The 142154-nt window shown below is 37.0% G+C and overlaps 1 protein-coding gene across 1 annotated transcript; it reads right to left on the minus strand.

The window, feature by feature from the left end:
• Positions 1 to 41845: 41845 nt before the first annotated feature.
• On the minus strand, positions 41846 to 109356 carry TNFRSF19 (TNF receptor superfamily member 19). Its single transcript, XM_044668970.1, has 9 exons — positions 109317 to 109356; positions 99261 to 99349; positions 96615 to 96725; positions 82749 to 82927; positions 75373 to 75458; positions 45348 to 45512; positions 44694 to 44819; positions 43135 to 43237; positions 41846 to 42266 (listed from the first exon to the last, which is right to left on the minus strand). The coding sequence occupies exons 1-9, from the start codon at positions 109354 to 109356 to the stop codon at positions 41846 to 41848; spliced, it is 1320 nt and encodes a 439-aa protein (XP_044524905.1).
• Between the last annotated feature and the right edge of the window lie 32798 nt (positions 109357 to 142154).

The raw sequence follows: 142154 nt of genomic DNA on the forward strand, positions 1-142154 counted from the left end.
CTTGACATTTCATCCTATACAGTTTGTCACTATTCCCTCTACGTAAACTTCTTCTAGTTACCCTGTTGGTAATAACAATTTTTAATATTTGCCAATATCTTCTTTTCTTCTTGGGATACAAATTGATTGAAGTTATTGGGTCCCTTAAAGAAAAGATCCCTCCCCCCCCCCGCCATTCTCTTAATTACCTTATGGTGATTCTCTGTGTTTGGGCAGCAAACTCTCTGTTTAAGTCCTTTTTTTTTCTTTATGAGTGCTTGGAAGTCCTCAATTTTATTGAATTGCTATACTTTCCCCTGCAATAATATAATCAGTTTTGCTGGATAGTTGATTCTTGGTTGTAGACCCAGTTCTCTTGCTTTCTGGAATATTGTGTTCCATGCCTTCTGGTCCTTCAAAGTAGTTGCAGCCAGAACCTGTGCTATCCTAACTGTGGTTCCCTATATCTGAATGGCTTCTTTTTAGTAGCTTGTAAAATTTTTTCCATGGTCTGGTTGTTTTTGAATTTGCCTACAATATTCCTATAATATGCCTATAATTTCTTCTTCTTGTCATTCTCCTTAATGAAATTGTTGATTTTTTCTGATTTGTTCTTTGATGAACATTATCTTTAGAATAAGGTTATTTAGTTTTTCAATTAGTCTTTTTTCCCCTGAAGCTCTTTGTTGAGTATAATTTTATAACATCATGGTCCAAAAGAGTTGCACTAATATTTCCGCTTTTCTGCATTGGATTGTTAGGCTTTTATGTCCTATTGTGTAGTTAATTTTTAGGAAGGTCCTATGTACTACTGAGACAAAGGTATATTCTTTTCTATTCCCATTCAATTTTCTCCAAAAGTCTATCAAATCTAACTTTTCTATCTACCTTTGTAATTTCTTTCTTTTTTTACTTTTTGTTTGATTTATCTGATTCTGAGAGGAGAAGGTTAATGTACCTGACTAATATAGTTTTATTTTCTATTTCCTTTTGTAACACATCTAACTTCTTTAGAATTTAGATGCCATGCCATTTGGGGCATATGGGCTTAATATTGATATTAGATCATTATGTATAGTACCTTTTTATCATGTTGTTATTTCCTTTAATTAGATCAGTTTTCACTTTTTATTTGTCTGAGATCACAATTGTTACCCCTGTTGTTTTTAACTTTAGATTAGAATCATAATAGATTCTGCTCTAGACCTTTACCTTTATTTTGTGTATATCTTCATATTTTTCTTAGAAGTTTTGGATGCAGCAGTATTGATTTTTGGTCTTCCTTGTCACCAAAATGTTGTTCTATGTTGTTTCTTTTTTATTGTTTGCTCCTTTCCAGCCTTTTTCTTTTCTTTTAATTTAAAAATAACTGTTAAAATTGGCCTCTGTAATTGTGGTAAAGGGAGCACTGTTCCAAACTTCAGCTTCTTTGTGCAGCTGCCTTCAGTTCTGGCTCTGGGGAATCTATCTGCTTTCATTTCTTTCAAGGTGGTATGATGTAAGGAGAAATCTATTTTAATATTCTTCCAGCTTGTGTTCTGGTCTATGAGTAACCCCAGGCACGCTTTTACCCCTTGGAACTATGAACTATGTCTCTTGCTCCCTTAAGGCTGCAAGTGTTGGTGTGTGCTAGGGCTTCTTCTCATCCTGAAACCAAGCCCCAGGACCACTTTCTGGTTCTGCTTTTGGCCAATGCAATAAGAGTCTTGTATCCAGAGCTAGCAAAGGGACCCCTGCAGTCTCTTTCTGAGTAGTTGTGTGACCTCCCTCACTCTTACTTTCTATGACTGAGAGCCCTGGAAGCCTTTGTTGCTCCTTCAGCTGTGCCCAGGTCCTATTGCTGCAGTGGAACCTGCCCAGGTGCACTACTTTGCACTCCACCTTCACCTTAGTATACTAGATCCCTTGTGCTGACCTAAGTTGTTTTGGGCTGGAAAATTACTTCACCTCATCTTTTTGTGAGTCATGCTACTTGTTCTCAGGAATTACATAAGTTTTTTGGAGGGTAATTTGGTAGAGACCAAATGGGGTCTATGTACCTTCTCCACTATCTTGGCTCTGCCCGCCCCACCTTAATTTTTTTTACATATCATTCCATCATGTTCAACTTACTCCCTGTTCTCTGTCTATGTATGCTCTTATTTACTGCCCTAATATTGATAAAGTTCTTAAGTATCTTTAATATCTTAAGAATCCTAAATAGTTTAGGCATCTTAAGTATCACAGATATATTAAATATCTTAATCATCACCTTCCCATGAGGTAATGTAATCAGTTTAACCCAGTTATGGGCAAACTATGGCCCATGGGCCAGATGCAGGCCCCCTGAAATGTTCTTTCCTGCCAAGGGATATTATTCCTAATATGAGGAATACAATGAGTAGGATACAATACAATAAAACCTGGAAAGAGTTGCCTTAGAAACAGACTGACTAATGAGCATTTCCTTTCCTTTGGCCCCCTCTTTAAAAAAGTTTGCCCATCACTGGCTTAACCCCATTTATTCCCTTGACTATTTTAAGTATCTTAGGTAACTTAAGTACCTTAAGTATCTCTTTTATCTAAGATATCTTGTGTAACCTAGTTATTAATTTCTCATGTATAAATGTGAGTAGTTTAACCCTGTTGAGTTCCTCAAGTTTTATATTTACTGTTTACCTTTTTATACTTCTATTGAGGGTCAAATTTGATTAATTTTCTTTTAAGTTCTGATCTTTTCATTAGGAATGTCTGGAAATCCTCTATTTCATTAAATATAAATTTCTTCCCCTGGGGTGTTATGCTCAGTTTTGCTAGGTGTGTGATTCTTGATTGTAGTCCTAGATCCTTTGACTTACAGAATATTATATTCTATGCTTTCTGGTCCTTTAATGTAGAAGCTGCTAGGTTCTGTGTAATCCTGACTGTAGGTCCACAGTATTTAAATTGTATTTTTTTTCTTTCTGGCAGCTTGTAGTATTTTCTCCTTAGCCTGAGAGTTCTGGAATTTATATTATAATAGTTCTAGAATTAAAAAAATTGGGATCACTTTCAGGAAGTGATCAGTGGATTCTTTCCAATTCTATTGTTCCAACTGATTCAAAAACATCAGGGAACTTCTCCTTGATAATTTCTTGCAATGGTGTCCCAATTTTTTCTTTTATCATAATTTTCAGCCTGAAGATTCTTAAGTTATCTCTCCTGTATCTCTTTTCCAGGTCAGGTTTTTCCAGTGATATATATATATATATATATATATATATATATATATATATCATGATGTTCTACTTTTTTCATTCTTTTGAATTTATTTTATTGATTTTTAAAAAATATTTTAAAATATAATTCATTATATTGATATTTTATGGAGTCATTAGTTTCCATTTGCCCAATTCTCCCTTTTTAGGAAGCCATTTTCTCACTTGATGTTTTATACTTCCATTTTTAGGGAGTTATTTTCTTGCTTGAGGCTTTGTACTTTGTACTTTCTTTTTTTGGTCTCTCATTTCCTCTTACAACCTTTATTCTACATCTCTTAATATATGTTTTGTGACTCTGTTTTGAAGCTCTTCCAGGATTTCATTTTGTACCTGACTTCCTTTCACATTTTCCTTTGAGGTTTCACATCCATTTTTGCATTGTTTCCCTCTTCTGAGCCTACAATCTTCCCTGTTGCTGAATTTGTTTTCTGGGGTCAGACTTTTTTTTTGTCTTTTGTTCATGATGGGGTAGTGCTTTTTTTGTTTTTTGTTGGCCTGTTTATAGGTTGAATTTTGACTGCTCCTGTGGTGGAGAGAGTGCTTTCTCAAGCTTGGAACTTGTTAGGCTTTGCTTATTCCCCTAAGTTTAAATTGGGTTGCATACAAGGTCCAACTCAATAAGCTGGACAGTATTCTTGCCTCCTATGCCAGTGAGATGGGCCTTCCTTGGTCTTCCTTCATGCTGACTTGAACTGGGATACTGCTTTACCCTGTATTCTTTTGTTTCCACAGGATTCATTTCAAGACATTTTTTGATTTTCTCATGTGTTTGCATTGTAAAAGGGAATTCTTCGTTGTCTTTGAGTTCACACTTGTGAAAAGGGAATCCTTTGTTCTCTATGCTTATTTAAACACTTTTGTTGGCAATAACTTTGAATCAACACAAGCTTGAACTAGGTGGGAGAAGCTTGAAAACCACTTAATAAGTTCATAGCTTACTTGATGCTAGGTGAGAACAAACCAGAAACTTAAGAGTTCACATGCTCAGAAAGATGTGATTCCAAAGGTGAGAACTCAGAAAATTTGGAAGCTGTGATTGGCCCTTGTGAAAAGGGACAGGGACAGGAAACCACCATAAGAGCCATGAAGTCTGTCTGGTGAAAAAGTCTGGTGAAGGAGGTCTGGTGAAGGATTGTAGTAGAGAGTGAACTCCAAGAAAAGAGTCACTCCAAGAAAGAAGGCGGCTTCAAGAAGAAGGTCAGCTCAAAGAAGAAAGTAGGCCTCATGAGCCACCTTCAGCTCCAGTCATTGTCTTGGGTGAGTGAATAGCTGGTTTTCCCTTCCTGTCTTCTGGAGATAGTTTAATTCTGATTGAAGGTTAACAAGTCCTAGCTGAGCCAAGCACTGGAATAATATTTAGTTAGATAGGTTAATGTCTTTTCTACCCTTTTGTACTTTCACTCTTTCTACCTCTTTTATAAAGAAAAGATTTATAATTTTCATTTATTTAGCCAAATCATTAATTTTAACACTTACAGCATGGAGGTGGGTTAGATGAGCTCAGAGTGTTCCTTACTCTGTCATCTTGGCTTCCAGAGGCTGAAGTCTATAACATAGTTTGAAATATGGAAATGCCAGTCCACCTTCTTTCATATTTTGTCATTTGATTTCTAGATATCCTTGATCTTTTGTTCTTTCAGATGAATTTTGTTTTTTCTTCCTAGCTCTACAATATAATTATTTTGTAGTTTTATTGGTATGGCACAGAATAAGTAAATTCACTTAAGCAGAATTGTCATTTTTATTATATTGACTGAGCCTTCCCACGAACAATTAATATTCTCCACTAGTTTAGATCTGCCTTTATTTGTGTGAAAAGGATTTCGTTATTATATTCATATAATCCCTGGGTTTATCTTGGCAGGTAGATTCTCAAATATTTTATACTGTCTATAGTTGTTTAAAATAGAATTTCTATTTCAATTCCTTGCTGCTGGGTTTTGTTGTTTGTATAGAAAAGCTGATGAGTTTTATGGACTTATTTTATATCTTGCAACTTTGCTAAAGTTGTTTAAACTACTTTTTTAGTTGATTATCTGGGGTTCTCTAAGTATACCATTAGATCATTTTTATTCCTTTAATTTAATTTTCTTCTTTTATTGCCATAGCTAGCATTTCTAGTACATATTGAATAGTAGTGGTAATAATGGATTTCCTTCCTCCACCCTTGATTTTATTGGTAAGGCTTCAAGATTATTATTATAAATAATGCTTGTTCTTGGTTTTAGATAGATATTATTTATGATTTTGAGAAAGATTCCATTTGTTTATGTATTTTCCAGTTTTTAATAGGAATGAATATTATATTTTGTCAAAGGCTTTTCCTGCATATTAATATAATCATATGATTTTTGCTATTTTTGTTATTAAAATGGTTAATTATGCTCTTAGGTTTCCTAATATTGAACCAGCCCTATAGTCCTGGTATAAATTTCACATGGTCATAGTGTATGATCTTTGTGATATATTGCTGTAATCTCCTAGCTAGTATTTTAGGCAAATTTTTGCATCAATAATCCATTAAGGAAATTGGCTTATTTCTCTGTTTTTCTTTCTCTGTTTTTTCTCTCCTTAGTTTAGATATTAAAACCATATTTGTGTCATAAAGGGAAGTAGTTAAGACTCCTTCCTTACCTATTTTTTCAAATAGCTTGTAGAGTATAATAGTACAGTATAATTGTTCTTTAAATGTTTGGTAGAATTCACTTGTGAATCCACCTGGTTCTGAAAGTTTTTTCTTAGGAGTTCATTTATGACTTGTTCAATTTCTTTTTCTAAAATAAAGTCACTTAAATATTTTATTTTCTGTCAAAGGCAGTTTATATTTTTATAAATATTCATCCATTTCACTTAGATTGTCAGTTTTCTAGCACATAATGAGACAAGATAACTACAAATAATTGTTTTGATTTCTTTTTGATACAAGTAATTTGGCTTCCTTTTTAAAAATCAAAATAACTAATAATTTATCTCATTTTGTTTTTTCATAAAACTAGCTTGTAGTTTTGTTTATTACTTTCAATTTTTTTACTTTTTTTTTCAATTTTACTTTCAATTTTATTAATCTCTCCTTTAATTTATAAGATTTTCATTTTGGCATTTAATTGGGGATTTAAAATTTGTTCTTTTTCTGTGTGTGTGTATGTGTGAGTGTGTTTGTGTGTGTGTGTGTGTGTGTGTGTGTGTGTGTGTGTGTGTGTGTGTGTGTGATATACCCAATTCTTTGACCTGCTTTTTCTCTCCTCTCTTATTGATGTATCCATGTAGAGATAGAAATTTCCCTGTAAGTACTGCTTTGGTTATACCCGACAAATTTGAAATGCCTCTTTATTGTCATTCTCTTTAATGAAATTATTGATTTTCTATGATTTGTTCTTTGACCTACTCATTCTTAAGATTAAATTAATTTCCAATGAATTTTTAATCTATTCTTCTATGGCCCCCTGTTAAATGTAATTTTATTTCATTATGATCTGAAGAGTGCATTTAATGTTTCTGCTTTTCTGCATATGGTTGTGAGGTTTTTGTGCCTTGGTCAATTTTTGTGAAGATGACAAGTACAAGTGAGAAAAAGGTATATTCCTTTCTATTTCTAGTCAGTTTTCTCTAGAGAGCTATCAAATCTAACTTCCCTAACATCCTATTCATCTCTCTGGTCTCTTTCTTGTTTATTTTATGGTTAGATACATATAGTTCTGAGAGAGGAAATTTGAGGTCCCTTCACTAGTATAGTTTTACAATCTATTTCCTCCTGTAATTAATATAATTTTTCCTTTAAGAATTTGGATGCTATGTCATTTGGTACAAATATGTTTAGATGTTGATATTACTTCATGGTCAATGGTTCCTTTTAGCAAGATGTAGATTCTCTGCTTAAATTTGCAGAGATTTTTACAAATATCTCTTTTGATCCTTATAGCGATTTTGGTAAATAGGTAATGTTATTATTTCTATTTTAGAGAGGAAGAAATCAAGGTTGAGGGAAATTGTTATATTCATAATCTGGGAAGTGATGGATGCCACCTTGACTGACTGGGATGGCTGTTGGAGAGACTCAGAATGTTCCCAGGTGTCGTGAGCCAGGGGCAAACATTGGTTGGCCCTATGGTATAAATACCCCTGACAGCCACTTGGAGGCAATCTCTCTCTGAAGGTCTCTGGATAGGAGTCTCTGGACTTGGAAATCTCTGGACTGAGTGGGTGGCTGGGAGGTCTATGAAGAAGAGGGTAGGAATAACTCTGAAGCTGTTTCCTGATAGGCTGTGAGAGCTAGTGCATCACCAACACTGGTAGTGATAAAGCTGAGAGAATAAGATCATCAATACAACTGCATCAAGAGCATTCCTTATTCTCTGACTTGGCTGTGGCCAGGTCCAGCCAGAGATAGTGGGAGTGAGTAAATCTCCAGCTTCCACCAGATTAATAGCCACCAGTCTTGATTGTCAACTAGTTTATAGATAATAGATCAATAGGGTCTCCAATCCCCAATCCTTGTCCTTGTTATCCTTTCCCTGAGTATAGATAAAGAGGGTTCAACAACAAGTACCTTCCTGAGTGGTCTGTCTATCATGGCCCTTGGGAAGGGAGTCAAACACAGTCAGATCTTAAACGTTATCCAAGGCAAATCAATAGCCCAATACAAATCTATCCAACCCAAGGTTGGACCTGGAAAGGTTACTCAACTATCTAAACTCTCGAGGGTCCTTGCTTGGGAAACTGTTAGAGAGAAAGGGATAACTTACAGCAGTAGTCAAGGGTATTAGGAGTAGGTGTTCCTCCCACCAACTGCAGCTGAGGAGAGTACAGATAGATACATCAAAATCATTGTACACCTATACATCTCCATTGGATCCTTTTTATTTATAACAAAATTAAATGACTTTGCCCAAGGTCACACAGCTAGTAAGTGTCTCAGATTGGATTTAAACTCAGGTCTTCCTAACCCCATGTCCATTCTCTCTCTAGTGTACCATCTAACTATTTATGTGTGCGTATATATATTTATCTCTTTCTCTCTCTCTCTCTCTCTCTCTATATATATATATATATATATACATATATGTAATATATATGTATATATACATATATTACACATCTTTATATTATACAGTTATTTTCTGCATAAAGTTAAAATTAATATATATGATTTGCTTTTCCCCCCTTTGTACTACTTGGTAGAACTTTTCCCATATTGCTTTACATTTTTTATATTCATCATTTTTAATTTTGCACAAGACCATGGGATTTAGACCTGTAAGGAATCTTGGAGGCCTAGAAAAGAGATTATATGACTTGCCTAAGATCATATGCATTTGTTTATAATTATATATGTGTGCTATTGTTCTGTTGTTTTCAGTTATGTTGACCTCAGTTGGGGTTTTCTTGGCAAAGATACTGGAGTAATTTGCCATTTCTTTCTCTAGCTCCTTTTACTGGTGAGAAAATAGAGGCAAACAGGGTTAAGTGACTTGCCCAAGGTTACACAGCTATTAAGTGTCTGAGGCCAGATTTGAACTCAGGAAGAGGAATTTTTCCTGACTCCAGACCCAGAACTCTATCCACTGTGCCACCTAGCTACTTTTATATGTATGAATATTCAGTATGTGTATATATTAATATATACACACACATATAATATACATACATATATAGAATGATTCTATTTATAGTTGAACTCATCCTCTCATATATGCAGATTTCTATACACATATGCACATATGTATATATCCATGCACATATATATGTTCCAAAGTAATTTAAATGTCAATCTGACCATGTGACTCACCTCCTCAATTGATTTAATGGCTTCTAATTCCCTTTAGAAGCAATAACAACTTTTGTTTAGCCTTTAAAACCTTAAAACTTTTCAGACCTCAACCTAAATTTTCTTCTTCTTCTTTTTTTTAAATCCTTGCTTTCAGCCTTACTAGCAATTCTAGGACAGAAGGGCAAGGGCTAGGCAAACAAGGCTAATGACTGTCCAGGGTTATACAGCTAGGAAGTGTCCAAAGCCATATTTGAATCCAGATCTTCCTGACTCCAGGTCTGGCATTCTATCCAGCGAGCCACCTCCTTGCCCCTCAGATGTAACTTTCCAGCTTTATCAGACATTACTCTTCCTCCTTTATTCTGTGATTCAGTCAAACTAGGCTTCCCTCTGTTCTTCATACAAGACTTTTCATTCCCTTTCTCCTTCCCTTGTTTTTGCTGTCCCCCAGTATCTACAATACACTTTTTCTAATCTTCCTTTCAGACTAAGCTCCAATACCTCCTTCTATGTGAAACTTTTCCTGTTCTACCCAATTCAGGGGAATTCATTAATGTATTATTTTGTTGATCATCTAGACTTACTGATGGACAACATGATGGACAAAATGTTAACACTCTGGATGGAAAGTGTGTCGTATATTATTTTTCTTTGGAAATCAGGTCGTTAAACACTTACCACAACTCTGCTGCCCGCATTGCAAGCTACTTTGTTATTTAACTATTTTGTACATAATTATATGTGCAATGGACCCCCTGATTGGTAGATCTCTATGGGGATCGAATCAGCATCAGGTACTTTGAAACTCAAGAGAAGCTTGATAACATTCAGTGCCTCTTCTTCAGTTGGAGGCTCCACAAAAGGGGAATGGATTACAATCTGAGGCATCTGATCAATGGTTTCAGCATTTATTGATGACAATCTGTTAAGAATACTATGGGAGTGTTCAGCTCTTCTCTCCAGCATCATGTTCTTGTCACTGAACCATCATGAGTAATTGAGAGGTCTTTGGCCCATAAATAGTTTTCAAGGTTTCATAAAAGTGCTTGGAATCACTGCTGTTCACATAGAATTGAATTTCATCTGTCTTCTTGCTCAGCCAAGAATCCCGTATCTCTCTACGCTTTACTTGCACTTTGCTTTTGATGGAGTTAAAACACTGCCTTCTTGGAGACAGACAAGCAATATTGAAGATAACCCTATGGAGTTTCTCATTTGTCAGCTTCTGAATCTCTCCATCATTTTTTATTGAACTAATTATAAAAAAAAAGGATTACCTGATGTTTACAAATGTTCTGGCCCAGGTGAGCAAATGCTATGTTGTACATCAAGTCTGGAAATCGCTAGCTTCTCTTCTGCTCACTGTTGCAGACTGTGCTTAATCATTTATTCATCAAGAACAGGAACAAACTGTTTATGCAAGAATAACATTCTAGCCTATTGAATGTTGAATCTCTGGCAGTTGTCTTGCCTCAAGGCTGCCACTTTTGTTGAATGAGAATGTTTACTTTGGAGAGGATGAGTCTGTGGTCAGTCCAGCACTCTGCGATGCATAGCTTTTGTTACTCTTACATCTTGCCTGTCTCTTCTCCTGACAATGATAAAGTCTATTAATAATGCCAGTTCTTGGTGGGGGGATGCATCCACAAAATTTTATTGTAGTTAGGTAGGCAGAAGACAATGTTGGTGACAAGAAGATCAGAAGACAGACAAGACTTCAGTTGTAATTGACAATTGCTATTGCTCTTTCCAATTCTGTTCCTCCCAAGTAGTCCCTGCCATGTCTGATAATCTGTGTCTACTCTGGTCTTAAAGTCATCTAGAATTATAAACTTATCTTCTTTTGGCACCTTGATGATGAGGGTTTTGAAGTCTTCTGTAGGTTTGTACAAGGCAGAAAGTCCATAGCTCAAACAGAAACTGACTGAAATCTTTCAGATTAAATGACAAGAGGAAGTCATCCCTCTGGATCTTAAGGATACTCCCACTCTCCATCTCTATAAAGGAAAAGGAAACAGCCTGCTCTGAGACAATCACAGGAAGACATCTATCCTGGTCATAGCTGGCAAGATTCTTGGCAGAGAGTATGATCTTCACCAGGAAAATGCTCATCTGCCCAAGAGCCAGTGTGATTTCAGAAAGTTTCACAGAATGGTTGACATATGTTTGCTGCTTGACAACTCCAGGAGAATTATCAGGAGTAGAACAGGTCTGTACACAATGTTTGTTCACCTGACCAAGGCCTTTGATACTGTCAGTCATGAGGGCTTGTGGAAGATTATAGCAAAATATGGTCACCTGGAGAAGTTTGTCAGCATTGTATACCAGGTCCATGATAGCATACTTGCAAGGATTATGGATGAAAGCTGATACTCTCATGTTTTCTCAATCACCAGCAGAGTGAAGCAGGACCATGTGCTTTTCCCCATCCTCTTTAGCATAATGTTTTCTGTGACATTGTCAGGTGCCTTCACCTGGGTCAAAAATGGCATCAAGATTACCTCACACATATAGATGGTAAACTCTTTAACTTGAAAAGGCTATAAGCCAAGACCAAAGTGGAGAGACAGTTGGTGCTTGACTTTTGTTTGCAGATGATGCCTGTGCTAAATGCAGCCTCTGATGTTGAGATGCAACAGAACTTAGATCAGTTCTCTGCCACTTGTGCTAATTTTGGCCTGACAGTCAACAGCTAGAAAACAAAAGTCCTCCACCAGCCAGCATCGCACCATCCATACATGGAACCACTGGTAAATGCAGACATTTTGAATGCTGTGGATCAGTTCACTTACCTTGGCACTCTCGGGGTTGTCCACAAAGAGTTGTTAGGGCTAGAAGGGACCTGAGGGGCCGCTGAGTCCATTCTCTCACCCCCATTAAGAGATGAAGAAAGGGAAACTGAGAAGGTATAAGCAACTTGCCTGGAGTCACGTGTCAGATTTTTTTTTTTAAATGCTCCCCTTCTGTCTTAGAATTGCTACTAAGTAAAGATTCTAAGGCAGAAGAATGGCAAGGGTTAGGCTTCTGGGTTTTAGCGGCTTGTCCAGAATCACACAGATAAGATGAGGCAGATATAATTCAGGAGCCCCTGACTCAAGTCCAACACTCTGTCTGCTGGGCCATCAACTTGGTAGTCAGTAACCATTTATTAAGCACCTGCTGTTTGTTAGGGACAGCGATAAGCCTTGGGGATACAAAGAAAGGCAGAAGACCTGAGGAGCTCACAGTCAAATAGGGGAGACAACATGAAAACAATTATGAACGATATTCAAGATTTACTGGTAATAGTCAAGGGGGATTTTAGCTAGAACTTGAAGGGTCTATCTCGTTCTTTGTATACCTGAATCCTTATCACTGAGGACAGTGCCTGGCACGTGTTGGTGCTTCATATATTCTTTTTTTCCCCATTTAATAATTTTTATTTTTTAGAAAAGTTAACATGGTTATGTGATTCATGCTCTTACTTTCCCCTTCACCCCCCCCAACTCCCCCCCCCCAGCCAATGCGCATTTCCACTGGTTTTAACATGTGTCATTGATCAAGACCTATTTCCAAATTGTTGTTAGTTGCATTGGTGTGGTAGCTTCGAGTCTACATCCCCAATCATGTCCACCCCAACCCATGCGTTCAAGCAGTTGATTTTCTTCTGTGTTTCCACTCCTGCAGTCCTTCCACATGCATACAACATATATACACATGCACACAACATATATATATGTTGTGTGCATGTGTTTACATGTGTATATATAGAGCAGGAGACAGATATGTAAAAAGTCAAAGAAAAAAAGAAGAAATCAAGTCAGGGTGTTTTTAGAGTTTGAAGGACAAGACTGTATTTATAAGGGATATTAGCCCCTAGAAGGAATGAGACTCATGGTTTCAACAGCCAATGGTATAAAGTCAAGTTATTATTGTTATTAGGATATATTATCAAAATTACAAATACTTCCTGTTATTTGGCTGAAATTGATATTATGCTTCTTTATAAAACATGTTTAAAGGGCAAAGCTCCAGATTTCATAGTCCCCCAAGGATAGCTCTTCAGTTCACTCATCAAGCACTTTCTTCTCTCCTTATCGATGGTGTTTCTAACAAAAGCGGATTCCTCTTTGGTAAGAACAACAGAAACAAAAATATTCACTAGGTTTAGGGTTGGAGAAGGATGGGAAGGTGAGAGAAAAGGGGACAATTTGGAGAGAAAAATGATGGGAGCAACCCCTCAACTTTCCATAAATAACTGATCTGCCACATCAGGGTAAACCCCAGTGTGCCCTTTGTCATCTCCCACCTCCCTGAATGCCACATTATGGAAAGTTTCTTCCTAATCCCATCATTCACCAGGACTGTGAAGAACAGCAGGACCAGCAGACAAATCCATTCTCTGTTCTCCGTCCTCCCCCACGCCATCACGAGGTGAATGCTGCTGCGGCTTTGGGATGGCTGAAGGAGGTTTTGCCAACTTGTGTCTAAACTAAGTATGGATTAAATTGCCCCCCGCCAGCCCAGAGTGCCCATAGTGAAGCTTTGTTATGTCGTACACAAACCTGTTCTCTCACATGCACACTCATACATGCACACACATGGCTTTCACTGAGGCCTCTTTGTTTGGACTGAAAAATGAAGCAGTGTCTGCAGAGGAATGTTCCGCAGGTAGTAATCTAAACTCCAGTCCCCCGAGTCAGGGAGAGGGAGGATTAATTGAACACACACACAGGGGCTGTTGCTTGGAGGGACTTCATAGGAATGCAGACTTAAGGCCCTCAAAGCACCCACAACAAAGGGAGAATTCTTCCTATCTCCACCTCACGCTAAGATGGCTGGTGTCAGATGAATCGCACCATCCTACCTGCTCAGAGGAGATGGGCTGCCACCCCTTCCAGAGCACCAAGAGGGCAGAAGGGCTCCAGGGCTTTGTCACCGAGGCAGGTGAAGGCTGCTAATGAGATCTAATGGTTTCCTTTCTGTTTGGGGTTGCCAGTGATACGGGGCGCAGCAGAGCCGGTGATTTCAGAGGGGACTAACTGACGCTGGCATCTTTAACCCTTTATGGCCGAAGAGGCTGTGGGGAGCTTTCATTCCTGCACTGGGGCTCCTCTGTTGTCATTCATTCGTTTTCAGTTGCCTTCGACATCTGTGAACCCATTTGGGGCTTGCTTGGCAAAGATACTTGAGTGATTTGTCATTTGCTTTTCCAGCGCATTTTACAAATGAGGAAATTGGGACCCTTTGACCTCCTCCTCAAATATGTTAGTGTTTCTTCCCTTAAGCCTAAAATTTGGGTTATGTATCCAGGCTGGAAGGAAGCACAGAAGTCATCTAGTCTAAACTATTTATTTTACAAATTAGAAAACTGAGGCCCATGGGGAAGTTAAGTGATTTGCTCAGTCATACAAGGGATAAGTATCATCAATAGCATTTGAACCCAGGACCACTGACTCATGCTCTTTTACACCAAGCTCTTGCTGCCATGTATATTCTTCATCTTCCCTTATCTCTATCTATACATATATTGTATTTCTCCCTCCTTCCCCCATCCCATAGCACAGTAGAATGGAAGCCTCTTGAGGGCAGGAGCTGCCTCGTTTTATTTTTTGTGTCTTTGGTACCTTGTACATGGCAGACATTTCACTAGGTACTGAGTTGAGCCTTGATGTTTAGGGAGTGGGATAAGGCCAGAGCCCTGAGCCCAGACTCCCTAGAGGTGTAGAACAGTGATGGTGGCCAAGATTCCAGAAGCTTCTCCAGTTATGGGTCTGAGTACAGAACCAAGCTGTCTCTGGTCACTCACAAGAAGTTGTGGGGATAGTGATCTTGTCAGGAGTGGTCTTGAAAGGCAGATCCCAGCTCTGATATTTAGCAGAAGTGTGACCCTTGAGTCTCAATGTCCTTATCTGTAAAATGGTGTCAAAGTATTTCTATACCCTCACAGGGCTATTTTAAGGATGTAAACCATAAAGCTCTTCCCTCCTCAATATACTTTTTTAAATCTGGCTTCGAACCAAACTTTGAAAGGACCTTCCAAAAATAGTTCCCCTCTCAGTTCTAGAGCTGGGATTGGATGCCAATTGTAGAGGCTGGAGAATGGAAGTAGGGGGCTGAAGCAACAAGCTCAACAGCTCCCTTCCGGAGAGCTCTTTGTTTTTTCATTTTTGCTGGTGGTGCCAACCTAGGTCAGGCCTTCTCTTCTCTCGCCTGTGCTGCTCCTTCTGTGTTCCATCTGAGGAGGAGGCCAGACATCAGGAACACACCTTCAAGGCCCCTCTGACTTGACTAGAGTGACTGGCTGTGGGAACAGACTGGACTGCCCTGACTCAGATCAGCTTCCTTAGTGGGGATGAACTGTTGTGGCTGACCTCTCTCTGTAGTCCAGATTCACAAACCTTAAGTTCTGACCATCAGAGTATAACCTTGCCACTGCTGTGATGTTCTTGTTCCTTTTTCTGTGGCATATCAGAAAAATTACAAGTTCTGGAGTCAGGAGCCTTGGAATCATATCTGACCCTCTCTAGTTATATGGCACGGGATAGTTGATGCACCCATCAGAGTACCAGTTTCTTCTTCTATAAAATGGGGATAATAATAGCACCTTTGTTGTTCAGTTATTTCACTTATGTCTAACTCTTAGTGATCACATTTTGGGCTTTCTTGGCAAAGATACTGGAGTGATTTGCCACTTCATTCTCTAGCTCACTTTTTTACACATGAGGAAACTGAGGCAAACAGGGTTAAGTGATTTGCCCAGGGTCACACAGCTAGTAAGTACCTGGGGCCAGATTTGAACTCAGAAGATGAGTCTTCATGCCTCTGGCACTCTATCCAGTGTGCCATCTAACTGCCCCATTGATAGCACTTTACTCTCAAGATTGCTGTGAAGATAAAATGAGATAATATTTATGAAGTTCTTCACAAACCTAAAAGTACTATTTAAATTCTACACATTATTATTATTATCATCTTCCCAGAGCAGCTAGGTGGTATAGTGGATAGAGCACCAGACTTGGAGTCAGGAAGATTTGTCTTCTTAAATTTAAATTCAAATTTGGCCTCAGATACTTACTAGCTATGTGGCCCTGGGCAAATCATTTTATCCTGTTTGCCTCAATTTCTTCATCTATAAAATGAGCTGGAAAAAGAAATGGAAAACCACTCCAGTATCTTTGCCAAGAAAACCCCAAATGTGGTCAGAAAGAGTCAGATATGACCGAACAACAACAACAATAGTGCTGAGAAAACTTAATATCTTATAGAACTATGAATTATCACAATTTGCTTTATGCTGCTGTTCATGATCTGAGTGTTCTACATTCTCCTTTTGATCTTTGGGCCAACACTATTAGCCACTGTCATTCCATCTGGATATTATTTTATGATTCAAAAACTGATATGAACAATCAAATGAGATAGACCTATCTATCCATCAGTATCTGATAGAAGAGAAAGTCAAATATTAAATAGGCCCGCATTTGTTTTCTCTTCCATGAGTGACTCAGTTCTCTAATATCCCAGACTTAAAGAATTTCAGTTTGAAAGGACCCAAAGTGGATTTACTCCAACCCTTCAATACATACTTGAAAAAGAATGCCTCTAGCACATTTCCAAAAATCAGCATCCAAACCTCAAGAGGAAGAACCCATGACATTCTGTGGCAACTGTTTCCCTTTGGGGATATCTTATATCTTTAGTTATTAAGAAGTTCTTCTTTGATGGAACCTAAAATTGCATTTTTAACTCCACTCATTTTCCCCAAGTCTGCTTTTTTGGGGGACCAAGCAGAAGTCTCATTTCTCTTCTAGGTGACAGCCCTTTGATTGCCTCAAATGAAGGTATATCATGTCCTAAGTCTCCTTTTCTCCACTTCAGATTCTTTCCTCTGACTGGTAACCATTTCCTTGTCTTGATCATGACCACCAGACAACAGAAATAAGTCAATGTCCCAGTTCTTCCAGCCAATCTGAATATGACATGAACTTGAGACTTCACTATTCTGGTTACCCTCTTTGGATCAGATGTGGTCTGAGCAGGACAGAGTTCAGTAGGAGTATCTCCTATGTCTTAACTTTACCTTCTATAGTTTCCCATAAAGAATTGCTTATGCATATCTTCCTACAATGTGAAGACAAGGAAGTTGTTTTTGTAACTCCACCAGAACTTAACACAATGAGTGCTCTGAATGAAGAGGACATTTAATGTCAAGTTTGCTACAATTTAATAGTTACTTACTGAATAAAGATGAATTGAATTTCCTCTTGTGTTGGGGAAATAAATATGGCCATATTCTATCCTATGCCTAAGTAGCTCCTAATCCAGAATTTAGAAACTTCTTCAGTATCATGAGTTTGGGTGGCTTAAGGGGGAAAGATGTTCACATCAGTGGATGCCCTTGTCAGGGCTAGAAAGAGAAACAGAACAGAGAGAGAGAGAGAGAGAGAGAGAGAGAGGCAGAGTGAGAGAGAGAGAGAGATGAAGAGAATGTAAAGAGAAATATGAAAAGAAAGGGTGGAGATTGGAAGTGTCAGCCATATCAATCATTACTTCAAATTTTATTCAATGGCCCCTGTGCCAGATGTTACCCTATCCTTCTCCCCCTTATCCTTCCTTGTGATCTGGTAAAATCCTGTTTGATTTAAGCTATATTCCCCACCTCAGGGCTCATCTGACTACTTATCTTCTTTCCCCTCCCTTTCTCCTATCCAGGTGTTTTCCTAACCCATAGAGGTTACCACCTAAAAGAGGCATCTTAGCAAAGAGGAGATGAGTCTAAACAAAAATCACTTTAAACTAATAATTCCTCACTGGTAATCAGTTTCTAGTCTCTAATCATCCCAGGAGACTATATAGATATAAATCAATGTATGCTTGGAAAATGGGTCCTTTTCCCAGAGTCAGGATTGGATTGGGATTAATTTCATCTTCTCTCAATAAATCAGCTCCCTTTCCTGAATCATGGTCCTCTCTTGATGGTACCACCATTCTCCCAGCTACTCTGGCTGTAAAACTTGGATTCTTTCCCTTTCCTACACATCCAGGAGACAGCTAATTGTCAAGATTCATCTACAGAATCTCTCAAAACCATCCATTCCCAGAGCCACTGCCCTAGCTCAAGGGCCTCATTATTTCTTACCTTGACTATGTAGTCTCTAAATTGTTCTCTTCACCTCTAGTTTCTCTCCACTATAATCCATTCTACCAGATTACTGATTAATTTTTGTAATACTAGGCTCTGAACATGTTCCTTCCCTAATCAAAAATTCTTAGCGACTCTCCATATTACTTATGGAAACCAAGTGTCAAAATGAAGAGATCTCTGGACCTAAAGTCAAGAAGGCTCAATTTCAAATTTAGCTTCAGGTTAACATTAGTTGTATGACCCTAGGGAAATCATTAAACTTTCTTTGTCTCAATTTTCTCAACCATAAAATGGGGATAATAATGGCACCCCTCCTCCTAGAGTTGCGAGGATAAAATGACGTAATATTTATAAAGTACTTTGTACACCTTAAAGTGCTATGGAAATGGTAGTTATTATTATCACTTTTTATTACTGAATTAAGTCTCAACTCCCTATCTTGACATTCATGCGTGTCCATGAACTGCCCCTAATCTACCCTTCCAGATTTCTAATAGAGTCAATGTAGGTACTTCAACTTCCCAAGCATAGGGACAGACCACCTATGTATGCAAAGACAGATGAATTTGGAGAATAGGGATTGTGGTGAAATGGGAAGCATACTCTATTTGGAGTGAAAGGACTCGAGTTTGAATTCTGACTCTGTTATCGACTAACTGTATGATTGAAACCTCTCTGGGCTTCAGGGCCTCCTCAGTAAGATAGGGGGACTGGATGAAAAGACCTTTAAGGTCCCTTGTAGCTCCATGCTCCTAGATAGGCCAGTTTGGCTGGAATAGAGAACGTATGGAGAAGTATGCAAGAAAAGATAGGTTGGAGCCAGATGGTCAATGACTTCAAATGCTAAGCTGAGGAGTTTGAACTTGATCCAAGAAACACAAAGGGAGCCTTTGAGGTTTTGAGAAGAGGACTGTTCTAGTCAATTTATATATAATGTCCTTTATGTATGATGTATTGCCACATATTTAGACTTATAGGATCTTTTATCAATAATGACCACTGAACACTAATAAATATATACTAGTCAGTTATATATTTATTATATATTGCTATGCTTTTGGTTATATATCATATTATATGCAATATAACATATATCATATTAGTCACATAAAATATAATCTTATATGTAATAAATATATACTAGGCAGTATACTGAGGTATTTCTTATGTCTTGAATGCCATTCCTCCATTTCTGCCCATTAGAACTTTGCCTATTCTTTATGGTCAGTCAAACACCGACACCTCCCTCCATTAAACTTTCTCTGGTCCCCTAAGCTAAAAGTCCCCATAATCTTGTCTTTTGTTGTTTTCAGTTGTGGCTCACTCTGCAGGACCCCCTTTGGAATTTTCCTGGCAGAGATGCTGAAGTGGTTTGCCATTCCATTCTCCAGATCATTTGACAGATGAGGAAACTGAGAGGCAAACGGGGTTAAGTGACTTGCCCAAGGACACACAGCTAGTATATGTCTGAGGTCAGATATGAACTCAGGAAAATGAGTTTTTCTGACTCCAGGCCCAATATTTTATCCACTGTACCTACCACCTAGCTGCCCTACCTAACATTGTATAATTTTCTCATAATGCAGGTACTTGTGGATGTTCCTTATTTTCCATCCTAGGCATAATATATTCATCAGAAATCTTGAACCCTTGTACTTCATCCCCCAGAACTTCAGTATTTTCCAGAATTCCTTTTCCCTTTTTGTTTACATACATCTTTACATTATTGTTTATAAGTTCAGTAACTCCTCCCTCTTGTCTACCCCTTCCTCCAACTGTGGCTTGGTTAGCTAACTTTTTTTACTTTAGTTATTATTAATAAACTTTATAAAATATAATGCTTAGTTATTGTATATTAATTTTAATCTTAACAATCATAAGCTCCTTGAGGATAGGAGACCTGTCTTATTGTATTTCCCTCAGATATAGGGAGTTTACCACAAAGCCTAGCTCTGGGTCTTGCCCTTAGAAGATTCTAGAAATCAAAGAATGAATGATTGGGGGAATATCAGCTTCTAGTAAGGATTATTACAGCCTGTAGAGACCTCACGAATGGACACTAAAAACTCCTGTCCTTAGTCAATCAATAATCAATATATAAGCATTTGTTAAGAAATTGCAATGTTAACAGGCCTTTTCATAAGAGCTTATTGAGTACCTACTATGTTACAACAGGTAGTGTGCTAAAAGCTGGACAAAGAAAAAAAGAGAATAAAACAAAAGACAGGAGGAATCCCTGCACTCAAAGACCTTACATGCTAACTGGGGAGAGAACATGTAATACAAGATCAATTCAGAATAGATATGAAGTAACCTTAGAAGTGAAGGCATTAGCAGCTAGGGGGAACAAGAAGGGCCTCCTGAAGAAGATGGCATTTGAGCTGAATCTTGACAAAACCAGAGATTTTAAGGGGTGGAGGTGAGGAAGAAGGACATTCAGGAAAAGGGGACAGCTATTGGAAAGGGATAGACATGGTAGGTAGAGTGTCATGTGGGAAGAATAGAAAGTAGGTCAGGATAACTAGGCCCTGGTTCCTAATTTCCAGGTCATGTTTTTCCCAGAGCTATCCTAGATAGTCAGGTTCATTTGAGAAAGGCCAAAGGTGAGATCTATTCTGGAGAAGTCTGGGGACATTTAACATGTTTTAGTCTTTTGGGGTTGGATGTGTGGATGGAAAGCAGTGCTAGATCTGATCTGGAGAACAACCCAGAATATCAGATCTTGTTCTGTCTCTGGCACTGGAAAATGGTCTCATCGAAGAATTTGTGAAGTGATCTGGGGTTCCCTCAGGACAAGACATCCTGAGGCTGCTCTAACTGGAATTCCTTCTCTGGACCCTCTTAAGATTTTCTTCTTTTTATCATAAGCACCCCAAAGGTGACAATTTTGCCTATTGATTACTCTTAGGGGCATCTTAAGAGGTCAGTAGGTCCCCAAGGCACTGAGAGACTTCTGAGAGCCTCAGTCTATCCTGGAACCTCAGAACAGGAGCAGTCTGATAGTATCAGAATATATCCATTGATGTCCCCCAGTTTTGTGTTGCCCCTTCCCAGAGCCAATATCTAAACTCTTTTGATAGCAAAATGAAACTGAGAAGGGATAGAGGACCTATTTCTTATTCTTTTCTTTAATATCTTGGCAAGGGTTAAAGTTTGCCTACTGGGCTTTATGGTAAACTCCCTTTCTCTGAGGTAAATTGAGCCTTTTCCAGCTAACAGTCTTAATAAACAACAACCACAGTAAATGATTCATCCTAATCTCTGCCTGGAGCACAGGTGATAAAAGAGGCTCACTCTGGGGTACTGATGAAAAATGAAACCAATAAAGTGACAGCTTCCACCATTCCCTCCTGGTAAGATGTCAGCCTACCCTTCCCTACTATTGCTTCTGCAGCATAATAAGTATTTAATTTCCTTTTCCTCAAACATCACTTTTTTTCTGATGTCGCCATTGTTGTTGGTGGCACCACTGTTCACTCGTATTTAACTCTCTCTCTGTCTCTGTCTCTGTCTCTCTCTGTCTCTGTCTCTGTCTCTCTGTCTCTGTCTCTCTGTGTCTGTGTCTGTCTGTCTCTGTCTGTCTGTCTCTGTCTCTGTCTCTCTGTGTCTGTGTCTGTCTGTCTGTCTGTCTGCCTGTCTCTCTCTCTCTCCCTCCGTCCCTCCCTCCCTCCCCTTCCATATCTACTGTACCAAAATCCTGTCAGTTCCACCTTGGAAATATATCTTGTCTCCCCCAATCTATGATCATCATCATTTGGTAGAGGTCAGTTCTCAATGGTAATAAACATTTATGGTTTATTACTCATCAATCATGGTACTAGGTCCTGCGGTGGTAAATATAAATTATAAAAGTGAGAAAGCTCCCTACCTTCAAATAGTTTATATTCTAGTACTCTTTTCCTGGGAGCTCATTCTTATCTATTCAAATAATAACAGGGCAGTTAAATGCACTTCATTTAATGCCAATTATATTAAGATGTAAATATTTAACAACCACCTACTATATGTAAGGTATTGTGCCAGGTTATGGGGATTCAAAGACAGAAATAAAAAAACTCTGACCTTCTTCCTCATCATGTCCACCTTTGGGTTTCCCTGGCTTCCTTTAAGACTCTACTCAAACTCTACCTTCTTCAGGAGTCCTTACCTGAGCCCCCAGCAGCTAATGTCTTTCCTCTGAGATTATTTGTAAGTGTGTATGTATCCATTTATTTATATGTTGTCTCCATTAGAATGTAAGCTTCTTGAGGTATGGGACCATATTTTTGCTTAGTAATTGCTTGTCTACAGGCTGCCTGAGGGAAAGTAAAGACAGCAGGATCATAAGTAACTTGATAACTTCATAACTTGAGTCCATTTAGTTCAAGGCCTTCCTTTTGTAGATGAAAACAACTATTACTATCACTTCCAACATCTCTCCACAACTATCACAACTACTACTACTGTTACTACTACTATTTCTACTACTATTACAACTAATATTATTGTTATTACTACAATTACTAATGCTGTTTGCTGTTACAATTACAAACTCAGGCCTGTGGAAGGAAAATGATCTGTCTCCACTTCCACAGAAGTAAGCATCAGAGGATGGGGACTGAAGCCACAAATACCTATGTCACCTAATATCACAACTCTTTTACTGTTATTATGACCAGATTCTTCTTCTGGTGGCCACTGTGGACGATTTGGTGGAAGTGATTTCTCAGTAGGAAAAGTCTCGTGCCTTTTTATACAGCTCTGATACTTTACTGGCCCTTCTCTCTTCTTTTTTTGTCATATTCTTCTACCCTTCCATCCCAAGATGAGGTTAGGATTAGCCTTAATTAGGTTAGAATTCTCTTTAGCCTCTTCAGATTGGTTTTCCTCTTAAAGCTTTTATATCTTTAAAAAATACTTCAGAACTCCTTGAATTACCCAACCCAAAGACTAGTCTCTAATCATGGATTAATGTTATTCTGGAAGGGGAATCTCCAGTAGAGTGTACTACAAATGTGACCTGGTTCCTGAGCTGTTCAACAACTTTCTCAATTAGAAGGAATAGATGTCATGATTGGCACAATGCTGGAAAAGTTTAGGAATTTGCTGCATGGGTAACATATAAAAAGACCTGAACAGATGAAATTAATGATCTGACTAATTAAAGAAACCCTAATAGGGATAAATGCAAAGTCCTATGTTTGGGTTCAAAAAATCAACCACATAAGTGCATGATGTTCAGTGATTAGAAGAGAACTTTGTATTTTATCCTAAGGGCAACAGGAAGCCAATGGAATTTAGTAGTAGAGAAGTGACATCAGATCTGCTCATTAAAAAGATCACTTTGGCAGCTGAGGGGAAGAGTGGGGAGATATCTGAGTCAGGAAAGCCAATCTTTTGACAAATAATGTATTGTAAAGCTTATTCCAGATGAGATGGAACGAGAGCCTGATTTAAAGTAGTGGTTGTGGAAGTATAGAGATGTGGCTAGATTATAGAAATGTTGAGGAGGTAGAAAAAGTAACATCTAGCAACTGAATGGAAATATGGGACAAAAAAAAGAATGAGGAGATGAGGCTAAAGCAAAGCTGAGAATATGGAAGATGAAGAATGTGTAAGTAGACATTTTATATTCTTTAGATTTCATCTCCCAGAATTCTTACCTCACCCCAAACTTCCTTTTTCCTTTCTGTTTACATGCATCTTTTACGTGATTGTTTATAAGTTTTGGGTAACGCTCTCTCACTCTCTCTTCCATGTGAGTGGTGAGTGCTCCCTGTGCTCTCTAGCTCTCTAGTTAAATATTAATAAATCTTTATAAATAGCATACTTTGGAGATATTGAATATTAATTTAAAAATCTACAAGGATAGAGATGACTAAGAAATGGAGAAGTTTAGAAGGAGTTAAATTTGGGGACGGGGAATGATAATGAGTTTTCTTTTGGCCATATTGTACTTGAGATGTGTATGGATCATAAAGTATACCTTATATAAACTTTCTATCTCACTGCACATCTAGCCCATTTCTCCATTATGCTGTTTAGTCATTTTAGTTGTCTGATTTTATGATCCCATTTGGCATTTTCTTGGCAAAGATATGGGTAAAGTTTGCCATTTCCTTCTCCATTTTACAGATGAGGAAACTGAAGCAAATAGGGTTAAGTGAATTGCTCAGCATCTTACATGGCTAGTGTCTAAGGCTGGATCTGAACTCAAGAAGATGAGTTCCTGACTTCAGGCCCAGCACTCTATTCCCTATATGATCTAATGGCCCATTGCTCTATTATAACAGATATTTTAATAAATGATGATTGAATAAATGATTATGTAACAAGATAGAGATGCCATCCCTAGAGATTACACAATCCCAGAATTTGAGAGTTGGAAATGACCTCAGTAATCATTCAACCTATACACCAAACTAAATCCCTACTATAACATATCTGGCAAGTGGTTGTTCAGCCTCTGCTAGCCTTGATTTCATTTATTTATTTTTAAACCCCCACCTTCTGTCTTAGAATCAATGCTGTATATTGGTTCCAAAGCAGAAGAGTGGTAAGGGCTATGAAATGGGGGTTAAGTGACTTGTCCACGGCCACACAGCTAGGAAGTGTCTGAGGCCAGATTTGAGCCGAGGACCGCCCATCTCTAGGCCTGGCTCTCAATCCACTGAGCCACCCAGCTGTACCCTGCTAGCCTTGATTTTAAAGAACAAAAGAAAAAACTAATTTTGTCAAACATATCAACAATATTTGACAGCAGTTAATAGATTCTACTCTACTAAAGGAGAAAGGAGTATATTTTCTTACTTTTTCCTAATCATCTTTTGTCCTTATAGTTTCATAGAATTTACTTTATTTTCTTTTTTGGCCACATTGTGTAATCCTTGTATATACTGTTTTCCCTGGTCCTGCTTTCTTCACTCAGTTTTAATTCATATAAAGTTTCCCATGTTCCTTTGAACATAATCATTTTCTTTATGTGAAAGTAATATTAAATTCTATTCTTATTTCACAATTTGTTTTTTCGTTCTAAAATTGATGGGCATGCAAAATGATTACTTTCAAGGAGACCAACACTTATTGAAAATCCCATGAAGGCGGAGGTTATTGCTTATCTGTGCTATTTGCTTTGATGCCTCGACCATAGAAGGGATATTTGTTACATTTCTGTTAAATGAATGTACATTCTAATATGTTTGTTTAAAAAATCAGTCTCATCGTTTAATATACCCTCCAGGGGGATCAATGGGAAGATTTACTTCTTTTTTAAAAAACTCTTACCTTCTTCTTGGAACTGATACTAATTGGGGTTAAGTGGCTTGCCCAAAGTCACATAGCAAGGAAATGTCTGAGGTCAAATTTGAACCTAGGACTTCCTGTCTTCAGGTTTGGCTCTCTATCTACTCAGCCATTTGGTTGCCCCCCAACTAGTATTGATTAAGCACCTACTATGTGCTATGCATTCAGATAAGCACTGTGGATACAAAGCAAAGTGGGGGAGGGGGAGTCCCTTCTTCAAAGAACTTATGTTCTCCTAGGGGAGACAACATGTAAACAATTATATATGCAAGACAAATTGGAAACAATATCAGAGGCCAGATGCTACCATTAAGAGTGACTGAGAAAGATTTCTGTTAGAATTTGAGTTGAGATTTGAAGAAAACCAGGAAATGGGGATGAAGAGAGAATTCAAGGTACTGGGGGCAAGCAGTGAAAATGCACAGTTAGGAGTTACAGTGCCATGTTCGAGGAATAGCGAAAGAGGCAATGTCATTGGGTTGTAGAAGAAGTGGAGGGGAAAAAGGTGTAAGAACACTGGACAGGTAAGAAGGGGCCAGGCTATGGAGGACTTTAAAAACCCAACAGCAGATTTCACATTTGACCCCTGAGGGAATAGTGGCCCACTGGAAATTATTGAATGGGGGAGTGAATTGACATCATCTGATCTGTGGTTTAGGAAAATCCCTTTGATAACCAAATGGAGAGTGAGCTAGAGTGGGGAGAGAGACTGGAGGAAATGAGACCTACTAGATGACAGCAGACCAGAAGGGAAGTGATGAGGGCCTACATAGTGGCAGTGTTCGAGGGGAGAGAGGAGACTTATAGGAGATATCAATCAGTCAAGTCAACTGGTATTTATTAAGATTTTACTATGTGCCAAGAACTCTGCTAAGCACCGAGAATACAAATATAAACTGAAAAAAAGGCCTCTATTCTAGAGGAGCTTACATTCTAATGGGGAAAGGCAGCATATAAAAGGAAGCTGACAATTGGAAACCAGCAAAGGAAGAAGAGTTACCCAGCTTAGGGACCTTTTAGGAAGAGTCCTGAGAGTAGGGAAAGGAATGGATACAACAGTTTGGCTATGGCAAGATGGGAGACTGAGATTGAGGAGTGGAGGAGTATATATATTTTTCCTTTTTAAAAGATTTAATAATTTTTTTTCTAACTACATGGAACAACATTTTTAAACATTCATTCAAAAAAAATTGAGTTCCAAATTCTCTCCCTCTCTCCATGAGTTAGCAAGCATTTGGCATAGGTTATGCATGGGCAGTCATGCAAAACAAATTTCTGTATTAGTCATGTTGTGAAAAAAAAAAACACAGACCAACCCTCAACTCCCCCCCCCCCCACATATGCCTCCCCATATACAAATAAAATAAAAAATTGTATGCGTTGATCAGCATTCAGATTCCATCCATTCTTTCTCTGGAGGCAGGTAACATTTTCTGTCATAAGTCCTTCAGAATTGTCTTGGATCTTTGTATTGCTCAGAATAACTAAATCATTCACAGCTGATCATCATACAATATTGCTGTTACTTTGTACAGTGTTCTCCTGGTTCTGTTCACTTCATTTTGCATCAGTTTATAGAAGTCTTTTCAGGTTTTTTTCTGAAAGTATCCTGCTTAACATTTCTTATAGCATAACAGTATTCCATCACAACCATATACCACAACTTGTTCAATTATTCCCCCAACTGTCAAGGAGATGGAGCGCAACTCTAGCCTTTGGCCAATAATGGCTAGGGTCAATAATGACCCTAGGTAAGTCACTTGATCTCATACAACTTTCAGACACTTGAATTTCAAGAACAGTAGCTGAGCTGCCATGGTAGGGGGAAATTCTCCCTTGAGGAAATCCCCCCTTTAATTAAATCATGCCCAGTTCTTTTCCTCCACTCCATCCCCCTTCCATTCTCCCCAAACACCCCCAAACCCTTCTAGATTGAGTGGCTTGGGAAGAACTAGAATCAATTAAAAATCTTCAAATTCATTAAGTGGTCTCCAATACATGGCAGCATTGACTGATTGACTCAAAGTTCCCAACACTGAAGCAGAGAGAGTGCCAAGATGGAATTTCAGAGCTTTTATTTTATTTATACTATCAACAAAGAACAGAGGGAAATCCCTCTGCTGAGCTCTGCCCAGAGTTAACTTCAGTCCCAAATCATCCTACAGAGCACAGCCATTCCAGTTTTAAGTAGGGATGACTGGGTAATGCCATGAGAAAGTTTCTTAAGTTCAGAGCTCAGTGTATACACTGACTAATAATTTGATTTCTAAACAGTGGCAGCTGCTTGTGGAGACCACCCTTGTTTCAACAAAAAAGCTGTCTGCCTGCCTGATTGGTTCTGAAATGAAGGTTCCCTTAGCTGGGTTTCACGCCATGGCTTGTTTCCCCTGTCTCAGAAAGTAGGCCAAAATGAAATAAATGTGGATGTCAGGGGCAGTTTAAGAAAAATCATGGTGCAGTCTCTTTATGATCTTGGATGGAAACTGGGTTCACTGACTGAGGCCCAATTGTGGCTAAATGTGCATCATCAGTCATTTACCAGCTAATGATTCTGTGAATCAGAGATACTGCTCAGGGCAATTACAAGGCTATATAATGGTAACTTGTCACCATATACTAAATTCCACCAAGCCTAGTTAAGAATTAAAGAAAATTTGCAGGGACAGCTGAGTGGCTCAGTGGATTGAGAGCCAGGCCCAGAGATGGGAGGTCCTGGGTTCAAATCTGGCCTCAGACACTTCCCAGTTGTGTGACCCTGGGCAAGTCACTTAACCCCTTAACAGTACTGATTCTAAGTCAGAAGGTAAAGGCTTAAAAAAATTAAAGAATTAAAGAATTAAAGAAAATTTGCCTACTTCAAAGCTACCATTTGGTTTTAAAATGATTAAAATGATACGCCATTTGAACATAAAAGGTATTATCAATGTAGAAATCAATCAGCAAGTATTTCTTGAGCACCTGGTATGAGAACAACAACAATAATGGACAATTCATATAGTATTTTAAAATGTGCATAATCTTCTTACTTTATATTTTAGCCAGGCTCTGTCACTTAAAACTTGTATACTTAATATCTCTGGGCATCAGTTTCTTTGTCTGTATGGACTATGCTCCTCTGATCTCATTTGAACCTCATGTGAATTCTGTGAGGTAGACACTACAAATGTTGTTTAATTCTCGAAGTACAGAATAGGAGACCAGAATATAAAGGCCCATATTTATATACAGCCCATAGTTATAACTAGTCAGAGGTAGAACTTGACCTAGGTTTCTAACTGTTTCTTTTAAAACCCTTTCTTTCCTAGTAAGAACTCTAAGAGAGAACAGCAAGGGCTAAGTAAATGGGGTTAAGTGACTTGCCCAGGGTCACCAACTAGGAAGTATATGAGGTCAGATTTGAACCCAGGACCTTCTGTCTTTAGGTCTGACTCTCTATCCACTGTTTATTATTCTATTTCACTATATGCTGCCCTAAAGTGCCCAGCATTGTGCCAAGGACATCCAGGGATCCACAGGAAGTACTGTATAACAAATGGTTTCTGCTCCCAAAAGAATTGTCATTTAGGTAGAGAGAAAACTAAAACATATTAAACAGTTGGAAAAGAATAGAATTCTAGATCCTGTGGTATTGGCCATAAGTATGAGGGAGTAAGAGTGTGTTGGAGAAGGTGAAGAGAAGGCCCAAACTTGGCCTTGAAGGACAAGTAGATTTTAGATACATGCAAAGAAAGTACTAAGAACTTTTGGTAGAGGAAGGATATTTGGGGGAGGAGAGGCAGACAGTAGGAGCATAGCTTACAGAGAGAGGGAATGAGAGAGAGAGAGAGAGAGAGAGAGAGTTACAAGTGTGCATATATCCCAGTGTGGTGAGACAGAAAGAATAGTAGCTATGGAGCTAGAGGACTTGGGGTTGAAATCCTCTACTTGGGAAAGTCATTTGAGGACCTTCACAATCCAATCTGGCTCTGCCTTATGGTTTTATTTCCCTTTGCTCACCTTCACACATGCTTCATTCCAGCTCAACTCTACTGGTTACTTGATCTTGTCCTCCATGTTTCCCTCCTCTTTGCATCTAAATGGGCTCCATCATCCCTAGAATGGATGCCATCTTCTGCTGAAATCTTCTTTCTTCAAGGCCAGCCCAGGTCTTTCCTTATCCCTCCAGCTTAAAGCAAGTTCTCCCTTCCTATGTTTTTATAACACTTCCTTTAGACCTCTCCTTTGCCATTATGACATTTTACCCTATTATCATACTTTTAAAGGTCCATCATATAACTTCTTTTATGCAGGGTGCCACAAACTTGCAATTGTAAGTTGCTAAAGCTTAAAGTTACACTAGTCTTAGGACACTTTGTACTGTAAGCATCTTCAGAGGAGAACTAATTTTACATTTCACGTTTGTATCCCCATTGCCTAATAATGCAACAGGTAACTTATTAATATTTCTTAAATTGATTGGAGAGCACTCCAGCAGAATTGTGAAGCACACACAGAGAGAATACAGAATCCCACTTTATAAGATTTCTTGACAATAAAAAAGCATTTGATATGGTAGATAAAAGTGCTACCTTAAAGGCTCTCCTATCCGGAGCCCCAGTAGATGTATCAAAATCATACAGGCTTCTTTTAAAGATGTAACAACGAAGAAAACTTTGATGGCTCAGTGATTACTGATACCCAGTGAGGCATACAATAAGGAGACGTATGCTTGCAAGAAGTATTGGGTATTGCCATGGAGCTGGTTCAGGTGATTTCCCCATAGTCCTCTAGTTAAAAAGTGGATAGAATGCCTGGCCTTGAGTCAGGAAGACATCTTCCTGAGTTCAAATCTGGCTTCAGACACTTACTACCTGTGTTGACTGCGGGGAAATCACTTAATCCTGTTTACTTTAGTTTTCTCCTCTGTGAAATGAGCTGGTGAAGGAAATGGTGAAGCACTCCAGTATCTCTGTGAAGCAAACCCCAGATGGAGTCCAAAGAGTTGGATGTAACTGAAAAACTGAAGTCCTCTAGATATTCTGGTTTTCACATGACATTCTAATGTTTGTATCAAGCCCCAAGAAAATGCAGAGCCTTCTAGAGCTATTGATAAACATACAAAAGTATTTGATTTAATGAAGTCCCAGGAAAAACCAAATGGATGAAAAGTGCCTACTATTAAGATTATATGAGGTTGCAGTAGAATTACTCATTGGCTATGGGAGGGGGGTAGGAGGAGGGGAAAGAAAGAACATGAATCATGTAACCATGGAAAAATAATTCTAAATTAATTAAATAAAAATTTTAAAAGAAAAAAAATTATATGAGGTTGGATGGATAGCTTATTTCTGTGGACATTGAATTGTGCTCAGAATTTAATAGAAATAGGAGCATGAATTGGACTTTAGCTGAGAATCTGTAGAGAACTTTTAATGTCCTCAAACTTCTCTCTGAAAAAAAAGGTCCATCTTTTTAACACTAATATTTTTCTCATGATGTTGTACGGCTGTAAGTAATAATATACTCCAATTTCTGGAGAGCTAAAATTCAGGCTTGCCCAAAGGGTAATGGCAGTAGTCCATGACTAAAGGTACAAGCCATTGCATGTTGAAAATGAAGTGGTATGGGGTAAAGGATGTCATCAACGAAAGCATATGATGAGAAAAAGGATGAAAAGGTTACATAGCCAACATGCCCTAGTGATAACCATTTGATGTCAAGCAAACTTGATGAAGAGCCCCATCATTTTGATGGGCCCTCCTATGGCAGATCTTTGGGCCAATATCCCATGATGGATAGGCATGAGGAGGAGGATATGATCTGCACCATGGAAGAGAGCACCCAAATTGATGAGGTAACAGATTTGTTGTGATAATAAAGGCCATCCCTATTCCCTTTAGAGTATGGATAGGAAGGAAAAAATATCACATGCATGCATACATATACATGCATGATGAAATGTAGGGAATAACACATATAGGATACATGATTTGGGTTTCAGTGTTAACTCTCACTATATGTTGACCTTTACCTCTGTGAGCCTCAGTTTCTTTACCTATAAAAAAAGGCTTCAACTAGATTACATCTAAGGCCTCTTTCAAGTCTAAATCTAGGTCCATATGAGCTATACATCTCTTTCTTTCCACCTTTAAATCTTAATTTTCCATTAAACGACTTCTTCATTGGACACACAAATAAGAACAATTTAAGTAACAATTTTATTCACAAATAAAAAAAGCAGCACACAACTATTTATACAAGAAAACTATAATTTATAGAATTTTAAAAAATGTCTCATATGCAAAAAAAGCAATGACACAACCTAAATTCATTCAAGCTGATGCCCTTAAAGTGTCAATGGACATTTTCTACTGGCACAGATCACAGTGCTTCACCTAAGCAACATAAACAATAGCAATTTAAAGTAGAAAAAATCTATTTAAAAATATGTACAATTTACATTAAAGGAGGGGGGAATCCTGTGCTTTTAATTCAGTGATCTCAATAGATACTTCATTCTTTGAATGAATTTCATATATAATGCTGCTCGGGGTGTACTAGTAAATGGTTAACAACCGGCTCTCTAAAAGAAAAAATGTTTGCATGTCACACTTTTAAGTTTAATCTGCATTATTAACATTTTCTCCCTCATTTTATTAAGGCTAGACAACCAACAAAACAATAAATCAAGTCCTTATTTGTTGCATTTGCTGATTTCCAAGCTATAAATGCTCACATGGGAAAAAAAATTTAACAATCAGCTCTTGAGAACTGGTTCACGTTGGCACACCCGCAGTGCTGTTGAACCAAAACGATCACACGGATTGTAACTCCAACATGCTACATGCTTTAAGTCATGAATTATCTGAGTTCCTTGGCACACACACCCTGAAAGGTCAGCTTGTTGACTGCTATGCAACATTCCAGCAATATCTTTAGGAATCTGAAGTGCGTACTGAATTTCCCTAAAATATTAACCAAGCTTAGAGAGTCAGCAGAACATTGTTGAATGCTTTTTCAGCAGGTGTTAACGAAATGGCCCTGCTCCCCAAAGTATTTCTCCACTGGTGAGAAGTGTTATTTTGAGATCAGAGGCCAAAGTCTAATTCATATCACTGAGTGTTCTTTTGTAGGTGTCTGAGTTTGAAGTCAAGAAGAGTTCTTCATAATGGAAAAAAATACTAAGATTACACAAGGGTGATTTTTAAAAAACACTCTGTTCCCCTACTCCTTTTGTTATAACACAAGTAGCAGGTGTGAGGAGACAAACAATAAACTGGGGGCTGGGGGAACTGGGGTCTGGTCTTACCTCTGTCACTAGCTAGGTTTGTGACCTTAGGCAAGTTACTTAAAGCCACTGGGCATCAGTTTTCTCACCTGTAAAGTGGGGATGTTGGATCAAATTGATTTCTAAAAGCCATTCCATCTCTAAATATCTGAATAGATGAGAAACACTTGGAATTAATGATATTTATTATGTGTTATAGTAAGCTATTAAAATTAATACTCTTTACTATGCCTTTCTTTCAGACTCTCTTTGTTGATCTAAATGCAATATGACCAGCTTGTGGTGAGCCTCTGACTACATTTTCAAAGGTATTTTTAAATAATCTATGGAAATTGTCCATGAAAGAGGTTTTCCTGAAGACGATTCTCATAAAGGCCAATGGTGTTTATGTAAGTAAATGAGCTTCGACTTTTGAGCCAATCATAAATTTCATAATATCTCACAAGTAGTCCATGAAAACCAAGATCCTTCTCATGGCCATGCTAACAGCATTGCTGTTAGCGCTTGGTTAGCAAAATATCCTGCACAATAATGCATACTGGAATTTCTTTTTAGAGAGTATAATGTTTTTCTTAATACTGCAACATATAAGATTGCTCTGGTGCAAATATTTGACTTACTTGATAGTAATGTTTACACTTTAAAAAAAATTCAATTCTGTTTGTCCACAAAGTAGACACAGAAGATTACAGACTCTGAGAAATCATGTAATTTCCTATTTCAACTGGAAAGAAGTGAGGTAATGAGATGGAAGAACAAACAAGGCAAGCTAATACAGATTTATCTCAACCTCACACTGACAGAAGAGAGGTAAGGCTAAGGCGAAGAGGACACATTACCTTTTCCACTCTTGTCAAGCCATAATTCACAAAATGAGGGGAAAATCTGCTTGAAAAGATGGACTTGAACAAGACTGGGGGAAAAATGAACATCAGCTTTAGACCATAAGTACATAAGAGGCCCAGAAAAAAAGGGACAATGTCGATATGATAAAATTGAATGTTTAGAAAGTGCAAATGTGACCAAGAGTTAACAAGGGGAATTGGTTAGAAGACACAGGAGGCAAACTTGATTGTGTAGGCTCTAGTAGTGAGAAGGGGAGCCCTTTTTATTCTCTTCCCAGTAACAGGAAGAGGGAACACATTCTCAAAACAAGCCAGGCTAGGGGTCAGCTGGGTAGCTCAGTGGAGTGAGAGTCAGGCCTAGAGACAGGAGGTCCTAGGTTCAAACCCAGCCTCAGACACTTCCCAGCTGTGTGACCCTGGGCAAGTCACTTGACCCCCATTGCCCACCCTTACCGCTCTTCCACCTATGAGACAATACACCGAAGTACAAGGGTTAAAAAAAAAAAACAAGCCAGGCATATAACTTCTTCTCCTTGACAGAGCTATTTTCTCCCCTGTAAATCACTTCAGAGTATCCAGTGCACAAATCTAGAGGTGACAGGGAATGGAGTGAAGGCCTTTAGAACTCTCCTATACTCCTACAGGCAATTAGTAATTCTGATGGGGGCAGAGAGAGGCTTCAATACCACAACATACTGGTGCTGGTCAAGGACACCCTTTGATTGTAACCACATACTGCCAACTTCAAATACTGAATTATGAATTTACTTCTGCTTTTAACACACTGTAGTTTTGCTGACAGCTACAAATAAATGCTATACTTTAATGATGGTCGAAACTGCTACGTTACAGCTTATGAAGTCTTTAATGGAAAAGGTCCTACTTTAATAAGAGCTCTTTTCCCTAGAAACACTGTTTAGCTATGACACTGACATTTCTGAGCATTGGAAGCTCAACCTTGGAAACTGATACAATAAAAAGCTTCCTCATCAATATATACATGCATGTCTTGTCCTTTGTACACAGAGGTGATTCATTTCTGGTAAAGTGTATGCATTGTTACTTTATTTTTCTTCAGTAATGGTAATAGATGACACTAAGTCATCCACTCTGTTGCACTCTCTGTTAAGATCACAAACATACATTTTGTCAGATATCTGGTTACCAGTGACGGTGCTGTTTATGTATGAGTTTTTCTTTGTGACAAGTTAACTGGCCAGGGTAGAAATCAACCCTGAGACTTTGGCCTCATTAGCTATCTACCTGGGCTATAGAGTTTAGACTAGCAAAAAAGGACATCTGCATAAGCAGAAAAACTCACTTGAATTCTTTCTCCATCAAAACTAAACATTTTAAGCTGATGTGTCCAGTATGATGCCATTTACTGTCTGCTTATTTTTGAAAACAAAACATGGATGCTCACATATGCCCCATCTTTTCAGTCTTGTGCAGCCATTTGGCAGAGGAACATAAGTCCTAACTCATTTCTGCTTCCTGTTACACGGACCATATCTTCTTAGCTTCTAGATCAATCCTTTAGTTCTTTCAGTCAGTTGTGTAGCATAGCAACCTCTTGTTTGGAAGAGATGCAAAGGAACAGAAATTTGCCTTTAGTCTTTTCTCAAGTTATGCCCTGGAGTTTCAGTTCCCAGCTGGTCTGGCTCAAACACAATTGGCTGAAAGACTTGAAATGTGGCCAGTTCAATTCAGCTCTGTCAGAAACCATCCAAGGTCCAGACTGGGTTCGATTCCCCAGTGTTAGCAGAGTGGCATTAGGGTTATGTACACTTCCATTCTTGGTAGAAATGAGTCCTTTAGGCTTCCTAAAACCACAACAGAGGAAAAGTTTGTTTATTAAATGCAAACTATAGGAAACACACAGTGGATCATAGACTTATTGAGAGCAAATTAATTTTCAGATGTCTCTTCTGCTAAAGTTACATGTTATTGCCATCTTTGTGAACAGAAGGACCATTGCTTGTTCTCTGACGCAGGGTGATATAGCTTCAAAAAGTGAGCAGCAGAGAAGTCTGAGAATAAGTGCATATCCTCAGAAAGTCTGAAGCATATCTAGTATTTGCAAACATTGCTTAAAAGGGAATGACTTCATACACAGTGAGAAATAGGTGTGGATTTTCTCTGCGCAAAGCAAACAACCCAAGAGCCATATTCTATTAAACTCATAGACTTTCTAGTCTAATTATCTGGTTGAGGTGGTGAAAACAGCAATAATAATGATAGCTCACATTTATATTGTGATTTGGGGCAGCTAAGTGGCACAGTCGAAAGAGAGCTGGGCCTGGAGTTTGGAAGACTCATCTTCCTGAGTTCAAATCGGGTCTTAGACACTTACTTTGTGTGACCCTGGGCAAGTCACTTAAAAACAAAACCAAAAACCTTTTACCTTTCATCTCAGAATCGATACTAAGTATTGGTTCCAAGACAGAAGAGCAGTAATTGGAGTTAAATGACTTGCCCAGGGTTACACAGTTTAGGAGGTATCTGAGGCCATCTTAGAACCCAGAACCTCCCATCTGTAGACCTGGCTCTTAATCCACTGAGCCACCTAGCTGACTCTTGGATAAGTCACTTAACCCTGTTTGCCTCAGTTTTCTCCTCTGTAAAATGAGTTGGAGAAGGAAATGGCAAATCACTCTTATATCTTTGCCAAGAAAACCCCAACTGGAGTAACAAAGAATCAGGAACAACTGAAAACTAGTTGTTTTGTTGTTAACAACAAAATATAGTCCTTTAAAAAAGCTTTATAAATACTATCTCATTTTATCTTCACAACAACCCTGGGAGGTAAGGGCTAATACTATCCCCATTTTGTTGAAGAATAAACTGAAGCAGGCAGATAAGATGACTTGTGTGGGGTCATACAGCTAAGTATCTGAGGGAGGATTTATCGTCCAGTCTTCCTCATCTCTATTAATGTTGCAAATAGGTCATACTTATGTTTCGGAAAAGTTGAGTTCCTAAAGTATAAGTCAGTTGCAGAGAGGATTGGACACTGCTTACTTTCCACAGAAACTGAAAGGAGTCTATGTACAATGCCTTGATTGAATGGCTATAAGACACTGTCATCAATTAAGCAACAGGAAAAAGTGTGCAGATAATTGTAGGGGATGAGAAGAACTTTTTTCTTTAAAATGCCTCACAGGAATATGCACAATCAGCCTCTGACAGATTTTTCTTAGCAGGAAGGAACCTCTGACCTCTTGAGGGCTGTACGAGGAGTAGGCAGTTAAGAGGGAAAGAAAGCATTATGTTGGGTCCCCTCAAAATAGGACATCGACTTCCAGAAATCACAAAGCATGGGGGCGTTTAGGCCAAAAGGAAGAGCATACAAAACATAATAATAATAATAACAAGAAGCTGGATTTAAATGTAGTAAAACCTCACTAGTTCAGATACTGCTAATGTAGAATCTGTAATGATTTGGACAAGACCTGGGCTGAAGATGACCTTTTTAACAAATCTAGAAAAAGATGTGCTGAGGAAAACATTGCTGAGAACAAGAATGAATGAGGAGTAGGAATAGGTGCTTTCAGAGTGTTCCTGGTTACCCTGAAAGAGTGGTTTTTTTTTTTAAAGTAATTAAGTTAAAATTAAACTATTGACAGAGTAATTATAAGACAGTGTTATCTGGTTATTAAGGCAAATCCTCACAGGTATATACTACCAACATTGGTAGATTAAGTTACTGAATGTATGTGAATTAATAAAAATAATAGTGAGCATTTATAGAGTACTTTTAAAGTTTGCAATTGTCTTTACAAGTTATCATCTCACTTTAATTAATAAATTAAAAATAAGAGCGAGCATTTATATAGAGCTTTAAGGTTTGCGACTGTCTTTACAAATATCATCTCACTAGGATGTTAAGAGATAACTGGATCATTATTCCCATTTTACAGATAAGGAAACTAAGACTTAGAAGGTTTAAGTGATTTGCCCAGAATCACATAACTAACAAGTATCTGAGACAGGATTTGAATTGAGGTCTTCTTGACTCTTGATCCAGGGTTCTATCCACTGCACCACCTCAAAGTAATCACTGTATAGCCAGGTAGGAAGAAAAAGTAAATATTGCCTGTAATTCAGATTTGTTATTGATTCATATGAATTAAAACAGTGACTTTCTCTGAAATTAGCCTAAATCAATGAGATTTTAAATCTTTAATCTTTTCAAAGGATCTGCTTTCATTGGTGGAGGCACTTTCTGCAATGACACAAATAAGTGATCCCTCCACATTTTATTAGATGATTTCCTTGGGCCCAAAGAAGAATCCAATTGGGCATGATGAGCCTCTGGGCACTCAGCTGGCCTGGTCCTGAAGAGGTCAGGTTACTCTGAGGTCTCTTCTCTCAAAGTCTCTTCTCTGTTTTGTAAGATTTGCCAAGGTTTGTGTTCCCTGGAAATGGCCTTAGAGACATCAGACCATTTTTTACTTTAAGCTAAGGCCCTGGAAGATCTTAGAGAAGAAAGTATACTCTGTGTTCAAATTCAACCTCTAGTTATTTGGATTTTAGGGACCTTAACCTGGACTGGACTGAAATACACTATATATTATAATACAATAATGGGAAAAATAATTTGCTAACTATATTAACGACAGAAGCAAGATTCCAAGGGGATACACCTAACCCACTTAAGGGAAGTGTTACTAAATTAATTACTAGATTAATTATTTGTGTGCTGGTGGGTACAATTAAATACAAATGCAGCATGGATTTTTTTAGTCATCAAAGCAAATTCAATATATTTAATATAATCCTTCCTACCTCATCGCCATGTGTTAGTGAGGTTTTATTTAACCATATTCTTTTCTGGTTTCATCAAAAGCAAAAGAAGAGAGTTGGCTAGGTGGCTCAGTGGATAGAAAGATAGACCTAGAGAAGGGGGAAGGGGGTCCTAAGTCAAACCTGGCCTCAGACACTTCCTAGCTGTGTGACCCTGGGTAAGTCACTTAACCCCAATTGTCTAACCTTTACCATTCTGCAGCCTTGGAAATGATATTCAGTACTGATTCTAAGATGGAAGGTAAAGGTTTTTAAAAAATGAGGAAAAGAAAATGTATGATTTTCTAAGGCTTCTGATTCAAGCTGAAAAACAAATGGAGCACTTTCTTTTTATACTCTCTATTAGTGCCTTTCTGCCTATTACCATCCATGTATCTTCTCTTATCATTCAGCAAGCACTGTTTGCATTACTAATCAATCAACAAATATGTACAACATGCTTCTATTTGTAAAGAGCTGCATAAGTAAACTATAAGGGAATAGATGGGCTTGGAACAATATTAAGAAGATCAAGAGACTTGAACCTTCTTAGAAAAGAAATCTTCTGGCAGACTATTCTTCATCAGGCAACCTGCTTCAGTGCAACAGAACGCTAGACCTGGAAATGGGAAGAATTGGGTTGGAATCACATCTCAGACACTTGCTTAACTTATATGAGCCTGACCAAGTCATTCAAACATTTTTTGAGACTCGGTACCCTCATCTGTAAAACAAAGGAATTGGACTAGATAACTTGATCTTAAAATATTTACAAATGATAGTAAGGAAAATGTTCATTAAGAATTCATACTATCTTACTAAAATTATATATATATATATACCCAAGTTATAATGTTATCATTATAATCATGTCTGTTAAATGTTGAAAGTATTGTTGTTCAGCTACTATCTAGAAGTACCTAGGTAGGCGGAGTGGACAAAGAAGATGAATATTTGAATTCAGCCTCAAGAGACTTACTAGCTGTGTGATCCCAGGCAAATCGCTTAACCTTTGCCTGCCTCAGTTTCCTCAGATATAAAATGGAAATAATAACAGCAAGCACCTAACTTGCCATGATGATCAAACCAGATAATATTTGTAAAGTGCTTACTAGCCACATAGAAGCATTTAATACATGCTTGTTTCTTTCCTTCCATCCAGGTTCTGATATTTTTCTTATTTGAGTTGGTATGAATTAAAACAAAAACACTGTCTCATTTACTGTAAAGTCAAAGGATAATCTTTATAAAAATTATAAAAAAATTTAAACCTTAGCAAATAAAAGCATAACAATAATTCCTTTGTACCACTACCATGAAAATAACATGAAAGAAAAATGAGTCTGTGAAGCTCATACAGATAGGAATCTTCACTGAAATATTTCTTTTCTGGAACGCTTACATAATTTAAATCAAAGTCAGAATGTGAAGAATCCCCACAAAAACTACAACAAAATACTTGATGAAAGACCATGAACTGATAACTAATTATTTCACATACTGTCAACACAGTTATTTTTTTTAAAAAGCCAGGCTTGGAGTTCTGTTGGTAGCATATACTTGTTCTAATTGTTCAGTCTCTCCCAAAACAACAGTTGACAACAAGGGAAATAACCCAAACTTGGCAATGGAAGAATCACAGATTGGTAGAATTTAGTGCTAGGAGGAACTTTAGACAGCAACTAGGAAAAACCCCTTAGTTGACTGATGAGAAAGAATTCTACAAAACCAAATGTTTAAAAAAAATCCCTAATGAAGATTCAATGTATTAAAGGTAATTTGAATAACTGAAAATGGAACCTGTGGAAATTGACAGAGATACAATTAGAGTTGTAGGATTTAGGGATGAAGGGGATCTTAAAGATCTCCTAGCCCAGTGATGGCAAACCTTTTAGAGACTGAGTGCCCAAACTGCAACCCTCATGCCTCATGTGAGCTGCCTCCTTACCCCAGACAGGGGAGGGAGGAACCACTCCCATTGGGCTGCTGGGCAGAGGGGAGGGTAAAGTGAGGAATGTCCTCAGGTATGTGTGGAGGGGGGAAGGGAGCAGCCCCCTATGGTAAGCATGCCATAGGTTTGCCAACATGTTCCTAGGCCAATGTTCTCATTTTATAGAGGAGGGAGGTGTGGCTAAGGGGAGGAGAGTGGCTTATACAAGGGCATGTGTACAGTAAAAAACCAGCCAGAATATTTTGACTTTAAGTCCTCTCGATATCCCGATATAGAATAGGCATTATTCAAATTTAATTTTTCAGAGTATCATAATTTTGTATAAAAAGCTTTAGAAAGTAATTCTTTAGACTAAAGAACATTAACCAAAAGGAGTCCAATTTTCTCACTAAAAATGCATGCTAGCTAAGATGGGAATCTATATTGCTAACCATCCTTTCTGAGGATTCTTTGCTGTATATTCTCTCAAAGTATACATTGATGAATAAAGGGAAGATATTATATGAACAGGCACAACTGGCCACTGGGCATAACTCAAAGAACGTGGGATGGATTCACTTTTACTCCCTCCTTTGGCTCCCAGCTGGGGAAAGGGCACATCTGTTCTCTTCTACCAATGTGTTGACCATTCAAATATAAAAGTCCACACTCTCCCCACCCAGGAAAGGAACACACACATGTTATTCTAATTCATAAGCTATTTTTATTCAGTAAACATTTATTAGATGCCTTAAAATCAAAGGTTTTAGATTCAGAAGAGATATTAGGAGATCATCTGGTTTGACATATTCTTTTTGATATTTGTGCAGGACCCAAAGTGCTTTATCTACAATATCTCATTGGAGCATCCCAGCAATCTTATGAAGCATGTCATGGAATTGTTGCGTCCATTTTAAAGCAAGGAAATTAAAGCTCTGAGAGAGAAGATGACGCAGCCAAGGTTACAGAGTTACTAACAAAGGGAATTGGGACTCAACCTCAAGTATTCTGGACTCTAGTCCAAAAGTTCTCTGTACTCAGTACTCTGCCCCAACCCTACCTCAAAATACCAGATAATAACATTAGCCTCTCAGTACAAACAGAACCCAACCCTATTTATGAGCAATATAGGCCTTCCCAGTTTCAAAGAAGATTTTAGTAATGAAGGGTTGACCACTAAAGGTATGCAATATCATATGAATTTTTGTATATAGGAATTTAATAAACTCAGAACCTTCTAGAAGCCGATTCCCATTACTTATTTTGTTGTTTTTTTTTTTTTAAAGAAAAAGCCTTACTAGCTTAGAATCAATACCAAGTAGTAGTTCCAAGGCAGATGAGTGGTAGGAGCTAGGCAGTTGGGATTAGGTGATTTGCCTAGGGTCACACAGATAGGAAATGTCTGACACCATATTTGAATCCAGGACCTCCTGTCTCCAGACCTAGCTCTCAAGCCATTGGGCCACTTAGCTGCCCCCCATTATTTATTTATTTTTTAAAAAAAGAAACAGCATTATGTTTCTCATCAAGTATACTATAAGATCTGGGTTTCCCAAATACTAACCCCAAACTGGTGTTTCCTTTCAAGGTCAACCTACAACACACAGATGCTAAGAATACTGATATTAATCATCATTTCTTACCTGGAGGGAAGATTGGGGGACCGTATTCATGGGATCCTCACTCTCTTGCTCCAGACGGTTTTTAAAAGTTAAAGTCTCCTGAATTAGTGGTGGGTCTGTAAGTATGCTTTGTGGTGACCACTCAGTAGTTTCTGCCAAGTTTTCTGGATGAGATTGAAGTGAAGCCACTGTACCAACCAGGTCCTGGCTGCTGTTTGAATCCAAAGTGGCTGAGTTTTCAGTTTCCAGGTTGAGTGAATTTCTCTCTCCTCCATTCAGTTCCAAATAAGATTCAGAAAGAGAGAGTGTGTCATTGCAAATTGGATTCTGCATGAGTGGCCAGGCATCTGAAAGATCACCACAGGTAGAGTGGGAAATGGAACCAAAGAATGTTGGAATCATTTCTCCCACTGAACTTGCATTCCTGAAAGGGCAACAAGGCAAACATAAAATTAATTTAAAAGGGAACATAAGTAAAAACTGAATGGAGAAGACCTATTAAAGTGGGATACAGAGAGCAATAATTATCAAACTCTTAGAAGAAGCTATATGTCGTGCTGCCTGCTATTCTAATTTATTTGCCTCACTCATTTAAAATACCTTAGTTCATTTGCTTTAAAACCAGATTAGTTGAAGATCTGGGTTCATAACTGCCCTCAGACACTTTTGGCTTTGTGGCCCCGGGCAAGTCACTTAACTCCAATTCCCTAGCCCTTACCACTCTTCTGCCTTGGAATTGATACTATCAATTCTAAGACAGAAAATAAGGGTTTTAAAAAAGCAAAACAAAACAAAAGAACAGTTGTCCAATCAATGGACAAACAAACATTTTTGAAATGCCTACTCTGTGCCAGGCACGACATTAGAACTTGGGGATACGAGGACAAAAATGAAAGAATTCCTGGCCTGAAGGTGTTGCTGACATTCTATTGGATACCTATAAATTCCAAAAATCAGATAATTACTGCAAAAATCCATCTGCAATAAAAATATTTGTACATAATTCAAAATCTTGTATAGTAACTATGTATTTCTTTGGTAGAAATTTTAAAGTACAATGGAAACAGTACAAATGGAAGGTAAATTAGAAGGAATAATGAAACGTAAAGCAGCTCTAAGTAAACTTGCCTAATTTGAGGGTATTTCACAAAAAAGCAATCAGATGCTTCATATGTGACTTGACCTTTTAAATTCAGCGTTTGGAGACAGAGAGGTCTATTTTGGCTTTGGTGAGTCAGTCGATTCACCGTTTGTCCTCAGAGATGTGAAATGTTACAAATGCTTAAACTTACCTTTCATGAAGGGTAGTCCTGGAGTGGAGAGCACAGCCATGAGTGCCATGATCCATGCTACAGGTCTCATCACAGCACAATGAAGGAATCAAGTGTACTGGCCCTATGATGAATACAAATGTGTTTTTTTTTTAAATAATCATTCAATTTCATCGCATAATCCCCATTATAACATTGTTCAGTTCAACAACTCAACATGTATTTCTTAGGGTGCTGGGGTCCATATAGTATCTGCCTTTGGGATGTTTGAAGGGGATTCGACAGAAGAAAGGAATACAAAGGGTATACAGCAAAATACCAAACTATTTCAAGACAGAGGAAGCTAATAATTGGAGACATCAAGGAAGGAATCAAGGAATTCCATCTGGTAAAAGATTAGAAGGGAGTGCACTCGAGACACTTATGTAAAGACAAAGTTAGAGGAGAACTGTCATGTATGGAAAATAATCTTGCTCTTAAATTTTTTCCCCCCAGGGTTACTTTTCCCCTTTCCTGCCCCTCATCAATTCAACATGTATATGTATCCTTGAGTCTTTGCAGCATGAAAACCAGGCTTCTCACTGTTCCCCATCCACAAAATGCGCCTCCTTATTTTCCAGATTTTGCACAGGCTGGCTGTGCATTTACTCATAAATAGAAAATAAATTCAAAGTCTATACTGAATATAGAGGTATTTAATTTCTATTTATGAGTAAATGCATAATCTTTTAACAGCAAGATATTCAAATATTTAGGAAAAGTTATTTTCTCAAAATTTCAGCTTTATTCATATAATTTTAATGTGTATAAACATATTCTGTAAATTGTGTTCTCTGATGGGCTTGAAATTGAGGTCTTTCAGTGCTGTGTGTCACATTCTGAATCCTAGATGGGAGCCTAGAAAAGCCTTCCCACTTGTTCCTCTGACAGGAGGAAAACTCTTGATATTTTGTAAAAACTCAAGATTCTTGAACTATAAGCCACTAGATTATCTTCTAGTTGTGCTTATATGATTTTAGAGTGTTATCTCCTTTCTACTGGCTCTTTCTGGTTGCCTCCACTGGTATGACTGATATTTGCCATTGATATGTAATTAGATTGCTCTTGGGAGACAACATTTTTGTATGGATATTTCTAAAAATCATTTGGTTTCTTTAAGGTTTTTTGGGATGGAGGCTCATGCACACAATTCCTGAGTTCAAGGCCAACAGATCTCACACATCAATTTAACTGTCAAGGCTGAACTCTCAGAATGGCTTTATAGGGAAAGCAGGAAATAAACACTTGTCTAAACAAGCAGGTTGACAGGTTGTTTAAATGAAAGCTCGATTGACCCCAAGCAACGACGATGAACTTGCTCAAACATTCTAGGGTTTTAATGAGGTGGCAATTTTCTTTTACTGCTTAGAATCAGAACCAAATCATTAAGGAGAAAGGAAGGATAATATGACGATATCATTTTTAACTGGGAATTCAAGTAGAACATCTCAATTCTGGGTAAGTGTGCTCTGTCCTTTCTGTTTCCATAGCTTCTGGGCTACTCTGATCCTCTAATATGGTTGTAATAAGGTAGTACTTACCACAAGTCTGAGCTGAATCTTGATGGCACTGACAACAAGTTCTGTGAGGATATTCATTAAGCCGAGGTCTGTCAAAACACGACAGCTCTGACCCACTGTACTGGATATCCTGTGATCTCATAGACCCTGTTTGGTAAGGAGGGAAGAAGGAAAATGCAGCAAGTTCAAGTTAGCTCTTTTGTTTCTGCACTTTCCTTTATGAAGCATAAACTAACATCAGAATGTGAAAAATTCCAGACTAACTTTTTCTAATTTTTTAAGATGAGAGATCTAGCATTTTCAGTTACTAGTGGGCTTAATCTTAAAATGAGATCATTAAACATGGAAACCATTTGTCAAGAAATCTAGAAGCGGTAAGATACTCGGGTTACAAAGAATTTCAATGTTCATCTTTATCTAGTGGCATTAAGATGTCTCATACTTGTCAGCATCTCTATAAAAATGCCATTCATTTCCTTCTGTACCTCCTCCTTCTCTCTGTCTTTGGGCCTCCCTGACACAGAAAGACTATGGGGTTGATTTTCATTCATCTCCAATTACTTTAACAGTTCACTGGTTCTCATTTTAGGCAAGTTCCTTTGTCAAACCTTTTAATGGCTTTGATAACAATTCACTTCTCCAGTTTCTTACTTAGAAACATAAACAGAGACTTACAGCGGGGCTTCTTCTCCATAAATTGCCTCTTACAGTAGATCACACAAAGGATGAGGAGGGCCAACAGAACAGTGGCCAGTGCGCTACAGATCACAGCAGCCAGAGCCGTGTCTCGGGGACTGGAGGCAGTAGATGGTATCTTCACAAGGTTTACTTTCGTTGTACCTGAAACAGATAGGCAAGGCAGTGTGGCTTTTAAAATTAATATTCAGTATCTCCAAAGTATAATATTTATAAAGATTTATTAATATTTAACTAGAGAGCTAGTTCACCACTCAATTCACGTGGAAGAGAGAGCTTGTGGCAGAGCGAACCCAAACTATATACAGACCGCGTGACGATGCACGTATACAAAAGGCAAAAGGAATTGTGGGTAATACGGAAAGGAATTTTGGGCAATGCACTTCCAGGGGTTCAAGATTTTCCAACTATACAGCAGTCAAGATTAATATTAGAATAAGCAGAACAAAGCTATTGACTATGTGGTGAATTTTGGAATACAGGGTTCAGTTAAGGGCACCACTTTTAAAGAAGGGCATTGATGAGTTGGTGCATAATCAGGTGGAAAGAGAACAATATGGTGACTGGCCTCAAGATAATGCTGGTTGAGGATTTGTTGGAGGAACCATGGTTGAAGGCTGAATGATGCTTAGCCTGGAGAAGACTCAGGGAAGGACATATTAATGTGTTGTTGGGAGTCAAAAGACCTCAATTCTTACCCCACTTTAGCCATTTACTAGCTGTGTGACCTTGTCATTTGACATCTTGAGCCCTCACTTTCCTCAACTGAAACTGAATATGTTGCATAAGAAAACACTAAGTTCTTTTTAGTAACCATCTTAATTATATGAAGGGCTGCCATGTAGAAGGGGACTTTCTCTAAAATACCTTCTTACTCTGAGAGTATGTGATTCTGAGATTAATCACTGTAAGCAATGAATAAATAAAAAAGGAAGACTATTTATTTCCTAGTGCATATTATATACAATAAGGTGGGGAAAGAAAACCAGGTTGTGCTGAGAGAAACACATTCCAAAACCTCAAGAAAAACTAAAATCCTTGGATCGTTCTTGATCACATATGGCACCTGAAAGATTCAGATATCCTCTCTGCTACATGTGGCAAGTTACAAGAATGCCTCCACTTGCTGAATTTTAGAGAAAAGACTTTCATAGCATAGAGTAGTCACTATAATAAAACTAAGTAAGCAACATTACCAAGTAAAAGAAACTGTGTCTAGTACAATAAGGAATGTCTGTATTTTTCCTTTGCTTGTCCCACATTTGACTTTGTGTTATATTTATCTCTGGAGAAGTCACTTTTCTGCCTCAGTACCAGAGTAGATTATTCCTTTAACCAACAATGCATATGACACCAAAACTATCTTGAACATTAATTTGATATCACTTGTTGATTTTGGGATATTTAAAGAAAGGAAAAAATATTTATCAAGCATCAACTATGCACCAGTCACTGTGCTAAAGTGCTTTACAAATATCTCATTTGATCCTCACAATAGTCCCGGGAGGTTGTTGTTGTTCAGTCATTTTAAATTGTGTTCAACTCTTTGTGACCTCATTTCGGGTTTTCTTGGCAAAGATACAGGAATAGTTTGCCATTTCCTTTTCCAGCTAATTTTACAGATAAGGAAACTGAGATAAACACCATTAAGTGACTTGCCTAGGGTCACACAGTAAGAGTCTGAGGCCAGAATTGAACTCAGGAAGAGAAATCTTGACTCTTTCACTGGACCACCTATCTGTATTTATTGAAGAACTCCTATATGCCAATCACTGTGCTAAGAAATATTATCTCATTCAGTCCTCACAACAATCCTGGTAGATAGCCGTTACCTACTAACAGAGGTTAGATGACTAGCTGAAGATCACATAGCTAGAAAGCCTATCTGAAATTGAATTTGAATTCAGGTCTTCCTGACTGTAGCCTCAGTACTTTATTCACTGTATCCACCAGCCTGCTAGATGAACCTTAATTCTTAATTAAGTACCTAATCTTCCTCACAGCACTAGTCACCTCTAGCTAGTTTTTGCAGTCAATGTGCTACAGAAGTGTTTAACAAAGAATTCCTAAGAATTCTATAAAATGGAATTTGCTATCACCTTCAGTACCTTAATTTAGATATTCTTCCATTCATCTAGAATGGTCAAATGACAGATTTTTAAAAATTCAGGTCCAGAAGAGATCACTTATTTCAATGCTATAACAGTTCATCTAGTTCAATTTCCTCATTTTCCACCAATATTAATTAGGGATGGAAATAAACTGGATTTCTTCATCTGTGAAATGTGTCTAAAGCAAGAAATTAAATCTGTTTTTAAAGTTGGGCAAACACACGGGTTCTCCTCACTCCTGTTCTGTAGAGAATCTTAAAAGTGTCACAGCTAGAAATAACCTTAAAGATTGAATCTATCCATTTTCTTTATTGAGCAGAATCCAAGGAGTTCCATGATTTACCCAAAGTAGGGCCCAGTCCTCTTGACAGAATCAATGAATCAACAAGCACTTATTAAACTCCTATTATGTGCCAGGCACTGTACTAGAAGCTGGGGCTACAAATAGAAAGAAAGAAAAAACTCCTACTCACAAGTGCCTTATATTTCATGGAAAAAATAAGTACATAAGTAAATTTAGATATGTATAAGGACTAAATCTGTCATTTCATTCTATAGCTTCCCTGTAAAAAAATTTCTCTACCTAGAGAAGTAAGAATCTTCCCTGCAACTTATAATCTTAGATTCCTAGAACCCAGAGAAGTTGAGGTCTACCTGCCCATATCTACCCAGCATATGTCAGAGGCAAGATCTGACCTCAAGTCTTTCTGACTCTAGGACCATTTCTCTATGTACCATATTATATTGCCTCTCATATATAAGTATATACAGAATAACTATAAAGGAAATGAATACAAAAAATATTTGGGAGGAAGAATACTAGCAATAGAGCTTGAGAAAGGCTTCTTGAAGAAGTTTGTGTTTGAGTTACATCTTGAAGAAGCAAAAGGATTCTACGAATCAGAAGTGAGGAGCAAATTCATTGCAGGCAGAGGAGATGGCTAATGCAAAGTCTTGGAAATGGGAATTGGAGTGCCATGTAAAAGAAGATGAAGAAAGATGCAGGTCAGTTGGCTGGATGGTAAAGTATAGGGAAAAGATCATATAAAATAAAGCTGAAAAGATAGGTTGGGAACAGATTGTGAAGGGCTTTCAAGAAAAAAGAGGAGTTTACATTTTACCCTAAAAGGCTTAGGGAGCAACTTGTGTTGACTGAATAGGGGAGTCCCATGGCCAGATTTGTGCTTAAGGAAAAATGCTTCAGCAACAGTGGGTAGGATGGACTGGGATAGAGAGTAATTTGGGTTAGGGAGACCAGTTAGGAGGCTGTTGCAATAGTCTAGGTGAGAGGTGATTAGAGTTAAACTAATATAGTAGCTGAGCAGAGAGAAGGTATTAATAGAGAGATATTGTAGAAGTTAACAAGATCTAGTGACCAATTAGATATGTAGCTTGAGAAAGAGAATAAGGGTAGGGGGGTGTCAAAGAAAATGCCTATGAGACTAGAAGGATGGTGATGTCTTTGAGTGAAGTAGGGAATTTGGAAGAGGGAAGGGTTTGGGGCATACAATGTTAGGGCAGATAAGTTCTTTTTTGGGTATGCTGAGTTTGAGACGCCCAGGTAATTGATAATGTGAGATTGGAGCTCAAGGGAAATATTGAGGCTGGATATACAAATCTGTGAGTTACCTAAACAGAGATTAAAATTAAGCACAGGGAAGCCATTGAGGTTCTCCTAAGAGCCTGAGGAACTTACCATCTTAGAACTTGCATGTTCATTTCCCTTGATCTGATGTCTTAGTGTGGTAGATGGAACCTGATTGACAATGATTCCTAGAATAATCTGGACAAATCTGGCTTGGGTATCTAATAACACTGCGAACATGGATTTTAAATAACATTTACTTCCAAGTATGTCTGGTGTTTACAAGCATATTTTAATCACTTAAAACCCTTTGGAGATATCATTAAAAATCTTCATCAAATGCTTATCTTGAATGCTATCCACTTCCAGAGAAAGAAGTATTGGTGTCAGTATGCAGATCAAAGTATAATATTCTTCACTTCAGTTTATTTGTGTTTTTATTTGAGAGTTTTAGTTTTACATGAGTATTCTCTAACAACAATGACCAGTATGGAAATATGTTTTTCATGATAATACATGTATAACCCAGATCAAATTGCTTGTTATTTGTGGGAAGGGAGAGGGAAGGGAAGGAGGGATACAGTTTGGATCTTTTAATTTTGGAAAATGTATATGAAAAATTATTATTACATGTATTTGGCAAAATAGAATGTCTTTTAAAAATAAAAATAAATTGCCATCTTTGAAAGGTGCAAATTAAGCAGTCATTGTCCCTGACTTCTCAGAGATGGAAATTCATAATGGCTTATGCCAATGTGGACAAATGAATAAAAAGACATGGACACTGTGGCAGCTGCACAAACATGTAAAAAGAAACAATAACCAAAATTTGCATCCAATGAAATAAAATTATATTATGAGGTTGAAAATGAACAGGGAAATGTCAAGAATGGTACAAATGTTGGCAGTAGGGTCCACTGTCCTCTCATTTCTGCTGTGTGAAAGGAAATTCTACTCCAAATTAAGAATTACTTTACTACATTAACTAGCCTTCTTACTCAAGAAATTTTAAAAATTTAAATAGGTATTTTTGATATTTTTGGTTGCCAATCTGAAAATCAGCAATTATGTTCTAGCTATCAATTATTGAACATTTATTAAGTGTCTGAAATATACCAGGTACTTGGTTAGGCCCTGGAGATACAAATACAAAAATAAGACAGTCTCTGGTCTCAAGGAGCTTACATTCTACAGTCATAGCCACATTAACTATCGTGTTAAGATCAGTGATCTCCTCTAAGGAATTCAGTAAGACTGAAATTAACTGGAACACAATGGGGAATGGGAATATTTGAATTTTCAGAATGAATATTACTAATTGTGGAATGTTAGGTCCAGAAGAGATCTTGGATCTCTAATTCCTTCATGCTACAAATGAAAAAAGAGGCAGCTAGATGTCTCAGTAAATAGAGAGCTGGGTGTAGTGTTAGGAAAACTTGAGTTCAAATGCAGCCTCAGACCCTTACTAGCTATTGACCCTGAGTAAGTCCTATTTGCCTTGGAGGTAGCTAGGTATCTCATTGTGTAGGGCCCTGGATCTAGGGTGAGAAAGACCTGAGTTGAAATCCACCTGTAGACACTAGCTATGTGACGCTGGGCAATTCACTTAACCTCTGTTTGCTTTAATCCACTGAAGAAGGAAATGGCAAATCACTTCAGTATCTTTGCCAAGAAAACCTCACACATGAAAAATTGGACACGACTGAATGGCTACACAACAATAGATGAAAGAACTGAGACCTAGAAAGGTTGTAATTGGCCCAGAGTCCTGGCTAGTAAGGAGTATTAATTCAAGGGTGACCAGAAAGCCCTTTTTATTTATTTCAACCTCCGTTGGAAATTTCGTACTTGAATACTTATTAGTCTATTTTCTTTCCAAAGTAGAAGTTAGTAAATACAATGTGATGCTTCTTTCATAATTATTTGTGGTATCTTGGGCTCATTTAAAGATAATAAGTTATATTTATGCTTTTTGTTTTTATTTCAGACTCATATTTGGATATATCCCTACTCGCTCACTCACATGGCCTCCCTCGTCGCAAAGAAAATGAGTTAAGCAACACCAATGGCCCCAGAGACCATATGTGACAATGTAGCAGGTTTGTTATTCTGCACATCAATTCTAACTGTAAAATTCTTTCCACATGGAGGGTATTGTTAAGACACTGGCCGGAAAGTATGCAGACTTCAAAACATCCCAGAAAACTATTTCCTAAGAACCAACTTAGTTTCTAGGCATGGATTGTTCCTCACGTGCAGGAATAATATAGACTAGAGGATCAGGAGTCAGGAAAACCCAAGTTCAAAATCTGGCACTTACTAGCTGTGTGACTGTGGGCAAATCACTTCACCCCATCTGCCTCAATTTGCTCCTCTGTAAATGGGGATGATGATAATGCCTACTCTCCAGGGTTGTTGTGAAGCTCAAATGAGATAATAATTGTAAAATACTTAGCATAATGCCTGGCACATCGTAAGTTCCATCTAAATGTTATCTGTTATGATAATGATGGTGGCAATGATGATGTTGAAGAGTGTGTGTGTGTGTGTGTGTGTGTGTGTGTGTGTGTGTGTGAAGAATTCTAATTATCTGGTTATCTGAGTTGGTATTAGTTAGGTTCCATTTGGTTTTAATAAAAATCCTTTAGGAAATGGATTTGAATCTGCCTCGTAAAACAGCAAAAATCAAGCACTATTTTCTTTGCAAGTTTCTAAAATGAAACAGATTTCCAATTCTTTCCTCTTTCTCCCTTAGTGATACCACACATACAAATCTACTAAGTTGTCTGTTAATATTTTACTAGGTATCTTGGATGCCTCTAGTGATTCCTCAACCATCCCACCTCCAGCCCCTAGAGTTCTGATGGTGCTTTGAAGAAATGAGGCGTGTGAACTTGTATATCCTTTGGAAGGTTTTACCTTTACCACAAATGATAGTAATCTCTTGATTAAGCAATAATTGAAGGTCCTGGGTGTGTGCTGAGCATTATAGCAGGAGATATAGGGAGATTTAAAAAATTTGTCTTTATTTTGTTCTAGTAATAAATTTATACATAAGTTTTCCAAAGTTATATGATTCATGTTCTTTCCCTCTCCTCTTCCCTCCCCCCTCCCAGAGCTGGCAAGCAATTTCATTGGGCTATACATGTATTATCTCTCAAAACCTATTTCCATATTATTCACTTTTTTAAAAACTCTTACCTTCTGTCTTGGAGTCAATACTGTGTATTGGCTCCAAGGCAGAAGAGTGGTAAGGGTAGGCAATGGGGGTCAAGTGACTTGCCCAGGGTCACATAGCTAGGAAGTATCTGAGGCCAGATTTGAACCTAGGACCTCCCATCTCTAGGCCTGGCTCTCAATCCACTGAGCTACCCAGCTGCCCCCCCATATTATTCATTTTTGTAAGAGAGTAATATTATAAAACAAAAACCCAATTCAGATACTGTGGTGAGATATTTTTAAAGAACGGAAGATAGAGTTTGTGCCCTCATAAGTTCACTCTAATTCTTTGAGCAGATATAATGAGTGCACAGAAATAAAGTGGAATTACAAGCAAAATACATGCAGTTCTTTTCTCCGTTTGACTCTTTTGCCCTTGGTATATGGAATTAAAAAGACACAAATTTAAAAAACAGATATGCCCCCTTCTTCAGCCAACTTCTCTACTGTTTATGAAAAAAAAGTCCAGGCATGCCAACCATATGTTTACTCTCACTCCCTTTCATCCTTGAGCTACATAGACAATCAAAATAGAATTGGAAAAAGGTGGCTTGAGGCAAACAAGGAGTGTGTTTGCAATATACTTGGCTTTGTATGATGGGAATGTCATTATGAGTGAAGGTCTCCACCTGTTGAAATCTTACCCATTCTTTAGGACCAAAATGCTACATCCTCAATAAACCTTGAAACACCATAAAAATGTGTTAGTTTAAAGGCTGGCCTGATTGCCAAAAGTAGAAGTAAGTAATTGTTGCACTGAAGGATCACAGATAAGAGTTAAAGGGACCTTCGATGTTTACTAGTTTACGTCCGTTTTTTACAGAATTGTAAACTGACACGCTGGCAGATATATTTTCTCAACTCTAAGCTTATGACGTTTTGTTCTTTACTTAGAGCCCTGGTAAGTGCTCTAGGCTGAGCTCCATATCTGCATTGCACTCCCTCCTCATCTCTGACTCTTTGGGTCTCTAGTTATTTGCAAAATTCAACTCAGGCATCACTTGAGTGGGACCCTTCCTGATTCTCCTTCATCCCCACCCAAATGCTCTGTATTTACATATTATGTACAGTTATTTCTCTGCCCAATAAGCCCCCCAAATGTAAACTCTTTAAGAGAAGGAAAAATTCTATTTCTGTCTGTCTCCCCAGAACCCAGCTTTGTACCTGGTACATGGTAGAAATGCCTTATTTTCCCCATAAATTCTTTAAAGGAAGTGACCACCTTTTGTATCTGTCTAAATTCACCCCACCCCAAACATCTAGCACAGTTCCTTGTGTGTGTGTGTGTATATATATACGAAAGGTACTCAAAAAAGTTTTTTAACCCTTACCTTCTGTCTAAATATCAATTCTAACACAGAAGAGCAGCCAGGGTTAGGCAAACAGGGTTAAGTAACTTACCCAGCATCATATAGCTAAGAAGCTTATGAAGTCACATTTGAACCCAGGTCCTTTCCACTTCAAGCCCAGTGCTCTATCCACTTTACTATCTTGCTGCCCCTCAATGAATGTTTTCTTGGCCATGAAAGGATACCACTGTCATCCTAACCAATGATTAGCTTTGAGAAAAGAAGTGTAAACAAAATTTACAAATCTTTGAATTTATTTCTTCCAGAGCTCTGTATCTTCTCCATCTAATTTTCATGTAAATTGCCATTAATTCCTCGATTTTTAATGTTCTTCCAACATAAAATCATGTCTAGTAAAAGCTTAAGAAAACTAGAAACTGAATAAGCCTACTTCTACTGACATTTTCAAGTGAAAAATATTAATGAACAACACTTTACGATATCAAATAAACGAAAGATACAGTTTTAGAGTGGAAGAAAGCCTTTTGTTAATCCTCACTGGTTAACAAAAATATCTATGGTAACATTAAACATATGAATTCCAGATGTAACACTAAAGAGCTGCCAATAAACAAAAGAGTTAGATTTTTTTCAGTCAATTTGTACAAAGCACGCTGACACCAGATAAATATAAAATAAATGCCTTCCTCATTTACTTCATCTCCTTAAGATTTTCGTCTAAAATTTGTGTTTTATAGTCAAAAAAATTGGAAACTCTTTGCCAAAAATGATTTGTGGGGGCTGGTCTACTGACCTGTAACCACTTCATAGTTATTTCTCCATACTTGAATGATAGATATCTTATTATTAACACCAACAGATTGATAACTGGAAAGGAGTTTTCTGATTTTTTAATATAGGAGAAAAAAGTCATTGATGTATTTGTGTGGGCATTAGGTACTAACATTCAACTTTAACACAGAGGGAAGAATGCACTAATTGTTTGCTATTGTGATTAAGAAACAGATCTGCAATCCAGTTTAGAACTAAACAATTTATGACAAATAATAGTGACCCCGAAACAATATTTGGCAGTGTGAAACCACAAACTCTGATAAGAGAGATGAAGCTTAGTATTAGGCTCTGGAAAACTGCCTGGCAGCACTCATCATTTTAATAAGATGACTTAAAATAGGAAAATACAGTTTTTCAAATGACTAAAGAATTTAGAAAGATATTAATAGTATTAGCAGAGGGCTTTTTTTTTTTTTTAAGAAAAAAGTGTAGTCAGTGCAAAGAACTCTGAATCAGGAATCGAATCTTAACTCAGTTATTTACTATATAATCTTGAGTATAGTCTTGTGTAACTTAATTTTTCTCTCTTAGCTTCCACATCAGTAAAGTGGGGATGGGGGTTAATTTGGGAGATGGTGCTGAACTGGACAAAGGACTTTTCAACTTGACCCTATTTTTTTTTTAACAACCCAAATAAAAGATTTCCCTTTTTATCCTGATGTTTGCTGACAGGAGGTAAAAAGCTATCCTTCGCTGTGGTAAACACTGAGGATATTGTCTCCTAACATCTGTAATAGACAGTCGGTTGCATGTATGGCCGAGATCCAAAAGTTCATCATGTAAGGCCACAGTTTCCAAATATGCTCCAAGTGCTGACTTTGAAACATTTAGTTTCCAAGTTAATGCCCTATAGTGTTTTAGGAGGATTTTTTTTTTCTTAGAACTTTTTTAAAGTTCAACTCTGCAAGTATTTTTTCATTTGTTTAAAAATCTTGCAACACTTGTTTATAAATACAGGACTTCAGAGCTTGATTTCTTCTTTTCAAGTACACTACTTTGACATAGTTATAATTACTAGCACTTTGATGGTTTAAATTTAAGTGAATCAACTCAGAGCCCTGGGGTACTCTTCAATTTTCAGTATTTTAACACTAATAGTGAAGATCCAGACAGTTACTTTCATTATGAGCAGAAACTCCCCAGGGAATATGCTTCCATGTCTTTGATTTCCACTTGAATTTGAAATTGCTCATCATTCATTCCCTCTCTTAAAATCTTTCCCCCATGCTTCATCAGGGCATGGAGATGACCCGGGACTTTTTGAAGACTGTGCCAGGGAAGTGTGCAAGCTCTGACAAGTTTAACCAAAGGGCAAAGGCTTCAAGTCTGGGCCTGGTGACAGATTTTAGGTCTGTTGTCTGAGGTCCTGCCCGGCTCAGAGGAGAGACTCAGCACCAAGATGGCCACAGTACAATGACTTTTTTTAGCCAAAGAAACTTTTGGAGAGCATCTAAGTTATAAAAGGTTTGTAATCATGGTCACTGATGAATCCACAGTTTGTTTTTTAAAAAAACACAATTATCTTCTGTCTTAGTATCAGTTCTAAGACAGAAGAGCAGTAAGGGCTAGGCAATTAGGTTTAAATGACTTGCCCAAGGTTACACAGCTAGGAAGTGTCCAAGGCCACATTTGAACCCAGGACCTCCTATCTCTAAATCTGGCTCTCTACCCACTGAGTCACTTAGTTGTCCCAGAAACCACAACTTTTTGAAGTATTAAATTTGCTTTGGTTTAATTATGTCTTTTTTAAGAGTTAAGATACTGATTGACTGGATAAACTGAAGCAGTGTCCTTGTGGGGAAGATATCCCCTAAAGATAAGATTCAGAAAGATTTAAGTGAAGACATCGATATTAGGTGGGCAACTTCAGACTATCTGTCAATGTTATAAAGTGAAAAAAATAATGAGGTCCTCAAGACGTTTCCTCAAGTCTTTATCATTAGCCTTTATCCTTCTATTTATCAACTCTGCACTTTTTCTGAGGGCCGGCCTTATAATGTAAGTTTGTAAGGTGTAAGTTAATTGCCAAATAGGAAGGAGGTAGGCTCTTAAGAGTAGATTTGGTCCCAAAGTTCAGAACTTTTCTTTCTTGAATGGTGATGCCATTATCACCCACAAGTGTTTCACTTCCATGTTCAAAAACTTGAAAATTCGTCTGATTGCAATCTTCTATCATTCCATCTCTCTCTTACCCTTCCTATTATCAAATCTATTTTTCATCCTTTCTTTGACCTCTAATCCCTCCGTCCTTCCATCCCTCAGTATTTTCTCAGTTGTCGATATAGCTCTGGCTAGGCTGTCTTCGCTTCCTAGGCCGAACCCTTTGTGAACCAGTTCAATTCTACAATCTCCTTGACATCAAGTGTCAAACAAATGGCCCCATGAAACCTATCACAATACCATATATGGCCCAAAGCAAATTAATGCATGATTGGGACATTCATTTATTTAAATTCTATTCTTACTGTCATGCAAAACACACTTCCATATTGGCCACTGCTGTAAGAGCAAATTCATACATAATCAAACCCCCCCCCCAAATAAAACCATAAATACAATGAAGTGAAAGACAACTCCAAAGTTCTTTTTCTGGAGGTGAATAGCATTCCCATCATAAGGCTTTCAGGATTGGATTGGGACATATTAAACAAAATAACTAACAACGCAATAAAACATGGATAACATATTTATTTTGGAAAATCCGTAATTCAAAATGCTTTCTTATTAAAAAAAAACACTTTGTTTTTTAAAATTCCTAGTGAATTAGGAATCTGTGACAAAATATATTATTATAAAAACATATAGTTTCTCTCTGAAGCTATGTCTCTTGACAAGCTATTAGTCTCCAATTTCTATCTAACATGTTATTCTTGCTGTTAGAAAACTTTAACTAAAGTCAATAGTTTTAACTAGTCCACTTTTTTTTCCCAATGAATAGCACGTAGTAAAGTAATGGAGATAAGGAATAATTCAAGAATGGTAATTGACTAATAATAGGATAGGTACAGACTGAACACTCCTGAAAATCAATAGTTTAAAGATAAGAATGTATGTAATAGTGATACTGTTTACATAATAAAAGAGATAATGACTACTCTACTCAATTACTCTCTGCTTCTTGAAAAGAGAGAAGAAACTGCTGTTTCTCTAAAACTATTATTATACCATGAGCATATGTAATGGACAAATCTATATGGTATACAACATATTGAATATAACTTCATGAAAAATTCTTTATCATCAAAACCAAATTAAGGCTGAGTTTACATGAAGTTAACAGAACCAAGAGAGTTCTTGCTAAATAGGGGCACCAAGTCATAAAGATTTTTACCTATATGTACTGAATTTTAAAACCGATTTTTAAAAATGGATTGACTCAATCTGCTTTGGGGATGGTTTATTACGACCTAAGCTGAAACATTTTAATGCATGTTAATCATTTTTTTCACTCTTCTTTTCTTCTTTCGTTTTTCTTTTCTTTTTAAATCCTTATTTTCCAACTTGGAATCAATACTGTGTATTGGTTCTAAGACAGAGGAGCCATAAAAGGCTAGGCAACTATGGGTCAAGTGGCTTGCCCAGGATCACATAACTAGAAAGTGTCTGAGGCCAGATTTGAGCAGTAGACCTCTCGTTTCTAGGCCTGGCTCTCAATCCACTTAGCCACCCAGCTGCCTTCTCTTATTTTTCTTATAAAGGTGTCAAGATTTGACTTTCAAAAGTTTGAGATAGAAGCATGCCTACGTTGGCCCAATAAACATTCTTTAAAAATATTTTTATATAATTACATTCTGTAAGATTAAAATAAATATCCAATGACTCTAAGAATTATATTTTATAAGATTTATTAATAATCACATAAGGTAGAAGAAATAAAAGGGCAAAAGTAAAAGCCTGAGTAAAACCCACTTTCCCAGAGGCCATCAAGGGAAAAGATAGAGAAGGTGGGGTCATACAAAAACTTTATCTCCAAAACATAAGGACATGATGTGAGAATGAAAATGGGATGCTGGGAGAGAGAGTCCTGGGGTTCAAATTCTAATTATACAATTCACCCATCTGATTGTGTGATAAAATGAGACTTATCCCACTATTCTAGCAAGTTTATGCAGCTAATTTGGTTGACTTCAAAAAATAGAGATTTGTCTGGGATATTCCTTCAGCCAGCTAAAATTATCTTAGCTGTGGGCATCTAACTATACTGTGATCACAGGGCAGCTTGGGAAACCAAAGGCTTTTCAATGAATGAGCACTGAAGATTTGGCATTTAAATCTGGTCATTCATTCTGATGTCCTTCTAATCCATCTCTATGTGATTTGATATCAAAATAGAAATGAACAAGTGAAAACATGAAGTTTCTCTCCAGACAAGCTTCTACTTCTTCTAGACACATGTAGTCTATTATTCTAAATTCTACTTCTTCTAGACAGATATAGTCTATTATTATGTTACTAGTTTTTATTGATAGAGTATCTCACATATAAAGATTCAAAGGATTTGACCAACACAGTCCCTGTCTTCCTAAAGTACAATGGCACATGGGCTTGGAGTTTGGGAACCTGTGTTTGAGTAAAGGGTTGGATGCTTGCTAGTAAGCATGAGTCTCAGCTTACTCAACTGTAGAATGGAGGTAGTCTACCTTATGGGGTTGTTGGAAGGGGAGTCCTTTGTAAAACACTATAAACGTGTGAATTATTGCTACTTTCAAATTTTTTAATTTAATTAATTAATTTGTTACATTTCTCCATGGTTATAGGATTCATGTTCTATCCCTCCCCTCTTCCTACCACCTCCCATAGCCCACATACAATTCCACTGGGTTTTACATTTGTCATTGATCAAGACCAATTTCTATATTATTGATATTTGCATTAGGGTGTTCATTTTGAGTCAATATCCCTAATTATATCCCCCATCCACCCATGTGATCAGGCAGTTGTTTTTCTTCTGTGTTTCTACTCCCACAGTTCTTCCTCTGAATGTGAACAGCATTCTTTCTCAAAATTCCCATAGAATTGTCCTGGATCATTGCACTGTTGCTAGTAGAAAAGTCCATTACATTCAATTTTACCACAGTGTATCCATCTCTGTGTACAATGTTCTCCCGGTTCTGCTCCTTTCATTCTCATTGCTACTTCTTTAATAATTACTTTCTCAAAATTTCTTTTTAAACCCTTTCCTTCCATCTTAGTATCAATACTGTGTATTGGTTCCAAGATAAAAGAGTTGCTTGTCACTTTAAAAGACCCATGACTTCAATAAGGCAGGTATTTCTTCCAGCAATGCAGATCCTAATTCATTCATGCCTGAGTAGTAGCCTTCCTGAGCTGTTCTGACCAAAATAACTGGTTGAATTGCTAACATTTTGGTGGTGAGTCTATCCGTTGGATTATATAAACAGTGGGTAGTAAAGTCCAGGTTCAAACCCAGGTCTTCTAATTCCATCCCCAAGATTCTTTCTATTGCATCATCAGATTCTAGATAACATATTGTTAGTAGCACCGAGGCCAAGGAATTTTGCTTCATGGACTATAAGCCACTGCTAAAAGAAAAAAGTTTCTGGGGAAAACTCAAAATTACTTTGATAGATTATCTTACTCCTATTAGGCAGGAAGCTCTGTGTTGGCATTTAATTTGGACTTTGTATCTCCTGCAGTGGCTACAGAGGGCTTTAAAGAACAGGCTTTTAAGAAATGCTTGAACTGAATCAGTTTTCTGGAATCATATCCATTTCAGTTATTAGGTATTTTTGCCACCTTCCATGGTTTGAGCTATGTAACACAAACAATAATTAGCTATTTCTTTAGAGAGAAAATGTAGAGTCGATATATTCAATGGGAAAGGGAGAGAAATTGTCACATCTTCACTTTGACAATCTTTAGTCCACTTTCTGGGACTGTCTTATAGAATGCAGGAGAAGTTTGAATGAAGATAGGCAAGCCAGCTCCATGCTCAGGAGTCAAGGAGCCTAGATAAAGGTCTTGAATTAAGTACTCAATAGCGTTAGGTGATAAAAAAAGTAAATTAAAACAACACAGGATTTGGACATACTAGCTCTCCTGCTTGCTACTGGGTGACCTTGGCCAAGTTCACCTCTATGAATTTTAGCTTCCTTCTAGGTAAATTGAGTGTGGGATTGGATGGTTTTTAAGGTTCCCCTCCACCTATGAGTTAGGTTGGTTATAGTCTAGGATAGTTATGGGCAAACTTTTTAAAGAGGGGGCCAAAGGAAATGAAATGCTCATCTGTCGGTCTATTTCTAAGGCAACTCTTTCGAAGTTTCATTGTATTGTATCCCGCTCATTGTATTCATCACATTAGGAATAATGTCAGCCCAGATAGAACATTTCAGGGGGGGCCACATCTGGCCCATGGGTCGTAGTTTGCCCATCACTGGTCTAGGATAATGATATGTAGTTATTAAGGACAGTGAAATATAAAGAACAAAGAATATAGATTTGTGCCTAGAACAGTGTCTTCCTTCCTTACAGAAGTTAACTAATAAGTGTTCAGTTAATAGATTTGAATAAATTCAGTACTTAAGAAATATGTGAAAGGTAATGGAGAGTGAGTGGGGGATTAGAGGAGTTGTATCTTAGAGGAATTAAGGATATAACTATACATAGCCAATATTTTTCCCTAACCACCTTTTTCTGTCTTCAGTTTCATTGTTGGCAAATGCCAAAGAAAACAATAGCAAGAAAAGAGGATCATAATTACGGGAACAAAAGTCTAGAGCAGGAAGGAGCCCAAGAAGTCATCTAGTCCAAACATTTATTTTCCAAAGAGTGATGTGAGGTCCAGAAAGGTTAAGCAACTGGCCTAATGTCACACAGGTGGTAGAGTGGTGGAGACAAAATTCTAACTCAAGACCCAGGACTCCTAATTTCTCTTCCTCACTACTTCCATATGCATATTCTAGCTCATGAACAAACCAGTTTGACTTAGTCTATCAGTGAGATTGAGAGGCAGCATGGCGGCAACAAAGGGGCTAATCCCAAGGACGTTGGACAACCTTGGCTCAAATCCTGCCTCTGATACATATTGGATGTATGAACATGGCACATTGCTTAACCTCATTACTTCAGACAAGGGAAGCTAGGTGGATAAAGGAGATTAAGAGTAGCTGGCCTGGACACGGGAAGACCTGAGTTCAAATCCAAGTTCAAATCCAGCTGTGACCTTAAGCAAGTCACTTAACTCTGTTTAACCTCAGTTTCCTCATCTAGAAAGTGGGATGGAGAAGGAAATGGCAAACCACACCAATATCTTTGTCAAGAAAACCCCAAATGGGATCACAAAGAGTAAGATATGATTAAAATGGGTGAACGACAACATGCTCTAAGACTGTGAATGGAAGAGCCAGTGAACATCTCTATTGTTAGAAAGACTTTCCTTACCAGGAATTCCCTACATAGATACATAGGTCTAGAACAAAACAAAACCCACATTTGCAAAAAATGTACAGTCATTGAACTTTGGGTTAGCACCTTTAAAATTCTCATGCACAAAGAAGAAAAAAGAAAGAAAAATTTGGGAGAAAGAAAGAGAAAGAAGGGGGTTCACCAAATGACTTATGAATGAAAAATTTCTAGGACCTCAGGAAAATCTAATCTATGGAGGTATCATTTTTTACTGTCTCTATTTTCTCTTTCCTTTATTCCTTATGTCATGCACTCACAGACTTTTAGATCCAATTCTTTTTTTCTTTTTTTTTAAACCCTTACCTTCCATCTTGGAGTCAATACTGTGTATTGGCTCCAAGGCAGAAGAGTGGTAAGGGTAGGCAATGGGGGTCAAGTGACTTGCCTAGGGTCACACAGCTGGGAAGCGTTCCAATTCCTTTCTGATGAAGAAAGGAAGGACCACAAAAGGTTTGACAGAGGTCATTTTCTGCTAGTTAGTAACAAAGCTGGGATGAGAACCCAGGTCTTTTGGCAAGGTCATGTAGTGGAAAGAGAAACCATTGTTTTTCCACTGCAGGCCTTCTCAGGGACCATTACATTAACTATTTTCCATACCATGCTTAACCAAAAAAATCTTTGCTGACCAAAATGGTTTCCCATCTGAGACAGTGCCACCCAGAACTGCTTGGCTCCTCATAAAAAGAGAACAGCAGTATAACATAAATAAAAATTCAAAACCATAAAGAAACTGGAAGATCCGACTTCAACACAAAGCATCATAACTATAATTGTGGATTAGTTCCTTAAAAAATTCCCCCCAAACCCAAATGCTCAAACTACATCATTCCTGTCTGTAGATAGGAGTGCTTTGTACTTTAGTGGACAATCAAATATGATTTTTAAACAAATCTCCTAAAGCAAATTGTAGATGATGCTTTGAAAATATAAGAGAATCTAAATTCCTTGAGGATAGGAACTGACTCACTCTTACATTTGTGTCTTCTGGCACTTAGCACAGTGCCTGGCACATCACAGGCACTTAATAAATGTTTGTTGATTGTTTAATCTGAATGAATACATGGACAGGAAATGGTCTCATTTTTTGACAGTCTCCTCTTATCCCCAGCGATAGCCTTGCAAGCAAAGAGAATGCTTAATAGATGCTTATTGAGGGGGTCTGAGGTCAATACTTGCCTCACATATAATCTTAAGAAATTAACTAGGGAAAAATACAAAAAGAGGGAAGAACTTAAAGAAACAAGAAGACGTACACAAGGTGAAGAATGACAAACCAAAAAACAATATTTACATTATTCATCATCAATAAAAATATGTGGATAAAGTCAAAATTGAAAGGCAAGTAAATGCTGGTTAAATATAATAGACAACATTGTCACTTATTAAAGCTGAACCACATGCCCGTTTTTCCTTTTACCAAACCATAAACTACATAGTAAAATATGAGCATTTATATTCTATTATTCTTATATGCTGTTTTGTTTAATCATTTTAGGTGACTATACTTTGGTAGGTTTAATGATGAGGATTTTTTTTTGGTTTGTGTATTTGTGTCACAACAAAATTTCTCATTTGAAAAAAATAATAGTGTCTCTTTCAAAACTGTCCCTGAAGCCCCATGGCTACAGATGTCCCCCCTCTTTCTCAGACTCTTCACAAAACTTTGTACTTCTCTCATATGCTCCTCATATTCCACTGTGTATCATAAGCATTTGCATGTCTATATCTAATTTCCCTTACTATATGGTAAGTTCCTTGAGGTTTTCAATCTCATCCTATTCAAATCTGCCTTGTTTTCTGGATTCCTGAATTCACAAAAGAAAATCTGGAGGAGGCTTTAGTATATCTCAGGTTCATCGATAATTTAACAACACTTTTTCTTTTTCTCCCAACTTAATATTAAATTGAAATTTGTTGTTTATTAAGAAAAGGACTTAAAACCTTTCTAATTGAGCCCTAAACAATTACCAACTGTTTTCTTTCCTGGAGCATAGTGGAAAGGCATGCCAGCATTTTGGAGGGGAATTAGGTACATACCTGACCTTCATTTACACTGTTTGGCCTGGGGCAGAATTGAGTGTCTGGCTAAATAATGAATCACTATATTTCATCTCCTGTCATGAAGACCACGTAGGGTTCTTTTTCATGAATGAGTGGAAAAGGGAAGACAGTAAAAGCAATTGTCACAGTGGGTAGCGGCTATCCCAGACAGGAAAGTTGAAAGATAGGCCCTTGCTGAGAATAGACTATATAACTAATGAAAGATAAACTTTGCATAAGATGCAACAAAAAAAAAGAGGGGAAGGGGGTGGAAAAAAAAGAAAGTTAAAAAAGGGAAGGGACGGAATTATTCTTTTATTAATATTCTGAATGGTCAAAATTGGAAACTTTGTATGAGAAAAGCCTCAGTATGCCTAATGTGAATGAAATGGACATTATATTTAGTACTTAAAATTATAGACCTAAATTATTAAATAGAAATATCCTGCCTATTGTGGAGGGTTTTTTTTAGCAATGGGAGAACAATAGATGCATTATTTCTAGTTCCAGGGTTATTTCATCTTTTGGTTATGAAAGTCTTCACAGGATACATGGCCGAAGTTTACTGACTCATGATGCAATGAAGCTTCTAAAATTTGACACCAGTAAACTAAAAAGTCCATTTAAAAGAACCCCAGCATTATGGCCTCTTCAACATCTGTGCTGAGGGATGTGTTAGCTCAAAAAATAGTTTTTGTGCATCCACTGGGACCAACAGACAAGACTGCCAGCTGGGAGTTAGAACAAAGATACAGAACTTGGGCTTGTGCCCTTCACATTACTGTGTACTGGCTCTTCTTAACCTTTTGAATACCAGAGTCAACCCTTCCAGCTGCAATTTTTATAGTCCTGAATAGAAGGAATGAGTGTGCTGCTCTTTTGTAGCATAAACTTTGAAGCAGAAAGACTTAAAACTCTTAGACTCCCTATTAAGAAGATCTTTTATGATTCTTATAAGATGATGAATCTGTAATTGTCATTACCTAATAAGTCTAAGAAAATGAGGACTGGCATTTGAAGTCATGTGGATTTGCTCCTTAATGCCATATTTTTAAAGGGTATATGAGAGAAAAATTTAAATTCAATTTTCATTGAATTCTCTCTTATTCAAATTAATGCTGCCGATAAAGTGTTATTGCACTACTGAATGAACCTTTGGTGACAGAATAGGCTTTGGGAATCACTGGAGGGAACAAAAATCTGTTGAAGCATAGAACCTAACAGAAATTCTTCATCTGCCCATTCTATGTTTAGTTTTGTGTCTTCACCTGGCTCTGATTCAGCTACTTTTAGTAAAATGACCCATCAGCTCAGTTGGGGGAAGGGGTAGAGAGACACTGCTCGATTCAATAAAAAACAAACAAAAATGAACCAGACAGGTATTCTGATTTCACTGAGGAGTCAGACAGGCTATTAGGAGAGCCAAATCAAGTGTGTATTTTCACACATTGAACTCCACCACTGGTCATGAATTATTTTCAGTTCTTTTTCTTGGATCATGTATGTCTTTTTTTTTTATTGGACCTATTTAGATTAGTGTCTGAATGTGTTCAAACTAGCCCAGTTAACCCACTAGATCTACCAACTGGCTAAAGACACCAGACTATGCTTCAGTTTCCTATTCCCTCCATCAATGAATCAAGGCCGTCTTCCCATCCGCCATCATCTATGAGTTTGTAATTTCCCTGCTTTCTACCTTTCCAGAACAAAATGTCCTTCCCTGGTCACCTCTCCTCATATGTGTTGCCTTCACCTACCAAGGCTTCTAAGTTAGTGGTTGTCTTTAAAAAATTGCATCTCTGGCTCTTAACTTAGTACCTGGCACACTGTATGCCCACAATAAATGCTTTTTCAATTGCCTTTTTCTAACGGGGAGGTTTGTTTTGTTTTTAACCAGGAAAAACAGGTCACAAAGCAGATGGACTACTAGACCAACAGAAAATGACTCAATATGCACATCTTATGTTTTCTTAGTTCATGCAAATTTATAAAAACGATACCTTTCTTACCACTTATAATAATTTCACTTGATTCCGTTGGCACAGGATCTAGAATTTTTTCTGGCTAGCTCAGATAGTTTTCAAATTTTCAAGGGCCTATCATAATAGGACAAATTGATGATGCCATAAAATCTGAGGTAAATGTCTATATGTTCTGGTTGTACCTGTATGGAATTAATAAGAATTATTTACTTTTACTTTTGAAAGCTGTGTGTTAGTGACTATAGGCAGTGGAGAGATCTAGATTTGGAGTCACCAAAATTGCTTTTCAATCCTTGTGTGAGCACAAGTAAGTCATTTTAAGTCTTTAAATCTCAGCTCCTTTAACTATGGTGTGGAGATTGGAATATCTACATTTCAGAATTATTGCCAGGCAAAGGCTTTGATTAAAATATCATATGAATAAATTATCATAAAGCATTTAATAGTAGATATAAAAACTTGGGGAAATGGTGGGAATTCTGCTTTTCAAAGCATCTGAATATTTTTAACTATCACCTGAAAATTTTGTAGGAAAAAATGACATGTAAATAATTAAGTACATTTAAGAGTTATTTTCCAAATCTTCATTTCCCTAAGATGCATCCAAATGGCATTTAGTCCAGGTCTGTCTAGTATACACAGTAAGCATTCAACAAAATGCTTTTTGGATGAACTGAATGAATGTCTATGATACATCTCAGACTCAACCATGAAAAAATAAATGTAATTAGTCTCATTTGGTGGTAGTAGGGATACTTGTATAGAGTTTGAGGAATCTATAACTTTCAATGATTACCTGATATTTATTTTAAGGCTCAAAAACATTTGTATTTAGAAAGACAGTTTTTTGGTTGTTGTTCAGTCATTTTTCAGTCATGTCTGACTCTGTGTGACCCCATTTGGGGCTTTCTTGCCAAATTACTGGAATTACTGACAGTGTTACATTATATAGTTCTTGTATTTGAAAGAAGACTGAGCCTTTCAAATAAACATGGTATATACATTGTTCTTAAGGGAATATAGCAGTGGTATAAATAATAAATACCATCTTTTATTTTTTGTCTTAATATTTTAATCATGTATTATGTTTCATATACAAATGATGCTACTGACTCACCTTTATTTTTTTATTTTTTAGGAAAATTTTTTCCATGGTTACATGATTCATGCTCTTGCTCTCTCTCCCCCCAACTCCCAGTAACTGAAGCACATTTCCACTGGTTTCTTCCTACCATCTTTTAAAAATTAAAAAAAAAGCTATTTCCTTCTCCAGTTTATTGGACAGATGAGGAAAATGAGGTGAATAGGGTTAAGTGACTTGCCCATGGTTGCATAGTAAGTGTCTGAGGTCAGATTGGAACCCAGGAAGATGAATCTTCCTGAGTCCAGAAGACGAATAGAATTAATGCCACAGTTTTTGATTCTTGAAAAGAAACAAAATATTGATGGATTACACTATTTAAAGTCAGAATATACTATTTGAAGACAAAAACAAGACTAAAAGGATTCGCAAGGGAACTATATGACATTAGAGCCTAGCTATCACTTCATGATCCTGCAGTTTTCATAAAACCATTCTCTACAGAGTCATTAAGTTTTAGTTAGTGCTGAAGGAAGTTACTCTCTTCCTCTTATTCCATTTTCATAATTCTATAAGAAAATATTTATTATTTTTAATTAATAAATATGAGAGATTCATAATATATCTTGTATTGACTTAAGTACATAATTGTTTTTTCCTTCTTTTGGTCAAAAACACAAATAAAATACACAATTTAAAAATGCTTCAGCAACATGAATGAATGGAATAGGACCTTCTTGGCCTCATCTCATTTAATGTCCAGCTTTAAAGATGACCTTAAGTATCTATCCTTTCTTTGTGTAATCTCCAAGTATATCTTCCTAATGCCTTTTCCACCTTATAAAATGATGTCATTCTGTAGGCAGGATAAGTCAATAACATTCCATTTCAGATCTTAAGCTTTTAAGCATGTTGTTCCTATATGTCTTTTCTTGGTTCTTCTACCATTTCTTTTCCTCCTTTAAGTGGAAGTAAGGCATAGATCCCCTTTATTAGCACACATTAATGCAAAGAGACAATCTGAACCAATCCTTCTTAAATTCACCATTTGCCCTAGAGTGTGAACCCCCAGAGGGCAGGGGCTTTCTCTACTTTTATTTTGTATAGTTCCCAGCACAGTGTGGGAGTTCACAGCTCGCCTATAAGAGAAAGAATATTCTTTAGAAGGCTCTCTTTCAACTCAAAATAGGACCGTTTTTGCCATTACAGGACCCCCACTTGTAGTGTTTGCCTATTTCATCACTGTTGGTGTTTATTTATCATTAACTGTTTAAAACAGGTGAATGAAATTTATCCTTCCTTTTGTAAAATTCTAGAAAAATGAGCTTTCTGGGCTTTCTTTTCCTTTTCTTTTTTCCCCCAAACTTACTCTACTCATCAATATAAAATATTTCAAATTCTAGGATGGTCTTTAATAAACTACAACCTGTTTCTTCATGAGTAAATATTTAAACCCAGTCACTGCTTTAAATGTCTACAACAGACAGGATAAAAGCCAGAGGAGTTAGATTTATAGCTAACTAGGTAATAATCAACTGCTGTTAGTTCTTGGAGGTCCTGATCAAAGTTTCAAAGCCTCACCATGAGCAGAGGAAGTTCATGCCCTCCTGCTAATGCTCACAGGCAAACAAAAACTTTCCAAAGCATCCACCAGATACAAAGGATAATGTCAATTTACTGAGTTGAGACATTTAAACTTTTCCTTTTCACCTGTAACAGTCAAATAGAGTTAATGGTCTGCAAATATTTAAACAATTTCATATTAGAAGAAAAGAAGAGCAGTCCAAAGAATGTGATGCAACCTTTTCGTTCTTTGGAGTTTTTACAGGTTTCCCCAATAGCTATGGGCAGTAATCTCACTAAGAAGGGGATCAAAAATTTGGAGACATGAGTGATCGAAGACATTGGCTATGGTATTTAGGGTGCCCTTTCCTTTAAAGAGGTGGAAGAACCTTAAACATTTAAACTTTAAATGGAACTTTAAAAATATAACTACACTTCAGATATGAATAATAGCATATATTTCAGAGAGGTTGGGGGCATCATTTGAAATAGTATACATATTTAGTGCATTTTGGACTCTTAAAGCATTATAATTATAATAATAATTATTATAGTCACCTAAGCTGCCTAGTAGTAAGGCACAAGATATGGAGTCAAAAGACCGGAATCCAAACCTAGCCTTAGACTTTTACTAGATGTGCTCATTAGTTCTGTGTCACTGAGCAAGTTTTTACATTTCTGTCTGCCTCAGTTTCCTCATCTGTTAGGTGTGGATAAGAATAATACTTACTTCTCTGGTTGTTATATGAGGATAAAAAGTAATACTTTTAAAGCATTCTGCAAACCTTAAAGCACTATATAAATGCTAGTTATTATTATTAATAATTTCATTGTTTTTATATCAAGCAGCATAATCTCCTTTATCTTGTATCCTCAAGATATAACAGAAACAGACTAATTTTCAAGAAATGCCAGTTCTATACTATCCACATCCAGAGAAAGAACTGTGGGAGTAGAAACATAGAAGAAAAACAACTGCTTGATCACATGGTTCAATGGGGATATGATTGGGGATGTAGACTCTAAATGATCACCCTAGTACAAATATTAATAATATGGAAATAGGTCTTGATCGATGACACATGTAAAACCCAGTGGAATTGCTTGTTGGCTACCGGAGGGAGATGGGAGGAGGGAAGGGAAAGAATATGAATCATGTAGCCATGAAAAAATATTCTAAATCAATTAATTAAATAAACTTAATTTTAAAAAAATGCCAGTGTTTTAGATTTCTAGAGTCCTTGTCTGCACTGTCTCCTCTTTTCTTTATTCCATACTCCATATCTTTAATATCAGCAAGAAGATAGAAGTACTCATGTTAAAGCATTTTTGGTCACAAGATTTGCCATTTGCACTACACTGACTGGTGGTTCTCCAGGCAACATCTCCCATTATGGGTGCCTGAGGGAGAACACATTCACCCCAAATATCCAGTAAGCACTATGGATATCAGTAATGTACAGGATTGATTCAATGCTAGTGGCTAGACATGAGTGTAATTTTTACATGACAGTCTTAGGTAAAATTAACTTAATCAGACAGAATCCTTCACTACTCTGAAGGTGCAACCTTGACTACAAACTCACTTATTTACTTTTTCTGTAAACAGTGCTCCATGTCCAAGTAAAGAGTTGATGAAAGGAATTAGCCTTCTCACATGCTTTCAGGAAAACCAATAGTCAGGTTTCCCCAGCTCTGGTGTTTTTTTTTTACTACGTTATTCTACTTTCATAGAAGGTAGGGAAAAGTACAGAAATACAAAGAGACAAAAAATATTAAAAACAAGACTTCATATTTTTGTCTTTCTTACAATTTGAATAAAAATTCCTAAAGATTAAAAATCATATTGGTAATTATAATGACTTTAAATATGGTTTCATGATTTCATTTAGAATACACTGGGATAGTAAGGCAACACCACTGAGAGTATTATTTCCTCTTTGCTCCTTCCTTTGGCCATCACAGAACATATCTGTGCTGGTTCTTTGATGGGAATATCTAACATCACAATGAATTCCACTCCTCTTCTCTTCCCCTTTTACTTGACTGCTCACAGGGTTTGGAGGAAACAGGAATCATCAATTCCATTCCTTTTAATAAAATGGAAGACCACCATCTGCTCTGTCCCAGCCTCCAAAGATATTCTAGATTTCACCCTCTGCCATGCTTCCATGCCCTTTAGAACCCTTCCATTGCCATTTTGACTGTGTATGCAATCTAAGGTCTTCTGGACCTAGCCATCCAATGTATCATTGATTCTTCACAACTTCTGGACCTTTCTGACTTCCCTTCTGGTTAAACTTACTTTTATATGTTGTCTCTTCCAACTCATGTGGGAACTTCTTGAGAGCAAGGATAATCCCATTTTTTAACTCATGTTCCCAGGGTTCGGCACAACCCTGGACACAGAGGAAGCACTTTCGTTCATTCAATCATTCATTTCTTAATCATTTATTAATTTTTGTTGTTCAGTCATTTCCATCATGTCCAACTCTATGTGACCCCATTTAGGGTTTTCTTGGCAAAGATACTGGAGCGGCTTGCCATCTCTTTCTCCAGCTCATTTTATAGATGAGAACCTGAGGCAAACAGAGGGTAAGTGACTTGCCCAGGGTCACATAGCTTAGAAGTGGCTAGAGCTGAATTTGAACTCATGAAGATGAGTCTTCCTGATCCAGGTTCAACATTCTATCTACTGTGACACCTAGCTGCTCTTAATAAATATGTATTAAGCACCCATTCTGCATCAGGCACCCTACTAAGTAATGGGAATACAAGAGGCAAAACACATTCTTGGTCCATTGCCTTATGGTACTCATTTTGAATAATGGTCTATAGAAGTGGTCATTCAACGTTTCATTTAAGATTCCACTGTAACGTGAATGATGGGGCATTTAAAGACTGTCATTTTATACTTGTGGTGTACTCACAATGTCTAGGCAATGTATAATATCAGGAAACAGGAAGACTGGATGGACCAATGAATATAGAGCTAGTTTTAGAATCAGGAAGACCTAGGTTCAAGGCCCACCTTGGACACATACTGGTTTTGTGATCATGGGCAAGGCCCTTAACCTCATGGTGCCCTAGGCAGCTCTCTAAGATTCTAAGCTGTAAAGAATATGCCAGGTGCATTGATGCACCAATGAAATCATAGGGTAAGGGAAGGAGGCAGGAATCAATGGTTCAAAGAAGGAATGAAAGAAGGAAGAAAGGAAAGGTGTTAAAAAGGAAAGGAATGAGGGAGGGAAGAAATAAGGGAGAAAGGAAAGGAGAAATGAAGGAAGTTAGGAAGGAAATTAAGAAGGAAGGAAGGAAGGAGAAAGGAAAGAAGGAAGGAAAGTTGAAAGGGAGGGAGGAAGGAAGGGAGGAAGAGAAGAAAGGAGGAAGGGAGGAAGGAAGAAAGAAAAGGAGGAAGGAAGGGAAGGAGGTTGAAAGGGAAGAAGGGAGAGAAGGAAGGAAAGAAAGGCATTCAAAAAGAAAGGAAAGAAGAAGGGAGAAAAGTTATAAAGAGGAGAGATAAAAGAAAGGATAGAAAGAAAAAAGAAAAATGCAAAACCAAATTAGTGAATTTGATGATCTTCCACGTTCATTAGAGTATGATGCTAATGAGATCACCAACATAGATACAATATCTTTGTAGTTTTATTTCATTCCAAAGATAGCCTCTTTAACATTAGCCAGCCACATCATATTACATGCCCTTGGGTACAGACAAGTATGTTTACTAGATTGGCACCACTCCACACTCAAGCTCTGCCGATCGAGGCAATGGTAACATCCTTCTGTGTGAAGTTCTACACATTACTGAACCATAGAATCATAATTAGGAGAGCTCCTGAAGACAGTAGGAAGTTTGGAGTCTAGAGTGCAGACGTAAGGATTATTTTTAGACTGGAAAGAAATCTATTTCTTCATGATTAAGGAAAAGAATAAGAAACTAGATTTGAGGAAGCAACTTTGGGGAAGATGCAGGGGTATTTAGACCCATGATTTCATTGGTATGGAAAACTACTAATGTCAAAACTCCCTCTATTGATGTGGGCCAGGAGATCCTCTATAACTTAAGTGTTGGAGAGTAGTCCAAGGGCAGTGGTCCCCAAACTTGTCTTACTATATACTCAATTAGAATACATCTTTAAGCATGCAAGTCCAACATATACATATTTACTTGTATTATAAAACTTACACAAAATATTAGTAAAAAAGATAAAAATAAAGCTAAAATATATTTGATCCTCAAGTCAGCAGAGAACCACTGAAATTTATTGAGTAGGGAAATGATTAGCCAGGCCTCTGCTTTAGGAATATCAATTTGACAGCTGTTTGGAAGATGGTCTGGAATAAGGAGAGATGAAAAAGGGAGACCCAGAAGGAGGACATAGAAATAGTTTAGGCACATTTCCTAGCTGTGACCCTGGGCAAGTCACTTAACCCCCATTGCCTAAACCTTACTGCTCTTCTACCTTAGAACCGATGTTAGTTCTCTTATGGGGAAAAGCCTGGGAGTTCAATTCAATATTTATCTGGGTTCAGAAGGGTGAGTAGGAGACAGGAATGGACAATAGTCTGGGACCAAACAAGCCAGGGAAACTGGGTTTAGCTGTTTGGAAATGACAGTTGACAGAAGTGACAGTTAGGCCTTAACTGTCACCCTGCTCCACCTAACCTGAGGTAAATACAGAGTATAACAAATACACACACTATGAGAACTTTAAGGTATGAAGAAAACCAACAGGGAAACAGTTTAATTGTATTTTGAGAGGATAGGAGAGGGGGTGAGGTGAAACTATGTCTAACTGCCCAGGACTGGAGTCAAAATGGTGAGTTCCTTAGCCAGCCTGGCTTCTGCCAGGTGACAGCTTCACTAAGGACCTGAGGAAGAGGGCTTGGGTTCAGGTTCTCACAACTGATTCAGAGATGTCTTCAGGACATACCAGAAACCAACTCCACCACAGCCGATGATCCAAAAGTAACCAGGGAGGGAAAATGTCTGCAAACTGTCCACCAGAACACAAGCCTCTTTCCTACTCAGTGTTGACTTGCAGGATGATGTCTTCAGCCTTTACAACCTTCACCAATATCTAAGATCTCAGGTAAAATAGGGACTGCTGATTGCACTTCTGCTCCAAACCCCTCTCAAAACAGCAATGTCTGTTGCTTAGCTCTCTCCTCTCTCCCCCCTGCATTCCTTTCAGAATGTCCATGACTTCCAGCAAAGGCTTTCCCTAATATGCTTGCAAAAATCTGCTTTTATACTTTTAAAGCCTATACCTATTACAGTTCTGAGACAGAAGGTTAAGAATTTTTTAAAAACTTATAGAGAGAATAGATACAGGGCTGGGCTTGGAACCAAGAAAACCTGGGTTCAGATCTTTCTTTAAACTTACTACTCAGGTCTTCTCGACTCCAAGCCCAGGGCTCTATGCACTGTGACACCTAGCTGCCCATTTGACATAAAAGAGAAACATAATAATAGAGTGAGAAGAATAATATACTTGGAATCAAGAAGATCTGGGACAATATCTCAGCTCTGATTCATACTAATTTTATGACCTTAGGCCTCAGTTTTTTCATTTGTAAAATGGACATGAGAGATGCACCTACTGTCTACACCTTAAATGATAATTAAAAGGAAAGAGTTTACAGTCTTTTAAGGGCTAGACAAATGTAAGAGTTTTAAAAATTATTATAAAAGAGTATAATAATGCAGAACTTTAAAATAAATAAATATCAAATTGTTCTACTCCTATCTGGAAGTGAACTAGCAACACATGAGTGGAACAAACCTTTTCTTTTGATTCTCTTGAATTTAGAATTCATCTCCATTATCAGTAGGCTTCCAAGTTGCCAAAAATGGAACATCTTTGAACATCTTTTCTCCTTTCATATTATGGCACCATACCAAAGACCTAAAGACCTCTAGGAGCCTACATGCATACTCTAAGCATATTGGTAAGCCTTCTTGGTGACCCTTTCTCTGTCCCATTCCCTGCCCTGTTTTCTTTAGGAGCTATATGATCAGCACTAAATTTGTGTTTGGGTATACTAAGGGAAATAAAGCTCTTTCACAAAAAAGAAGAGCAGAATTGAAGATGATAGTTCCTGATTTGAAAAAAAAAAGTTCAGATATAACCAGTTTTCCATGCACACATGTTAACAGAGGTTAGTGCTGGTATAGTTAATTTTCTAGGAAACTACATTCAAATTATCCTTGTTCTGTTATTCAGTATGATTAATTCACCAAATGAAGGTTGACTGATGGTAAGCATAAAACAAAATATGAAATATGATTAACATACAAACATGTGAAAGTAGCTGTGATGGTTTCACTATGAGGAACCCTTGGTGTGAATGCTCTTTTCTGAGTTTTGGGTCTCTCTTCAACAACACAGTTCACAATCTATCTCTAATATGCAGGGTTCCAGGAAGTTGCTTGCAGTGCACGGAGCTTAAGTAACTTAAGTAACAGTAAAGCTTAAAGTAAGCTTAAGTAACTTACTTAAAGTAAACTTAAGTAACAGAATCACACATAAAGTATCCGAACCAGAAGTTAAACCCAGATCTTCCTAACTCCAAGTCTACTATACTATCTACTGTACCATACTGCCTCCCTTGAATGAAATATAATAGCAAAATATCCATAATTTTCTTTAAGATTCTTATGAATCAAGAAGTCTTGTTCTCTAAAACCCTAGCAAATGAACATTAACATCCTGGTAGAAAGCTTGATAAAAATTCGTGCCCCTTGTGTAGTTTCACAGTGAGAAAAATTTACTTCATTTCTCAACTAACGAAAGCAAGTAGGAAGGTGAAAGATAGCTATAGTTCTATTTTAAACAACATTGACTCACAGTGAGGCTCATATGGGGGTGGTGGATCTCCACAAGGTACACACTCCATGTCTTGAAAGCCAACAAGCTTTGTCTTCCTGTAAAATCTAGAAAAGGAAGGAAAATGAATCCTTAATGTCTTTTCTCCTAAGCTAATAGGTGTAACAATATTTTTTCTAGAAGATATCTGATGCTTCTATTACTATTTTTATTCCAAATAAAACTGAACTTAGACGGTTAAACATAATTGTGCCTCAGATATCATACCATCCAGAAGCATAATTGTGATCACACTGTAGTCTTACTGAACATGTCACACATTTGGAACCAATCCCAAGCAGAAAATAAAAGAAAGAAAGAAAGAAAGAAAGAAAGAAAGAAAGAAAGAAAGAAAGAAAGAAAGAAAGAAAGAAAGAAAGAAAGAAAGAAAGAAAGAAAGAAAAAAAGAAAGGAAGGAAGGAAGGAAGAAAGGAAAGAAGGAAGGAAGGAAGGAAGGAAGAAAGAAAGAAAGAAACTAATGGCTCTTTGCTTCTCAATTCTAATGTACACCAAGCCTATTATGAATGGAACTTTTGCAATATTCAGAATTCAGGTACTATTCTTCATAGGATCAATTACAATGAAGTCAGAAGATGAATCTGAACAATGTATGCAAAAATATGCCTATCTGAATAAAGGTTAAAGTTCCATTTGGCCCTAAGTTGGGTAAACAGTTTATCTAAATTGTCTAGATGATTGTCAATTTTCATTATGAAAATCTGGCTAAATAATGCATAGCTCTGATTTCTATTCTTCTACTGAAAAAATGACTCTCACTTATTTAGGAATTTTTCATAAAGTGAGATAGAAAGCAAAATGGAGGAAATTAAGGATTTTCCCATCAAATTAGCTCTTTTGTTAATTATAGGAATAATCTCTACTTTTCAGTTTTATATTTGTGCTGATTAAAAAGTATAAACAAATGAGATTCCAGTAAAATAAACTAAATGGCAAAAGATAACCTGTACACAGTAGAACTTATTCCATATAAAGGCAATATAGTATAAAGGAAAGAATACTGGAAGTGGAGTTAAGAAGACCTGGGTTTTAATTCTGGTTCTGTCTTTCCCGTTAATGCAAGTAAGTCACTTTTGTTCTCTGGCTCTTTAGTTTCTTCATCTATAAAATGAAGGGGTTGGATTGGATGATCTCTAAAGTTCCTTTTGGCTCTGATATTCTATGACTCTGGCTTTAGGTGAGTTGAAAAATCAATCAATATCAAATCAGAATCTAATATGTGGTACTGATCAGTACTGAAGAGATAGTAATACAGCATCCAAAAAAATAAAAGATTTTAAAAAGAGAACTACAAGAAGGGACGCAGGTTTAATATACAAATGTTTTAAATGCCAATATTTTATGTCATTTTGGGAAAGAAAGAAAATGTATATTTTGAATTGAGTATATATTCAATATTGGGATATATATTTATATCTTACAAAGCATTCTTCTCACAATAACCCTGTCAGATAGGCTGTGCAAGTATTATCATTCCTATTTTACAGATGTGGAAACCAAGGCTTACAGATGTTAAAGTAATTTTAACACGGTCACAGAGCTATCAAGTGACCTAGTTAAAATTCACATTCTAAAAAATAAGTCTTTTCATTCACTATACCATGCTTTTTTTAGAATAGGACCTCGTTCTGTTTTGAGCTCTTTCTGGTAGTCCTAATAATGATAATTAATATTTTCACTCACAGAGACATTTATGAAAACATTATTATTAACTTTAAATTAAAGAGAACTCAGGATCTGATTAAACTTGTTAAATTAAGACTTTGATAATGAACTTGAAGACCATGGCATAAGGAGGACTCTAGCATTAGTTTCTCTTCTGAGCCCAAGTAGTCAATTATGTCAATTACCTATTGAACATTTTGAAATGGGTGTCCCACAACCATCTCAAACTCAATATGTCCAAACCAGACCTCATTATGCTTCTCTACCAAATCCAGCCCTCTTCCAAATTTCCTTTTTTTTTTTTTTTAAAGGATATCACCATCTTTCTCATTAGCCAGGTTTGAAATTTCAGGGTCATTCTTGACTCCAGTTATTTCAAACTCTATAAAATATTTCACATCTGTCCCCATTTTTCCACTCACCAGGCCATCACCCTTTTTCTCACCCTCAACACCTCTAACATGGATTATGGCAACAAACTCCTAACTGGTCTCCCAGCCTCATGATTTTCTCTTCTTTGGCCCATCTCCCAAACAGTCACCAAAGAGATGTTCATATTTTACTTAACCCATTATTTTACTGCTCAATAAACTCTAGCACGTCTGTATTGCCTCCAGGACTGAAAAAAAAAAAGAAAAAAATCCTCTTCTTTCTAAATTTAATACATTTAAAGCTCTTCACAACCTGATTCCAAACTATGGCTCCAAACCTATTATACATTATTATTCTTCCACCCATTCTGAGGTTTGGTCTTCCTTCCATTCCTTACTCATTCCTTACCCTTTTCTGCCTCCATTACCAATAAGCATTCTACTCTTACTTCTGATGCTCAGAAACTCTAGTTTTCTTCAAGGTTCATCTCAAATGCTACTTCCTATGTGAAGTCATTCCCAATTCCCTTGGCTGCTAGTTCTTTCCCACCAAAATTAACTTCTATGACTTTGTATTTTACCTTATATGTACTCATATGTGTCCATGTTTAAGCTCCTTGAGGGCAAGAATTATTTAACTTTGACCTTTGTACTCCCACCACCCAGCATAGGGTTTGGCATTAGAAGGTGTTCAACAAAAGCATGCTGATGGATTTTAAATTAATGTACGGTACAGTCTTCAAATAGTACCAGAATGAAATCTCTTCATAAACTACTAAAAGGAGAAAATAATCATGGATCCATATGAATTGTGACAACAGTATTTCTACAAATACAAATGCCTCCTAACTATTATCACCTGCTGTTTCTTTCTCTGGCCTTATGACCTGTCTGCTTAACTAAGAATTTTTAGATTGCTGCACAAATGATCTGAAACAGGGACTCAATTACCCTTATTTACCTAGGACACACTTAGGAGAGGACAGGAGTGAGCCCAAAATATAGTGTAATAGTAGTAAGTAGTTTCCAAATAGGCACAGACGATAAAATGTTCATTAGGATAAAATGAAGGAAAACCCATACTTTTCCTGATGTTTTAGTAATAATGCTATTGACACTGGCCACTTAATATGTATGGCAGCAAAAGATCAAGGAAGAGTGTGCCATATTTTCTACACTATTTTAAATATCATTTAAATAAATATTAAATTCTTTGAATACATGAATTTAAATAAGCATTTAAATACTCAATGCCATTTTAAGTATCATCTTTAAATTTCTGGCTGTAGTCATTATTTGAAGAAAACAGTAATAATAATAATATGAACTGACATTTCTAGAGCATTTTTAGACTTTGTAAAATGCTTTGTATAGCTTACGTCATTTAAGCCTTATAACTCTTTGAGGAAGGTACAATTATACCTTTTTTTTAAAATAAAAATGAGAAAACTGAGGTTTGGATGCTTGTCCTGGTCACCTAGATACTAAGCTTTAAGGGCAATATTTGAAATCATGCTATTCTAACTTCCAGGACAGTGTTTATCCACTATACCACATTGAAACTTTGAGCTAAAGTAATAAAGCTCATTTTCCTCTAGTAAATTGCACTCAAAAAGAGAGATTTTATTTCTTAATGTTGGCTAATCTGCTGCTGTTTTTTCTTTTTCTTTTTTTGATTTTAAACCCTTAACTTCTGTGTATTGATTTATAGGTGGAAGAGTGGTAAGGGTAGGCAATGGGGGTCAAGTGACTTGCCCAGGGTCACACAGCTGGGAAGTGTCTGAGACCGGATTTGAACCTAGGACCTCCCGTCTCTAGGCCTGGCTCTCAATCTACTGAGCTACCCAGCTGCCCCATCTGCTGCTGTTTTTCACATTAGACCAATCACCTAAAACCTACTCATGACAAATGGATAAGGTAGCAACAGGTTTAGACAGAATTTAGGGTAGTGAAAGGAAAAGAGGGCAAAATAGTAGAGGAAAGGATTAAAAATAAAATTTTCATGTTTTATTCATGCCTTTGCTTTTTTTTTTTTTAGGAGTAGTACCATAAAATTCACTCTCCAAGTCTCAATTTTACTGTTTGGAAAATTAGTATTTTATTATTAAAAGTATTAAGAACCATCATTGACTTCAGAGTAGTCAAGTGAAATAAAAGAAACAAACTTTGGAAAAGCTTTGGATAAAAACCACTAAATAAGTGCCACTCGCCTCATGCATTAATTCCGGTTTGAAAAAGATATAATAAAAGTAATCATGTAATTAATCTATAAAACTACATTTAAACACTTCGTTGAATTAAAAGTCTTTGATCCAAGCCAAGAGGAGGATAAACTAGGGAATAAGGCTATTCTTTAGGGCTCTATGTCCCATCCTCTACTTTTCCTTATCTTATATATCACCTATGTTCCATAATTTCCTAAAAGAACCTCCCAGCTATTCAATAACATCCCTCTCAATTGAAAAACTTTCTCTTCCCTTCAGTCTTGGTCACCATATTCCCCACCTAGGGTTTAATATTACATATCTGTGTGAAATTCTACCTCAATTTAAAAAATAGAAGAGCCTACTTCCATATTTTGAGAGACACCTAAGGCCATGGTCTTGAGCTCCTCATTAAATTCAGTCACTTCTTAAGGAGGTTGTATTTTTTCATAACCCTTCAATGAACAGCTAAATAATGTCAATAATAGAAAAAGTAGATAGTTGGAGAGGATCTGCACTGAGGAACACAGATCCCCAATACCCAAGTGGGGAGCGATCTAGAAAGAGGGTGCGCCTATGAATTGGGAAATAATTGGACAAATTATGGCATATAAAGGTAAAGGAACACATAGTACTCTAAAAAGTGATGAAGGGGGAGGTTTTGGAGAAACCTTGGAAGAGTTGTATGAACTGATGCAGTGAAGTGAGCATAACTAGAAGAATAATTTGTAGTCACAACATTGTGGAAACAAATGACTGAAAGACTGAAGAACTCTAATCAATTCAACCGATTCCAGAGGACTGATGATAAAGAATGATATCTACCTAATGAGAGAGAGATGATGAATTAAAAATGTAGAATGAGATATATAATCTTGGACAAGGCTAATGTGAAAATTATTTTGCTTGATTATGCATTTGTTATAAGGAAGTCTCTTTTCCTTTTTATCAGTTGTATGGGAAGTGATAGGAAGAGAAAATAAATGCTTAGTTGAAAAAAAGTTGAAAAAAGTTCAAATTTTAAAAAGAACCAGAGATATTTGATCTAGAAAACATGGGATGGGGGAGGCCATGATAGCTATATTCAAATATCTGAAGGAAAATAACATAAAAATCTGGATTAAACATATTTCATAACACCAGAGAACTGAACTGGGATAAATGTGAGAAGGGCATAGGAAAGCAAATAATCAAAAAACTAACAATTAGAGATGACCAAAAGTGGAATGAATTGCTTCAGGAGGTGGTAGTTCCTCCTCACTAGAGGTCTTCAAGCAAGGGCCAGATCACCACTGTTTAGAGACATGTAGAACATATTTCTATTCAGGTACAGAATGAACTACATGATTTCTGAGATTCTTTCTTACTTGAAATCCAGAATTTTTAGTTAACATAGTATTAGTCTGAAGTCCAAGTTGTAACTGTAGAGTTGTCCAAGTGTATCAGAAAGAACATGGGACAAGGAGTTTAGGAGAGGAGAATCCTAGTCCTGTTTCTGTTTCAAACTCTTTCATTTTGGTCACTTAGCCCCTTTAAAGCCATAGTTTCTTATACAAAAAAAAAAAAAAAATCAATGAGTTAGGCTAAATTCACTCCAGCTTTAATATTTGATGAGTTTATAAGTCAGACAGAATTCAATCACTTAAAAGTCATGTGTGTCATGTCTTAACATCCCATTTCTGAACTTCTGATATTGGTAAAAATGCAAAGGCATTTGCCTTCAAATTGAACTCCATACAATTAAATTCAAACTAAATGATGAACAAGTGCCTACTATAAGCACGGAATTGCCATAGGTACTGGGGACACTAAGTAAAAAATGACACAGATCATGCTCTCATGAGGAGCTTATGGGAAGGGAGGGGAGAAATCAGAATGTATCCCAGAAAGCAAATACAAAGTAATGTCAAGATGGGGGTAGAACCTTTGTGGGATGAGGAAGGGCCTCATCTTGGAGATGGCACTTGAGTAGAGCTTTTAAGGAAGCCAGAGACCCTCTAAGGTAAAGGTGAGAAGTAGGTGAATGCTGGACATGGAGTCCAATGTGCCATGATTTAGCTATGAAAGTGCAAATGGACTAAATGGTAAAACACATGAAAAATCTAACAAATCAAATCAACAAATGCCTATTGAGTATCTCATATATGTGTTGGGTACTAATGGGGACTCAAAGAAGTGTAAGACACGGACCCTCTACTCAAGGAACTTACAGTCTAATTCACAGGATTATATTTAGAATTGGAGGGGATCTTAGTCACCTCGTCCAGTGACTTCATTTTACAGATGAAGAAACTCGGATCCAGGGAGAAGTAACTTAGACAAAATCAAAGCAGTATTTACTAGCAGTATTTACAAAATATTTTAATGACAAAAATGATAAACAATTAGAGTTAATAATAGCATAATAATTAAATATTTATACATTAATATATATTATTTAAATTATAAGTGTATTGATTTATTAATAAAATATCAAATAATTTGAATTAATAATGGTGTGCATAAAATTGAACTAATTCAAGCCAATGTTAGTGTATTAATTTAAAATTTATTTAATAGTTAAAGTTTAAGAGAACACAAGTATATTAATTTATAATTGGAATAATATTAAATATTTAAGTTATTGGGGTATCGATTTATTAATATAATATCAAGTAATTTGAGTTAATAATGGTGTGTATAAAATTGAACCAATTCAAGACAATGCTAGTGTATTAATTTAAAAATTATATAACATTTAACGTTTAAGAGAGCATGAGTATGTTATAGTTGGAATAATATTAAACATTTAAGTTATTGGTGTATTGATTTATTAATATAATATCAAGTAATTTGAGTTAATAATGGTGTGCATAAAATTGAACTAATTCAAGACAATGTTAGTGTATTAATTTAAAATTTATTTAATAGTTAAAGTTTAAGAGAACACAAGTATATTAATTTATAATTGGAATAATATTAACTATTTAAGTTATTGGTGTATTGATTTATTAATATAATATCAAGTAATTTGAGTTAATAATGGTGTGTATAAAATTGAGATAAAAACAGGAGAGATGATTTTTCATAATGATGAAAAAAATATTAAATTTTAACTCACCCTGGTAAGCAGTCCCCACAAACGGCGTCACTGGTGACAGAACAGTTGGTCTTCTGAAATCGATTCACTAAGGCACAATCCAGACAGGATTTGCATTTCTGAAAGCCCCAGTCCTCCTTGAATCTGTGCGGCCTGCATGTCATGCACTGTGCATCCTCCCCATAACCAAAGCCACATTCCTGCGGGGATTAACAAGCAATAGAAAGCCATTCAGACATTGCAAGCGTGAATAAGTAGGGACTGCTGGGATAAAATGAAGACCTAGTGTAATAATTACTGAGGGTAGGCCTTCCTCGATACAAAAGCACTTCTTTCAGCAAGTTCAAATGTGTCTTCCACTGCTAATAATCTCTCTTACTTCTATAAGTATACTTAGTCATCCACTTTATTCAAGAAACCTCTGGGTATTTGAATAATAAAGAGCCGCAAGGACTCCCACTGGTACATTATTACTAGCTTATGGTAGAATTATTGAGCTTTCTTGTTTTCTAATTAAACCAGTCATGTGAATGTTCAGATTCTAAAGTGAATGGCCTATTCAGTAATTCACTGGTAAAGGCATAAAAACAAGCACTTTGATATTGGGGTTCATATCTTAGGTGAAAGAAAATAATGGCATGTAAAATTTCACACGGAATTTGCATGGTTACAAAAATAACCAAATATATGGTTAACTAATGACTGAAAAAGTGTTACTTAAAATTTGATTACCTAATTACATTTTGCAATTTAAGTTCCAATTTCATTTAATAAGGTATGCACATTCTTTTTTAAATCACTCAAACTCTGCAATTTATGATGAAAATGTATTATAACTTCTGGTTTGGATACGAAGAAAAGTGTTTTATTTGTGTCACAAATTATAATCTTAAGAGATCCAAGGGCTGCAAGCTGGGAACCATGTTGAGAATGTGGCCATAGATGTGCAGCCACTATAAGTGTGTGTGTGTGTGTGTGTGTGTGATCATTTAACTTCTCAAAGCCTTAGATTCATGATCCGAAAAATAAAGGGGGTAGAGTATAATGATCTCTTGGATTCTGAAAATTCTTTATCTGCCACATAACTCTCTTTTCTTTAACTTTGTACAATTTGATATTTCTTATATATTCTAAATCAAGCCGAATGGTCTAAAATGACTCAATTTTAAAGCATCCATTAAGTGCTTACTACATGCCAAGCAATGTGCTAAACACCAGGAGCATTAATACAAAGACAGTTCTCACAAGCTGACATTCTTATGGAGGGAGAGCGCACATAGAAAAGAGTGGTGGCCAGGGAAAGATAATTTTGTTTGGAAAGCTGTATCAGGGATTCTCAGATTTTTTCATCTCGGGGTTCCTTTATCCTTGGTACCCAAAAGAAATTTTGTGGGTTACACCTATCGGTATTTATCATATTAGAAATTAAAACTTATAGTTGTTCATTTCATTTTTTTTTAAATTTTAAACCCTTAACTTCTGTGTATTGACTTATAGGTGGAAGATTGGTAAGGGTAGGCAATGGGGGTCAAGTGACTTGCCCAGGGTCACACAGCTGGGAAGTGTCTGAGGCTGGATTTGAACCTAGGACCTCCTGTCTCTAGGCCTGGCTCTCAATCCACTGAGCTACCCAGCTGCCCCCATTTCATTTAAATAATAATAAATCCATTACATGTTAACATAAAGAACAGATTTTTATTTTATAAAATAAATATTTTCAAAACCAAAAAAGTTTAGTAAGAAGAGTGCCATTTTTGAAATTTATTTTTGCAATCCTCTTATTTCAAGTATATGGGGGGAGGGCTGCTGGGTGACTCAGTGGATTGAGAGCCAGACCTAGAGAGGGGAGGTCCTAGGTTCAAATCTGGCCTTAGACATTGCTTAGCTGTGTGACCCTGGGCAAGTCACTTAACCCTTATTGCAAGCCCTTACTGATCTTCAGTCTTGGAACTGATATACAGTATTGAGACTAAGAAGGAAGGTAAGGGTTTAAAAAAAAGTATATGAAGAAAATCTAGGCTCACAAAAATACATAGTTGGAAAAGGAAAATTTTAATAGGCAAATAATATATTGGTATTATTAAGAAATAGTTTTGACCTTGCAGACTCCCTGAAAAGGTCTTGGGGACTCCCTGATGTTCCCAGACAACAATTTGAGAACTGCTGAGTTACAAAGGTCAGAGAGGAATAGACTGGCCCAGGATCTTCCATCTCGAGACCTAGCTACCTTCGCTGCTCCTTGGTAAATACTTCTTGGCAGTGACAGAGTTGAGTTCATCATGGTACCCTCATGAATGACTGAGGCAACTACCAGTCAGAACATGAAGCCCTGGGGGTAGAAGTTCAGGGGATAACAGGGTTCAGAGTGCAAGTCGTGACCAGGATAAAGGCAGTCACCCTTGTTGTGCCCCAAGCAACTCTTAAAATTATAAATTGCAGAGCAGATGTCAATCTACAGTGGTCAAGGGAGTTTCCTCACTGGGACCTCCCTAAATAAAATCATAGTTTCAATAAAACAAACCAAAAAACCTCCCCCCTCACTATCAACAAAAAGAGAAGAGAGGAAGCCAAAATGGAGCACATTTGGATATAATGTGTATCAGAGGAAACTTATTTCATACTCATTTCTTGATGAGATAACAAGCAAAGTCGAATTCTTTCTTTTCCTTAGGCCTTTCACATCTTACGTTCCCTTCAAATGTCTATTTGCCACTATACTAAATGGCTTTACACTCCTATTTTTTTGAGTTCTCATGTCTGCTTTTTATAGTTTCTCTCTATCTACCTTTGTTGTCAGCCTGCTAGAGATCAAGATCTTGCTGCTTCCCTGTACTTTAAATATATATTTTTTTAGAATTGACAGAATCAGTTCCGAAGCAGAAGAGCAGTAACTCTTCTGTTACTGTTACCAAAAAAGAAGAGCAGAAGAGCTACGTAACTGGGGTTAAGTGACTTGTCCAGGTCTACATAGTTAGCAAGTGTCTGAGTCTACATTTGAACCCAGGACCTTCAATCTCTAGGTCTGGCTCTATCCACTAAGCCACCTAGCTACCCTTACTTCCCTATACTCTTCATTGGCAGTCTCTTGTTCCCTTTTCATTTGAAGCTTCTAAACTGCTATGTATGCATATTTATAAACATACACAGTTGTTTACAAGGAGGAACCTGAAATTAGGAGAGAGATCAGGAAAGGTTTCATGTAGAAGAAACTAGAGCTTGAGAAGAAACTGGAAAGAAAGCAGAGACTCTAAGAGACAGAGATGCTGGGGGGGGGGCGCAGCTGGGTAGCTCAGTAGATTGAGAGCCAGATCTAGAGATGGGAGGTCCTAAGTTCAAATCTGGCTTCAGACACTTCCCAGCTGTGTGACCCTGGGCAAGTCACTTGACCCCCATTGCCTAGCCCTTACCGCTCTTCTGCCTTGGAGCCAATACACAGTATGTACTCCAAGATGGAAGGTAAGGGTTAAAAAAAACAGAGAGAGAGAGACAGAGATGCTTTCCAGGCACAGAGGAGAGTCATCACCAAGGCACAAAGACCAGAGCTTGTGTCATGTGTGATAAACAAGCAAGAGAGTCCATACATTTTATGAAACATCTAGTGGAAGGTAGAGTTAATATTTATAGTAAGTAGCCTTTGAAGGGATTCTTCTAAAAAAAATCTCAGGACTTTAGATACTGCGACTTTATGATCTCTATTTTAATTTCTCGGAAGTCTTCTTGATCACTTTGGATTATTAGTTGAATTCTGCCTTACTGAGGTAAATGATGATGTGACTTTTGGATAAGTGAGGTGTTTTTAATCATCTCTGGCATTTTTAGCTGGCCAACTAAATACTAGAAGAGTGATTTTTGTATCTTTGACTAGTTTTAAACTGGCCAAGTTTTAAAAAATTAAACAACTGAGCTGAATGACCCTGGGCAAGTCACTTAACCCCAATTGCCTAGCTCTTACTCTCAACCTTAGAACAATATTTAGTATCGATCTAAGACAGAAGGTAAGAATTTAAAAAAATAAACAATTTATATATTTCCAGATTACAAATTTCTCACACTGGGTACTGATTATATGGATATTATAAGGCATTAATATTATACCTTAAGATGTCAGGCAAAGCTTAGGTTGCCCTTTTATTTCCTGTTAGTGGATTTATTTTTCAGAGGCTAGAACTAAGGTTGTTTATACCCACTAATTTTTAGGGAGTATTTTAAAAAATTTCAAAAGATGACACTGGAAGTCCATTATAATTTAAAGAACCACCACTACCACCACCACCACCACCACTACCACTTTAAAAAACATAATCCAGCTGGCAGATCATAAAATTCTGGGAACTCTATGCAGTGCCTGTTCAACCCAATCCCATAAATCTTAAAAAGACTAGAATTTCAGAGAAGTTGTTTCCAATTATCCAAAGAAGTAAATTATAGTGTGTAGGATATGATTGTTTGGGGCACAACAAAGAAAACTTATCAAAGCATTTAATACTCATAGACTTGATCTGTCACATTTCTGATGCATCATAAACATCAGAGTCACTGTAATTACTTTAGATGCCTCTAATAAAGTAAACAGCATATAAATATTAAATTGCTTACAATATAAAAATTTAAAACACTCCAATGTCTTCTTTGATATAGTCTCATTAAATTAAGTAAAACTATTGGTTAAAGGTGCTTTAAAATTCTTCGCAGTGGAATCAAGAAATACCTAGGAGATGTGAATCAAAAGAACAGAAAGGAAATATGTAGAAAAATGGGGTTTAAAAATAGAATATAAAAAGAAAAAGAAGAATCTTGTTTGTTCTACCTGTTAGCCCAAAGGGGCTCATTCTAAATGTCAGATCTTTAACTCTTCTGTATAAAATTAGCAGATAAGTAAGTGTGATTCTTGGAAATAGTTTCTTTTAAAATGTCATGATCTCCTTAAATGACCTCTCCCTTTTGGATTTCAGGTCACCATTTTAGTGTTAGACTTCCAAAGGTAGTAAAGCTTTTAAGCAGTGAGTCTAATCTGAAAATTACTTGGTATGAGCCTCCTGATTATTTGATACCAAATCATCTCTTTGTCTTTTACTAAATTGACTAATTGTTGCACTGGACTAGAAAAACAGTAGACTTTCAAAGCAGCACATCAATTGTTCTGAAAATTCTTAGTTTATGGACTGCTTCTGGGAAGTTGGGCTCATGGAATGAGCTCAATATTTCTTGAGGCTTTTACCAGCTACTGTTGGCTTTTTCTGTAAAATAATTTCATACTGGCAGAAATGGAAGGCAGAACATGATGTGGGGACGGTTTTGGAGATGTAGGCTCTTAGTCATCTTATTCAGTTAGGTTTTCCACATATATAATTCATCCTTCACATCCTCTTCTTAGCTTCCTTCCAGACCCAGCCCAAATGTTACCTTTTACAGGAAATCTTTCCCATCCTTCTTTTCTGAGATCTATTATGTGCCTATGTATTTCTATGTATCTATGTATGTATCATCTATCTGAGACAGTTATTTACATGTTGCCTACTTCATTAGAATGTGAGCTCATAGAGGACTACAAGATCAGTGCTGTTACCTATTTTTGTATCGATATCACTTCTAACTGAAAAGCTTGTTGACTAACTTCCTGTGTCAAAGAACAGCCTCCCTCTGATCTTGAACTAACTACTGAATATTAATTTTCATCTCTACACTTAAAGAGTTGGTGGGATCCAACTGCTTCATTATATTCAAGCTTAAGCTATGGTTGAATCCACCCTGTAGCCCCACCCTGTAAGCCCCAGTTGGTGGACTTCCCTCAATAAAATTGCTCACCATAAACCTGCCACAATCACCCTTCTATCTTTTCTCCCTCCAAAATAGCATCGGATGCAAATTTTATCATACAGAAACAATGATCTCAAGCTGGAAGGGACCTTGGAAGCCAACTAGTCCAACATTCTTTTCTCACCAGTGGGGAAAAGGAGATTCAGAAAGGATAAGTCATTTGCTTAGTCGCACAGGTAACAAAAGTCAGCAGTTGCACTCAAATCCTATGACTTCAAACCAAGGTCAGTTTTCTTTGTATTGCAAAAAAAGAGATGTACCTTTCACTAGAGAAAAGTCTGTTTACTACTTGGAAGATGCTCACAAAATAGAAATAGTTCATGGGCCAATAATTTCAGAACCAGAGAATGGTCTGGAGTAGTATTTATTTGTGCTCAGCCTGAGGTAAAGTTTTTTTTTCCACAAAATTTGAAAGCCAAGTGATTATTTTCATATTTATTCTTAATAAGTTATTTGCAGATAGATTTGAGAGTATCAAAATGAATTAGATTAATGTGAGTGGTATTTAGAATTTGGTCCTCTTCCTTTTAATAAAACAGCCCCAATTGTTTGTTTTTTTCCCATCTTTGGAGATTCTGTAAGATTCTGGAGTTGCTTTGTTGTTGCTGTTGATACTGTTGTTTATAGAAAAATTAAAAAGCTGGAGTTTGTTAGTATTTGTCAAACATCATTCAGCTCGTAAGTATAATTAAGCCTAAGTAAAATGAGCAACACTTTAATTAAATGGTGGAAATAAGTAGCTTTTATGCCTACAAATTACACTAACGTTTTTCTTGCATCTTTTCACATTAAACTAAAGCTACCTCCAAGTGAAGAAGGAAACTTTAAAAGCATGGAGATAAACATCCACCTATGTGGGAGAAGGAATGTTGTTGTTTATAAGAGTTAATTTTTCATATTAACAAAAGTCATCCCAATAATTGGTTAGAAAAGCTTACTTTGAAAACAGTGCCAAAGACTCCAAGCCTAACTGTTTCCAGTGGTTCATGCAAAAACTAGTTTTCTGATTTACGGCTGGAAGATGCTCATGTTAAAAGCACACTGTTGGCAGTAAGACTTAAAATGCAATACTTGCTGAAGAGGCACAGTCATGGCTGGGCAAATTCTAGACAGTGAAAATTAAAAGTCTAATGTGGTTACTTTAAGAAAACAATATCATGCTCTCCCACAAATCCCAAAGTTTTGTTTATTTTCTTGAATTGAAAGGAAGCCCAATGGCTTCTTCAAATCTCTCCAACTCATTTATGAAGAAAGTTATATATGTATACATACGTATATTTGTTTATATACCTATATGTTTCTTTTCACATTCTTAATACTGAAATAAATAGAATCATCCCATCTACTTTTACCAAATGGAGAAAATCATAATTATCGATTCTATAAATTATAATAGACTAAGTAGGTGTGAGAAACACTGATCTATTACGGAACACATTAAGATAGACCAGACTGGGATAAAAATCTGCAATGTATTTTTCTAGTAACAATGGAAAATTAACTTGGTTCACATTAAAATGGTATCACTTGACTGTCACTTTTAAAGAGCACCATCAGTTTGTTTAGAATCTAGAAACGAGACAGATTACAGTGAATTGATTTCTTAGAAAAAACTGGTTTCTTCCAGAGGTAGCACAGAAGATTCAGTCAGTCAAAAAGCATTTATTAAGCCCCTACTATGTTCCAGACCCTGTACTAAACTCAGGAGATACAAAAAAAGGTAAAGAAGGTGGAACCTGGGGTGAGAAAGTCTTGAGTTTTAATTCCAGCTCTGACACTAACTAGCTGGATAGTCCTAGACAAGCCTCTTTACTTATCTAAGACTCAGTTTTGTCTTTTGTAAAATGAAGACAATGCCTGAACTGCCTATCTAAAAATTGTTATTATGAAGAAAGTACTTTGTACACCTTCAGGTGTTATTTAAGTGAATTACATATACGTAGTCTTTAAGTGAGAAATTATTTAATTAGGCAATTATTGTGATTCAGAAGTTTTTTCTTATAGAAACTGATTCTGAATTGTCTTTCAGCCAGTTTCTTGAGAAAAGGTCTTCAGCAAGATGCCTTATCAGATCCAGAAGCACCCTGTGACCCTTAAAGATCTACTGAAATCACACCATCAAAAGGTAGCTTATGAAGAATGTGAAGGCATGCAGTTGTTGCAAAACTTTGGATTTCTTCCAGTTAGTCATCAACAAACAGTAGTCTAGGGATAGAGCAAGGGTCTTTAACCTGAGATCTGTAAGCTTGTCTTTTTTTTTTCTTAACTGTATATCAACATAATTGGTTTTCTTTGTAATCCAAATAATTCTTATTTTAGCCATTTAAAAAGATTATTCTGAGAAAGGATCCAAAAACTTCAACAGATAGTCAATGGGGTTAAAGACAAAAAAGAGATTAGAAATTCCAGGCTGGGGCATTTTAAGAGATAGGGATAGGGAATATAGTAAGAGGTAGTAAAGAAAATGAAAGAAGACTCAGGGAGTCTTCCCTGAGGAGAGAGGAAATAATAGAAAATGCTCAAAGCAAAAAAATGCTTGCCACTATAGGACTTAACACGTGTCTCAAAAAAAAATCACCATTCAGCAAAGCAAGAAGATTTTTTTCAGTCATTTTTAATTCATACCCTACTTTTATGATCCCATTTGAGGTTCTCTTGGCAAAGAAAGTCAAGTGGCTTTCCATTTCCTTCTCCAACATATTTGAAAGATGAGGAAACTGAGGCAAACAAGGTTAAGTGACTTGTCCAGGGTCATACAGTTAGTATGTATCTGAGACCAGATTTGAACTTAGGAAGAAGAGTCTTCCTGACTTAGGCCTGGTACTCTATACACTGTGCCACCTAGCTACCCCCAAAACCAAGAAGACCTTCAAGCAAATTTGGAAGAATTTCAAGGTTTGCTAAATGATAAGAGATACCCTTTGAATTCATAGACCTATGCAAGCTGGAATATACATATCTCAAAGTACTTTTTCACAATTAAAAGATTAATTAGAACTAGTAAAGATTAATGATTTAAAGAAGCAAAAAAAATGTAATTTTGGAATCAGAAACTGCTTCTGAGGCTTCTTACTAACTAGTAATTGAAAGGAAATGAGAAGAGGTATGGGAAAAACCACTGACCATGAAGGGTAGTGGGATGCCAAAGCTCCCACTTCCTCCAGAGAACGATGGTATACCAGTAGCTTTAAAAAAAAAAAAAAGAAAGAAAGAAAGAAAGAAAAAAAAACCTTGCTACTGAGAACTTTTAAAGGCAGAGATTCAAGAATAAGAATTTAATCCTAGACACCTTGAAAGAAAATAAAGACTTGAAAAACTTCCAAAGAAAATAATAATTAGGAGTAATAAAACCACAGATGGAAATTTTAAGTGTACCTAGCTCTCACCTGCAGCATGTTTATGATCTATCTTTTAAGCCATAGGCATAAACTTTGAATTAAAAAAATAATCAAGAGTATAAGTAATTGTAACCAGAAAAGCTAATGTTACTATAGATAGAGAAACATAGTTTAGGACAAGAACGAGGCAAAGAGAATAGCTTATTCTGTAAGCTTTCCACGTTGTCTGCAATGTGCTGTCTTTTTCATGTCAAAGTAGCTTTAGTTGTGGGACTTCAGTAATTGGATCCAGTACTTCCACTTTCCCATAAATTACTTAAAGATGCTGCTGTTTACTGTACTTTTTAGATTCAAAACACTTAACCTAACCATAATCTCAAGCTTCAATCGAAAAGTTAAAAGAGCTCTCTCTATTTGCATTCATAAAAAGGAAACAAGTAGACCTCTCTTCTAACTACATATTTAGTTTTCTAAGTAAAAATCTCCTTTAGAATGTTATCCAGTCATTTTTAATCATAAATTTAAGAGTCACAAAGCAAAGATATGCAGATGTTACAAAACTGCTAAGCAAATAGGGCTTATTTTTTTAATAATTAGACTTATCTTTTTATACATAAAGCCTGAAAGTAATAATTAACCAAATTAAATAGAACCTATCTTTTAAATGTTTCCACCTTCATAAAAATACCTATGCTTTACTTTTCTTTCATAAGAAAGTCATATGCAATGGTTAAAGATCTTATGTGAGGAACAGAGAAGAAAGATGAACAAATTCACTAATTATAGCAAAGAGTTCTCTTCCTTAAAATGATTAAGAATAATCTTTTACCTTGGTCATAGCCAACTAGTAAATAAAATTGTATTTTGCATTTTGATGAGTGTCAGGAAGCAAGTGTCACACACCATTTTAATTTATTGAGAGCAGAAACAAAGATAGAAAGTTAAATAATTAACCTTTTAGAAAGCAATGTGTGTGGAGGGAAGCTAGTTAGCTCAGTGGATTGAGAGCCAGGCCTAGAGATGGGAGGTCCTAGCTTCAAATCCGGCCTCAGTCACTTCCCAGCTGTGTGACCCTGGGCAAGTCACTTGACCCCCATTGCCTACCCTTACCACTCTTCCACCTATAAGTCAATACACAGAAGTTAAGGGTTTAAAATTAAAAAAAAAACTCAAAAAAATGGAAGGAAGAAAACAGAAAAAAAATGATTTATGGATGCATAAATTACTGAAGTTTTGATCTTCAACCTTGACACATACATTTTTATTGCTTAATATTGATGATGAAGCCCATGTAGTCTAACATTGATGATATAACCCATAGATTCTTGAGATACTTCTCTATGAAGTATTAAGGAACATATGTGATGATGTGGAATATTATCATTGTATGTTCCAATAGTATATCCATTTTACATTCCAATGAAACCAACATTCTGTTGTGACAAAACATGGAAAAACGAAACCTTCCTCATCCAATTTTTCCTGTTGCTTCCAAACATAAACAAAGTTATTAAATATCCTACATCTCTTTCCTTTTTTTCTACAGGTTGATATGGCTGAAGAACTCATCACCTAGTGTCCAGTCTATGGTTAAAAGTCTCGCTGTACCTAGTTATTTTGGTCCATGGCAAAGAGAGACAATCTGTTGCCTGGATCACACTCAAAGCTTCCCCAGCCATCATGGTAGAATCAAATAGACCTTGTGCTGTGCAAGCACAACCTTCAAGAACCCAAGCTCCCTTCTTTGTCATAGCATAACGAGGCAGTGAAATAGAACTTTTGTCTAGAAATAGGGCATTACAAAACCCACAGGATTTGTAATAATTTCCCTTTTTACAACTTCTGCCTTAAATAGAATATTACACAACACATCTATGTTGCTGTTTAAATGGATTTAATTTTAAATAAAGGGAAACATTTAGCATGGATAGGCATAGGATTTAATAAAACACAAAAGTGTTAGATTTTCACAAAATAGATTATTTTGCTCAATATGACAACTTTGAGCTAATGAAAAATAACTGGGATTTCTAAGTCTCATTGTGTTTCTTAAAAAAGTCACCTTGTCCCAGAGTTTTCTAGAAATGTTCAGAAGCAAAAGCTAATAAATTTAATTCAGATTGTCAAGATGAGTTTTGAATTTTTTAGGTTTTATTTCTGTTAACTGTCTCTGATATCATAGATATAAAATTCTTATCAGATATATTCAGCACAAAGACATTTGTCAATCGACCACTTCCCTTGTCTTAAGTGTATTAATTGTGTTTGTGCAAAACCTTTCCAATTATCCATTCCATTCCAATGAAAAGTATCTATTTCATTTTTTGCTGCTGCCTATATTTCCCATTTAGTTAAGATTTTCTCCTCCATGAATCAGTCAATAAGCATTTATTATATGTATATACTATGTGCCAGGCACTATGCTAGGTACTAAAAGTAAAAAGAAAAAGCAAAAGACAGTCTCTGCCCCTGAAGAAGAGGGGAAACAACATCAAAACCACTTTGTAAAAACAATCTTTTTATGAAAAATAGGAAATAACACAATTATATATCATCCACTTTTCTTCTAATTTTTAAAAGATGTAATCTTTAAAATCTAGACCATGTATCCACTTTGAACTTATTGTGGAATATAGTATAACATTTTGGTCTAAACCTAAACTCTGCCATACTAGTTTCCAATTTTCCCAGCAGTTATTAAATAGGGAGTTCTGTCTTGGGTAATTTATGTTTTAAGTTTTATCCAGTGCTGAATTATCGAATTCAACTATTTCTGATTCTTCTTTGTCTAGCCTGTTCCACTGATTTGTATTTTTATTTTTTTAACCATTACCAAATGGGTTTCATGATTAAATTTGAGGTTTGGAGTTCTGCGATTGCTATTTCCCCTTCATTTCTACCTTTTTTTTTTCCTACTTTCTGCCTTTATATTTTAGGTCCTTTGTTCCTCCTAATGTATTCTGTTATTTTATCCACTTCTAAAAAGTACCCCAATGGTAAGTTTGACTGGCATAGTATTAAATTTGTAAATAAACTTGTACTATTGCTATTATTATTCTATTGGCACAGCCCAAAATAGGCTTCTAACTGCCTAAGTAGTTCTTTAGTTTTTTTGGAAGCATTTTGTAATTGAATCTACACAGTTATTGGGTGTGCTTTGGTAGAACGACCCCCAAATATTTTGTGCATTTTGTGGTTATGTTGGTCGTTTTTTATATTTTTACAAAAGATTTCTGTATTTTTTACCCAGAATTTATGAAAATCTGATCCTCATCTTAATTATAGGGATTTTGAAGGAGGGAATGTTTTCCTGAGGAAGAGCTTAAGTAATTGGATTCTCAAGTCTTCGTTTCCTATCTGGTAAAACTAGGCAACTTCCTGATCAAATTTCCCCTTCAAACTACATAAGTCTATGCTTTTCATACAAATCACTTTACATACAGTGGTAAAATGTATATTAGAACGTGTATTTTTGACAATAGAAGTTGAAAATTATCTGTTGAAATGCTACTTGGTTTCACACCGAGTTCAAAGACCAGAGAATTCAAAACCAAATGTAAAACACAGGATGTTTAAATCACCCTACTTATTTAACACACCAATTCCAAAAAAGCTGCCTCCCATGAAACTACTACTTCAATGCATAATTCTTTGTTTCCTGTGGTTTGTAGAACATTGATCAAAAATCTATGAATGACAAAACCAGTCTTTGAACAATGCCTAGCCTGTGGGGAGAGAGCACTTCCCTGAGGAGGAGCCAGATCTGGTCACTTTAAAGAAAGGGAAAACTCTTATTGTTTGTGCCTTTTTGAACAAGAAGACTTTGATGCTTTCTTCAGCTCAAGAAGATCCATCAATGACTTAAAAGCTCCCCAACTAACAGTGAGTCTCCCAAAGAGTCAACAAAGAGAGACTCTAGGCTCCACCTTTCTTAAAATGTATCCAAGAGAATAGAAAACCAAAATTCTTTGCTAATATGCATTTCCCTTAAGTAACAGTACATCTCAAAGCCGTCATCCTCATTTACAAAATGCTTTTGACTCAATTTTGATAAAGAATAATGACAACTAACATATTAATTTTAAATGCTACTATAAATACCTTGGTTGAATTCAGTTAACTTTTTTTAAATAAACAGGTAATTATCTCTGTCTAGTTTGGATGAGAAGTACTACTGAAGAAAATCAATCCAATTCATTAACATAATAATCATTTACTGTATGTAGTGTATTGTTGAGCCTGGTGGCTTACTGGAAATAGAATCTATATTACTTTTTTCTTGTCTCTACTACCATAAAAAACATTCACATTAGGAAAAAAACCAGATAATCACATCACGGGAGACATGTCAATATTTATCTTTATTTATTTTGAGTTTATTTTAAAGGTTGTGTTTTGTAGCACATCAACAAAATAATGTTACCCAGAAACATTAGTTTTCAGTCTCCTGTATCTTCTGTTTAATAGGAAGACCCTAATTTGGGATTAAAATGTAATATAAAAACATCTTCCTCAAAAATTCGAATCTTGTGTATGTCTCATGAACATAAACTAGAAAAAAATAATTGGTGTTCTTATCAATGTGGTGTTTGGTTAAAACAACATGATGAAGCAAGATAAAAATGACCAGATTAACACAAATTTCCAGAAGAAATAGCATTTTGGGGAAAGAAAGATGTCCAAGAGTAAAAACATTGAACTACCCACGCCATCATGTAAGTAACAGATGTACCTTAGACAGCTCCATTCCTGGGCCACATTGTTTGCAGGGGACACAGTTTCCAGAGCGATCCCTAAATTCTTGTTGTCTACAATCTCCTGTTTCAGACATTATTCTGTGCGGCTAAAAGAAAACACACACACACACACACACAGTTCAAAGTGAATTGTCCACAAAGAGACATCACACTAAAGTACCTTGAGCTCTTTGGAATATGAAGTTAAAAAAAATATTCATGGTATTGCTCTAATAAGGCTGTCTGACATAACTACTGTCACACCCAGAAAGGCTAATTGAGAAAGAAATAAAGCTCATTTTCACTTTTTGAAAAGAGGCCAATGTAGGATAGGCTCTCAGTAAGTCAATGAGCCTAATTCTTCGGGGCACTTGAAGGACCATTCTTTCCCCTTAATACAGAGGAAGGAAAAGTTTCTCTCCTTGGACCAAGTTTTATTCAGCTCCAGGGCAGAGCTGCTGGCTTCCCACAGATAATTTGGGTGAAAAGTGATATATTACATCCTTAGGGGATATTGCTGCAGCCCAAGGAGAATGTCTGGAGCCTAGGAAATGTCTAGCAAGGGAATGGGCATGCAGAGAAAGCTATTCTTCTGCTCTGGGGTTTCAACATTCTTCTGCTCTGTAAACTTCCAAGTTCACAGCAGTCTATTCTCTGATCTGCAAGTAAGAGGATACATTTGCAAATATAATGAATGTGGATGACCAGTTACACAGGGTTTTGCAATGACTCATTAGAAATTTCCAAGTGGCTTCGAAGTGACTGCTATTAGTTTTGCCCGAAGAAAGTCAGTCCTTGCCAAGTGTGCAAAGTGTACATTTTACCTAGAACTCATGAAAGAACCATATTTACTTGCCCGTAATGATTTTGAGTACTGGCTTCGGGAAATTATATCTGAGAATTAATGGATCAAAAGTTGGTATTTGTGAAGTGTTTTCAAAGTGCTTTACACACATGATCTCTTAAAGCCTCACAACCACTCTTTGAGGTAGGGGTGATTAACATGCCCTTTCCAATGGTGACAAAACTGAGGTTAAGGAAGAAAGGTTGAGTGACTTGCCCAGGAGCCCACAACTAGTAAGAGTCAGCAATAGAATTAGAGTCCGGGGCTTTCTGACTCCAACTCCAGCACTGTCTGCTATTCTCTTTCAGCCTTTTCTAGTTGGCAGAAAATGATTGTTTTTGAAAATATTTGAGTTCTTCAAAAGAAAGATATTATGTAAGTATGAAATTATATTGTCATCATTATTGAGTTCTCTAAATGATTTATTGAGATAAATAATACATTTGGGGAAGAGGAAGTCAAATGGGGAAATGTTTGGTAAAGGCAAAGAAGTTTCTACGCCTTTTCCAAAAGAGGGCTCATCCAACTTTAGGTCTGTGTAATAGAAAATTATTTAACTCAAATGTGAAGGGCTCAGGGAAAACCAGGACAAGAGGACTTGGCTATGAAATGAATTCTTTTTTATCAGACATCTCCTCAAAGTCAATAGTTATTTTATATTTCTTTCCTACCCGCCCCCTTGAAGAAGCCAGATGATAATTAATAATATCAAGGACTTTTTTTTTTCAAAATATTTTCCCCTTTAACACAGAATCATGAAAATCTGAAGAGACTGGGCTGTCCATATCTACTTGTTGGGCATAGTGCCCATGTAAGAGGCACTTAAGAAATGCTTTTAGGCAAAGACAGGGCAGCATGGCAGGGTTTGAAGTCCTGACCTGAGTTCATCTCTTGGTTCTGTTACTTAAAACATTTATAATCTTGGGCGAGTCACACTCCCAGCCTCAGTTTTCTCACCTGTAAAATAAGCTGGTTGGACAAGATCATCTTCAAGGTCCCTTTCAGCTCTCAGTCTGTGATCTTATGATGGATGAGCTATTATTTTGTCTAAGCCCACCATGCAGTAGAGACCTCTAACTTAGATGAAAAAGCTGTGTTTCAAAGACATTGAGAGAGAAAAATTCCACATAGCCTCCCTTTTTAACTGCTTATGTTTAACAGCTTTAATAGTCAGCAAATTTTTCATATGTCTACCTGAATTTCTCACTGTAGCTTAACCCCCTTTCCTCATACTCTGTCCTCCATGGAGAACAGTTACTATCCTCTGCATAATAACCCTTCATATATTCAAAGATCATTATTAAGCTTTGCTTTATTATGTCTCCAGATGAAATAAATTTCAGTTCCTTTTAACTTCCCTCATAGGGCCTATTTTCCAACACTTTTAATCATCTTAATGGTTCTCCTTTGAACCCTTTCCAAGTATTCCACAAACCTTATAAGCTGTGCAGTCGGGAACTGGAAATAATACTCTAGTCAGGAAGGGTCTGACTCGTGCTGAGTATGGCACATTTCTACGAGCCACAAGATAATTTATCATTGTCATGGGGCTAGAAATGTTGTTGCTCCAATTATTTGATTTCCTCTATTTTTCAAAGAAAAGAATTTAAACAATGCCTTCCAAAGGCAAGACTGGTCATTTCTGTTCACTTCTGATTCATTCATTTGTACTATGGAAGTTTAAAAAAAATGGAAAGACAAAGGAGTCTGAAACAATTCTAGAAAATACTCCAGTCTATTCATTACATTTCTTTTCTCATATTCAAATGAAAAAGTAGAATGAGATAGATTTACTTACCAAATGTGCTAGTACAAATACTATGGTGAATAATAATTCTTTTGGTGAGCTTCTAGATTCCATTTCTTTTGATGAACTATATTTCCAAGCTGAAACCAAAAAAAAAAAAAAAGAGAATAAAGAAAAAGCATTAAACTTTTTAAACATGATAAATGCATTTACTTTGAATTTTCTATTTGAAATTTAACAATGCATTTATATGTTATTATTTATTATTTTAAAAGGATCATTTATAAGTCAGCACAGACAAATGACCAAAGTTTATTTTGAAAAGATAAGAGTAAAAATTAAGGCTTTAGCTTGACAACAAAATTTTCTTGAAAACTTCGATAAGCATTAACTTCTTTCATTTTCCATTTTCTCTCTGAAATCACTATTGAGTTCAATATAGTGCACGCTGCAGACAATCACATATCAAACAGGGACAATGAAAGCTACTCCTGACTTCAAAGGCAATTCATTCCACATGCAAGGATGAACTTAGGCTATGCCTCTAGGATGTCAGAACAATCAGTTAATGAAGTCAGTGGAGTCAAACAACCAGTCAATTCACCAGTGAAAAAAAGACAGTCCAACAACTTGTTTGACTTGTCCATTTGGACAAAACAGTCAATGAGGTAAATCTGTACATTTGGCATTAGTGAAATCTGATGCCCACCAGAAGTACACACACTAAGTGTAAAATGAAAATTAGGGGAAAATTAGAATCATCGAATGTTTGGATTTAGAGCTGGAAGGTTCCTGAGAGGTGACCAAGCCCAGCTCCTTCATTTTACAGAGGTGGAAATTAAGGGACAAAGGAAACTAAGTCATTAAGGCTTTTTTTTAATTTGGTAAACCGGTTTGTTTCCATAAGCAACTTGAAGTTGAGGTACTGATCTGAGTAATCCAGAAAAAGAAAATCCAACCAAATTAAAGAGAAAAATTGAAGGATTATTTTGTAAAGCCAGTCAAGTTGACTAGATCACACCTACCCAGTGACAAACAAAAAAGAGATCTATTTAAGAAAAAATAATTGTTTAAAGGGTAACTCCTAGGCATCTATTTAGTTGCATTGTTGAAAAGTAAGTTGAGAAAGTCCAGGGTTTCTTTGAAACAGAGGTTTTAGAAAACAGATACAGAAAAGATGATCTTATGTGCTCTAACAAAGAACAAAGTTCATAGCCTCCTTCCAACTATCTCAAGCAAAACATCCTCTCTCTAGTTCTCCCCCTTCCCAAACAAAGTAAATTATACTAGCATATAAAGAAAAGCCAATCTTTGAGCTGTGCTTAGTTAACCAGGGGTAGATCAACAAGACAGCATAAGTGTCTAAGGCAGAATCAAACTGTCTGTTTTCACAAGTCAGAGTGGGAAAACCACTGGGGAATTATTTAGTTAACTCTTAATTTTTCATCAGAGATGGAGATAAAATAATTTAAGATAATCTAGAGCTTCACTTAAAAAGCCTTTAGTGAATGTGTACTGAGACGAGTAGGCCATTGCTTTTATATCCAATACTAAAATCTATATATTTACATTAATGCTATAATTATTTAATCATTCAGTTCTTTTAAGATTAGGAACACACAGGCTATAAAAACAGAAAAAAAATTTACAGTGCCTCAAAACTCCTTTTCAGGCTTATTTACATTTTGTTAGGATAACAGGATTATGGATTTAGAGATAGAAGGGATGGGGAGATTTATCAAACTTTTCATTTTAAAGAGGAGGCACCTGAGGTCCAAAGAGATTGACTTATCCAAAGTCATTCAAATAAGGTAGCAGAACCAGAATTTGAACCCAGGGCCTCTGGCTCTAACCAGGGTTCCTTTCATTAACTCACATTGCTAAAAAGTACCAACGATAGTTAGTAAGTGATGGATTTCTAATAACAAAAATATTTGTCACTCTAAATTTGAAAAAAAAATTAAGGATAAAAACTTTAAACATACATGTAAAGATCCTAATATCAAAGGGCAGAGTTTGTTAATGTCTACATAAAATGAGAGAAAGGGATTGATAAAGTCAATCAAGCAAACATCCACTTAGTATAGAACACTACACTGGGTTCTGAGAGAAGCTTATAAATAGCATCTATGGGGGAAAAGCAAAAAACCAAAATATTAACAGTTGTGAACATTGATATCCAATTCAAAAACTTAGCTTTGGCTTTTTAGTTCTTGAAAGCGAATAAGAATAACAACACACACACACACATAATCCTCCATCACAGAAATGATAGATTATATGATCCAAAAAAGATTATGCCTTATTTTAGATGAAATTTTTCTTTAACAGGAGAGAATAATTTTTAAATGCTGGTCTCATAGGAAATATCCTCTCTTATTTCATTAACACATGCCAAATTGGACCAAAATAGAGAGTTGAAGAAAGAATCCAAAACTAGCTGTCTCATGTCTAACATTTTAAGGGACAGGCATTTCTCCCAACAAAGAAAATTTTCCAGTAATAGCACTGGAAGAAAAAAAAAAAGCAAAGCAAAACTCCATTTTATTTTCTGATTCTTTTCCTAGCTCTATCATGTGATCTTGGGTAAATCATTTTTGTTGTTGTTTGGTTCTTTTGATGTGTCTGACTATATCTCCATTTGAGGTCTTCTGGGCAAAGATATTGGAGTGGTTTACCCATTTCCTTCCAGTTTATTTATGGATGAGGAAACTAAAGCAAACAGGGTAAAGTGACTTGTCCCAGGTCACACAGCAATGCAGCAAGTAAGTCATTTAGCATCTATATACTTGAATTTCCTCTATTTTGTTTTATTTTAAAACCCTTATCTTATGTCTTAGAAAAGATATTAAATATCAGTTCCAAGGAAGAAGAGTGGTATGGGCTAGGGCTAGGCAATTGGGTTTAAGTGACTTGCTCAGGTTCACACATTTAGGAAGTATCTGAAGTCAAATTTGAACTCAAGACTTCTTATCTCCAAGACTGGCTCTTTAACCCTGAGCCTTCTAGCAGCCTTGCTTCCTCTTCTTTAAAAAGTAGGGAGACATTCCTATTTATTTCATCCCTAATTCACTATATTATAGTGAGGTTCAACAAAGATAATGCATGTGAAGATATTCAGAAAATTATAAAGAGCACTACAAATGTAAGGTATTAATATTAGCGCTATTTGACAGGCAACCCGATAATTTCTGCTCCCAGGGGACTAGGAACCAGAATAGAATCTCAAAAGTGAAGTGATCACCTAAGACTCTAAGACTGAATTTTGGTGAAAGGATATGGGATCTCAAGTCTGAGAACTTGGGACCAAGAGGGTTCTGCCATTTAACTATGGGAACTTGAATGGGTCACTCTACTTCCTTATTCCTCAGTTTCTTCATATGAAAAGTAAAATAAATTCACCTGTACTTTCTGTTCTTTTTTGGGTGGTATAAGTTTATTAAAGAAGCATTTTAACAAATGCACATATGTAACAGGAGTAATTTAATTTTTCATAAGATAGTCTAGTCAAGGGACATTTTACAAGTAATTCAGCTCTGATGAGGTGTCATGAGTATGAAGTTGAGTTTCCTGGAATAAAATGAAATGCAATATGAATTTCTTTGGCATTCATAACATGGGGGAAACTGGGTAAAAAAGTCAAGCATTTAAGTAATAATATTAAGTTTAAAATGAAGCAAAAAATTACATTTCAATTACTGAAATGTCATTAAACTTCTAGACATCTTTCTCAATGACTATTAAAATAACTCTTAATATTGTTCAATGTTCAACTGATGAATCATCAAACGTGAAGTTATAAAGAATGTCATTAGGCTTAAGAATGATGATGATTATGTGTAATTGGGAAGCTGGTTAGATGTACATCTGTGTAGGGGTATAAATTCATCCTATACAATGTCCCCACCATTGGTCTAGAGTAGTGATGATAAACCTTTTAGAGATGGAGTGCCAGGCCCTGCCCCCACCCCACCCCTTCCCTAGACTGAGTGCCATACCAGCCACCTCCTTACCCCAGACAGGGAAGGGAGGAAGTGCTCCCATTGGGCTGCTGGCAAAGGGCAAGGTGATTAGAGGCACATGTGGAAAGGGGAAGGAGAATGGCCCAAGCTCTCTGCTCCCCTCCAGGTCTGCCTCCTGTGAGCTGCTCACCTTCCTCCCTGTGAGCTCCCATTGGGCTGCTGGGCAGAGGGGTGCGTGATGTGAAAAAATGTCATCAGGTGTGGTGGAGAGGGTAAAGGGAGCAGCTCTTCCCAAGTCCCTCTGCCTTTCTAATAATGAACTCTGGGGTGGAGCGGGGGGAAGGATGTCCCATGTGTCCAAAGAGAGCACTCTACCTGCCATCTTTGCCACCTGTGCCATAGGTTTGCCATCACTGGTCTAGACTTATTTTTTTCTTTTTTAGTATAACCTTAGTGGGGCAACTAGGTGGAAAAGTGGATAGAACACTGGTCTTGGAATCAGGAAGACCCATATTCCTGAATTCAAATCTGGCTCAGACACTATCTTTGTGACCTTGAAGAAGTCACTTAACCCTTTTTGCCTCAGATTCCTCATCTATCAAAGGAGCTAGAGAAGGAAATGGAAAACCATTCTAGTATTTTTGCCAAGAAAACCCCAAATGGGATCACAAAGAGTTGGACAAGACTGGAACAACTCAACCACATTATGACCTTTGTAAGGAACAAGTATTATTGGTATGAGGGAGAGAGGATATTTAATAGTAATGATTCAGTTGTATTCAAGGCGCATGGGCAGATGAGAATGGAAATGTCAATGAGTGGTGGGTATCATACATACTCTAATTTCTTGAAACCCTGTTGATTTCCCAGTACTTTATGTTGGAGGAACAAAGGCAATGGTGAGCACTCTTGGTCCTTGGAAAGAACTTTTTTTTTCCTGAAGCAGATCCTTCTGACCATGCTTTGTTGCTTCTGCTATGTACTTGTCTATCTGCTATTATACTAATCACTCACATCAAAAAGAGAATAACTAGAAGATTTTTAGCTTACACAAGCCAGTATGTAATCATAACAACAACTAGTATTCATATAGTACTTTAAGTTTGTAAAATATCTCATTCAATCCTCACAATGCATCTGGGAGGTAGTGGCCATTATTTCCCCTACTTACAAATGAGAAAAATGGGACAGACAGGAAAGTTTAAGTGATTTGCCAGGGTTATAGAGTTGGTATAGGTCTAAGGCAGGATTTGAACTCATATCTTCCTGCTTTCTGCAGTGTGCCATCTAGCAACCTATTTCTTAAGGTATCCAGGCTACGCGTCTTGATCAGTGGATGGTATTGCATATATTTCCTATTTCCACAGCTTCTAAATGGGCAAATCCCAGGGCATTTTTAAAAAGTATGCTCCCAAGTCCCTTATCTAAATATACAAATATCTGTAATACCATGTTAGCTGCCTATGATAGGGTAAAGGAACTTAACACATGTTTCTTGATGACTGATCCCCAACTCATGTGTAAAGAGCTCAAGTATTCAAAAGAGAGCAAAAGTCCTAAAGCTTAACATTTACCTTTTTTAAAAAATGTTAACACACTTTACCTCATATTCCTCCGATTCCCTATTTCCAAGAACGACTTCTATGTACAATTTTGCCAAGAACCCAAAACGTGGATCTTAAAAGAGTATTTCAAATAGCCTGGATAATTTTTCAGAACAAGTCACTTATTTTATTTTATTTTCCATCCCTTAAATAAAAACCACTTGATTTATTAGCCACCAGATGCAGCCCATGCTGGAGGTAACCGTTTTCATGTAATAATCATATATTAACTTTATAGAATGAAGCCATATTCATCCTTTACATTTTTTCCAATATGCAATAACCTGAAACTTTTTAAAAAATCAACTTTAATGTAAACTGGCATGCTCACAATTTATAAAAACCAGGGTTGAGGTAAAGCCAGTGCTATAAATGCAGGCTTGAACATTTTAATACCTAGACTGTAATCATAAATGGATTAAAAACAAATGTCAGTACTAAATGTCAAGTGATGCAAAATGGATCATAAATATAGGGTACTCCTATCTTCAGGAGGGATTACAACCACCAGCATCTCCTATGGGCTATACTCTTATATTTTAGCTTTCAATTTCACTCTATTCAGCTACAAAACGTCCTTGTGGCATTGTGTGTCTGGCAAATCTGTTTGCAGCCCAGAAACTCTTATAGAGGTGTGCTGTGTTACCCATATTGACGTTGGCCTGGAGATGGAAATGATTTTCCTTTTTGCAATCATGAAATATTTTCTACAAGCTTTAAAATTTTCTGCTGCCAAATGCAATATCTTCAAACACCCAAAGTTCAAAATGTTAAAACCTAATGTCAAGCTCCAAAAAATCATGCCATTTGGGAGGTGGGGTGGAATAAAAAAGGACAGCAATTTCGAGTCTAGAGCCTCCTCCCTATTACCCTACCCCCCAAATGATGAAAGAGTTTCATGGGTTAATGAGTGGGTATCATTTTTACACTACAGGACACACTGATGTTTTCAAAAATGTTGCTCAATGATGATGGTCACTAAAATATCATAAGAATTTCTAAACCTGCCTTGTAGATCTGTGCATTCTAAATTTGGAGTAAATATAAATTTGAATGAGAAAGGAATTTCCCTTCTTTTGAAGAAAACTGTATTTCACCATCCTCCAAATATAGCTGTCTAAACTATTCTTTTAAAACATATCCTAAAGAGATTACAATAACTTCTTTCATAACCCACTACAGTCTCTCATTTCTCCAGGCTAAATACTCACCATTCCTTTAAAACCTTGACAAGCTGATTGAGGAGCCCCTGTGTAACATTCACTCAGTCTGATGAGTGTTTATGCCACTTAGTTTCAAATAAGTGCTGGTGCATTTTTTTTTAAACCCTTACCTTCCATCTTGGAGTCAATACTGTGTATTGGCTCCGAGGCAGACGAATGTTAGGGGTGGACAATGGGGGTCAAGTGACTTGCCCAGGGTCACATGGCTGGGAAGTGTCTGAGGCCGGATTTGAACCTAGGACCTCCCGTCTCTAGGCCTGACTCTCACTCCACTGAGCTACCAGCTGCCCCATGGTGCATTTTTATCTCAGGTAGAAAAATCTTTTTAAAAGACTGTTGACTCATAGGCATGCCTTTTAAAAGTCACATGGCATAATATGTCAATTATCCTAATTTTTATTGTCAGCATTTCTGAAAGCTAACAGGCTTTGAATGAACTGTAATGGAAAAAATACATTGTGCAAATTGCCTGTTTTTTTTTTTTTTATTTTTCTGTTCAGCTTTGAAGTTTATTTTCAAATCTCTAAATACTTAATGATAAATTGTCAATGGGCAAACTTTTTTTCACCTGCTTTTATAATGCAGGCCAATGCTCTGAGGAAAGTGCTTCATTTAGCATCAGAACCATTTACTGCCTGTGTGACTCTGGATATGCCATTTCCACTCTCTAGTCCTCAGTTTCCCCATCTATAAAAAGAATTTGCCTAAATGATCACCTTTTGAATTCCTTCCAGCCCTAAGTTTAAGATCCTATTATTATCTTGCTGGAGAGAGGCAATCAATTCACTCAGTTGGTAAGGTCACTTATTCTAGGAAGGCATACTTACTTAAAATGCATTAAGTGAAATCAAAACATGATTTTTTTGCTACAATTTTGAATGTTTTCCTTTAAATATTTGTTCATTGGGTTTAAAATAAGCTAGGTTTTTTCAAACATTAAAAAGTGATTTTTCTCAGTTAATGAAGGTATAGGTTCATTCCTTTAAATAAGTTTTAAAATCAAAAGCCAAATTCTATTCTAACCTGAAAGCCATCTCTGATTCTATTCATGTGAATGAATGCAACTTGTCATTTTTGAGTAAAAGTTTATTCAGCAAGCTGTAAGCTTATACATAAAGTAGAATTATAAATGAGATAAATTATATTCATCTAGTGTGGGCAGAATGTGGCTATTACAAATTCTACAATCACTATAAACTACAGGTCATAGTGATATGAAATGATTGGACTCTTTCTTTCTAAATCTTAAAAGATATTAAGCCTTATCCAAATGTAAGCCACAATCCTAATTCGATTCCCTTATATAAGGGACCTTATCAAGCTAAAAAAGGAAAGACAAATTTTTATGTTCTAAAGTTCAGATTCAAGTGTAAGACTAATTTTAAATTTCTGTAAAACTGTCTTTTAATGAAAGGAATACATTACTTCATGGTTATTCAGAAATATACAAACAATAAATCAGTTACTACTTACTATATAAAGGAAATGTGATAAATTCAATTAAATTATGTGCCAAAATGGTGAATAAGGTATATTCATTAAAGCATTCATAAATAGCTATAAGTAACAGACCACTACTGCACATATAGTAATAATTTCACATTAACCTTCAAGGCAAAGAAAAAAATACTTTGAAAAGAAGACAAATTTCATATTAAAAGTCACTGAAAATACTTTAAAGGCTAAATAGGTGAAAAGAATGTCAACAAATGGCCTTATAACGGTCTCATATTCTGTATTAATGATGACTGATTAAAGTCATACCACCCACACCTTTCTGGAATTAGTTCAACAATGAATTGTGACATTAAGCAACCAAATATTTTCATCTTCTGTCTGATTCATGCTCATTATTTTCCTCTCTCTATCTCCCTCTCATACATGTCATTTTATTTTTTTACATAGGTCTTTGCACCAAGCTATTGATGAATAGTTGAGAGAAGGACAACAGCTTTTGGCAGTAGCTATCAATTGCCAAATCTAAACACCACCTGAAAATTGGTCAGTAAGTGACATATGAAACTTCACCTACTTGAGAAACATAAAGTAGCAATGGCAATACCTAAGATATATAGTGACCTGCACACCATAAAAGATGCAGAAGAAATACTTCACTAATGCAATATAATTCACTCTTTGCAAAACAGTATCTTATCACAAAATAACCACATTGAAATAAGTTCTTCAGTTTATGCATATCCTCTTTAAGAACAATAGTTGCTGTTAACACAATGGAATCTTAATCAAATAATACTGTTTCAAAAAAAAGAACACAACATAGCCAATAAACACTTATTAAGTGCCTTCTGTGTGCCAGTCATTGTGCTAAATAAGTGTGAATTTTATATAGATTATATAGATATATTTATATAGATTATTGCAATTAAGAAAAACCTGTATTCTGTATCCCGTCTGCCGTTATTGTTTACAAAATTAACTTTCTGTTCATGCAAAAAAAAGTGATTCTATTAAAGATTTCTTACATGCTAAAAAGAGGCAAGGTAAAAAGATCCTTATAATTAAGGCAGTTCACTCATTTCAACTCATCCAAACTTTTATTACCAAGGTCATAATTAACTCTATGTTATATTTGTCCACAGAACACCAACAGCAAATGTAAAAGAACTTACAGGTTGGATCAAGTCTTCTTTTCTCTTTTAAAAAGGAGATAGGGCAATCACAAATCTGTTAAATTCTCTCTACAGCTTTTTTTTTTTTTTACATTAAAGCCCTTCATAAATGTCAACCTTCAACAGAAAGGATAACCTATGTTTATGTAACATTTATGAGGTTTTTGAAAGCTCCTTCTACTTTCCTCCCCCGCTACAATTCTTTTCTGCGAGTGCAGAGAATAAATTTGTTAATATGAGAGGCTGTTTCCAGCTGCTAAAATCAGAGGGCAGCTCATCAATCCTCAATCCCGAATACCCACAGGAACAAGCATCTAGGTAACTCTAGCGTGCGGTTATTTGAGGTTATTTCCGAGGTGACCACTAACACAACAGAAGCCACGCGTTTGGAGACAGACACTAGGCAATATTCCCAACTTTTTTCTACCTCTTATCTAAATCTTGGAGCACACAACAAGGTCCCTGGGACATGCCTATGCTTTTTAGAGAGTCGAAATAACCTTCCCTTCCAGAAGAAAATAAAGTTTTTCCACTCCTCTCTCTGGCTCCGAGGTGCTTACTTGCCTTGCCAAAGTTAGAACCCACAGCTGAAAGACTCAGTGATCCCCTTGGCCTTCCTCCCTTCCCAAAGCGCCCTGCTCTCCAGCGCGCGCGCTCACCCTCTCTCCACAGCTAGCCACACTCACACCTTTGGCTGCACAGGATGCGCTCTCACCCCAGGCGATCATCGGTCAGCGCTCGCCTCTCACGGACAGAACAGCCCCTCTCCTCTGGCCCTGCATCCAAGAGTTGCTTGAGGGCGAGAGAAGACCCCTGGGCAGCAGCTTAAGCGAGGCGCCCATCCTGGGGCGGTTCACCTTCTCCAATCCTTGGAGGCCCCTCCCGGAGCGCTCTCCTACTTGCCTGGCTCCCTGCTTCCCCTCCGAGGCCCGCCAGAGTCAAGCACCATGCAGTCGGCGCCAGGTTGAGCTCCTCTAGGCTAGAGGACAGCGGGGTTCGGTGACGGAAAGGGTGGCCAGTCCTGGGCACTCGGCTCTGGAAGCTACTGCTCAAAACTATTGCCTCCGCATGGCGCACTACCGTAGCCCGGGCAACAGCAGCCGCCACTGCCACTGCCACCGCCTCTGTCTCCCCAAGTCCTTCCAGCCAGATATACGGAGCAGCCCCGCCCTCCTCTCCTGTCCTCTCCTGCCTCCTCCTCTCCTTCGCAGGCCCAGCCCTCTTCTTCCCTTCATAGCCAGCTTGGCCTCTCCAGAGACAAACCTTCTCAGTAGGGGGCTGGCTTCACTAGACACCCTACCCCCTCCCAACCCCCACCCCCGCCCCAGCGTTTTACACTTCCATCTCTGCTCAGCACCTAGGCTGATGTCCTGATTTGCTCCAGCCACACAGACTGCCATCGGAAGCCCTAGCAACAACTCACCACTGTGACAACCATGGGTGAGGTGAGTCTTGTGCCCTCCTGCCAAAGTTTGAGAGGGTCAGCAATAACCTCCCTCCTGAGACCCTTGTGGAGGCACTGGAGTGGCCAGCTGAAGGCAGGAAGGTGTTTCAGGTTCTTAGTGAGTGAGAAGGAAACACGCATTTATTAAATACCTATTAGGTACCAGACCCTGTGCCCGTCACAGATATTTTGTTTGAACCTCACAATAATCCTGGGAGTTATTAAGAACCCCATTTTCCAGTTGAGAAACTGAGGCAGGCAGAAGTTACTTGATATGCTGAGTCACACAGGTAGGAAGTATCTGAGGGTAGATTTGAATTCAGGTCTCACTGACTCAGGGTAAGGGCTCTACCACTTTTCCCACCTTGCTGTCTCTAGGCAGAAGACTTCTCTTCTGCTCTTGGCATTTCCCCTATTTAATTCAACAAATATGTATTAAGTGCTTACAGTATGCAGAGAACTACTAGACATTGGGGGAGGTAAAATGGTAAGGAATAACCTCTGCCCTCGAGAAGCTCATAATTTAATATGGACAAAATACAAACACAAATAACTAAGTATAATTAAAACAGCCCTTTCCCTAATTCGGCTACTTTTCAAAAAACTCCTCAGACTTTCCTTTGCCAGGCTTCAGAACTCACTACTTTATGGGTGCTATCCTAGTAGACAGAGCTCATGTTTTGAATTTGGATATCCCTGGCTGAGGAAAGCCTCAGTATGCAACCCCTATAGGTACCATGAAAGAGGGGTGTCACAGTGGGTCAGGAACCTCAGTGTTCACTCCAAAAATATTTTTGAGCATCTGTTATAAATGCATGGCCCTGTGCTAGTGCTTGGAGATGATCCAAAGGCATATCTATTCTAATATCTGGGTGGTACAAAGATTAGAGCACTGGGCCTAGAATCAGGAAGACTCATCTTTCTGAATTAAAATCTGATCTCAGATACTTCCTAGCTGTGTGACCCTGGGCAAGTCTTTTTTTAGCCCTGTTTGACTCAGTTCCTCATTTGCAAAAGGAGTTGGGGAAGGAAATGGCAGCATTCTGGTATCTTTGCCAAGAAAACCCCAAATGGGGTCATGAAGAGTCAGACTGGCCTCAACAGTAAGACTAGCATCAGAAGTTCTCAAGATGATGTTTATGAACTGGGTAGATTTTTTTAAATACTGTGATAACTATATTTCAACATAATTAGTTTCTTTTGAAGCCCTGTGTATTTTATTTTATGCATTTAAAATATTATTCTTTGATTTCACCAGAGTCCCAAAGGAGTCTAATACATGTGTACCAATTAAAAACCCTTGCACTAGCTCCTTAAAGCTTCATGCATGCTAGTATTTAATTTTAGGCTTTTTGAAGTCAAAATTCATACCTTTACTATTTTATTTGTGAAACACACTCGTCAGAACAGTGCTGGACCCCATAGTAGGTGCCCCCATACCTGGCATGTATGCTTTTCTCATCGCTGCTTCCTGGCATGCTTTGAGATTCACCTGAAAATCTACCTTTTGCAAGAAGCTTTTTCTTAGTTCCCCTTAATTCTAATGCCTTCCCCTTCTAGGTTACTTACAATTTATTTGGTAAATAGCTTGTTTTTTACATAGTCGTTTGCATGCTGTCTCCTCCAATAAAATATGAGTTCCTTGAGGATAGGGACGTCCCCCAGTGTTTAGCACAGTTCCTGGTAAATATCAATCATACTGATTGTCTAAATGTTTGTTGAGTCACTGACTGCTTGACCAAAGATGACATCCTGATTTACTACTACCATGCATGGAAATGGTGAGAATTCTGAACATCCCATCATAATTATTTGGCTTCTGAGGTCCCTTTCTCTTCTGAATCCACCATCTTATGATAGAGATAAACCCCTGAAAAGCCATCTATAGAGTCTAATTCCCTTATTTTACAGATGAGGAAACTGGGCTAAGAAGCAATTTTTAAAGGTCACACAGAAAACAAGTATTAAAAAGGAAATTTGTACTCAAATCCTCTGATTTGAGTCATTGCTCTTTCCACCATCCCTGACTGCCTCTCCTTCATTTATAGTGTATTAAGCAATTTCAGATATGTAACCCATAGCTCAGAACTATAGCTTCCTGCTATGGAGGACCAGAGTTCAGCCTCAGAAAATTTTCAATAAGTATATCAGTCTGCCTCTGCCCCCTGGAGCTCAGAGAACATTTGTATCTGGCTAATTTCTAGCTTCAAGGTATCCTTATTTCCTTTTCAAACTCTAACAAGGAATCAAATATGGAACACAATTACATTCAATAATGAAAACAGGAAGTACTTGTAGGGTAATTCATAGAGAGTCAAAGAGCAACTCCTTTAGTGAATTCCATGTACTCTAGGGACCTATATTGTGCCCATAAACTTATGGTAATAATACCCTAAGATTAGTTTCTTCCCACTTTACCTCCCAGAGAAGGAACCCTCTCCAGACCTTCACAGTGTACATCACTCACAGTTCCACTTAAGGCATAGTGTAGACTTGTTCTTCCACCTTCTGTCTGTATGCCTCATTGACCAGCCCACCTCTGATCCTTGTGTGGATAATCTTTCTTCCTTGTTCCAGAATCAGTTCTACCATCGATTTTGAACCAGGACCCCCTCTGGTTAATCAAAATACTGTCTTATTACTTTGCTACTGCTAAATTATGGACCTAAGTTGTTCATTAATTTTCAGCCATGTCTGACTCTTCATGCCCCTCTTAAGGTTTTCTTGGCAAAGCTATAGGAGTGCTTTGTCCATTTCTTTGTCCAGCTCATTTTAAGGTGAGGAAACCAAGGGAGAATTAAGTGACTTGCCCAGGGTCACACAGCTAGAATTTGTCTGACATCAGATTTGAACTTAAGAAGATGAATCTTCCTGACTCCAGGTCTGGCACTATCCACTGTGCCACCTAGCTACCCTTTGTTTCTATAGTAACTGATTTTGTCCAAGAAATCCTCACTTTTCCTCTACTTTTGCATTTACCACCTTTATATGCTGCCTCACATTGCTTTTCCACCACTGATAAGTGTTTCCCTTTCCTCTGGAAAATGTTATAGCCAAGGCCAATACATACCTTTAGTCTATTAAACACATTTCATCCTCTCTGTTACTTACAGACTTACAGCCTCATCAGGTCTGTACACACAAAAGCCCTCCAGGCAGCTATGAAGACCTCCCTTCTGACCCTTTCATCTTTGCTATATTGAGTTAAGGTCATTCAGCTCTTCTTTGCCTCAGAGTAAAAGTAATATGTCCCAATATTGTCAGCATCTTCACAAAAATGAATATTTTTGAAGTTAAACGTTATGTCTTTATCAGTTTCCCTTTTTTAATTCCCATCATCTCTCATTCCTCCAAGTAGCAAGTCATGAAAATTGCCTAGAGATTTTAAAAAGCTGAAGAGAGTACCAGGAACCTGGAAGGTAAAGGGGCAAACTCGCCATCCCTTGCTACAATGGCAAAGACCAACTTCCCCATTACACTTTTATATCATTTGATCCTTTTGACAAAAATCTTTTAAGAGAAGAACATTTGTATCTCTGGTTTACACATAAGAAAACTGAGTTTCAGGGTGGGCAGGGATATAATTGGCACATCTTGGTCTAAAACCCTGGTGGTGAACCTATGGAACACATGCTAGAGAGCACTCAGAGCCCTCTCTGTGGGCACGTGCATCATTGCCCCAGCACAGAGTTCTCCCAAGTTTGTTACTAGAAAGCTAGAGTGATGTGGGTCTGGGCTGCTACCCTCCCCCTCTCCATGTGCACCTGAGGACATTTCTAATATCACTTGCCCCTCTAAAAGGTTCACCATCACTGGCCTAGAAGCTAGCTTTTCTGACTTTGTCCTCTCTACTTAATTCACTCTCTATTTTGTTCAGAGATGTTAAATATCCATATATATGCCTAGGGAAGGCTAAGCAGGCATAAATGTGAAGGGCAGATTAAGGAGGAAAATAAGATTGTATTGCGTAATGTGTACTAGGCACTGTGCTAAAAATTTTACAAATATCATCAAAATGAATCCTCACAACAACCCTGATAGATAATTTCTATTATTATCCTCATTTTACAGTTGAGGAAACTGGGGCAATCAGAGAAAAAGCAACTTGCCCAAAATCATTGTGTTTAATAAGTATTTGATGCCATATTTGAACTCAGGTGTTTCTTACTTCAGCCTCAGCCCTCTATCCACTGTACCATCTAGATGATGGGAAACAACAAGTGAAGGCAAGTCTACTTGTTAAAAGGTTATCTCAGTATTACGGGTGGAAGGTAATGAGGATGGGTACTAAGTGTGGTAGAATTGGGAATAGAAAGGAAGGGACAAATGCAAAGGATAGCTCAGGTAGGATTAAAAATAAATGAATAAGAGAAGTATGAGTCAAAGATAGCCCCAAGGTTGTAAACACAAGAGATTGGATGGATTAATTGTAATGCCACTGGTAAAGTCAGAAGGAGGTATCACTTTGAAGAAGAACATAACAAGGTTAGTTTTTGAACATATGGAAGTTCAGGGGTGTTGTTGATAGAATAAAAGTAGAAAAGTTCTGGAAGGCAGCTGGAAGTGAAGTTGTGAAATTCAGGAAGATAAAATTTGGGAATCATCTTCTAGCTGAAGCTACGGGAGCAAATAAGATGGCAGAGGGAGAGAAAAAATAAGGATAGAACTTCTAAGGATAGAAGGGGAACATCCAATTTCAGAATGAGGAGTCAGCAAGAGACAAGAGATGGCTAGAAAAACAGAAGAGAGTATTCAGAAAGAAAAAAGAATTAAGAGGAAAAAATGTTGCAGAGAAATCATAGAAGAAGAATCTGATGAGGGCAGAGAGAATGCCATGGATCTGATTATAAAGGGAGCTAGTTTTGGATGCAGAAATCATATGGAAAATGGGTGAGAAGAGTATGAGTAGTGAGGAAATAGACACATTGGGGATAGACAATATTTTCAAGAACTTTTCAGGGGTGGAGAGAAGAGATTCTGCATGGTAACTGAATAAGGTAAAAATGTCAGGGGAAGGCCCTGTTAGGACAGAGAAACTTGACCATGTCTGTAGTCACATGTTTTGCCCTATTCAGTTTGAGATCCTCCCTTTCCAAATCATAAACAGACCATGATCATTTTTGCATCTGTGTCTTGGTTAATCACTTCCCCTGCCTGAAATAAATCTACCCAAATCCTACTTTTCTTTTCTTGATTTAGTCCTGCTTCCTCCATGACACCTCTCTGATTTTTCAGTTCCCATCGATATCTCCGTTCTCTGAATTCCAATTACATTTACTGTTATAACCACAGGTTAGCTATTAATCTCCAGTTTCAGATGTGCTCATTTCATCTCTCTCTATATGACTGGAAGTTCTTTGAGGGCAAAATCTGTCTCATATACAGTACCACCAAGCACAATACCAGGCACATATAAATAGATGTTGAGCCTATACTTATTATGTAACTGATCTTAAGGTAATTTGTAACATGAAGTTAAAATTTTACATTATTTAGAACTCATTTTCTAATAATAAAATAAAGTTTAAAAAGGGCATTTTTGCATTACAGATAATTAGCCTTAAATAATTTTGAAATGCTATATTATTTGTGGCAGTACTTCCATATCAAATTATCTTGCACATTATATTTGCATATACATTTTATTTATATATTGTTTTTTATATGTACATACATACAAACACACAAATATTATATATGGGATTTACCTAATATATTAATTCAACAAACTATTGAATGCACTATGCCACAGTGGATAGAGTATCAGGCCTGGAGTCAGGATAGCCTGAATTCAAATCCTGACTCAAACACTTACTAACTGTGTGAACTCGGGCAAGTTGCTTAACTTCTCTGCCTCAATTTCCCCAGCTGCAAAATAGACATAATAATAGCACCTACCTGACACAGTGGTTGTGAGCATCAAATGTGATCATTGTAAAGTACTTAGCACAGTGTCTGGTGAACAATAAGTGCTATATAAATGTAATTATTATTATTATTATTATTAATTATGTGTCAAGTGCTGGGGATACAGAGTTAAAAATGGAAATCTCTACCCTAAAGGAGTTTACATTCTAAAGGAAATAACATATAACCTTATAAATAGATGCAAAATATACAGAAAGTAAATCCAAAGTAATATTAGGGGGAAGGACCTAACAAATGGATTTTCTTTAAGATGCAGAGATTCCAAGAGGTAAAAATGAGGAAGAATGCTCCAATCATGATTCACATCCTGTGTACAGAATCTGGAGATGGAATGTTGTCAGGGACTAGCCATTTTGGCCAAAATACAGAGTGCGTGAGAGGGAGTAATATATAATAAACCTGGAAAGGTAGACTGGAGAAATACTGTGATTATAATCAAAGCCCTGGAGGCCAGACATATAGCCAGGTAGACATATACTACTAATATGTGTGTGTGTGTATTATGTATATATGTAAACTTACAGATAAGATAAGGAGGCTGTTTTGACATCATACTTTACATATATGATGTCTGCTAAATGAAATGATTGCAAATAAATATTCTAAATAAGAGCACAGTGGTAAGAATCTACCTCCCCCCCCTTTAAAAAAATCTTTCCTCCAAGCACTCCTGGATGGTAAAACTCATGTATCTTTTATATAAAAAAAGGAGATTCAAACTTAATAAGTTCTATTCCTTCCACAGTAGAGAAGTCAAAAGTTAGAAAAAGGAGGGCTGGAGTCATCTTTGGTTTGGAGGTTAGAAAAGCTTCCTTTGCTTCCTCTCTCCTCATTCTTCCTCCCTCTTGTCTAATCGCTGTCTCTTTAGAGGAATGAGGATGAGGTAGCAGTAGAAATCTGTGCTATGAATCTGAACAGATTTTGTCCTCTCTGGAAGTCACAATTTCTTTGTGATTATGACAGAATCATGTTCTTCATGTTTCACTTTAGGTTGAGTTCTTTCAAAATTATTTCATTCCCTTCCTACATCAGAATGCCTCTAGTATATCAAATAAATTTGGTGTTCTTGTATTTTTGTGGATGCTCATGGCATCTTCATTTTATTGAGATCTCTCATTCCCTGAATGAGAAAGAATCAGGCCAATCAAATGACCTAATCAAGTTATAGTTTTATCCCAAAAATGACATCAACTAGATAAATGACTTCTGGAGGTTCTGTTAAACTCTATAGTTCTGTAATATTTGCTGGACCTCATCTTTGACCCTCACCTTCTCTTCAATTTGTAGTCAGAATTTCTGGGGAGACACTGGGAGGCTGTCACAAAGCAGATTCTTATGCAAACAAACACCTTGGGGTCAACTCTCTGCCCATGGTACCACAGTGACTCTGGATTTGGTGATAAATGGTAGAATTATGGTACCCATAATTATCTGTTGTTCAAATACAACATGCAAAATTATAATAATAAAAGATCTAAACTGTACTCATTTTTGAAAATGTTTGTTGCCTTTTTTTAGTACCTTTAATAAAAAGAATTTATTGTCAATTTGGAGTTTTTCTTGAGCTCTATGTGATCCTTTATAAGATTCAAATAGAGGGGCAGCTGGGTAGCTCAGTGGATTGAGAGCCTAGAGATGGGAGGTCCTAGGTTCAAATATGACCTCAGACACTTCCCAGCAGTGTGACCCTGGGCAAGTCACTTGACCCCCATTACCTACCCTTACCACTCTTCTGCCTTGGAGCCAATACACAGTATTGACTCCAAGACAGAAGGTAAGAGTTTTTTTTTTTTTTTAAATAATAAGATTCAAATAGCAGTTGTTGGATGATGGCTGTTTTACCTAGAAAATGTTGTATAAGCAAATTATCCATTGGCACTGGCAAATATCATAACATATTCCTTACCTGGAATATTTGCTTTATTTTCAAGAAAGAAAAAAATGGAAAAGTATTCTCAGTGATGTGGAAAACAGTTTTAAAAAATTATAAATGCTTATATATGGAAGAGATAAAGAGATTTATCCATAGTTGTCACATTAATATCAATGGAAGTTTTAGCATATGCAAACAAAGCACTAAGCTAGTATTACTCAGGGTCTGGGTAACTCATTGGAAAATATTTACAAAAACTCCAAATTCTCCTCGGTACAGAAAGTTGGCTAAATAAGATCTCCTATAATGGCATTTAGAAAATTCACAAAAACTATTTTAAATGTGGTGATAAATCATCATAATGATAATATTTTTAGAAGGCATACTTTTGCTTGCCTTGCTAATCCTCCTAACTTGGTGCATTCGATACTCCCTGGTAGGAATGTAGAAACCGATTCATGTGGTAGAGATTCAAAAGAAGGACAGTCGAGAAGTAATTTGGAGCAACCGTGTTGATAGACAAAAGTGCTTGACATAGTTGTCTCAGTAGCAGAAAATGCACGCCAGAGGAAGTTACTATCTTTATATCTCAAAGACTAACATTGTTCCCCAGTGGGCTACACAATGCACTTGTTATAACAGTTGTTAGAAAGTTATGCTACTGACTAGGCTATCTGGGACATTCACCACTTCCACCACAACACACAGCCAGGACAAACTTTGAGTAGTTATTAATCTCTGGCTACTTTTGTAACTGAGAATTGCTAGTTCATTGACATGGAAACCTATAATTAAAGCTTCTAGTCAATTGTTCTTTTCTCAACATTGTGACTTGTTTAATTTCTCAGCCTGAGGCTGTGTCTATACCATGTCAGCAGTTATTTATTTAATTTAATGAATTCAAGTAAAATAGATTGGGGAAGGGGAAACCTGAATTGGGCTGATCTGGCCCTCTGGTCTGTTTTAACCATATAGGGACCAATTTTTTTTTTTCATTTTGTTCTTTGTAGATAGCTCTGTTATGATGTGATTGTTATAATGAGGCTAACAAAAGGATATATTACTATGTGAAAATGAATTAAGGGTGGGGGGGGGGGGATGACAGAGATAATCCCGAGGGCCAGGACAAAGCGTGTCTACATGTTGCTTTCTCCCTTGTTACTTTATAGTCCTTTTTTTCGAGTTTCCTTTGCCCCTTGGTCCAGTAAGGCTGGAGTAATTTGAAGAAGGTTATATAAACTATGAAAAATTTAAGAAATGATGATCTAGGAGGTCATGGTCATAATTTGTTGCATTGTGAGGAGAATAAAAATGTAAATACCTCTCCTGGCACCAGTAAAAGCAACAGTTAAGACTGGAAGATTAAATTCTTACTGACAGACAGCCCTTTAAATCACAGTCAGCTTGGCATGGTCTTAAGTAACCTTCCCTGACAACTATCAAAGTAGGAAAATCAAATCTACAGTGCTAATTGCCCTCCTCCTAATATCAGGCAGCGGCTTTAAAAAGGAATGCAAATGAATTGGTTTGGGGAAATTAATGATAGATGAAATCAGGCCTCATTAGGCCATACTCATTTCATCCCAACATCAGGGTAAATGGTAAATGGCCCTATCACCGTTTAGCATTATCTTCTGGGAGGTTTTTTAGCCAACACAAAATAAGAGTATTGTTATGGTAACCGATTATTCTGCCCAAATAAAACCAAGAGTGGGATGGGGAAGAAGCTTTAATGAATCAATGTGAAAAACACTGATCTCTCTGTTATTTCATAGAGCCTTTTTGTAATTATGTTCAAAATGAAAAAATTTCACATATTTTAGTACTTAGGGAGCTGATAAAGTACTTGAGACTGTCTTGTTTTGCTTTCTCTTTTCAAATTCAGTTTAGTCCCACAGTTTAGATATGTGCTCTGCCAGAGGGTACCTTAACTGAAAAACTTTAAGTGAGACTCAACTCATATTTTTATGTGAAATCCTGAGTGCTGACATTCAGATCATTTTCACAAACAATTGGCAAATTTTAACTGGCAGCAACTATCACTGTGCATTTGAATGCTAATTTGGTAATTAATATAAAACATTTTTTGAGTGTCCTTTTGAATGGGCTTTGATCTTTCAAAAGAGCACATGGATATCTACGCAGGGCTTTGAAGCAAGTTTAAGGGAACTTGACTTCACTTTGAAAAAAAATGACATTTCATTTTATACATAAAAAAAGCTTGAGTAATTCAAAATGTTCAAAGAATCTCTGAAAACTACAAGTAACTGCAGTGTTTGTGTATTATACATAAGAATTATATTATATTATATATTATAATATATAAGAATTATATTATATATAATACATAAACACTGCAATTAGGTCTTAAACAGATCTATGTTGTGCTCAAACACACATGAGCAAAATATCCAGTTTATGCAAGACTTAATTTGTTCTTTTATATAAGTAGGAAGTCATTTGTTTTAGATAACTTAACTTAAAAAAAATCACATATTGCTATTTGTAAATGAAAAACTAAAACAGACAAAAATCATCAAATCTCCATAAATAATCTCCATCCACATTTAGTTACATATTCAAATCTATATATCTATTCTCTGTGAATTCTGCTGCCTGCTCAAATCGCCACAGCCTTTTACTTTGGCGAACTGCTCTTGTCTGTCCTGTTTGCTAGCAACTAATTTTCACAGCAAACTGTGCAAATATCCCACTGCAAACAATGCTTTGCTGCATAAATCAACTCTTCCATTTCCTCTGACACCGAGTGAGAAGGGTGGCGTTGCATTGGACGGTCAAGATTCTGGTTCGAGAGGGTTAAACTTCTTTGCTCCTGACACACATCCATACACACGGTTCATACTAATAAGAACAACACTGAAAAGCTTGCAACAAGATAGAAAATGTAATACCTGCAACGTGCCGAAGTCTTCCCAGTCTCCGCCCTTTCAGTGATTTAGTTTTACACTGGCACCACTTCTGTACCAAATGCTTCTTCCTCCCCTCAAAATGTGTGTCAGCACAAGCCCGGACGAAACTCCAAATCCAGGAAAATAAAATTAACCGCGCAGATCAAAGGCAGAGGAGCACGGAGACCAAATGCCTGTAATCTGATCAGTGATCAGATGCCATTACATCAAAGGCAGTGCTAAGTTGTTTGGGCTTTTTTTTTTTTTTTTTTAATATGTATTAAAAAAAAAGAAAATTCTTTTTTCAGCAGGTAGTTAGTTGCCTCCCGCCTTCTGGTCCTTAAATGGCTTTGTTGAACGTGGATCACTGTGCCTTCTTTCCTCGTTTCTGTGCCTGCCGGGAGAACGTGGAGGATTCCTCCCTGGCTCCCCCGAGTTGAGTGGCTGGATCTGTAGCTTTTTCAGTTCCCAAGCTGTGTTGTGGATTGTGTGTTGGGAGTTTTTCCTAGTGCCAGCGGGTTGTGCTTTATCCCTTTCATCTAGGCGAACTGCAGATCCCATGACATCATTCAACGCTGTGGGACTGGTAGGAGAGCTATAATTCAGCCTGTGGGGGAATACAGCGAGCGAGCGAGCGAGCGAGGTAGCTAGCAAGAGAGGAACAAGAGTTTGCATGATTTCTAATCAGGTTAGTTCATTGTAAACCGCACAGGGCTCATTTCAAAGTTTCTGTTATCTGCTTCCTAGGGAGAAGGGAGAGAGAATACAGCCAGGGCTTTTATGTGTGATAAGAGCCCCGATAAGTGCCAAATAAGAACGCGGAAAACCTTATCTTTGACCCAAATCACCACTTCCCACAAAGCCGGGGGTATCAGACATTCAGAACAATTTCATAGAGCGGCCACGCAATTATGAAAAATGCCTCCCGATCGCCAGATGGACTGGGTGAATGGCAACAATAGCAACCCAACTGAATGAGAAAGAGGTCTCAAAGAATTCAAGTAAATTGTCCTCTTCTGGAAAGTCAAAAAGGAAGAAACCCATTATCAATTAGAGAATGGCCTTCTAAATTAAAATAGGGCTGCCTGACCAACTAATTAAATCAGCAGACAAAAGTCTCTTGAATTCTGTTCTCAGATCTGACACCAACTTGCTGGGTGACCCTTGGCTGGGACTCAAACTTGTCTTTGCCTTAGTTTCTGATTTTGTAAATTAGATTTAATAGCACCTCCTCGTGCTCAGTATTATCAAGCTTAATTAATTAATACTTGCTAAATATTTTAGGATTTTCACATGATATGTAAAGGCAAAGTACTTTCAGGGTACAGTGATGGTCCCAAAACCTTTTGGAAGGGTGTGGAAATCATGCCTGGGCAAAAAATAATTTTGTTATTGTTCAGTTGTGTCTCACTTTTCACAACCCCTTTTGGGGTTTTCTTGGCAAAGATCCTGGATTGGTTTGCCATTTCCTCTTTCTGCTTATGTTATAGATGAGAAAAGTGAGGCAATAGGGGTCAAGCGACTTGCCCAGGGTCACACATCTAGTTAAGTGGCTGAGGCCAGATTTGAACTCAGGAAGAAGAGTCTTCCAGGACTCTTGGCCTGGTGCGCCATCCACTGTGCTATCTAGCTATCTTTTATTTAATAAATAGCTTGCATTTATTTGATACTTTAAAATTCACAAAGCACTACATAAATAACTCATTTTGTTCTCACTTTTCTAGGTGGTAGGTGCTACACTATCCCCAGTTTTTGAGATGAAGAAACTGAGGCCAACAGAGATTAAGTGACTTGCTCAGGACATAGCTAAAAAGTACCTGGGGTAGGATTTAAATCCAGATTTTTTTGAGGGCTGGGTTCTCTGTCTACTATGCCACCTAGCAGACAGTTTCCCTAACTTGTTCCTAGAACTTTATAATCAGAGAGAGACCTTTGAGAAATGGAATATAAAACTCAATTCCACACTTGACTCCAATTCTCTGCTGTCAGTGTTGAATGTGAATCTAAAAGGCTTGCACATTAAACTTTTCCCCCCCTTTATTTATTTCTTATAATTTATGAAGAAAAAAACTTTCAGTGACCTAATCTAACTTCTCTTTGTGGTAAAATACATAGGAAGTCACCATGATATTAGACACAATATAATTTTTATATGACCATGTTTTCTTTTGAACATAGCACCAGGAAACAGCAAATTGTGGTTTCAAGATCATAGGGTTTTAGACTGAGAACTGGAAACCACCTTAGAGGTCATCTGGTTCAACTTCTTTATTTTACAGATGAGGGAATTGGAGGCCAAGACAGATAAATTGTCTGAAATCTCTCTCTGCCTTTTAAATTTTTTAATCATGGAGGGAAGGAAAATTATTTTAGTTTGCAAAAGGAAAAAAAATTCCAACCTTAAAAATTCATTAAGGGAAAAAAAAGTAAAATTTGAATCTTTCCTTCTTGAGAGCAGGAACTGTCTTTTCCCTTGGTTGGTATCTCCAGAGCATATGTTGAGTGCCAAATAAATGTTTATGGACTGACTTCCCTTCATCCCTCATTGATTAGCTTTTCTCCTTAATAGAATCTAGAACTGGAAGAGATCTAGTTAAATATCCTATTTTACAAATGAGTAAACTTAGGCCCAGACAGTTTTAAGTGACTTGCCCAATGTCACACAGGGGTTAAACAGAATTCAAACTCAGGTCATCTGTCTCTAAATACTCTGACTTTTGCGCTCCTGACAAGGTCTCCCTTTCATTCTGTAATATATTTTAGATACTGTCAAGTTTTTTTTTAAAACAAGTTACTATTCTAAATTTCCATAACTTTAAATCAAAATTTCATTTTCTTTTTTTTTAATAGCTTACTATTTCAGAGGGAAGGAAAGAGAGGAACTGAAACTCAAAATGTGAGAAAATGAATTTTTAAAATTATTTCTACATGTAATTGGTATAAAGTGATTTTTAAAGCCTAAGCCCCAAAACACATATCCATATATACATGTGATAAATTCTACATGTAATTGGGAAAAATAAAACATTACTAAAAAAAATTTGTTGAAATACCTTACATTTACATTGACTTCATTTCCAAATCTGTCATTCCTTCTCTCTTCTCTGGAGAGCCATTTCATGTTAGAAAAACGTTTTAGAAGCAGCTAGGTGGCACAGGGTATAGAGAACCAAGCTTGGAGTCAGGAGAACCTGGATTCAAATCTGACCTCAGTCACTTCCTAGCTGTGTGATCCTAGGCAAGTCATTTAACCCTGTCTGCCTAGTCTGTGCCCTATCTGTCTTAGAGCTGTTTTTAAGTAAGACTTTTTTTTTTTTAAAAAAGAAAAAGAAAAACATTTTAAAAAAGAGGGAGAAAAATAGTTCAGAAAAATTAATCATGATTTTCTACTTCTGGAAAAGGGGTAGGGGGTACATTTTCTCTTCTCTTTTCCAAGGCCAAGTTTAATCAATACAGTTAAAAAGAGGTCAATTTCTTTATTGCTGATATTCTTTCCATTTACATAATTTTAGTCATTGTGCCTGTTGTTTTTCTAGTTCTGGTTCTTCTTCCTTCATTTTGCAATCAATTCATCCAAAACTTCTCATGCTTCCCAGTATTCTTTATTGTTTCTTCTGGGACAGTAACATTCTGTGACATATACATACCATTATTTATAAAGCCATTCCTGAAAAAATGGACATTTACTTTATTCATTGCTTTTCTCTCAGAAAAAAAAAGATAACATTATAAATATCTTGGTGTGGGCAGGATCTTCATCTCGTTTATCTTCTGAGGTTGTATGTCTACCAGTAGGATCTCTGGGTTAAATGTATATGCATTTTAGTCACATTCCTAGCACAATTCCAGATTACCTTGCAGTAGGTTCCATCACCTCACAACTCTCTCTACAATGTTCACACATGCCTCTGTTAAAACAAATTTTAATAGTATATGATCATGTTAAGCTATGAATTAAGACAATCAGATGAAAAAGACATTAGCTGTCATCTAATCCAAACCCTTCAGATGAGGAATCTGAGACCCAGTGAAAACAAGTCAGATCATACGTAGTAGAACCAGGATTTGAATCCACATCTTCAGACTCCAAATCCAGTGCTCCATATCCACTGCATCACATTGCCTTGATTGGTGCAATATAATTTATGTCAAAGACATTTTGTTTTTCAATTTTGCTTTTATAATGCTCTTATCACCATGACCTAAGGATATCCAAGGTTAGTATCTGAAGCTAAATTTTAGCTCAGGAAGATAGGTATTCCTGAATCCAGCCATGACACTCTATTCCTCTTCACCTTCCTAGTCCAGAGTATCTATGGTGACAGGAACTGCTTAAGTACAGAATTCCATAAGTTATTTCTTTTAAAAAGTTGAGTTACAAAAAATAAAATAAAATAAGAAATTGAATTATAGTCTTAAATGGATTATTCTCAACTTTCTGTTGTCATATATATGTAGCTTCTCTTTCTCTTTCCAACAAGTTGTGTTTTAGTTACTGTGCTTCCACATTTTGTGATCATTTCCCTTCAGAATCTGGAACACACTTCTGCCATATCTTTATCTTAACATGTTGTAGGTCATGTGAATTATAGTGACAGTGAATTATTGGTTCAGGGTGTGCCAGTTGTTTTTGTATTGAATTTCATTGTTCATTAAGCTCACTATATCCACTTATGAATAATGTAGGGTCTTATTTTCTCTTTTCTAAGGATGTTTTATGGATTCCAGGGTAACACACTTGTGTAACAGGAGACTGGCACATGCACAGAATAGATCGATATTGACTGATACAACTTTCCCATTGGGGAGAGGCTGGAGATCTTGCTTTGGAGGGAGTTGTGATATATAATGGAAATTATATATCACATATATTCCATTTCTAGCTCTGGTTGGCTAATCCTGCAGTGAATATGAAGCTCTTTGATTATCTGTGGAGACATTCAAAAAGTCCCAAAGTCAGTCTAGGCTTGGTAACTTTGACATCGTGTTTGGTTCCTCCATCACAGTGAATGTTTTCGATTCCTTTACTAATGACATTCACTGAGGAATAATGCTATAAGGGAAGAGATCACAGGCCTTCTCCTTCTGAGGCCATGTGGCCTTGTGAATATAGGTTTGGGTTTTTGTTCTGCCTCAGAATTTGTTCTTCTCCCTTTTAGGTGAAGGAAGAATGGGTTATGCAGCTACCTCAGCTTTGATTTCCCAAGTATCAAGGGAATGGTCTTCACAATCCAGCACAGAGACAAGAACCCAACAGTGATGCCTTATTTAGATGTGAACCTGTTGAGATCAGTGCTACATAGGATCTGGTCACTTTCTCCAGAAATCATCAAGGAATGGGGACAGTATGTCCTTCAGGTAATAAGAGGAAGTATTTGGACTTTTGTTATTGCTATATCTCCAAAGTAAATTTTCCTTAATAAAAGCTAATATTAAGTTGTTAAATGGAGCTGCGGTGCTACTCACCAGCACCTAAAAGTCAGGGGAAACATAGCCAAGGGGAGGCTCAAGTCAATGGAAGTAGTGACACCACAAAACCCTGAGGGTACCCCGGAACCCTGAAAAGGACTTACAGCTTACCTGGCTACACAGGAGAAAGGATAGTCATATTAGAGAGAACTGACTTGAAATGGTTATTTTTAAACTTGATTCACTGTTCAAACATTTTTACGAGATTAGGAGGACATTAGAGAGATATCAACATTTTATTAAGGAAATCAAACTTGCATATGCAGTTCATAGGACCACAGATTTGGGCCTGGAAGGAGATGTAAAGGCCTTTTAGAGAGACTAAACTCTCAACCAGATGCCTTGGAGTCCTTGAGGTCCTATGACTACGCATTATGAACATGAAATTTTATATACCAAACAATTCAGTAAAAACCAGATTTTGGAGAATATACACATGAAAAGATTTCCAAATTCCTAAATTTTCAGATAATCTCATTTTTCATCTCTAACTCTGTTGACATTTGATGAACCAAATGGGAATAACACTGTATGAACCAGAAAAAAAATCAATTCTAATTACAAAGTTAGGACACTCAAGGTCATTAGGGCAACTAGATAGCACAAAGGATAGAATGTCTGGCCTGGACTCAAGAAAATCCTCTTCCTGAGTTCAAATCTGGTCTCAGACATTTACTACTTGGATGACTCTGGACAAGTCACTTAATTGTTTGCCTTAGTCTCCTTATCTATAAAATGAGCCAAAGAAGGATATGGAAAACCACTCCAATTTCTTTGCCCAGAAAATCCCAAATGGGATCTCAATGAGTTGATACGTCTGAAATAACTGAACTGTCACCACAAGGTCATTTAGTCCAACCATATACACATTATGAATTCTAATCTTCTTGGAGTATCTACCTATTTGATTGTCATACAAAATTAAATATAAAATATTTTGTGAATTTTTTTATAAAATATCTTATAAAAGAAATATGGCATATATATCCAGAATATGCTACACATGTAGATAGATGCACACATTATACATGTACACGTATGAACAGTAGAATAGACACATACACACATATATATGTACACACATACACATACACACACACTGTGCATACTGTTTAACCACTTGGTTGAGCAAATACTCAGTTATTTAGAAACTTTTATTTTAATGATGTAGACTAGCTTGCCTACAAGCAATTTTTTTTGATTATCTCACATTTGTTCTCCCAATATAAGGGGCCTCTTTATGGCCGTTAGAGAGTTGGCAACATGTTTTCTCTAACTCTTTGGCAAATATGGGTGGCAGTACTTGTCCTGTTAGTTAAGAGGGTATCAACAATGTGGATTTATCCTTAAATTCTTGGCTTGGATCTTCACCAGTGAAAGAAATAACCCTCCTCCCTTTGTGCTTTGTTTCAGTAAACCCTATGATATAATGGTGATGATCACACAATTATGAACTAACCGGATTTAGTTCTTTCCTCATGACTGAAGAAGTAAAGGAAGAATAATAAAAACAAATATGTATTAATATACCTACTTTACCTCCAGCTACTCTGCAGCTAGCCAGCTTTAACTAGTTTCTAGCACAACCCCTATAGGAGAATTCTTGGATATAATTCCTATTTTAAACTGAGCTGTTCCTCATCAGTTCTCTCACATTGGGAGGTAGGAAGTGTCACGAGTGTTAAAATGGGTTCAATACACCCCTACATCTGCTTTTCTCATTCAAACTCTTGAAAGTCCCTACAAATCTTTGAGAACCAGGACTGAGCATTGTAGACAGCAACTCTCAGTTCTGCCTTCCAATGGCTTCTCTCAGTGTGGCAGTCAGTGGCTAAATTGTGTGGGACTCTGAAGGATTCTTGTGTTTATTGATTGTCCAGCCCATTCCCTCTAGACTCCCCTCACTGCCATTCCCTTCATCTCTCTTACCAAAATTTCCTCTGTAGAAGCTATGTCTTGTATAATTTCAATTCTATTGCTATACTACTAATAAGTTAGTTTCCTAAGGCAGTGATTGGCAAATTATGGCCTATGGGCCAGATGCAGCCCCCTGAAATGTTCTATCCAGCTGTGTGACATTATTCCTAATCTGATGAATACAATGAGTAGGATACAATATAATGAAACTTGGAAAGAGTTGCCTTAGAAACAGACTGACAGATGAGCATTTCCTTTCATTTGGCTGCCTCTTTAAAAAGTTTGCCCATCACTGTCTTAAAGTGATCAGGGAAAAAGGAAAAGAATCTATATGTGCCAAGATGTTTATAGTGACTCTCTTTCTAGTGCCAAAGAATTGGTAATTCATGGAATGTACAAGAAGTTGTGGCAATGATTTTGATGGAATATTACTGTGCTGTAAAAAAAATGACAGGCAGGTTAATTTTTTTAAAAACATGGAATCACCTGCATGAATTTATGAAAAATGAAATGAGTAGAACCAAGAAAATATCATATACAGCAATAGAATTATTGTTTAAAGAATAACGTGTGTCCATCTCCAGGAAAAGAATTTATAAATTGAAACAAGCAAGACATAGTTTTATATAAATATATAACTTTTTGTCAAATAATGTCTTCTTTGGTGCATGAAGGGAGAGAAGGAGAGAGATTGATACCTGGGAACTTTTATGTAACAAATTAATTATTAATTAAAAAACAAAAAAATAAGCATAGGCCCCACAGGCCATCAGATGTGGCAGAGCTAGAACTTTTTCTCATTTCTAACTGAAGTTTATTTATAAGATTATTTCTTTCCCTTTTAAAGCCCAGGAAGCCAATCTCTAAGAGATATGATTATAAGGAAAGCAGGATTAAACTTTTCTTATATTGTGCCTTGAAGAAACACTCTCTGGGTGGCACAATGGATGGAGCATTGAATTTAGAATCAGAAAAATCTGACCACATCTGACCTCAGAGGTAGAGCCAAGATGGTGGAGTATTAGCAGGAGCCTTCTAAACCTCCTTCCAACCAATCATTACAAAGCATATCAAAAGGACAGGAATCAAAATTGGAGGAGTAAAGAGGCTACCCCACTGGACTTAACATTAAAGGTAGGCAGTGAGTGGAGATTCCCACTCTATAAGGAGGTGAAACTGTACTAATCAAAGCACAAACTGATCACCCCTCCCCCCACACCACCTACAGGGCCAGAGTCAGAGTGAGGGCCAGGGCAATCTCTAAATTACAGACTTACCTCTGAGGGCAGTACAAGACCTTGGTAGCAAGACTCAAGGGTGAAGAACATGGAGCTTGGGTAGCAGAGCATGAAACTTGGGCAGAAACATGGCTAGTCATAGCTGAGGGAACAGGGGCTAGGAAGACAGCCTCAGGGAAAAATGCTTTAAAGCATGATCTACATGAAGAACATCACAGATCTACTTGCCCTTACTCAGGCTTCTGACAGGGAAGGGAAGATACTACCAAGGCAAAGCCTTGTAAGACATGTGTGGTAAAAATGAAGGGAGGAAGGTAGGATGGATGGGAGAAAGGAGAGAGGAAGGTAGAGGAAGGGAAAGGAAGGTAGTAGTCCTAGCCTCCCCCTCCCCCCACCACAGGGGGAAATTGACCAGAGCCTTCAAATGAATGATCAGAGAGCAAATTTAGGGTTTGAATAGCTAGGTTTTATTTTAATTAGAAAGGGAAAGGTCTAGGGAAAACTAGGAGGTAGGAAGAAAGGGAAAAAGGCACCAAGAGAGAGATCAGGGTCTCAGGGTAGAGAGCACTGCTTCCAGAGTGGGGAGAGCAGACCCTCCTGGGTAGAGAGAGAGAAAAGGTGCCAAACTTTCCCTTTTATACTTTCCCTGACACCTCCCCCAAAGGAAGTGAAAGGTGTCAGGGGAAGTTGTAGCAGAGAGAGTCCTGGGAGACGTAGTCTTCCAGGGCTTACAATAATTTCAAATGACACAGACAGAAGCTAAGAAAGCAATGACCACCAACATGCAAGAACCCCAGGCCACTAGTGGCACAAGGAATAGCAACAGCAAAAAAAAAACCCTCTTGACCCTGGATAATTTCAGTGGATATAATGAGAAAAATATAGAAGCAACAGAAGAGAGTGACAAACAAGCAAACACATCTGAACTTTCAAAAAAAATGGAAATTGGTCACAAGTCTTCAAGGACCTCAAAAAGGAGTTCAAGAACCAAGTAAGAAAGATAGAAGAAAAATGGGAAAAAGAAATGAAAGTATTACAAAAAAGAAAATAATAGCTTAAAAGACAAAATTGCCCATATGGAAAAAGAGGCACAGAAATCAAATGAAGTAATAAGCAAACTGGAGACCAGAATTGACCTGCTGGAAGTCATGAAAAGCAGGATAGACCAAACCAAAAAGGAAAATCAAAAGATCATAGCTGAAAAAAATCAATCTTTAAAGTTTAGAACAGTGGTTCCCAAACTTTTTTGGCCTACTGTCCCCTTTCCAGAAAAAATATTACATAGCGCCCCCTGTCACATACTATCACCACTCCCTTACAGTTATTCACCACCCCCAAATGCACCTGTGGCCATCACATCTCCGCCCTGGATTGCTGCAGCACCCACCAGGGGGCAGGGACGTCCACTTTGGGAATCACTGGTTTAGAATTAGGCAAGTAGAAACTAATGATCTCATGAGACAACAAGAATTAATAAAGTAAAGATCAAAAGAATGAAAAAAAAATAGAAGGAAACATGGAATATCTCACTGAAAAGAAAATTGACCTGGAAAACAGATCCAGGAGAGACAATTTAAGAATCATTGGACAAAATAAAACCCTTAACATCATATTACAAGGAATTATCCAAGAAAACTGCCCTGATATTCTTGATCAAGAAGGCAAAATAGACATTGAAGGAAACCATAGATCACCCCCTACATTAAATCCTTAAAAGACAACCCCCAGGAATGTTATAGTCAAATTCAAAAGCTTCCATGGAAAGGAGAGAATTCTGCAAGCAACCAGAAAGAGACAATTCAGATATCAAGGATCCCCAGTCAAGATTACACAGGATCTGGCAACTTCCACACTAACAGATGACAAGGCTTGGAATATGATATTCAGGAAGGCAAGAGAATTGGGTCTACAACCAAGAATCACCTACCCATCAAAACTGACTATATACTTTCAGGGGAAAGTATGGCCATTTAATAAAATAGAAGATTTCCAAATATTCCTAAAGAAAAGACCAGAACTAAATGGAAAATTTATTGTCCAAATACAAAATTCATGAGAACCATAAAAGAGTAAACTAGAAAGAGGGAAAAAGTTTTTTTATTTATTGACCATATTCCTCTATGGAATAATATCTTTAACTCTCAAATCTGACCTCAGACAGGAGCTGTGTGACTCTGAGCAAGTCACTTAACCTCTCTTTCAGTTTCATCATCTGGTAAAATGGATATAGTAATAGCACCTACCACCTAGGGTTGTTGTAAGGATGCAATAATATTTTTAAGCACAATATAATGCCAACTACTATTATCCACTGGACCATCCTAGAAGAAATGAATGGAAAGGGCAGAGTCAAAATTAGGCTTACAAGAAAGAAAATATTTTGATGATTAATAATGGTAGAAGGGAGACTTGGTCTGAAATCAGTGGATCAGACTTCAAATCCCACCTCTGACACTATGTATGTGACTTTTTAGACAAGTTACAACTCCTCTCACCTTGCTGGGTCTCCATGTCATTACACAACACTCTGGCTTCTTGGGCCAGCTAGGTGGCAGAATGGATAGAGTGCCAGACCTGGAGTCAGGAAGACTCACCTTCCTGACTTCAAATCTGGCCTCAGATACTTAACTGCTGGGTAACCCTGGGTAAGTCATTTAATTCTATTTGCCTTAGTTTCTTCATCTATAAAATGAGCTGGAGAAGGAATAGAATGTCATTCCAGTAATTCTGCCACGAAAACCCCATATTGGGTCATGAAGAATCAGATACAACTGAAATGACTGAATGACAGCAACATAGATATCTCTTCCAGCTCTGTCTCCTAGACTATGAAAAGTGGAATTAGCTACTTTAAGAGGCTGTAGGTTCCCCATTCTTAAAGATTTAAACAAAAATAGATTAATACTGTATACTATAGAGGGATTACAGTTCAGGTACATGTAGGACTGGACCTCTGAGCTCTCTTTCCAATTTTGAGATTCTGTGATTCTATCTGAGCACCTGTCTTTCTCTACTCCTGCTTCAGAAGAAGGCAAGAAATAGAGACTCTTACCAGTTTTCACTTGCCTCCAGTTCCTCTGTAAGTAGATTATTTGAAACACTAACTTTTCCCATGGAAAAGTTTTGCAAATGGTGGTTAGTCTTAGGCCAACCCATGAAGATAATCAAAAAGCTATTTTATCCATAATGTGCCAGAAGTGTATTACTATTTTCCCTAACAGTATTGGAAACACTAAATATCACGTTCTTACTAACTAGAAACTGAATGTGACAATCCTAACCAAAGCAATTTGTGGGATGGAAAACAAAACAAAAGAAGGAATACTAAATTTATCATGTTTATGAAATAGAAGCACATGGGGAATCTTCAGGATAACTCTAGTAATGTATATCAGAAATATTTAACTTCATTAGAAAGTTGAATCTGAATGAACTACTTTGAAAAGTAATAACAATGCTGATGTCCAGTGAATAGTGAACAGAGATAAAGGAGGGCAGATATTTTGCAAAGACAGAATTATTTATTTTTAAAAAAATAAAAAATTGTTCCAAATGTGTCCATTTTGCAAAAAAAGGATGTTGGATACGTGACTATTTTTATGATTTATTATATGTGGTTTATTCATAAATAGATTAAAGAGACAGTTAATGAAAATAACTTTCTGGTGGTATGCTATAGTAAAAAAAGATTAATCTTGAAGCTAGATTATGATGGGTCATTCACTTGACATCTCAAAGTCTCAATTTCCTCACCTATAAAATAAGATCAATAATCACATATGCATTACTTACCCCCACTGGGTTGTTGTGAGTATCTTATGAGGTGGTACATGTGAAAGAATTTTGTACAACATAAATCTATTTTTACTATAATTATTGTTGCTTTTTCTTCCTTTTAATCTAGTTTAATGGAGTTCCGATAGAAAATAGTCCCAAAGCAAGTTATTTTTCTATTATTTTTATTTATGTTTAATGTTCTGTGGATTATTGTACAAGTAGATAAAATAATTGGATTTTTTTCTATTGAATAAAGCTATGAATTCATCTTCTGTAGACTCATTGAAAATATAGTCTAGAAAGTTGCAACAGCAGGCAGGATAATAGAGATGAAATGTATTTCACTTTGGTCTCAGATGGTTTTGATTTCTTCTGATTGGTCTTTATATTATGAAAGCTCTTCATTCCAAGCATCTTGGAGATTTTGAGTACTTGGAATTGTAATATCTATTAAAATGTTCTGAAGTTTTCATGGAGCAAAGTTTTTTGTGTCCAATTATGGGCAAGTTTTTATGCGATAATATTGTGCTTTCAGTACAGTTTAATTCTTATGGATATTTTGAGGTCTCTGGAAGGGTGGGGTTCAATGAAGTCAATCAATCTAATATTCCACCCCATTTAAAGTAAATGACATGATGACAGATCCAGTTACATTTATCAGGCAGGAACAAGTCACAACCAACCAATCAATCAATAACTTTGTTTTCAGTGTGAAAAGTACTTGAATAAACTGGTATGAGAAACAAAGTCCAAATTGCTTGAAGAAACTTAGTTATTCCCTGTGGATCATAAAAAGATAAATTCTAGTTTATAAATCAGAGTAATTTGAACTTCTGGTCAAAGAGAGATATTTGAACAAGAGGAGAAGAGAGAACATTGCCCCAAAACCCTTGAGGAGGTGGGCACCTGAGATATGACCACAGTCTAGGGCTCCATCTTCCCACTCCTTGGCTAGAAGATATGACATGTGAAGGGTTCAGAGGATTTGAGATTTCCCACTGGCATCCATCTAACTATCATCTTCCAGGATGGCAGTGACTGGAGGCATCAGGAGCCAAGAATAGACAGTGTGATGTTGAGAAGCCAGATTTATGGCATCACAGGAGCCTGTAGCAATGAAGCTACACCATGCCAAAATGGAACATTGTGAGCATGCCACAAAGGGGAGACAAAGATTCTGAGGCATCAGGAGTAACAAGCTATCCTTTGGTCCCCTGTGTTCTCTAAACTTGAGCCCATTTCTTCTTAGGCTATATGTACTAGGGAAAGAATGAGTAACATACTTTTGGGGAGAATGTTTCGTATCAATTGTTTATACTACCTTAATAAGTGCCTTTTCCTAAAAACTAATTGAATTGAATAAATTAACTAATACAAATAAATAAATAAATGGAATTAATTTTAAATTGATAATCATTGTGGGAAGTAAGGTACCTGCAGTGCTCATTGACCTAGTCTTACCTCTCAGGGCTACCCCTAGAGCCGTAAGGGGATGTAATAGCAGCTACCCTCTGGGCACCCAGTTAGTCAATGCCAGTGAAGTTTGGGAGAGTGTTTCCCAGCTCCTGAATTGTGAATTTCTAATGTACAATTCTAACTACTTATTTATTTCTCACTAGGTATTTGATAGACACTAAATTTTTGCTACTTGCAGTGACATACCTTTCAGTTTCTATTTTTTCCTCCATTACTATTATTTCTCAAAACTCTTACTTTCTGTCATAGTAACAAGTCTAAGAAAGAAGGGCAAGGGCTAAGCAAATGAGGATAAGTGATTTGTACAGGGCCACATTACTAGAAAGTGTCTGAGGCTAGATTTGAACCCAGGCCCTCCCAACTTCAGATTTGGTACTCTTTCCACTGTGCCACCTAGCTGCCCCCATAATCAGTATCAATCCATATGTTCAGAGCCCTTAATATAGGAACTTCTATAGTTTCTGATGGTAATGGCATGATCTCAAATCACTATCCTAAACCATTCTAATTCTATAAACAAATTTGTATGGTTTAGATATTTAGTGAATATTTATTTGTTGACATATTTTTGGTTGACTTCATGTGTGTGTGTTGCCCATTGAATGTTCATTGATTCTACTCATAATAACATTGTAAAGTTTACAAAGCACTTTATATATGTTATCTCCTTTGATGCTCACAGCAAACTCTGTGAAGTAGATACTACTAGAGGCTAAGTGACTTGCCTATGGTGACACATCTAATAAATATCTGAGGGAAGATTTTTTTGAACTCAGGTCTTCCTGACACCATGACCAATATTCTATCCACTCCAGCACTTAGTTTTCACTCTATATTAGCCATTGCACATTAGCCATATTCCTCTTCCTGTTGATGAACCGATTTCAGTGCCTTTCAATCAATCTAATGGCATAAACTTATTGTTGCCCTATATTATTGCTGTATGAAATGGTGTCTGTCTATTCCAGAAGGATTTCTGTGTTTAATGTATTTTTTATGTTCTCTGAGAACATCTTCTTGTGTGTTTGTTCAACGGTTTTTGATCCTTAATGCTTCAGTTTTGATACCTCCTGAACTTAATTTAAATAATTAAAAAAACAAAATAAAACTCTTATCTTCTGTCTTAGAATCAATACTAAATATTGGTTCCAAGGCAGAAGAGAGGTAAGGGAGGCAGTGGGGTTCAATGACTTGCTCAGGGTTACACAACTAAGAAATATCTGGTGTAAAATTTGAGCCCAGGACCTCCTATCTCACCCACTGTGTTACATAGATGACCCTCTTAAATTAGAACACCAAAACACTTAGTTAACTGTAGCAGGAAACAGAATTGAGAAACCTGAAGGAAGATACCATATTACAAACAACTTAAGTCATTTTTTAAACAATTTAAACAGTTTTTAAAACTTTATTATTGTTCAGTCTTTTCTGACTCTTAGTGACTCCATTTGGGGTTTTCTTTGCAAAGATAATGGAGTGGTTCACTGTTGCATTCTCTAGGTCATTTGATAGATGAAGAAACAGAGGCAAAATGGCTAAGTGACTTGCCCATTCACACAGCTGCTTGCCAGCTATGTCTGAGGGCAAATTCAAATTCAGGTCTTCCTAAATCCAGGCGTAGAGCTCTATCCACTGCCCCACCTAGCTGCCCCAATAAAAACTATAAGAAATATCTGTTTTTCCAAGTATTTAGACTTGAAAATAGATTTTATTTTCAAGTTGTTATTGTAAGTACAAGTACTACCTTTATGGCACAAGGGAGGCTAATATAGAGGAAAGAGAGTAAAGACTGAGTCAGGAAGAACTAAGTTCAAATTCTACTTCTGATGCTATTACGTTTATCACCACGGCCAACTAATTTAACTAGCTGGAGACTTATTTCTCTCATCTGTAAAATGGGGATAATAATAATAGTGCATTTTAGTACCTAACTCAGAGAATTGTTAGAGATACACATAAAATAAACCCTACTATGTGCTAGACACTGAGGAAGACAAAGACAAAAATTAAAGTGTGAACCCTTAAATCCTCATCCATTCTAGAAAGGGTGTTTATATGTATATACATAAAACTGTATGAAAGATAGATGAAAAACAAATATAAGGTAATTGGACAGCTAGGTGGTGCAGTAGATAGAGTGCTGAGCCCAGATTTCAGAAGACCATCTTCCTGAGTTCAAATTCAGCCTTGGATGCTTAGTAACTGTGTGACCCTGGGCAAGTCACTTAACCCTATTTCCTCCTTTGTCAAATGAGCCAGAGAAGTAAATGACAAACCACTCCAGTATCTTTCCCAAAAGGGATCATGAAGAGTCAGAGATAACTGAAAACCATTGAATAACAATAGGGAAAAGTTGCTCACTGCTGGTAAAGGTTTCATGCAGAAAGTAGTGCCTTAACTAAACTTTGAAGGAAACTCAGCAATATAAGAGATAAGGCGAGGAGGAGGAAGTGCATTCCAATCATTGCTGGGTACAGGTGACAGCTAATGCAAAAGCACAGATGTGGAAGAAGGCACGTCACGCGTGAGGAACAGCACGTAGGTTCCTTTGAGTGAACTGTAGATTTGTGAAGGGGATTCATGTATAATTGGGCTAGAAAGGTAGCATGGAGGCAGACTGTGAAGGGATTTAAATGCCAACAGAGTCATCTGTATGTCATAGGAAAGCACTTTGCAATCCTTAAGATTTATTTAAATACAGCTATTACAACATATAAAAAATGTTTTCTAAATATGCAATTAGAATTATACTTATTAATTATTTAGTGTATAAATTGCATATACATATGCAAAATACAAATACACATTTCAGTGTGAAATGTACCTTGGCTTTGGCAGCTTATTAGTATTTCCATTGATGAATGTGAGATTTGTGATCAAAGTAATATTGATATTTTGTTCATTTTTTTAGCCTTTTCCTTCTGTCTCAGTATCAATTCTAGGACAGAAAAATGGCAAGGGCTAGGTAATTGGGGTTGCCTTACCCCGGGTCACACAATTGGGAAGTATCTGAGGTGAGATTTGAACCCACATCCTCCTGACTCTAGTCCTGGTACTCTATCTACTTTGCTATCTAGCTGCCCCTTTGCTAACTATATAAAAAGAGGTTGTTTTTTCTTTATAGTTTGAACACCTTTTGCTATGACATCTTGAGATGAATGGAACATTATGATAATATCATCCCATTCATTTAGTTACACATGTTTATGTGTTTTTCCTGGGAAAGTGGGGGCAAATTTATTTGTTTTATTTTTTTCTTTCATTTTTGCCCAGTAGGATAACAGTATTTTGGTCATTTTTTTTTCTGGATGTCTTCTTGATTTCTTTCTTGCCTTGATAAATAAGCATTTCTTCCTCCATTTTGGCTCTTCGCTTACCTTTGTCTCCTATGGAAATTCAAAAGTATACAAAACTATAAATGCTAAACCACTTACTTTGATGTGAGGCTTAAAAATCCTTCTTGTTTGATGATGAAGTTTAATGAAATCTCTATTGCTGTTGAATGTGAAAAGGACGGGCTCAATTTTTTTTTCTTTTTTGCCAGGGAAGGGAAAGACCATATCTAAGCCTGCTTGAAATTCACAACTTTCTCAAAGTAACTCTGTGATTCCAGGCCAGAGAACATTTTCAAAACAAGCAAAATACTATCTTAGTTCTATGGTTAAAGGATTTGATGAAAGGATAACCTAAATACATAGATAATTCCCTAAAAACAATGTGGTACATTAATTTCACAGAACTGTAGAATTATATGACTAGAAAGATTATCATGTTTATTTTCCTTGATTAAATATCCATTTTTTATCTATCAGCATCCAGAAAGGAATACATCTAAATGATCCTAGACAAATGAGGGATTCTCATTTTTAGAGAACTCCAGAAAAGTTCTTCCACCTTTCTGAATAATGCTTTTTATCCTAGTATGTAACAATTTTCCCTCCCATGAATTTTTCTTTGATCTTATTTATATTCTAAGAACAGCAACTGATGCCCATTTCCTTCTGTTCTGACTTCAGTGGAGATGGAGACCATCTGATTATCATCGTCTGTAGAGTTTTGTTTATTTAGGCTGAACATAAAAAGCATTGTATCTCAAACTCCTAGCTGGTGCATTAATTCATTTTACAATCTCCTGCTGTACCTCCCCCTTTACCCCCCAGTTTTTGGTCATCTAGTTTATACTAGAACACTCCAAAAGATGGAGAATGTAGCATTACAAATTGCATGACATTCCAGTTCTAATCTGCTACCAAATAACTTCCATCCTTTGGTTATGCCAGTTGCATCGTGTGTATGCCAAGGGGTGGATTAATTGACCAATCGAGGGCTAGTTCTCGGAGTATGCACAGAGGACTCTTCATATGTGGGGTCTGGAGAGCCTCCTTCTGGAAGTGCACGATAATGTGAAATGGAGAGACCATACCCCTGATTCAGAGTGTCTGACATTCTGTGATTGTTTCTTGTCCATTTACTTGATGGTGAAGCAAAGCCAATAAATTGGTTGTTAAGCTAGAACTGACTGTGCATATTAAAAGTTTCTAACCAGTCAAATGACTCTCTTTTTCACGGTGGTGATTCAGCCAAGACCTTCAATAAGCTTCCAAGTAGGGATAGAAGTAGCTACTTCCCCCACTTATGCTGAAAAATGGCTGGAATGACCTTGTGAGCTTTGAAAGATCAGAAGGGATCTGGCTGAAGAGATAACTGGTAGCTCTAAGAAGTATCCTTGGAATAATGATAATCTTGCTAAATGTTTGCTTTGATGACAACAATACTCATTTGGATATAGACGTTTTTGGACGATCTGTTTAAAAAGTAAACCTTACGATGATAAGTCATATTCTCTATCCAGCATTTAAAATCTATGAGGAAAAAAAATGGTGAATGAGCAATGATTGTTATCCACAATAATAAGTAAAATGAAAGACTTTCAGCTTTTACTTTGTGGATATCCTGGATCAAACACTGCTTTGTATCTTGGTTTTGGCCATTGGTCAAGCCAAAGTTCTGAGGCTTTGTTATATTTTTAAGTCACAATATGGTGAAGAATCAAAACAGAAAATCCAATGCAAATAAGGCTTTTTATAAGCAGAGATGCCCTTAACAGCATCAAGGTACAGGAGAAGTAGTGAGGGCTTTTTTGAGCCACTCAAATATGCAGAAAAACTCTGGTTTAAAGCCAGTCCAAGGCTCTACAACTGAATCTCTAATGTCTGTTTGCCACAGGGGGGTTTATAATGAGAGAGAAAGATGGCAGCAAAACAGACAACTATGGATCAGAGTCTCAGAAAGCCATGAATTGTTTCTCTCTCCTTAAAAGATATCCCCAAATGTCTAAAGCTCTCCACAGAAACCCCACTGAATTTCACAACTTTGCTAAAGGCTTGGGATTTGTAACAGTGAAATTTGGCAGGAATTACAAAGAAGTCAGATAAGACTTTCTATGACATATATACATAAATATTTTCTATGATTAGCTAGCTGTAGATCAGTTGAATAGGTGCCTTATGTAGTTGATTTGGCTTTTTAAAGACAACTGTGGTATTCGGTGTCTGGATGTATTTTTTAACCCCCATTGCCTAGTACTTACCAGTCTTCCTCCTTGGAACCAATACACAGTATTGATTCTAACATGGAAAGTAAGGGTTTAAAAAAAGAGAGAGAGAACTTACATGCTGCTGGTCAACCCAAAAAGGAAAAATAATAATAATAATAATAATGTAATATTTATATGGTGCTTTAAGGTTTGCAAAGCACTTAGCATATGCAAATATTATTGTAATTTTAAACTTTAAGGGTTTTAAATATGAAGACTTTTGGAGCACCCTATACTGTGTATATGTAACCCTATTCCCCAAATTGCAGCTTCCCTACCATTTACTTAAGGATACAATGAAGAATTTCCCTAGGCAGCCCATTCCTTTTTTGGAGAGCTCTAATTGTTAGAAAATATTTCTTTATACTGAATTAAAATCAACTTATCTGCACTTTTTAGTCTTTAGTCCTTGCTCTGACCTGTGGGGCCAAGCCGACCAAGTCTAATCTCTCTTTCACATGAGAGCCCTTAAATACTTGAACTCGATGTCCTTGGCCTCTTCAAATCTTTCTATTCTTCACATTGTCTCTATTTTGTAAATAAATCACAACATTTAGAGTTAAAAAGAAACTTTAGAGTTCATACAGTTCAACCCCTTCATTTTAAAAATGAGGACACCAAAGCCCAGTGTTCCCTTAATTAATATTGTCTCCAACAGTATGGTCTCCAGTCCTTCTACCATCTTGGTAGCCATCCTTTAGATGCTTTCCAGGTCATCAATATCCCTTTAAAAATATGATTCCTGAACTGAACATTATACCACAGATATATTCTGACCAGGTTAGGGTGCAGTCAAATTGTATAAGTCTATGTAGATATTTCTTTAAAAAGACTAATGAATGATTCTGTTACAGGAAAACCATCCTTTGGTTTGTGGCTGCAACTGCTATTTGTAGAACTTGGCTTAGTTTTTGACAGTATTTAGAGTCATGTCCCCTGCCCCCGACTTTGTCTAAATAAATCTGATTTATTTTGAATTATAACAGGTTAAAAAAAAAGACAGACTTTATATTTGGGTAGGGGAATATGTTTATGAGGACCTTTTGCCTCTGTCTTCTGTAAGTGTTTGTGCAAAAGCCAAAAGATAGATAGAAATTTGGCAAGATCTATGTTTTGTAGAATTTGAAAGAAGATAGGTTTGATTTATTTTGGGGGAGGTATTGCTATGTGACATATTGCAGATCTGCAGGATGGAGAAATCCCATCTGAGTTGAGAAAGTTTCAGATGGAATCATGTGCACTTGGGTTCTTAGGAAGGCTTCTGTTAGAATGATAGTCTACTCTTTAAAAGTCCTCTATGGCATCCCAAGTGACCATCTCCCAGATGAAAAAGAAGAAAAAACAGAGGCAATCAGGAGGTTTTAAAATGAAAAAAAAAATAGTAAGTGGGCATACAAAATGTGCAGCTCAGCCATTCCTGTCTGTGAAAACTGCCCTTACTATTTTCGTTGCTGACATACACAGTCCAGAGAAAAGAGATAATAGATAGAGGCTTCTGCCAAGCTTTTTCTCCCCTTTTCTCCTTATTTATTTAACCTTATGTTTCAGATCTTCAGTGCTACCCATGTGTGATGTTTAATACATAAAATATGTTGCTGCTGTCTTATCTCACAATTGCATCTATATGCAAAGTTTTATATAATCAACGACACTAACAATGGGTTCTTTTATTTTGCTTTCTGAGGACAGCTTTGTGCACTGGTGGAAAGATTGCAAAATAAGAGGCTGTCTCCCTAAGAAAAAGATCTTTTATGTTGGAATTAAAATGGGATATTACACTAATTCCTTTCTAAAGATCTGGCTTAAAGAAAGCAGCCTGGCTCAGTGATCTGATCAGAATGAGTAGCTATCTTCTTTCTTTCTTTTTCTTTCTTTCTTTCTTTCTTTCTTTCTTTCTTT

This window comes from Gracilinanus agilis, chromosome 3, assembly GCF_016433145.1.
Source record: "Gracilinanus agilis isolate LMUSP501 chromosome 3, AgileGrace, whole genome shotgun sequence".
Classification (NCBI taxonomy): domain Eukaryota; kingdom Metazoa; phylum Chordata; class Mammalia; order Didelphimorphia; family Didelphidae; genus Gracilinanus; species Gracilinanus agilis.

Bases quoted from the DNA above. Each gene is read 5' to 3' on its own strand.
- TNFRSF19 (XM_044668970.1), bottom strand. From the start codon at position 109,356: ATGATCGCCTGGGGTGAGAGCGCATCCTGTGCAGCCAAAG. The intron at 45,513-75,372 runs GTGAGTCAATGT...TATCTGTTTCAG, and splicing joins ACCCCCATATGAGCCTCACT to GTACAACGAAAGTAAACCTT. The intron at 43,238-44,693 runs GTAAGTACTACC...TATTCATCATAG, and splicing joins AGATTCAGCTCAGACTTGTG to GGCCAGTACACTTGATTCCT.